General features: G+C 49.9%; 7 protein-coding genes across 12 annotated transcripts; 3 read left to right on the top strand and 4 right to left on the bottom strand.

Annotated features, from left to right (window-relative positions):
* The first annotated feature begins 7,225 nt into the window (after positions 1-7,225).
* On the top strand, positions 7,226-17,106 carry LRRC59 (leucine rich repeat containing 59). 2 transcript variants are annotated; one of them, XM_048817941.2, is made up of 8 exons: positions 7,226-7,370; positions 10,803-10,911; positions 11,472-11,531; positions 12,095-12,253; positions 12,624-12,728; positions 13,953-14,025; positions 15,380-15,553; positions 16,316-17,106. In XM_048817941.2, the coding sequence occupies exons 2-8, from the start codon at positions 10,807-10,809 to the stop codon at positions 16,558-16,560; spliced, it is 921 nt and encodes a 306-aa protein (XP_048673898.1). In that variant the 5' UTR covers positions 7,226-7,370; positions 10,803-10,806; the 3' UTR covers positions 16,561-17,106. The 2 variants fall into 2 exon arrangements, with proteins under 2 accessions (XP_048673898.1, XP_048673899.1); XM_048817942.2 differs by having other exon boundaries at positions 7,317-7,413.
* A 1,687-nt stretch (positions 17,107-18,793) lies between these two features.
* EME1 (essential meiotic structure-specific endonuclease 1) lies at positions 18,794-27,698 on the bottom strand. 3 transcript variants are annotated; one of them, XM_048817939.2, is made up of 9 exons: positions 27,633-27,698; positions 26,339-27,213; positions 26,126-26,256; positions 24,271-24,360; positions 23,702-23,823; positions 23,252-23,390; positions 22,121-22,236; positions 20,577-20,766; positions 18,794-19,362 (listed from the first exon to the last, which is right to left on the bottom strand). In XM_048817939.2, exons 2-9 carry the CDS (start codon positions 27,171-27,173, stop codon positions 19,186-19,188), a joined length of 1,800 nt encoding a protein of 599 aa, XP_048673896.2. In that variant the 5' UTR covers positions 27,174-27,213; positions 27,633-27,698; the 3' UTR covers positions 18,794-19,185. The 3 variants fall into 3 exon arrangements, with proteins under 3 accessions (XP_048673896.2, XP_048673897.2, XP_048673895.2); XM_048817940.2 differs by lacking the exon at positions 27,633-27,698 and adding an exon at positions 27,315-27,631; XM_048817938.2 differs by lacking the exon at positions 27,633-27,698 and having other exon boundaries at positions 26,339-27,631.
* Positions 27,679-33,536, top strand: MRPL27 (mitochondrial ribosomal protein L27). Its single transcript, XM_048817944.2, has 4 exons — positions 27,679-27,783; positions 31,635-31,757; positions 32,566-32,633; positions 33,105-33,536. The coding sequence occupies exons 1-4, from the start codon at positions 27,735-27,737 to the stop codon at positions 33,309-33,311; spliced, it is 447 nt and encodes a 148-aa protein (XP_048673901.1). The 5' UTR covers positions 27,679-27,734; the 3' UTR covers positions 33,312-33,536.
* Positions 30,951-50,373, bottom strand: LOC125621249 (uncharacterized). The gene is made up of 5 exons (XM_048817943.2): positions 48,244-50,373; positions 45,925-46,046; positions 39,639-39,737; positions 38,012-38,176; positions 30,951-36,427 (listed from the first exon to the last, which is right to left on the bottom strand). Exons 1-5 carry the CDS (start codon positions 48,338-48,340, stop codon positions 36,281-36,283), a joined length of 630 nt encoding a protein of 209 aa, XP_048673900.1. The 5' UTR covers positions 48,341-50,373; the 3' UTR covers positions 30,951-36,280.
* Positions 50,374-53,107: 2,734 nt separating this feature from the next.
* Positions 53,108-77,727, bottom strand: XYLT2 (xylosyltransferase 2). 2 transcript variants are annotated; one of them, XM_048817935.2, is made up of 11 exons: positions 77,519-77,727; positions 65,681-66,155; positions 64,935-65,110; positions 62,582-62,784; positions 61,871-61,951; positions 61,289-61,505; positions 59,624-59,800; positions 58,598-58,860; positions 58,306-58,501; positions 56,958-57,291; positions 53,108-55,761 (listed from the first exon to the last, which is right to left on the bottom strand). In XM_048817935.2, the coding sequence occupies exons 1-11, from the start codon at positions 77,651-77,653 to the stop codon at positions 55,439-55,441; spliced, it is 2,580 nt and encodes an 859-aa protein (XP_048673892.1). In that variant the 5' UTR covers positions 77,654-77,727; the 3' UTR covers positions 53,108-55,438. The 2 variants fall into 2 exon arrangements, with proteins under 2 accessions (XP_048673892.1, XP_048673894.1); XM_048817937.2 differs by having other exon boundaries at positions 65,681-66,152; positions 77,519-77,726.
* Positions 77,728-82,734: 5,007 nt separating this feature from the next.
* HEATR9 (HEAT repeat containing 9) lies at positions 82,735-97,775 on the top strand. The gene is made up of 15 exons (XM_048818951.2): positions 82,735-82,759; positions 83,109-83,158; positions 84,373-84,542; positions 85,843-85,957; positions 86,220-86,276; positions 87,962-88,018; positions 88,641-88,701; positions 92,253-92,695; positions 93,157-93,249; positions 93,865-93,984; positions 94,504-94,577; positions 95,557-95,608; positions 96,526-96,612; positions 96,699-96,790; positions 97,193-97,775. Exons 1-15 carry the CDS (start codon positions 82,735-82,737, stop codon positions 97,275-97,277), a joined length of 1,581 nt encoding a protein of 526 aa, XP_048674908.2. The 3' UTR covers positions 97,278-97,775.
* A 9,169-nt stretch (positions 97,776-106,944) lies between these two features.
* On the bottom strand, positions 106,945-120,896 carry LOC125621323 (CMRF35-like molecule 1). Of its 2 annotated transcripts, none has more exons than XM_048818100.2 (6): positions 120,492-120,896; positions 119,214-119,570; positions 117,011-117,170; positions 110,853-110,968; positions 109,221-109,273; positions 106,945-108,517 (listed from the first exon to the last, which is right to left on the bottom strand). In XM_048818100.2, exons 1-6 carry the CDS (start codon positions 120,529-120,531, stop codon positions 108,362-108,364), a joined length of 882 nt encoding a protein of 293 aa, XP_048674057.2. In that variant the 5' UTR covers positions 120,532-120,896; the 3' UTR covers positions 106,945-108,361. The 2 variants fall into 2 exon arrangements, with proteins under 2 accessions (XP_048674057.2, XP_048674058.2); XM_048818101.2 differs by having other exon boundaries at positions 110,853-110,965; positions 120,492-120,895.
* Positions 120,897-139,166: the final 18,270 nt, after the last annotated feature.

A 139,166-nucleotide genomic window follows, 5' to 3' on the forward strand; every position in this document is an offset into this window, starting at 1 on the left:
TTCTCTTTATCTCACCTTTACATTCCCAACTTATCTTATCCATTGTTATCTTGTCCACTGTAAGTGGCTCCTTGAGCATTCCCCATTATCATAGCTAGCACAGACATTCTCTTTACAGCCTGCCTATCCATTTACCTCCCTAATCCGTCGTCCAAGAAGTGAGGCTTCACTTTACTCATCTCAAGCCAGGCCTACAACAATCACGGTCCAGGCAGTCCCAGGTTTAAACCCTGCAAAATAAGCAGTTAACCCAACTGATTGCACACTGTGTTATTTTACTGTAAGAGTACATCAAGTAAGATCATTTATGAAAGCTTGTAATGCACCAAACTGAATAGCCAAGGTCAGATATATATACAGATTATGAAGGTGTGTGTGACTGTACATATGGAAAATTGTAAGTGTGTTGTGACTTCAGCCTCACCTCACAAGAGTCAGTGAAGCAACCAGGCAGGGAAGGGATACCTCACCAACCAGAGGAGACTGGCTTCAAGCACCTAGGCATTGTCCAGCCCAGGAAAAAATGACGAGGAACATCAATACAAGCGGGAATAGCTTGAAACTGAAAACAAAACCCTGGTGTTCAGAAACCAAGATGGGAAGGAATTTCCCCCACTTTTAATATTGAAAGAGACAAAAGAAAAAAACCTGTAAACCCTTTTAAAGTGAAAGGGCTTTGAATTGAAGACTATCCAGAACTTGGGGGACAACCTTAAGGCACGAGGCTGTCCGTGAACACTGTAGCTACATTGGGAAATTGGTTTAAGATGATAGATAACTTATTAGAAAAGGGATTTGATGTAATATGAGAGTGTAAAGCCTGAGGTTGCATCTTTATGTTTATTTTCTATCTAATTTGTATACATTTGCTTTCCCTTACCATTTCATCTCTGAATCTCTGCTTTTTCTGTTAAATAAACTTTGTTTATTTTTATACCAAGCCGGTCTCTGGCGTGAAAACTGTGTGGAGTATGTACACAAGGTGAGCTAGTACCTGGGGGGCTGGTTTCACACCTTCAGGGTTGATGTACTAGAGGGGAACAGTCCGAATGTCTGGGCACTAAGGACTTGGGGAGACCCATGACTGGAAGGGCTATTGGTGTCACCCTCCAAAGAGGAACTAGGTTGGTGAAAGCCAGGGTGAGACGGTATGCTTGTGAGCAGTCTACTGGTGTCAAGGAATTGAACCACAGCAGCACAGCATAAAGGCCCCCAGCGCTACAGGGGTAGTGACAGAATCCCTTATTGCTCTGGTGGTCCCCAAAACATCACAGTCCCATCCCCTGATGTTCTGGGGGAGGTTACAGATGTCTGCCCAAGGCCCCACATATCATACTTTGTGCAGGACCTCAGGAAAGTTAGGGCCAGCACTGACTGACTCCCCTAGAGCAGAACCTATAATTTGGCTCTATAGCAGCCTCCTTTCCTCTCTCATTGACCCCCTGAGCAGTGAGGCAGTGAAGGTGGTGAGAAAGCACTTTGCTCGCGCTCACCCCAGGGCTCAGCAAGATGCTCTGTTCAGTGCCAACCTCAGCATCAAACCAGAGAGCACTAATTCCAGACTCCTTCTGGCAGAGGGAGACCTAGTGACCTGTCCCAATGCAAGCAAGCCCAATGCCTGCTGCTTAAAGGGGGTCACCCCCATGGAGAACATGGGAAATTTCTGTCTTATCATTACGAAATATATGTATGACTCAGTTTCCCCACTCACTTTTGTAGTGTTGCCCATTGAGTGTGAAGGGATTAATTTCTTTCCTGGGACAGAGGATAAATTTCACTGTACACACACAAACCAACAAAAAAATATTTCCATCAATAATAATTAAAATTTAAAGATAGGCAAAGTAAGAAGAATGCTGCTTGAGAACTTAGTCAAAATCCAGTGAATTAGACTTGTTCCAGATGGACTAAGAAATGAATACGGTATGATTTGTTGATTTATGGATATGACCTTTGCATAGTTTGACATGTGATGTTGACCATTTGTGTTAATGGTTTATAAAGCATTACGTTTTTGAATCTCAGTGTCTACTGTCGTTAAATAATGGTCTGACCCCTCCCCCATCACTTCCTGCTTTTGTGAACATTTAAAATCACTAAAAATCTAAAAAATTGCTTAAAAATAAACATTGCTATCAGCCATCAAAATTATAAAAAAACCCAACAACAAATTCTGCCAAGTCTAAGAATAAGCGATGAAATGACTGGGTGTAAGTCTACAGAGAACTGTCAACATGTGAATGGAGCGACCTTGGAAATACAATGTAAGACCAAAGACTAGATCATTAACTTGACAGGACATGTTAAAACAGCATGATTGGAACCGGAGACAAAGGTGCTGGGGGACTGCAATAGGATCCTGCTCTGTGGGAGCTGGGGGGCAATCCAGGACATTTAGACAAGGCAGAGGTGACGCTGCCAGCATGCAGTTTAGTTCCCAGACTAGGGCAAAGCAGGGACAACCTAACTGACTACGCAGAAGCTAGTAAATTAGGGGAGAAACGTGTGTTGGGTTTGCTCTTCTCTTCTAAGGTAGTGTCCCTGTCTTCCACTTGACTAATAAATGATGTCATTTTGCAAAGGCTGTCCTGTGTCTCTGGAAACATCTGCTGGTTGCAGAGCTCTAAGAAGGGTAAGTCTCCAACAGGGATGCAAGCTCATTGGGACCTGCTAAAGGAGCCATGCTGAGAAACAGAGGTGCTGAAGCCAGAGACACTGTCTTGGAATAGCAGAGCTACACAGCTTCCCCTTGTAAAAGGTGGAGGCCCAGGGCCTAGCACTAAGAAGGAGACACTCCCAGAGAGACTGTATGAAGGTCAGAGGTATAGCATGCCCCGTGAATGTGTGACAATTGGAGTTAGCAGTAGAATACTAACTGCTGCAGCAGTGCTTTCCAAAAAACATCTAAAAAGCAGTTAAGGGAACAGCCGGGGGAAAGTGGTTTACATTCTTTGGGGTAGAGAGAAGGAAAGGACTGACAAGGAAGAGGAGATATTATCCGCTCCCTAAACAGATTATACAGCTGTGCAGAGAGAGAGAGAGTTAAACTTTAAGAAGTTATCCAAAGCACAAGTGGCTGATCTGCTACATGAGGACAATTGGTCAAAGAACCTCGATCCTAGGGTGACCAGGTGTCTGGTTTTCGACCAGAACACCCAATCGAGAAGGGACCCTGGCGGCTCCGGTCAGCACCACCGATCAAGCCATTAAAAGTCCGGTCGGCAGTGCTGTGGAGCTAAGGCAGGCTAGTCTCTACCTGTCCTGGCTCCGTGCTGCACGCCAGAAGTGCCCAGCAGGTCTGGCTCCTGGGGGGTGGGAGGGCACGTGGCTCTGTGCGCTGCCCCCACCCCGAGCACTGGCTCCGCACTCCCATTGGCTGGGAACCATGGCCAATGGGAGCTGCAGGGGCAGTGCCTGTGTAACCCACACACCTGCTGGGTGTGGTGCTCTGTCCCATCTAGTGGCAGTGAGACCACTTAGAGATTAATGAGTCTGCTCTATGCCTTAGCTAAGAGCCATGTGGCTTTTACCTCATGCAATAGAGGCTCATGCATTTAGCTCCCAAGTTCCCAGGTTCGATCCCGCCTGCCGACAACCGGGGTCTGTCGGTATTACACCTGCAGGCAAGAGCACCATGTAGAGCCACCTGCCATGCCTCCGACTAGGAGCTGGACCTGCTGGCTGCTTCTGGGGTGCAGCGCAGTGCCCATCTGCTTACTGGGAGCTGACAGAGGTAAGCCCGTGACCCGAGCCCCAGCCCCCTGACCCAGCCCTGAGCCCCCTCCAAACCCAGAGCCCCCTCCTACACCCCAAACCCCTCATCCCTGGCCCCACCCCAGAGCCTGCACCCTCAGACAGAGCCCTTACACCCTTGCACCCCACCCCCCAGCCCAGAGCCCCCTCCCACACCCTGAACCCCTGTGCCCCACCCCCAGCCTGGAGCACCCTCTTGCATCCCTCATCCCTGGCCCCACCCCAGAGCCCACACACCCAGCCGGTGCCCTCACCCCCTCCCGCACCCCAACCCCCTGCCCCAGCCTGGAGCCCCCTCCTGCACCCTGAACTGCCCATTTCTGGCCCCATCCTGGAGCCCACACCCCGAGTTAGAGCCCACAACCCAACCCCCTGCCCCAGTCCAGTGAAAGTGAGTGAGAGTGGGAGAGAGCGAGCCACTGAGGGAAGGGGAATGTAATGAACGGGGGGGCAGGGTCTTGGGGAAGGGATGGGGCCGCGGGGCAGGGGGCGGGGCTATGGTGTTTGGTTTTGTGCGATTAGAAAGTTGGCAACCCTACTCAATCCAGATCCTGACAAGGTTGTGGGAGGACAGCCCAGTTCACCAACGTCTGTCGGGGGAGCCGGAGGCCTGCATGTCCCAGAAGTGCCAGGAGAATCCAAGGAGGACAACTGCAATTAAGGGTTCTTTCACAATGGGTGGCAACTCCTTGAAGCTGCTCTGGGGAATCAGCTCTCGTACAGTCTGACACCCTCTTCCATCAGTTACTCAAGCTGTGATCCCTCGCTCTCGAGTCATGACTGAGGGTGTTTTCTCGTTCTGACTCAGCCCGCTAGTCAAATCAATAGAGTCCTCCCCCTCCAGGGTAATAAAATATCTCTGGACCAGATGTCTGGTGGGCACCTCCAACACTTCTGTGCCACTTCCCAGTGGCTGGTTGGGGAACCCAGGCCCACCCTCTACACTGGGTTCCAGCCCAGGGATCCTATAACAAACAGACAAGATCTGCACAGTCCTACCCCTTGCTGCTGTTTCCCTAGGCTTCTTCCTACATAGCTTTCTCAAGCTTTCTTTTGCCACAACTCCTCTGGGGTTGACCCTTCTTCCAGGCCTAGAACCCCAGGGCTTATTCTCCTTTGGATTTCTCCTTCTCTCCTCCCTGCTCCCAGCGAGCAACTGCAGATTCTGTCCCTGCAGCCTCTTTCTGCTGCAAACTTCCTGGCTCTATACTCCTGGCCAACTGGGCTTCTTGTTCAGTTAGATGTGGCTCACCCTCCAGATGCAGCCAGGTAACCTAACTGGCCCCTCAAACCCACATTAACCCCTTCACAGCCTGTGTGGGGTACATACCACATCACAAAGATCAGGAAACTGAGGCACAAGCAGCCCCATGGCAAGATAAGCAGGGGGAGACCACAGAATGCCAATTCCACAGAGAGCATAGATGCTAAATTATTGCCCCAGTTTAAGGAGACATAGCACTCCCTTTGATCCATGATACCTCAGTTACATCAGGGCCAAGGCTGGCCCCTTGGGTTTATTTTAGCATCCAAGCTTGTCATGTAAACAGAGATCAACACATGCGTGCAAAGGGATTTAGCATCCAGTATCTCATGGGCCCACTGAGGGCTCCCACCTCCCCAGAATAACGGGGCTTGACGTAGCCTGAAGAAAACCAAGCTAATAAATCTAGTAGCTGGAGGATGAAGTTGTTGCTTTGGGGGAAGGACCAATTTCAGGGGGAATAAACACCTGGATTTGAGTGAACATCTGAGGAAGATTAAAAATGTCTCAGAAGTGACATGTGGCAGAGATCACAATGGTGGCCACTGGAGAACTCTTAAAACTCTCTGCATGGGAGAAATCCCAAAGTCTGAAACAGAAACTCGAGCAGTGACAGATACATTAAAGCGCTGTAGCTCTGGTACAGCTTTAATAATGGGGTTTCAGAGCCCCTGTCAGGCACAGCTACTAAGGGGAAACAATGTCACCCTCAACTGTGTTAAACAAAGCAGTACTAGCAAGGGCCTTCTCTCCCCCCTTGCCATCTCTCCCCCCTCACCTCCTGGTCCCCCTGCCACCTCTGCCCCCCACTCAGACCTTTACCCCTCCCCTCTCCACCTCTCCCCGCTCGCTCCCCCGCTCTCCCTGCTCCCACCTTCACACCTCCCCCATCTCCCTGCCACTTGCTCCCACCTTCACCCCTCCCCTCTCCCCCCCTGCTCCCACCTTCACACCTCCCCCATCTCCCCGTCACTTGATCCCACCTTCACCTCTCCCCGCTCTCCCCCTGCTCCCACCTTCACACCTCCCCCTTCTCCCCCGCCACCTGCTCCCACCTTCACCCCTCCCCTCTCCACCTCTCCCCCCTCATCCCCTGCTCCCACCTTCACACCTCCCCTCTCCACCTCTCCCCGCTCTCCCCCAGCTCCCACCTTCACACCTCCCCCATCTCCCCGTCACTTGCTCCCACCTTCACCTCTCCACCTCTCCCCGCTCTCCCCCTGCTCCCACCTTCACACCTCCCTCTTCTCCCCCGCCTCTGCTCTCACCTTCACCCCTCCCCTCTCCACCTCTCCCCGCTCATCCCCTGCTCCCACCTTCACCCCTCCCCTCTCCACCTCTCCCCGCTCTCCCCCTGCTCCCACCTTCACACCTCCCCCTTCTCCCCCACCACCTGCTCCCACCTTCACCCCTCCCCTCTCCACCTCTCCCCCCTCATCCCCTGCTCCCACCTTCACACCTCCCCCATCTCCCCGTCACTTGCTCCCACCTTCACCTCTCCACCTCTCCCCGCTCGCCCCCTGCTCCCACCTTCACACCTCCCCCTTCTCCCCGTCACTTGCTCCCACCTTCACCTCTCCACCTCTCCCCGCTCGCCCCCTGCTCCCACCTTCACCCCTCCCCTCTCCACCTCTCCCCGCTCATCCCCTGCTCCCACCTTCACCCCTCCCCTCTCCACCTCTCCCCGCTCGCCCCCTGCTCCCACCTTCACCCCTCCCCTCTCCACCTCTCCCCGCTCATCCCCTGCTCCCACCTTCACCCCTCCCCTCTCCACCTCTCCCCGCTCGCCCCCTGCTCCCACCTTCACCCCTCCCCCTTCTCCCCCTACTCCCACCTTCACCCCTCCCCTCTCCCCGCTCGCCCCCTGCTCCCACCTTCACACCTCCCCCTTCTCCCCGTCACTTGCTCCCACCTTCACCTCTCCACCTCTCCCCGCTCGCCCCCTGCTCCCACCTTCACCCCTCCCCTCTCCACTTCTCCCCGCTCGCCCCCTGCTCCCACCTTCACCCCTCCCCTCTCCACCTCTCCCCGCTCATCCCCTGCTCCCACCTTCACCCCTCCCCTCTCCACCTCTCCCCGCTCGCCCCCTGCTCCCACCTTCACCCCTCCCCCTTCTCCCCCTACTCCCACCTTCACCCCTCCCCTCTCCCCGCTCGCCCCCTGTTCGCACTTTCAGGCACCTCCCCGCCCTTCGCTCGCTCAGCTGAGAGCCGCTGGGCCTGCAGAGGGCGACGCTCTGCCCCTCCTCCTCCGGCCTGAGCGTGGGGCCCTCTTGGCCACCGGGCCGGCTCGTTGGCGCTGGTGGGCGACGTGGATGCGGAAGTGGCTGGCAGCGGAGGAGCTGGGCGGCGCGGTGAGTGCAGGCCCCGGGGGGAAGGGTCGCTCCGCCGGCTCCGGTACGCGCCCCGGGGTGGGTCCCAGTGCGGGGGCGGCCGGGGGGGGAAGGAGTGTTGGGGGGGTCCCAGTGCGGGGGCGGCCGGGGGGGGGAAGGAGTATTGGGGGGGTCCCTGTGCGGGGGCGGCCGGGAGGGGTGGAAGGAGTGTTGGGGGGGTCTCTGTGCGGGGGTGGCTGGGGGGGGTGGAAGGAATGTTGGGGGGGGTCCCTGTGCGGGGGGCGGCCGGAGGGGGGAAGGAGTTTTGGGGGGGGTCCCTGTGCGGGGGCGGCCGGAGGGGGGAAGGAGTGTTGGGGGGGGTCCCTGTGCGGGGGCGGCCGGAGGGGGGAAGGAGTGTTGGGGGGGGTCTCTGTGCGGGGGCGGCCGGGGGGGGAAGGAGTGTTGGGGGGGTCCCTGTGCGGGGGCGGCCGGGAGGGGTGGAAGGAGTGTTGGGGGGGGTCCCTGTGCGGGGGCGGCCGGGGGGGGAAGGAGTGTTGGGGGGGTCCCTGTGGGGGGGGCGGCCGGGAGGGGTGGAAGGAGTGTTGGGGGGGGTCCCTGTGCGGGGGCGGCCGGAGGGGGGAAGGAGTGTTGGGGGGGGTCTCTGTGCGGGGGCGGCCGGAGGGTGGAAGGAGTGTTGGGGGGGTCTCTGTGCGGGGGCGGCCGGAGGGGGGAAGGAGTGTTGGGGGGGGTCTCTGTGCGGGGGCGGCCGGGGGGGGAAGGAGTGTTGGGGGGGTCCCTGTGGGGGGGGCGGCCGGGAGGGGTGGAAGGAGTGTTGGGGGGGGTCCCTGTGCGGGGGCGGCCGGAGGGGGGAAGGAGTGTTGGGGGGGGTCTCTGTGCGGGGCCGGCCGGGGGGGGAAGGAGTGTTGGGGGGGTCCCTGTGCGGGGGCGGCCGGGAGGGGTGGAAGGAGTGTTGGGGGGGGTCCCTGTGCGGGGGCGGCCGGGAGGGGTGGAAGGAGTGTTGGGGGGGGTCTCTGTGCGGGGGCGGCCGGGGGGGGAAGGAGTATTGGGGGGAGTCCCTGTACGGGGGCGGCCAGGGGGGGAAGGAGTGTTGGGGGGGTCCCTGTGCGGGGGCGGCCGGGAGGGGTGGAAGGAGTGTTGGGGGGGGTCCCTGTGCGGGGGCGGCCGGGAGGGGTGGAAGGAGTGTTGGGGGGGGTCCCTGTGCGGGGGCGGCCGGAGGGGGGAAGGAGTGTTGGGGGGGGTCTCTGTGCGGGGGCGGCCGGAGGGTGGAAGGAGTGTTGGGGGGGTCTCTGTGCCCGGGCGGCCGGGGGGGGAAGGAGTGTTGGGGGGAGTCCCTGTGCGGGGGCGGCCAAGGGGGGAAGGAGTGTTGGGGGGGTCCCTGTGCGGGGGCGGCCGGGAGGGGTGGAAGGAGTGTTGGGGGGGTCCCTGTGCGGGGGGCGGCCGGAGGGGGGAAGGAGTTTTGGGGGGGGTCCCTGTGCGGGGGCGGCCGGAGGGGGGAAGGAATTTTGGGGGGGGTCCCTGTGTGGGGGCGGCCGGGGGGGGGAAGGAGTGTTGGGGGGGTCCCTGTGCGGGGGCGGCCGGGAGGGGTGGAAGGAGTGTTGGGGGGGTCTCTGTGCGGGGGTGGCTGGGGGGGTGGAAGGAATGTTGGGGGGGGTCCCTGTGGGGGGGCGGCCGGAGGGGGGAAGGAGTTTTGGGGGGGTCCCTGTGCGGGGGTGGCCGGAGCGGGGAAGGAGTTTTGGGGGGGGTCCCTGTGCGGGGGCGGCTGGAGGGGGGAAGGAGTTTTGGGGGGGGTCCCTGTGCGGGGGCGGCCGGAGGGGGGAAGGAATTTTGGGGGGAGTCCCTGTGCGGGGGCGGCCGGGGGGGGGGAAGGAGTGTTGGGGGGGGTCCCTGTGCGGGGGCGGCCGGGAGGGGTGGAAGGAGTGTTGGGGGGGTCTCTGTGCGGGGGTGGCTGGGGGGGTGGAAGGAATGTTGGGGGGGGTCCCTGTGGGGGGGCGGCCGGAGGGGGGAAGGAGTTTTGGGGGGGTCCCTGTGCGGGGGTGGCCGGAGCGGGGAAGGAGTTTTGGGGGGAGTCCCTGTGCGGGGGCGGCCGGGGGGGGAAGGAGTGTTGGGGGGGGGTCCCTGTGCGGGGGCGGCCGGGAGGGGTGGAAGGAGTGTTGGGGGGGGGTCTCTGTGCGGGGGTGGCTGGGGGGGGTGGAAGGAATGTTGGGGGGGGTCCCTGTGGGGGGGCGGCCGGGGGGGGAAGGAGTACTGGGGGGGGTCCCTGTGGGGGGGCGGCCGGGGGGGGAAGGAGTACTGGGGGGGGTCCCTGTGCGGGGGGCGTCCGGGGGGGGGAAGGAGTATTGGGGGGGGTCCCTGTGCGGGGGGCGTCCGGGGGGGGGAAGGAGTATTGGGGGGGGGTCCCTGTGCGGGGGGCGGCCGGGGGGGAGGAGTATTGGGGGGGGTCCCTGTGCGGGGGCGGCCGGGGGGGATGGGGTTGATAGGACTCAGGGTCGCCTTCTCTCTGCAGTGCCTGTAAAGCCCCCGGCTAGAAGGCGCCTGGGGATGCGCCTCGCTCCTACCTTTGTGCTCCCTGCCTCCTTTACCAGAAGCAAAGGAATAAAAGCAGCAAAGTGGCAGCAGGATGTGCTGGGACAGTCAGGGAACTGGGCCAATGAACTGTTCAGCATTGCCGCCTCCCCTCTATCCAGTCACCCCCTCCACTCAGGATCATGTTACCCCTCTTGTACGTCTCCCCTTCAAACAGAGAGCTCTCTTCACAAACACGCTGGGGATATCCCGCGCCCATCCCCCAAAAACCTAAACCCTCGTGCCGTGGGACAAACAAACAGAAACTTCACAATGTTTTCACAGTGTCTAGATGCCCTGTTGCCAGGAACACCTACTTAGGCTGGCACTGGAGGAGGCTGGGTTCTTTCTGAGAAAATAAAACTCGTGGTCAGTCAGAAAAGTCTTGAAGGTGCACACCATGATCTATACTGGGGATCTCTATCAGGCGTCTCACGTCTAGGTTGCCAATCTATATCCAGCTTGAATTGGTAAAGAGGAACGACTAATAGTTGTTCCCATTTAGTGGGCTGTTCAGTAGCCTGTGCTAAATGAGTTGGTGGGCTGTCAGTCCAGTTCCCAGTAGGCAGGTTGCAAAAACCACATCCTCAATTAGCCTGAATTGGCAAACACTGGCACCTGGGCCAGAAAGATCTGAATGGCCCAGGGGGACCAAAATATCCCTGGCCTCTAAAGGAGGTTCTTAAAAGTTACAGTTGAGGCATACTTGTGGGGCATGACATCTGTCACTACTCCTGCTATACTTGGTAGGTAGATACAGATGAAAAGAAAATCTGGAGGCTTGTTAAAATTTATTGGTGCCCCCTCCTCCATTCCCTGTCTTTTTCCCTTTCCAAGAATGGGAAGGCTCTTTGCTGAGCCACTTGAGACTCTGAATTTATCTCTCAATAGGATCATGGCCAAAGCTGGAGGAAAAGGAGTGAACCTGAAAGACAAGCTTGATGGCAATGAATTGGACTTGAGCCTGAGTGACCTGAATGAAGTACCAGTCAAAGAACTGGTCAGTATCAGTCTTTCTTGGGGGATTTAAGGTATTGCAGGGGAGCCTCTGAACTTACACCTGGTCTTTGTGAATGTACTGGTTCTGGAGGTGGGGTGATTCCTGGGAATGCCTTGGGCCCTGTGTAAGTTTGGTGGGTTTTATCAGCTCTAGGTGTTGCCAGTTCTGTGTTTAAAGGCACACACTCTGTTTCTCCTGGTTTGAAAAGAAGGAGACACAACCTTGAACTCTTCCTTTCATCTTGACTTTCGGTGGTTGAAGTGACCTGAAGAAGAGAGGGCTCCCAACTGATCTAACAAATCTAGTAGATTGTGAGTTAAACTGATGCTTTGGGTAAAGAACCTGTTTCAGGGGGAGCAGTGTTCATAAGCCCCTGAATTTGAGCGAGATCTAAGAGTCTCAAAAGTAACTCGAATGGTAGCAACTGGGGAGTTCTTAAAACTCCATGTATGGGAGAAATCCCAAAGACTGAAACAGAAACTTAAACAGCAGGGTATCAAATGTGTTAAAGTACTGTAGCTTTGATATGGGTTTAATCTGGTTCCTTGGCTCTTTTTCAGGCTGCTCTTCCAAAGGCTACCATATTGGATTTGTCCTGTAACAACCTCACTTCCCTACCGGTAAGATGAGAGAGAAGCTTTGGAGGAGGGAGGGGTCTGTTTGGAAATATCTTTGGAAAGGTACAATCATCCTCCTGCCTGGGAGGACCAGGCTGGAGTGTTGTAACGAGCAGTTCTCTTAGCTTTGTGGGAGGATGAGTGACACTGCCACCATTACAGAGGGGTCAGTAGAGGTGACTGACTTTTACTGAGGATGGCTGGCATAATTAGCTGTACTTTCTCATAGAAAATGTGAGTGTACTCAGTGAAGATTATAGCAGCTTCCATTCCAAAGTGCTCTACCAGCTAGATACCAAAAGCACCATTGCATATCTTATTTTCATTGTAATTATATTGCTATGTGTAATCCTGTTTAGGAGAGTATCCACTGTTCCCTACTTCACAGTCCGAAGATAGAGGGGGAAGAAAGTAACTTTCCTCCATCACACAAACAGCTTTGTAATGAGTCCAAGTCCATGTAGATCTTTCTCAGTGTGCAGCATACGCTAGCTGTTATATCTGTTATTCCTTAGTAAAGATTATTGACAAACTTGTAAACTTCTTCACTCCTGTTTGGGTTCTAGTCGGACTTCTGCAGTTTGACCCATGTGGTGAAACTTGATCTGAGTAAAAATCAGCTTCAGCAGCTCCCCTCAGACTTTGGTCGCCTGGTTAACTTGCAGCACCTGGACCTCCTGAACAACCGATTAGTCATCTTACCAGTCAGTTTTGCACAGCTCAAGGTAAAACCCCTCCGCTCGGCAGTTTACGTAAAGCCTTGGAGTGCAGCCCAGAGTCTCACGATTCTTCTGAAGTTGATTTCTCTAGTAAAATGTCAGTCTCTCCGCCAGCAGACCACTGTGAGCTCCAAAATGTAACTGGGAGCTGCAGCGCTGCCCTTGACGCAACTTCCTCAGTTTTGTTACAATTAAACTCCTGCCTGAAATCTGCACTTGCCTCCCATATCTCTTTCATTCACATGACAACTAAATAGATCTTTGTTTCTGCTTTGAACTCTCTAGAATAAACACAGCCTTGTTTGTGCTCTTTCTTTAACACTGTACTGATGCGTGCCTACTCTAGCCTGGTTGCATTTGTGTTTCCTTTCTGCAGAATCTGAAGTGGTTGGATCTGAAGGACAACCCGTTGGATCCTATCCTGGCCAAAGTGGCAGGAGACTGCCTAGATGAGAAGCAATGTAAACAGGCTGCTATCCGAGTAAGGAACTGCTCTACATTTTATTCTTGTCTTCCTACATGGATTCCATGGCTGTTATTTCTCCTCCTCTTGCTTCTTTCAACATGGTAATTTTTAAGGTATCAGTCAGGAGGGCAATGAGGGAGGGGCTAATCCCATTCAAAGCCAATGTTAATCCTGCAATGATTTCACTAGTGTCATGACCCTGTTGATCTAGGAAGTGAGCTAAGCAGGGTGCTCAGCCTAAGGAGGCACTAAGACCGAGCATTTAAATGTTGATCACTTGGAAAAAGATATACTGAAGAAAAATAATCCATATCCAGCTTTGCGGTTCTGAAGAAGTGCTGGCAATCTGTGGGCTTGTGTGAAGAGTTACTGCTGGGAGCCATGGAGCAGGGCTAGAGCAGTTGGAGCCTATGCTGCTGCTGCAATTCTCTCTCATTCCTGAGGCAGGGATCACATCCCCTCTTTCAGCCTTAGAAAAACCATGTGATCATGGAGCAGTGGATACACCTAATACCAGCGCACAGACTGCAAGGAGGATTTCTTTTTTTAATGGAGAGATTTTTGTCTGACCCTGAAGCAGCAGCTTTGGGATCGAAGTTGAGACAGCGCTCCAAACACTCAGCAAAGGCATGGAAGTCTCAGCGGAGCTGCACCAAATTGCACCAGCTGAGGATCTAGCCCAATGCAGATTTTATTAGACATTCCTTTATCAGATGTGTATGTATGCTGGTAGACGACATCATCTCTTGTGTAGAAAAGTCAAATCAGTGTCTATTGTCACAGCTTTCTTCACATTAACGTCTGTTACCTCACTTCCATGATCAAAGCCCAGTGTACTGTGAGGCAAGTTGGACCTAAAATGGGCAGCAAGGGCTCCTGGAGTCTGGCAGCCTCACTTAAATTAAGTGGTGGTTTGTATTATTCAGTTTCATGTTTAAGTCGTATAATCAGTATGGTGTCTCCTCTTGTTAAAATAAAATGAAATATTATCTTGTCCCAGCACTGAATGACAGGGTTTTTTTGTACGGACAATGCATACAGTCAATGTGGAGGTTGTGGCATCGGTGTAAGAGCCATTTGGGACTCACTTGTATTCTGCTACATAGAATTAGAAGTCAATCCCAGAGGAATGCATTCTTTCTCCCACTTATGGCTGCATTCTAATGCTGTTTCCATATTAAGAACATAATGCAATGAATCTGCTGCATAGATCTTATGCTATTGTTTTTAATCTTGAAGGTGCTGCAGCATATGAAAGCTATCCAGTCCGAGCAGGATCGAGAGAGGCAACGAAGGCTACAAGCAGAGCGAGGTAGGCAGATGAAGCCCCCACCCACTTATTGCTTTAGGCTCTTTTCTGCTTCCATTGACTACATATCCAAACCAGCTGATTCTGCCCTTCCACAGCAGCTAACAAAGACTGTTCCAAATATAATGGCACTGAGGACCTACAGAATATTTGTTTTGAATTGGAGGTGGAGGAAGAGATCCCTCGATAGCCAACTGCTTAACTCTGTGAAAGGGGAGAGAGGTCTGATCCACTCTAGAGGAGAGGCATGGGCCTCTGGAGGATCAGTTGATTAACCAAAAGAAGGCCTGATGGGTTGTGGGTTCCTGATATGTCTTGGGAGGCCCACTGAAACCTAGATGCTGATTTTACTTCAGTATATGTTGGGAAATGATTTCCATGCTGATACACCGTACTGGAGAACCGCCTCCCTTCTTAAAGGGGATCATTTTCCATAAGCACCTTCTTTTTCTTCCCTTCTTGAAAAGGTTTGAGTGCTGGAGCAAGAAAATGGGAGTCTTACTGCTATTCACTGTGAACATGTCACATAGGTCTTGTCTACACTGACAAAGTTCAGAGCTTTAATTCACCACAAGTAGAAGTGCTAGTGTAAAGAAGGTTCAGTTGTTTTACCTCAACAGTGCTAAAAAGGCATGAAGCCTGTCCACAAAGTGCTTGCACAAATGCTGTTACCATTGATGAATTATGGGTCCAAACTCTGAATGTAAATGAACCCTTAAAGGAACATTAACAAACTGGAAAATCACATTTGTCTGAAAACTCTAATACCGAAGATTACTATAGTTGAAAAGTTAGTGACAAACATTTATTTCAATATACTTTGTGCATTTGACAATACTCAGAGCATGGTCAGTTTCTCATTTGTGTTGTGAAACAGACCCATATGAATAGGGGGCAGAAGGACCCTTAATTTTTTTAAAAGAATTAAAAAACTACTAAGGGAATACTACATAAAGAGTCCTCTATCAAACTAGGATTTCTTTAAAATTAGTCACATTAATAAAATTTAAGTTTACAGTGTCCCTTTAACCTTTGTGCTTCCATTTTATGCATATGTAACAAGGGGACAGTGCCTCATATGTGGGGCTAAGTTAATGCTTGTCAGGTGCTGAGCTCTCTGGATGAGAGATGCTATTGAGAAAGTGTAGATTTTTCACTCACTCACATAAGACTGCTTCCAGGGGAGAACAGACCTGAAGGAGGAAGATGGGGAGTGCATGCAACACTTCTGGACAATAAAATGGGGCAGTTATTTCATTGCTTTACCTTCCCGGTGGGGAAGAGCAGTCATGCAGCAAGGGGGAAGATGGAGTGCTGTTATTACAGAAGGAAAAAAAATGTTTGTGTTGGTCCTCAGAAATGGAGAAGAAGCGTGAAGCAGAGCAGCGAGCAAGGGAGGCTCAGGAGAGGGAACTACGGAGGCGAGAGAAGGCAGAAGAGAAGGAACGAAGGAGACGGGAGTATGATGCACTAAGAGCGGCAAGGCAAGAGATGGAAACACAAACAAAAAAAGAAAGCAGTGAAATCCCAAGTAAGTTAATTGTAGATTCAATTGAGAGATATCCACCAAGGAGCAGGTGTATTCTGTATAGTGTAACTGTTTTCATCTATATTTTGGCACAGCATAGGAGAAATAGGTGGAAGAGAATGAGCAAGAACCTTATCATTAAAGTGTACCTACCTCCAGCTCCACCACGCTTTTAATAGTGCCAGATTACGTAGCAAGATGTTAGGAAGTAGTCCCTTGTGTTGAATATGGTCATGGGGTAGTGGAATCAGGCCACAGTGGCCAAGCTAGTTCAGAATCTTGGAACATATGAATAGCAGAACTTCAACATCTTTGCAATTGATGGAGCTCTTGATTACTTACCTGCATGATTCAAAGTTCTGCAATTGCTACTAAGGAATATTTCCTCTGCGTTATAAAATTGAATGTACTTTAAAAATATCTGCAAAAAAGGCTTTTTAACATCAGTTTAATGCATTTCATCATCTTCAAAGCTGTTTGCAAGCATTATGGTTGTTTTCTGAGAGATCAAAAACATCTGCTTCTTGAAAAGAAATGTTTCATCCTTTGTGGATGGGGCAGGTGCATATGTTTAGAACTGAAGAAAGCCAGGGAAATCTGAAACGGTGTAGTAATTGTTTTCTTGTTTTGGGAGAGCTAAACACGTGGCATAGCATTTTACCATAAGGGACTCAGATCTGCATGTTGGATGTTATAGGGGTACAGATTTCTCTTGATAAGTGACTTGGTCTTCCCATTCTCTTTCCCCCAATTATTTCATTACAGAGCTTTCATCAGTTTCTCATCCATCTCAGCTGCCCCGGCACAGGCGCTCCTGGTTCCAGGCATTGTTGAAGCTGCTGCTTTTGATGTTCCTGTGTGCCCTTAGTACTGTGGCTGTTTGCCGCGTGACGGAGCTGCAGCGCCAGTCTCTGTGCATCAGCGTGAACGTGCTCTATGAAGATGTGGTTACTGCTCTGCAAAGCCACAAAATTGTGCAAAATATATTACATCAGAACTCTCAGCAATGATGCTGCTACCTGGACATGTGCATTGTCAGCATCTCTTGCCACCATCGACACAGCCAGAATTCCTATGGAATTGTGTTCTGGTGAAACTGTCTTTAATCAGTCAGCACTGGATTTGCTGGTCCATTCAGAACAGAGCAGAACTACTGCTTAGATCATTTTTGTTGTGCTTGTGTCTCAGATGGTCTGCAACTCCTGTCGTTTGCTTATATTAAATTAGAACATGTTAAGACTTTCTCCCTCACTAATGGAGCAGGAGGTTGCCAGTCAGAGGAGTGAGGAAAGCCATAACCCATCTGGGTAACTATGGCCCTGTAAGGAGGTGGAGTATATCCATCTTCTTGCTGACACTTGCAAGAAGGTTCATGCAAACCTTTGCTAAAGTCAGGGGTGGGGTGGCTGTATGGTATAGAAATATACATAAGCCCATTCCAGGACCAATCAGAAGTATGTAGGATGGCTGTGTATTGATACATCAGAGTGGTGGAGTGATGAAATGCTATTGAAATAAGAATTGTCAGCTTTGTCAATATAACAGTTTTCGCAGCAGTTTGGTGTCTGACTCTGACCTGGATATTTACATTGTTTACATACATTTGTATAGTGCCTCAGTTTTGATTAGGAGCTTGCATGTGAACATATTTTACTATTACACCATAACGGGACCACTAATCTGAGCAAGCTAGTGTCAAAACAGCTATTCCGAGGAAAGACTTGATAGCCATGCACACTGGTTTTCCCTGAGAGCCAGCGCAGGCTCCAGAAGGCCATGCTACAGCTAGCCATCAAAATAGAACTGTTCACCTCCAATCTATGTTAGGAGCAGTATTAGTCAATAGGTGACGCTAGGATAGTGTTATTAAGACACCATCATATATTAGAGGCCATTCTCCATAAAGTGTCTCAAACTGGCCAGCTTCACATTAGCATCCTCTTGTTTCTGTAGGTCATCTCGTCTCCTAGGGCCTTAGCAGTATAGGATCTTGTACTGCCTTTGTGCTTAAAGTGTAACAGCCTGCAACTTCTGGTGTTTTGTGCCCCTGTGATTTAGCACAGCTGTTCTGTTGCTGTAGAGCAGTGTGTGGGATTACTGTACTCTCGCATTCCCAGTGTTCAATTCCCAACAGTTAATCACAGAAAGGAAGATAAGCCTTCACCTGTGTGCTGTTTAATCCAAATGGGCAAAAGATAATGGTCCTGCTCCCTAGCTCCATTGTAACAGAGGGGTGGGGGGGTTCAGCTAAAAGGAAGATACACTGAAGGTTGTTCCAGGGGCACACTACTTAACCCACAGAGGCAAGTTCAGACATGGAGTACCTGACACTATCACCACAGTGCTGACACAAGTGCTTGCTTTTTATCTGAACAGCATATTATTCTGAGGTGCTGCAACTACTGTTCGTGAACCATCAGTACCCCCATTCTAGGCACAGGCTGTTGCTCAGAGAGGAGTGTGTTCTACGCAACAACTGTTCTAGTGAAGTTTGTCTCATGGGAGAAAGACCTGTAGCAGTCAGCAGATGCACTGGTAACAATATTAAAATTTATATCACAGCCTAACAGTAGGACTATTCCAAAGGCATCAATGGCAATGCAAAAAAATCACTTACTAGCTGTAGAGATGATCCCAGCATAGATGTATTAGAGAAAAATGCATATTTTCTCCCCTATAGTGTCACTAGTTCAGTAAGTTATATGCATTGCATAGCATTTGACTCTTACTACTCATTTCAATAATTGCTTTGTTACATAAATACTTAAAGACCTCAGCTGCCCTCACACATGCTTTTGAGCCCTGATGGCTTCAGGGGAAGTTAAGTGCACATACCTAAAGGCAGATGCTCCCTAACTTAAAGCATCTCTTGCTGCAAATAAAGCCTGTTAGAGCCCTGCTCATTCACTAATCCATAAATCAGACTTCAGGGCCCCATAGATCAAGCTGCAGCTAGACCCTTTGAGTCAGTGCAGCTCTAAACTTTGTACCTGAGTGTGGTACAAAACATCTTTCAGGGGAGGGGGTGGGATTCTTCTTTTCTGCACCAGAGATGAAAATTCTCTCACTCTAATAGACTACAGGGTTGTGCTGTTTCCAAGCAAGTGTTATTAGACAGCTATGAAAGAGCCAATGTCCCTCCACTGCTAGTGTTAGGTTTTGTGTTTTAAAACTCACGGGTGGGGGAAAGGACAAATAGTAGCAGCTGATTTCTTTGAAGAATGATACTGGAAAAAGCTTGGCTCATGTAGAGGAGAGCTGGCCCTGTACAGCAATCCTAATAGGGCCTAGAGCAAACCTCCTACTTCAAAGAGTAGAGAAAATTTATTCCCAGGACAGAAAATACAATTTATCACAGACAGAAAGAAACTATCACTACTGCACTTGAGGGCAGTAGCACAGCACCTTGGCTAAGGAAAACATTGCAGTATCTTCTGAAAACACCACCTGTAGAGCACTTCAGGCATCCTTGTGCCCCAGGGCAGGTGTTCTCCATTGCAGGCTTCAAAAACAGGAGATTTCAAGTCTTTACAAGCAAGACCCATGATTCCATTTATTAGTTAATACACTTTTCTTCCTAGAAGGGAGATGAATATGTTTAACCAGGCAACCAGTAAAATCCATGTTCTCTTGGGCTAGCCCGTGACATCCAAAGAGAGATCAGGATGGTGTGAGGTCATCTGCAGGTAAATCCGTTTGGAGAGTTCTGGTCCAATCCGCCGCGACGTGGCAGTTACACCATTGCCACGGCGCACAGGTATGTCAGCGAGCATGTTCTGTTGCTCCCGCTCTGAAAGGCATCTACAATAAGCCTAAAAACAGTACAAAGGAATGGTGATTTCATCCATTGTCACGTTCCTTTGTCCTCAAAAGGACAGAGGGGAAGGGCTCCTTCACTGCTTCAGCCTTTCATGTTTTACACTCCTTTCATCAGTTCTCCCACCAGACCTCACTTGGTAGCCAAGAAGCAGCACCCACTGTCAGCAGGAATTCAATACATACAGACTATGTGCACTGTTAAGGACTGTGCCATGAACACAACTGCAACAGAAAGAAACGTGCAGCCTGGATACATCTAGAACAGCCAGCGCTGCTTTACTTATGCAGGACTGGAGATTCATTTTCACTCTCTGCAAGGGGAACACTTATTCAAGCAAGTGAGGGTATGAACTTCAGTAAGACAGATCTCCTCTCAATAGCTTCATTCTGCTCTGAATGCCAGTCTGTGACCTTCTGCCAAAGCTAATGGATGCAGAGAAGTCATTTCTTCCATCACTTGCATTCAAGTGTAGATGCTCTTATTCCAAATTAGTTTAATCCACTTTAGAAGTGGATCAAAGCATCCACACGTTGATTAATCAGGAATAGTCAGTCTGCTTTAAATTCACGCCCTGCTTTATTCCAGATTAAATTTTCATACACAGACGTGCCTCACGTCTGAAACATTCAGGCTCAAGATACCTCCTCCCAGAAGCACAAGGGAAGGTTCCTTATGAACTACCACTAACTATTTCAAATATTCTTTTTTTTTTTTTTTTTTTTTTGGGGGGGGGGGGGGGAAGAGGAGGAGTGAACAGGAAAAGACCCTATCAAGCAGTCCCAGTTTTTCCACAGATTACTCTGGTGTCCTATAAAAACAGCTCCCCTTCTTGTTGTCAGCATCTCCCTCACTTGCAATCTAATGCTTAGAGCAGAGGAAGTAGGAGACTGGAGTTTTATTCCTGGCTCTGTCACTATCTCATTGGAGTGCTGGGGCTGGGTTACAATCTGTGCCTCACTTTTCTCTTCTGTAAAATGGGGATAAGGGCCACCTTTGGAAGTGTTTTGAGAGCCACCAATGAAAGGCGCTATGGAAGTACAAAGTGTTTGCTATGACGGGACTGGGTGTTTCAAACAAAGTATTCTAAGCTGACATGGGATCAATATCTCAGAATTAATCTCTGTGAAGTTATTTAACACAAGTAACATTCTTTGCATTAGTAGCTGTGTGTGCACAATTGTATCAAAAACCGTAGATCACCCTTACCTGATCCAGAAGCAGAGGAGAAGGGTATGCGGCTACAATGGCGCTGGCCATCTCCAGACTGACCCGATTGAACTGTTGGATCTGCCTCTTCCAAACCTGCGAGAGTCCCTTCCCTGAGCGGTCCACCTTCACTCCCCTACACCACTCACTCTCCAGGTAGAAGGAGAAGCCAGTCTTCTCTCGCTCTTGCCTGCAGAGGGCACAGAAGGGAAGGTGAACAAAACAATCACAAAACTTATCTTTTGCATCTCTCAACAGATGATAACTGGAGAGAGAAACAATGGCCACAGAGCAGGGAAGCCTCATATCCAGCAGCGAATTAGAGAGATCAATAGTATCAAGGTAGATGTGCAAAATCTGACTTACCTGCCATACAAGTGTTAGCAAGATCCTTTTATTTAGGTGGAAAATAACCAGAGAGTGTGGCACATTAGAAGCAGGCTGGCTATAACAAAGGGCACAGAGGCAGCTATACTGGCTTTGTGCTACCCAGGGATTCCTCTTAGCAAGAGCAGCCTCAGGCCCCCTTTCGGCAGCACAAAAGGAACTGGGTGTAGGGCAGACACTGGCCCAAATAATCTGTGCTTTTTACTCTTGATACTAATGGCCCAGCACTATGAGCAACCCTGCAACAAACCAATGCACATGCAATCTGGGGAAACAGAATGCAAGCTGTCGAAGAGATGTTATAAGCAGCATAGAAAAGCATTTTAAAGGTGTGTGTGTTTTCATGGATGTTATTGTGAGACAGACAGTGAAGCTGCTGTGATGAGTGTGCTAGTATGGGGTTCAACTTTACATTGCTGGGGAATGACCTGTGAGAACATAATTACAACAGTGTGTCTTATGATCATCTACTAAACGGGGATTCTGCCCCAGTGACATCTCTCAAATCACAAATATTTTCAGGTGAAGCATAAAAGCTGGTGCTGTAGTGACTGAATCCAGCTAGAGGGCACAGCCCTCCTTCTTTATATCCCCTTTCCACCTCCAAACACAGATTGAAAAGAAGATCTTTGCTTGACACCCTCTCTCAAATCAGACTCCAACACTGAGGAGGAGAAACAAGCTCTAGGGGCTGTAGCCCAATGCACCACCTGTTTCAATGCAAGAGGCACTAACGTTGTTGGTTTTAAGGCACCTCATCAGTGGCTGCTCAGTACTGCCTGGTCTTTGAGGATGTCTCCTCACTGTGAAAAAAGTGTATTCTTAACTCAGGTTAAAGTAGCAACAAAGACACTGCAACTCAGCTTTTAACTCAGGTTAGCAACACAAGTTCAACCCCAGGCTGCCCTACAGGCTTTAACTCATGCTGCTTACCCAAGTTAAAGCGGAGCCATTGTGTCTTCACTGCTAGTTGAACCTAAGTTAGCTAACTTGAGTTAAGAACACACCCTCTTTTTTGCAGTGAAGAAAGTACTATACTGTGTAGCACTGAAGTAAGGCTGTATATTCCCCTCCAATACTCATGGAAATGAGGCCTCTCCTGAGGATATCTCCAAAAGCAAGTTAGCTTAAAAAATAAATCCCATATGCTCACTCACTTGAATGGTGCTTCAGCTACAGCTTTGGTGAACATACTGGCAAAGTCTCCAAGTTCCTTCCAACTCTCAAGGATTCGAACCTGGACTCCTGTGTGAAGCTGCAGATCCACCAATGCCTGTAGACATGATAGGGCCCAAAAGTGAGTGAGGTGACTCATCCCCCTCTCCCTCAGCACACACCAGCCTCAGGTCCAATCCCTACCCTTTTTGCCTAGGTCAAACATTTAGGGGATGTTTTGGGAGGGGACACGAACCCAACAAGCCTCTGAAAACAGCCACAGTTGATCAAGAAACCAAACAACACATACAAGATTGTGGCGCGACAGGGGCCTTCATAGCACTTAGCATCAGAGGTGGCAAGGTGTTTTTGGGACACTGCCCCAGTCCCTTATTGCAACCTACTGTAGAACAAGGAGGCTGCCTCCAGTCAGCCAGCTCACCCACTTAGGAATGGCTAGTTTGAAGCATTAAAAGATAGTTTGGGATGTTCTATCCATTGCCTCTCAAGTTGCTCTTTAGAAAAACGTGCTGCATGCCAATTTATTGCAATTTCAGTTGCAGCAGATTAACGTCTCCATGGACAGGCCCGTTTTGCACCATTTACCCCATCCAGTGTTCATTGTCACCTACTGCACACACTCTGGTTAGGGTTATCCACTGGGCTGTGAAGAATGATGGGTGTTACATCAGAGATGTACAAAAAGGGAATGACATCTGGAATTGACATGGAGGAGACACCCTGGTCTCCAGGGAGATGGGATGCACGTGCAGCATTAGAGTCCTCTAGCAACTAATCACAGATGAAAGTCTCCATCTCATTCAGGCTGCCTCTCTAGCAGCAAGGAGAGTGTGAGAGAATGCACCTAGACACAACACAGCCAAAAGAGACAAAAAACCAAGTACCTGATTCTCCCTAACATCAGAATCCCTGGGCCTATCCTGTTTCTATTAGATATGTTCAGGTCAGTTCCTCTTTGCCTATGGTAGAGAGCTGAGGCTGAAAGGTTCTACCCACAAACTCACGTATTAAAGAGTGTTGAATTCCCCTCACCACAGAGTGGGTCTACTCAGGTAAAATGCTAAATCATCGAGAGAGCCAGGAAAGGAGAACAATGCTCCAAGTTTACCCACTTCTTCCACTTCCACCCTGGACAGCTCTGGGCCAGAATCCCCCTTTTCCTTCCGTTTTTTCCGTTTCCTTTGTCCTTCTACTTGGCTTCCATTCAGCACTGCCTGCCGCAGCTTCTTCCGGGACTGAACTTTGTGAGATCTGAGAAGAGAAAGAATAGCCCAGGAGTCCTCATCTGCTCCAGTGCCAGCAGAAGGCATTGTAGAAATGGTGCAGGAGTGCAGGCTGCTGGGGAGCTCACAGTTACCAGCTGTCCCCAGTAGGAGATGCTGTATAAAACAGTGACGGAACTCTGGTTACAGAGGCTCTTCCGGCTGTTTTTTATGTTTCAGCCTACGCCAGCAGGAAATACAAGTAATGATGCAGAACACCTATGGCATTCTAGCTGTGGCCATTGCCAGCACTTATCCTGCAAGAAACAGCATAGAAATCTCTGAAGGAAGAATTCTAACCTGAAATATTTTTCTAGTTCAACTACAGCCAGCGCTAGAGTTTTCCTAGGAGCTCTCTCCATGACACAAGCTACGAAGCTCCGTAAAGTCTCTTTCGGTCCTTCTGTGCCACCCTGGACTTCCTGCAACGAGAGCCAGAAAATAGCATTTAAACCCCCTTTGAACCATGCAGTCCAGGACAACACTAGCAAAGAGCAACCTCAGGCCCCAATCCTGCAACTGGAACTGTGCAGATGTAAGGGTTTGCACATGCCGATCCACTTGCAGAACTGAAGTCTCAGGTGCCAGCGCTGCAGTTAAGTCAAACCCCTCAACATGCAGAGAAATGTCTGCATTCCCAAGGCCTTCTTCCAATACAGCAGCAATGGGGCAGGCGAGTGAGAGCGGGAGGTTCCATTTCGCCAGTTCGGAAGGCTTGACAACATTGGACATTCATATGGTTTTAAAACAGGAAAATTATTATTTGCCTTAAGACTCCAAAACAAACTGCTGTAAAAAGAGAAATGGGTAACCCAACTGTTTGAGCAAGGCACGTTTGGACAGCACACAGAAACCACGAGCAGCCTCACCTGCCTGTAACCGTAGATCATGGATACAAAATCCTCCAGGCGAAGCAGAACCAGGATATTGGGTTCTTCTATCCAGTTGCCTTCTTCAACCTGCCCAGAGTTGAATACGTACTGAATTCAAGGTATTTATGAAAGCGATCCTATTCTGATCCTAGCTTCACGTATATCCAGTGTTTTAGCCACAGATGAAACATTTCAGTCTGAGAGCTTGTTAATGACCCATCTCCCTTAAGTTGATGCTCCTGCTCATTGCCACGGTCACTAAAAGGAGGCAGAAGGGCAGAGTTACTCAGACTGCTGATGAGTTTTATAGTGCACATGCGGCATCAGTTTATTAGTAATCTGAGAGCAAGAGCATGCAAAAGGCTGGGAACAGCAAGAGACCAGTGTGGCTGTAGAGAGCAGAGAAACGTGACACCAAAGTGGAGAACATTAAGAGAGCTCAGCAGAAAGAAGGGTTTGAGGACATGGACAATTCATGGTGTTTATATAGGATTAATAGATCGTATCAATCTGTGTTACAGAGAGTCACTAGTAGGAAAGACTCAACAAGGGGAAGTGGGACAGTGGCCTGGAGTGAGGGGAACAAGTTCCAGATCAAAGTGAACAACAGCTACCCTTCTGGAGAGGGATGAGAACAAGAGAGAGGAGTGAGTGATTGGGGAAGTAGATGGGCACAAGGTCAGAAGTTCTGTGGAGAGAATGTCTATGGATAAGTCTGAATACCAGCAAAGGAATTTCAAATTGAATTCAAAGATGGAAAAGAAGTCCGCAAAGGTAGCATGGAGGATGGGGATGTAACGGTTCCACTTCTGGGAGGAAAAGTAGTCTGGCTAGAGCATAGCTGAGATTTAAGAAGACCATAAGAGAGGGATTTAGAATAATCCAGAATGGGAATAAAGGTGCAGTTAAGCATTTCAGAGGAGTAAGGCCAAGACAAGGACTGGCACTGTCTCAAGGGAGAGGCAAAACAGAAAGAGTTCAGATGAAAGATAACATTCCAAGATTTCTGCCCTGGCAACCAAGGCTTATGGTCCAGGTTTATTCCACGTCTCTGAAATCACTAAAGGAGTTTTAACGCAGGAGGAAGACTAATTTCTGAAGCATTCAGCAGTAAAGTCAACCAGGAGCTGACAGAACCATAGCAAGCAGTTAGACAGTGTCAAATCAGGTGTAGAAATGGGTGTTATCTCACTAGAAATAATGCCAAAGGTTAAACCTGGGGGTGGGATCACAGAAATAAGAAACAAAGACAGGTACATCTGGGAGCAGAATTCTGTGGCACTCCAAACAGAGGAAACAAATCTTCCTTCAGAAATGATAAAGGTGGCTCAGAGGAAGATTGAGAAGAAAGTAGCCAGAGTTACTGGGACTGGAAAAGAGATGAGATGGGAAAGGTAAGTCTTGGAGTTTTTAGTTACACAGTATGGAGAAACAACAAGGAGTCCGGTGACACCTTAAAGACTAACAGATTTATTTGAGCATAAGCTTTCATGGGTAAAAACCAGAAGTGGGGTTTTTTTACCACGAAAGCTTATGCTCAAATAAATCTGTCTTTAAGGTGCCCCCTTATTGTTACTGTATCCTTGTTATTTTTGTGGATACAGACTAACACGGCTATCCCCTGATACCTGATAGTATGGAGAAGAAGAGCTAGTGAGAACAAGTGGGAAATGAAGTTTTGCATGCCAGGGAAAGACCAAAAATAAGTCAGTCTCATTTTAAGATTCTCTCAGTAGCTCACAGACAGACACAAGGCTACCACCAGTAACTGCAGATCACCAGGCAACACAACCCCACGTGCTAAGCAAAGAGGAAGAAAAAGGTGTAAACTTCAGACATTGTGGTCCCCTACCTGAGATGACCCAGCCCTCCTCCTCCTCCAGGTGATGCTACAGGGAACAGCCTGACTCTCAATCACACAGCCACAGTTCATGGACTGCAAAGCACTAAGGACTTGCCCACCACCTTCTACCTGTAAGAGAACTGAGATGGGTGCAAAGGTCAGGGGTCCACAATGAGGGCTGTCATTTAATTCAAGGCTGAAAAAAAAGGTAAGGAATGCTACCTGGATCCAGCACCACTGTTATGTATTTCAGGCACTCTTCTGGTCGCTGGGCCTTCAGCATATTGGCAAGTGCCTTTTTCCTCTCTCGCTCCTGCTCCCGCTGCCCCTTCTGCACTTCCCGCTCTCTCCTCCTCTGCAACACAGCCTGACGAGCCCTCTCTCTCTCCTCCTGGCTGTGTTTTGACTTCTTCTGAGGAGGGGACATTTCTGAACTTGCCTGTGCCACCAGAGACCTGCTACTCCGGGCTGGAGAGTCTGACAGACAAACTAGAGGCTGGTGCAAAGGTATCCTCTTGGAATCCTGTATGGCATCATCTTGGTCACTATCTGACACTTCCCAGGATAAGCCAGGGGTTCTTGTCTGGGTGTCAGAAGCCTTTGGCAGCAACTGTTCTCTGCAGTCAGTAACATCTTGTTCATAGTTCTGATGGAGCACAGTACCGCTAGCTTTACACACTGCATCACAGCTACTCAGTTGCTGGGCCTCAGAAAGCAAAATACTAGTTTTGGAGGACTTGTTGTTCACCAATTTCCCCCTTAGCCTTTCAGACAAGGGGATTATCTCCTCTTCCTCCTCACTCTCGCTGCTTAGCCTTGCAATCACATCCTTACAAGAGCTGGCTCGGTCTGAATCCTGGCTGCCAGGGAACTTTTCCAACCCCGGGGAAGGAGGAGAGGACTCCTCAGAGTCAGAGCTGCAGACCACCACAACTCTCTCCTCTGAAGGAGGCTGCCAGCGGCGGCTGCTGCTGCTTTTTACCGCAGGAGGCTGTTGCTTTAGGAAAGTGAAGTTTGGCAGGTCCTCGACGTCGCCCTCATCCGACTCCAAGGACATCGTGGTCAGTCAGTGCCTTCTAACGAGCTGCACGCAGCATCTAGGAACGGGAAGCAGAGCAATGAGGAGCCGGCTACAGACAGTCCCCAGGCTGTGGCGGGGACCCTGAAGGGGCCGGGTAACTTCCTGACCAGCCACAACCTAATTCCGCAGAGAGGTGCGACTAGATCTCGGGCTTCAAGACCCAGAGCAATACGCCAATTGACGGCCAGGAGGGGCCTCTCCCCCCGGCACGAGCCGCCAGGGCGGGTTCCCCGTGAGCGCAGGATACCCCCGAGGCGGGCTGGGGGGACACAGGGGCCCAAGTCCGCGGAGAGGCGATGGCCGAGGGAGCCGCCCGCCCGCTGAGGCGACCCGGGGAGGGTCCGTGCCGCCGTCTCCCCACGCCCACAGACCCCCGCGGAGAGAACCCAGGCGTCCGAGTCTTGGCCGCGGCCTTTGCTCTGGCCCCGCCCTCACATTGAAACCGGCCGCCTCCGCCTCCTCTCCGTCTTTGACCGGAAATCTTGCGCCGGAAGCGGAAGCCGTCCCCCCCGGAAGCGGAAGCAGTGGTGCAGGAAGATGGCGGAGCTGGGGCGACTGCGGGGCTTGGTGGCGGTGAACAGGCTGCGTGAGTCGCGGGGGAGGGGAGCGCGTCCGCACCCGGGAGGAGAGACCTGGGGGAGACGGGGCTGGGGGCAGGGCTTGGCCCTGGGAAGCGGAGAGTTAGAGGCGGGGTCCGTCTGGGGCGAGGCAGCGGGGGGGGACTCAGGGGGCTGGGGGGGCCTCGCCCACCCTGATCTAAGTGCAGCCCAGGCGGGGGTAGGAAATCGCCCTTTCCCCGGGTGCGCCCGCCGCCCTTGTGTGTGTGGAAGGCCGTGAGCCCCCGAGCCCGCTCACTAGCCTGTGGGCTCGTAGTACCAGAAGCGGGCAGGGGGGCTGTTGTGGCGCCATCTCTTTGTGTCACAGGTGTGTAGTGGTTACAGCCTAACGGGAGGCTGCCTAGGCCTTCAGAAGTGATGCTGGGGCCAATGAAAGTCGAAAACGTGGATGATCTCAGGAAGGGTGGCACAGAGAGGTAGTTGTGGACTGGGTACCAGCTGTGATCTAGCGACAAGGTTGTACATGTGCCCATAGGTGCCAGATACCTTTGTAAAGCACTTTGAGGTCAGTGGATAAAAAGCACTATAGAAGAGCTAGGTATTATTAACAGCCATTGTCCCCCTTCCTTCCCTCTCTCTTTAGCTACCCCTTTTTTGCCCATTGAGCACTCTGTCTAGAGTTCTGTATCATGCCCTGATCCCTAGCAGAGCATCTGAAGTTAGAGTAGTCTGATGAGCTAATAGTACTAATAAAAGTATATCGTTCTGCCATGTATGGGACATTGAAATCTCTATGCCATGCACATCTACCCATGGCAGTTCTTATGGGTTGGGCTCGTTCTGCTGCCAGTGACATCATTAGAACTAGTGAAGTCACTGAAGTTACTCTGGTTCTTACATCTGTCTACCTGAGAGTAGAGCTGGCCCAACGTACATAAGATCTGACATGGGAGGAAGTAGGCATATGTTACGTATCCCTGGTTGCATATTGACTTCAGTGGAGTTACTTTGGTTTTACACTCATTGGCCTCTTGAATAGTGTGTAGTAGGGAATCCTTCTGCACCAGGTCAGGTTTATTTTTTTTTACTGTTAACTGATGAATTGGAATGGGTTCAGGTGGGCCCTTTAACGTAGCAGCCTTTGTGCCCCAAAAGGAAAATCCGAGTTCTCATTTAAAAAAGTCTGTTGCCCCTTTCCCTCCCTGCCATCCACAGCATGCCCACTTCCTAATCTCCATTTCTCTTTGAAACTGGTTTTGGGCTAGGAGGTCAGATGGGGCCACTGGTTCTTAAAATGGATGGTCTCCCCTGCTTAACATGTGGGGCAAGTCAGGTGGAGGAGTTGGTCAGCTGGGGTTAGGAAGCTTTGGCTATAGGAAGCCTGGATCAGGGAGTGGCTGCTAGTTTCGCTCTCAAATGTGAGCTCCCTGTTCAGATTCAAAGCTGGATCTGAGGAGGTACGGACCATAGGGTTGCAGCAGCTGCAGGGCTTCCTTTTGATAGAGCAGCAGCATGAACGTCACCACCGCCTCTTTTGCGCTCCTGGAGTGGCCAACAGGGGATTGTATAGTGTGTCCCCCATGTCCACTGGCTGGTAGACACAGGAGGGAAGTTCCTTTTGTAGCAGGGACCACAGGATTTACGGGGGTGGGGGCTCAGTGGTGCAACAACTGCTTTAGTATGCAGCAGCCAGCTTGGCCTTAGGCTGGAGGCTGATCTTAACATTTTTGAGCAGGCCTCTAAAACCAATTTTCACTGCAGGGCCCCATCCCCCCCCAACAAAAAGAAAAAAGCCCCCTGTAAACTTTCAACTCACCATCTTATAGCCAGAGGCAATAGGACACCAGTCTCTATTGCAGTTTGAGGGACAGCTGCCTGGTAGAGAAGCCACCTAGGGGAGAGTCCGTCAAATATTATGGAAAGGGAACTGTACTGGGTTGATAGGCGCTGGGCTAAAGTGGAAGAAAACAGGGACTTGGAGGAAGAAGATGGTGTATTGGACTGGAAATTTTTTTGAAGTAGGGGGCCTGGCATTGTTTCACCCAGGAGATTTCACACACATTTCCAACCACCACATCACGTGATTGAGTCTCAGAATTTTTCATAAGAGGCCATGGAACCTTCGCTGCTGTTACTATGAGGGCAAGCCTGGGGCAAATGAGATGGCTGGAAGTCAGACCAATGACTTGTAGTTTCATTTTCTGTGTGTCTGTGATGTGCACTGACTGCTGTTTGGGTTTCACATGGAGTTTAAGAGGCTGGTTTTGACCAAAATGAAGCAAACTAAACCTAAATAACGTGGGGATCTGCTCATTTGTGAGACTGCCACTCTCTCTGTGCTGTGCTGCTCCATTTACAGTCAGCAGTGGTGCTCAAGCTTAAAATCCTCTCCTAATAAAAAACAGAGAGCTGCTGACAGGGCATTCTCCAGGAGGGGCTCAAAACTTCTGAATTCTGTCACCAGTTCATAGTGAGTTTGAGCAAATCCCTTAAGCTTTGTGTTTTAGTTTACCCATCTATAAAATGTAAATACTTTCCTACTACACTTGATGTGATGTGGTTTTAACTGATATTTGTAAAGTGCTTTGATGTCCTCACATGAGATACTGTACCAGTGCACAGTATGATTTAAAATATAAAATAATTACATTGGAGATCAAACAAAGGTAGTTAGTTTCTTAGATAAGGATTAAATTTAATCCCAATCTAGTAAAAATACTCTGCCAGGAGCTCTATAATCCCATTATTTTCTTTCCCCATTCCGCTGCTATTTCTCTAAGTCACAGCCCCTTTCTTTTACTTAATGTATTCTAAACAAATGTAATACATTGTTCTTTATAAAGACATCCTCCCCCCAAATCTTTGTGATTTGCAAAGTATGTGTTATAATGTGCTATTGCTATTTTTGAATAAGGAAATGAGACACTTGTGGCAACCACGGTTCAGTAACACACTACTTAGACATCTGAATAGAAGGATTTAGAGTAAAGGGAAACTGGCTGTTGATTGTTTGAAAAAGAACTAATTATATCCAGGACACTTCTTATGAAGTAGAATTCACAAAAGGGTCAGACTTCCTTGATTTTAAATGTTTGAATGTATTTATTGACAATGGATTTTGTATATTTGGTTTTTAATGGAAGAACTTTGTGATGTGAAAAGGCGACATGTTCTAAGAAGGAGAAAGACGAATCACTTACTGTAACAACTTTATTTTTTAAACCCAGGCCTTGGCTACTAGGGCATGTGCTTAAATTTATCCCGATTCAGGACAGCAATTAAATACTGTCCTGTATTAGGGTCTTGATCATGAAACTGTGCATTTTTACAGACACTAACTAAACCTCACAATTTGAGATTAAGTATTCATACCCATTTCACAGATGGGGAAAACTGGGGCATACAATATTTGTGACTTGTCTCAAGTTCACTGAGTGAGTTAGTGGAAGATAAACTCCAAGTGTCCTGAATTTCAGTGCTGTGCTCGTATCAGTTGGCTACACTGACTGTTTTCTGTAACTGTTTGTGTAGCTCAGGATTTAAAGTGCATGGCCACAACTAATAGCAGAATGTTTGCATTTAGATGCACTGCTTAGAGTTCTGCTACTCCATTTAGGTAGCGGGATGCTTTCTGAAGTGCGACTTGGTTGTGTGCAGGAGAGATACAATGGGTTAAATATGAATTATCGTTGTTATACATTTATTCCAAGGGCTTTTTTCTGTCTTTGGCTTTAACATTTGTTTTGAAATGACATGACTGGGCTTTGAATTAATTTTTGTCCTGATTTAAAAGGAAATGTAAATATTTGTCCATTTTGAATTCATTGTTGTAGATATTACTTTTTTAAAACTTTTTTTATTTTTCTTCCTTCGAATACAGTTCTGGCTGCTCCGCAGGTGACTGCGGTTGTGGTGCGATGTGCATCCAAGAAGAGTGGGGGCAGCTCAAAAAATCTTGGTGGCCACAGTCCCGGGAAACACTATGGCTATAAGAAAACAGAAGGTCGGTTAGTCAGTCTGGCCCGCTGCTTTATATGCTCTGGAACGTGCCCTCCCCTGTTGCCTGGTTATCAGGGACTGTTACACGTGAAACTGCTGTGTGTTTCAGAGCTCAGGTGGGAGGGGTTGTTTGTAACTCTTTGCAAAAGAAAGAAACCTGAAGGTTTAACCACCATTGGCTACAACAACACTGCGTACATAACCACCATTGTGAGAGTAGCCAGCAGGAGGCTAGAGTAACACAAGCTCGCTTCCAGATCTGCCTACGTGCAGGAAATTGAAATTACCAATAAGAAACATGCCTTGGTTCTAATTTAACTTGTCTCTGGGGAATCTGGGAGGAGGAACACCCTAGGGGGCACCTGATAAGTTAAGTGCCCTTTCCCCTCACACTGTGCTCAGAAGCTGGGCATTTCAAGTATTGATAAAGAGGAGAATTATGAGGCTTAGTAGAAGCCAAAGTACAGATGCCTGTAACTGAGTGCCTAACAATTAGGGTGGGTTTGCTGATGGAAAAAACTGATGTAAAAGGCAATAAAAAAAATGCCTGCAGCAAACAGAAAATGCCTTGTGCCCTCAAACTGATCTTTTCAAAGGCTAAAACTGCTTTTTGCCATTGCTTATCAACTGCCCTGTATTCCCTGGTAGGAGCATTCTTACTTCAAATGTTTTTAGAGTTTGGGATAATTCCTCCCTAGGAAACATCCCAACCAATGCTGGCTTTGTGAGCCCTTGAGCAGTTCTCATTCTGCCAGCACTCAGGCTATAGAGATGCTTCTTTTGTAATCTGAATCCATCTCTCTCTGTTGCAGGTTCCTTTGTTCATGCAGGCAATACATTAGCCACCCAACGGATGATACGCTGGCATCCAGGGGCTCATGTGAGTTACTTTTTCATCTATTATAGCTCTCCACAGCGAAGTGCAGAATCCAGCCTTAGCTCTAGCAAGGCTCTTCCCTGTTTCCTCAGGTGCATTCAATAGAACCCTGAAATCATTGTTTCATTACCAAACGCTTTCTACAGTTCATTCAAAACCATGTCAGTGCATGAGCCAGATTTAGTAAACAACTGGAGAATTTTGACTATTACTATTGAAAGTTTTGCACATGAAGTTAAGGGAATCAGTTCTCATGCTTCAAGATTAGAATAATCCTCCCCACCCCCACAGTGTGCAGAATTGTCTGCAGTTCCCTGAGTGTGTTGTGTGTATTGCCTTCCTTTGAAATATCAGGTACTGGCCATTGCTGAAGCCAGGCCATCAGACTAGTGGCTTGGTCCACTTGGTTAAATGATACATAGTGACCTAAACACCACCTTCCCTTTCTAACACGATACTGTTCATCTCTTCCAGGTGGGGATGGGTTGTAACAAGACTCTCTATGCTCTGGAGGATGGGATTGTGCGATTCACCAAGGAGGTCTATGTGCCACCACCCCGCAGCCAAGAGAGCAGGGAAGTGATCTGTCGTCTACCAAAAGGAGTGGTGCTTTACAAAACCTTCATCAACATTGTCCCCACCAAAGAAGTGGGGAGCTTCAAGCTAGTCACCATGCTCTGAGGCTCTGCTGCCTCATGCAGTAATGACTGATCACCTTGGCAGATGTGGTACTCAATCAAAAAGATGTCTGGAGGACTCCTCTAGCTCTGAAATGACTTGTTGGCGACTCCAGTTTCCTGCTCCTGGAACTCACTGGGTGTAAATTTGAGAGTTACAAGGTAACCCGGACTACCTTGAAGTTTTTTGTAGAAATATATATCCAATAAATGTTCTGGGATTCTCTAACAGCGTGAGGGTGTTCGTGGAATAAATGTAAAACAAAAAGGGCTCAGCAAAGCTGCCTTTCCCTTCTGGACAGCTGTGCTCCAATCCAGCCAGATATACTGCAATTTCTGCACAGGAATTATCCAGTTCTAGGTACGGCCATTTTTATTCTCAGCATTCCTTGGAACGGCTCCTGTCCTAACTGCACCTGATGTACACTGGGAATTCCGGAAAGGGAATTGTGGGGTGTGGGAGGGAGTCAGTCAGTCAGTCAGTCCAAGACTGGGAACCTGAGTTCTAATCCCAGCTTTGGCACCAACTCACTCTGCAGCATTGGGCCTCAACTTCTGCCCCAGTTTCCTCATTGGTAAAACCGGGATGATGATAATCACATCTTCAGACATTTACAAACATGAATTCTCATAACGTGTGAAATAGGAAAGCAGCAATTCCCATGAGACATGGGGAAACTGAGGCTCAAGATTGCTGAAGGCTCCAGCATCAGGATCATTACTCAGGAGTTACTGAGTCAGTCTAACGATGATGCCTTTTGGTGTGTGCTAACTATAAGCATTGTTTCTAATAGGCGGGAGCAAATTGTGGTGGGGATCAGAGGCTGTATTGAATCCTTGTTGTCTCTCCCCCTCCTCTTAATGAAAGAATTTGCAGCATATTGATAACAGTTATAAACCTGCATGCAAGGAGTTACTGGGTTCCCAGCACTACAGTTTATTGGCACGAACAAGTACCAGAAGGAGCTGTCTCCACTGTTTGTAGTTATCATCTGAGGGGAAAGTCTAGGGAGACAAACAACCAGCTCTGCTCACACGGTGAGCTCTGGTTGTACTGCGTGAAGCCTGCATCTTCGCAAGAAGTTTTGTTGTAAAACTCCTGTCCTCTAGGTAGCAGAGGAAACTCTAGGAGCTCCCTGTCCAAAAGACAGCTTCAGAGAATGAGAATAAAATGTTTTTCTGAATTAATCATAAAATAGTTTTAGAATTATGGCCATGTCCAATCCTGCCATGATGAGCATATTCAAAAGGGAAACTGCCACATTGTGGCCAAAAATAAAACCCTACAGTCAACAGAAATATTTTCATGACTTTCTAAAGTTTCATTCTAAAGCAATTTGTCTGGATTTTGAGTCCCTCATGTTTGTAATGCTCATGTTACAGCATTGTGCAAGGGCAGGGGAACCAGTGACAAAATAAGGCCAGCTGACTTTGAAAATGTTTGATTTTAATAGTAGAAGGTGTTAAACTTCTGTTCCTATAATTTCTAGCATAGTGGGCCTTTAAAAAAAAATCCTTATCCTTGCCTTCTGCCTCTTTAGTAAACGTCAAATCATTTTTTTTAGGGAGTCCTTCATGCTAATTATATTTTGCACTTTCACTTACCTTGGACGTAAACCTAAACTGGTTGGTTTTATTTTTGTCCCTAGTTATTTTCACTTCCTGGTTCTCAGGCACTGGCACTATACTGTTGTGTTTAGGTTCCACATACTGCAGAAGAGAATTTTCCTTTCCTTTCTTGGAACCACCCCCCACAAAAAAAGCGTGTAACTCCCAACTGGGTGAAGAAGTCTGTGAGAGCATCATACTCATCAGCTGAAGGGTGAAAGAAATGTAATTCAAACAACAAAACTTCAGTCTTGTCAGGCTGCAGCACTTGGTCACACAGCAGACATCTTGTGATCTGACTGGCCGTGTTTTATCTACAACATTGTAAACAACATTTTAAAAGTTTGTCCTGAAATACAAAAAAGTAATTGAACATCTGAGAGTTGCAATTACATCAGCACTAGGGAAATTAGATGATCCGATTTCCAGAATTCAAATAGCCATTTGTTTATGAAGGGGAACTGAGTAATTTAGGTTGTCATCAGCATGGTTCTACCCTGGCACCTTTCAGGGTGAAGTCCCCTGTGGTTACATTAACTCTTTCCCAGCTGCCCGTTGTGGCAAACAGCTCATGCTGTTCTGAAATGCAGCTGTTCTCTGCCTTTGTTTACAGCATTTTGGGATTGTACAGCAAGTTGCTCCACGAGTCCTAGCCCTTGGTGAACCTTTATCTTGTCGGAACTGACAAGCCTTCCGCCACGTAGCGTTTTAAATCCCCGAGGAATGTGGAGCATGGAGCTATGATTTGCTGATAGCAGCTCTAGTACAAATATATTAATTCTGTCACTTGCAGGTCAGGATTCCCGCTGGTACCTCATAAGGTAAATGTTTTAACATAAGAAGTAGATAAGATAAAGCATTTGAGGACGAGAGGCCTAGCTTCTGAGATTTAATTGAGTGTGAGACAGTAGCTGCTGCAGCCTCACAGAGGTGTATGTTACAGTGAAACAGCTCCCTGCCTTTCCTCCAGAGACAGTCCTTGGCTGAGTGGACCATCACCTTTGCTCTGCCCCCTCAAATACAACAGAAATGGCTGAGGATTATTTTGGTCTTTGGTTAAGATAAGGTTACTAGAGTGAAAATGGTGGAGCAGAAATCCCCTCAGGTTTTAGTTCACTGTTTCTGGGAGAGAGATGGCTGCTAAATCGATCCTGGTATTCACTCCACCTTCGTTCTTGTAGGGGAGTGAGTTGATGGAAAATGTCCACTGCTTTGCCTGTGATTTGCACAAGTGGTTCTCAGCTGCTTGTGTGACTGAATGAAGGCATGAAGTTCCACTCTGCCCCGCCGGAAGGGAGAGACATCACAGGCCCTGCTGTCCTTGCCACAGAAGGAAGGAGAGGTGTTCCAGGGTTGATTCCCGTTCTACACAGCTGTGTTCCTTTGAGTTTGGTAGCTGATGGAAGCCTGGAATGTGTCCAGCAATCTGTGTCCATCTGGTAACTCTGACACTGCTCCAGTTCCTGGGAGGGCTGGAGGATGCCTTAGGGCTTGCTCATAGGGAGGTGGCAGCTATTTGAGAGGAAAGAGGAATCCATTATTACACTGATCAGAAACACAGTGGCGAAGATTACCCCATGTTATAGAACAGGTTTACGTGAGTTCTTTCACACCATTGCCACAGCTCTGAAATTAAATACTCTGGGCCATCCATTAAACTCTTCTTAGAACAGCAGCACTTTTCACGTTGCCAACTAGATAAGTGTGCAGGAGGAGATTATAGGCCAACGGCAGTTTCTAAAGAGTTATGGTGGAAATCCAATGCAGCTATTACAGCCCATCCCACCCACTCTTAGGGCCTGTCTCCTCACCCCCAGCTATGGCGTTTGCTGGTAAGTTCAGGGATCTGTCAGCGTTCCCCTTAAAAACCTTTCCTCAGGAAACCTTCCCAGTGAAACTATTAATTTCCTGTTAAAATAAGATTAGCCACTACATATGCCCCTCCCCCACCTATAAGTTTCTGGGCATTTAATGCCAACTGTTGCTTATATTTATAAGCATAAGCCAGAGCTGACTACTCAGGTTTTTATACACACCTCACTGTGGTATCTGTGGCCCATATCCTGAAAGGTATTTAGGCCCCTAGCTCCTGCTGAAATCAGGAGGAGTTAGGAGCCTAAATACCTGTGGGGATCTGGGCTTAAGTGTTTAAAACATCTCCACTTTTGCACAGAAAATCAGTCTGAGGCAAGGTGCGTGGTACAGAGCTAGGAGCCGGAACTCCCGCTCTACCCCCATCTCCCTCTGAGACAAGGCCCTTACCTTCTCTGTGCCTCAGGTTCTCTGCCTCAGAAGGTGCTAGGAGGTTTAGTAAGTGCATGTAATGCACTGCACATGTAACCTGCCCTTGGGAGGCAGGGCTAAATGTTGTTATAGGGTCAACTGCACTGATTCTTTTTTGGAGACAGGCTTAATGGCTCAACCTTTAAAGGAAGGAAGTCAGCCGAGGAATCCCACTGTATTATAAGAGTCTCAGATTTCCAGTCTGCCCCAGTCAACCCTGGGTGCGGAAAGACTGAACCGATGCCATTTGGTACAGCAGACTTATCCTGCCTGGGGTGCTGCCCCAGGGCTCACCTCAGCTGGATGTGGACACTTCAGACAGAACACCTGCTTTTCACTAGTCTACTGAGCGGGAGGCTTAAGGGTTGGAAGGTGAGCACCAGGCAAAGCCTCACAATCCAATAACTTATGAACAAGCCCAGGCAGGGGAAAGAGACATTCAACAGTAGCAGCAGCGAGGAGGGCTGCCAGCATAAGGAGAGGGGGAAAGGAGGACTTGGAATCCTGTTAGATCCTGAAGTCACATTCCCATCTTCAAACAGATGGTTCAGACCTGCAGCCCTGTCCCCTCTCCTAGTGCTCTGCAGATGCACTGGGAGGGATCAATCATTAACCTGTAGAAATGTAACCACAGGGAATTTCCTGGAACCCAGGTGTGCCTTTCCCAGAGAGAAATGCAACCTCAGAGACAGAACAGAGGCCTCTGCTACTGCACGGCAGAATGCTGGGGGAAGGCCTACAAGATGGCACCACTGCTGTGCTTCTAGACAGTTGGAGGCAGGATTTTGGCAGCTGAAGCAGCTTTCCACTCACCTCCTGGGAGGGGTCCACCCACAGTCCAAACCTCTCGGCAATCAGCTGATGGATCTCCCGCTGCCGATCCTTCTTCCGCACGCTCTCGTAGCTTGGCAAGCGCAGCTGCTCCCATGGAGGGAGCTGATAGCTGCTGGGGGGCCCAACGCAGAATAGTTCATCTCCCTAGAAATACCCAATGCCGCCCAGCATGGAAACAGGTCATATGACTGTCCGAGTCCATCAGCGCCCCTAGTCTGCTGGGAACTCCATGGCCCAGCATGCCTCAGCCCAGGAATTCTGTTCAGGATGCCGACGCTTAGAGTACCCCCCCAGAGACTGTCTGTGGAGCCCTGTGTCTAACGCACCTACACCAGCACCCCATGATGATGGTGCCCCAGAGTTCTCACTGCAACCCCAGGCCTGCAGCACCCACACCAAGGAGATTCTGTCCGGAGCTTCATGCCCAAATCATTTTTGTAATAGGACCATTCTCTCTGGCATCCTGCACCCACGTCTAAGGGGATTTTATCCAGATCCTACACCCAGGAATTGCCCCACACCCAAATACCCTCCCCTGCACCCCAAGATTCCCCCGGCCTCCATACCCAAAGCATCTTCCACTATATGACATGATCTCTTTGCTGCCCGGTTGTAATAACTGGGCCTAGGAATTTACCCTAATTGTAAATTCAAGTGTAAGAAGTTAGTAAAGTGCATAAAATACCACAATAACCCATGAGAGTTGCTGGGAAAAGGTGCAAAAGGGAAACAGGCTGAACTGGTACAAACAAAAAGGCCTACAAGGACCGTGTTAAGATCATGCCTGGCACACAAGAAGGGTGTGGGACTGGAAATCAATGAGCCAAAATTGGTGTGTTGGAAATTAGGCCTAATTGCTGAATAATGAGAGGATAGACTATTCTGCCCATCACTCCCTTTTGGGGTCCTTAAAAGACAAAGACTTTGGGAGGGAAATCAGAAGCTGTCTGCTGACGACTGTTGGCTGAAGATGGGTGGACAGGAAGTGAGCTTTACCATCACGCTGCAACCTCCACCTTCTCCTGGGACTCCAAGATCCACATTACACCGTTGGGCCTGCCTTGTCCTGACCCTGAAAACTGTCCTGATGTGAGAGGGACCCGGATGACTGCCTTTTCTAGCTTTGTTAGGTTTTTCCTCCCCCCTCTGGTGTGTGTTTATCTTGTTGTGTCTTTCAGGAAAATCGGATCAGACTTTAACAGCTCCAGTTATGATCATCATTCATACCACCTCAAAGGCTATCATAAATAGGAGGGGGTCCTTCCAAAACCTGTCTGTGGCTAAGGGGAAAGGGAACAAGGGATGGTGTTAAAATGGAAGCCTCGCTTAGTTCTTTACATTGCAAATGTCACCGTTTTTCCTTTTCTGTATCTTTAATAAAGGGTTAAAAAGATTTGTAATGGTGTGTTTGCCGTGGTACTAAGCAGACGGAGCTCTTTGTATATCACACCCGGAATGCTGTTTAAAACTTTAATGTTGGGGCAGCAACAGGGTCACGTTAAGACTGTTGATTCTCTGGGCCCATGTATTCCATCAAAATTAATACAACAGCCCTCTCCCCAAAGCACTCTTACCCACCCCACCAGGGAAAACACCGTACCCTCACCTGCACCCCAGGATTCTCGGCAGAGCTCTCCAATTGCTGTGCTCCTGATTGGGGTCCCACCAGCCGCTGGTTACTGCTGAAGTATGGAGGAGGACAATCCTATATGGCATGAGGGGATGGGAAAAGAAGAAAAATGAATACAAGGTGAGAGCCCATCTCTGGCATTCGGTGAGTGTGCCGGGGGTTAGGGAGGCGCTCAGTGTGCTGACCGCAGGCAATAACACTTCCACCTCTACTATAGTACTGAGACCTTATGGCCTGTGGCTTAAGAGCGCATTCCACGCTCCCAGCAAGAAACAGTGCAGCTCTGTAAACAGTCCTGAGATTTCCCCCCTGGGTCTCCCATTCTGTTTGGCTTTCCTGCCCAGTTACTCTCTACCCCATCCCTAGCTCAGTGCTTGCTATTGCTCCCTGTGTCCACCATTCACAAGTGTGTTCCCTTTGGCAGCATTCACACATCTGGTCAGGCCAGCAGAATTAGGGCTGGTAACCAGTTGTCCATAAGAAAGGACAAGCCTGATTCCTATTTCTTTTAAGCCTGATGTCTACACCATTAAGTCATCATCTCCTGGGTGGAAATATCTGGCCTCCATGGAAGACTCTGGTTCACACTTCAGCAAGGTGGACTCCACCCATTGTCCTTACAAGGGGGAAAGGTTGAGTTTCCTGTGTGGGCCTTTAAGATATGACTTGAAAAGCCTGGGGTCTGTTCTCTATGAATGTTAAAGACCTCAAGGCACTTAACAAAAAATAGCAGTTTGCCCTAGAACCCTTGGCCAAAATTTCCCTGCCCGTCATGGCTGCACAATATAATGTGTGCTGCTACCCTAGGCTATAACGTAACCTTCTAAAATGAAGTGGTAATCTGTGGTCTTGTCTACATGGGGAAGGAGGGGATATGGGATGATGGGGTGGGAAATGAAAAGCTTTTTGCAGTGTGTCTGATAAAGTGCTGTATGTAAGCTGTACCAGTAGCGTGCATACGGAACGCCTGTTGGGTTTTTCAGTTTGCATCGCATGTACCCACAGCAGCAGCTTGTTGTGCACTGAGGGTGTTGCATTCAAGAAGCAATGGGCTTAAATTGCAGCAAGGGAGATTTAGGTTGGACATTAGGAAAAGCTTCCTAAACCATCAGGGTGGTGAAGCACTGGAACAAATTGCGTAGGGAGGTTGTGGGATCTCTTTCATTGGAGGAACTTAAGAACAGGTTATTCAAACACCTGTCAGAAATGGTCTAGTTATTACTCAGTCCTGCCTTGAATGCAGGGAACTAGATTAGATGACTTCTCGAGGTCCCTTCCAGTCTAACACTTCTATGATTCTTGCAGGGTATAATGTGGTCTTCTGCATCACTGCACAGCAGGGTGCATCCTGGGATTGTTTTCGCTGTGAACTGTGGGAAGTCAGGTGGCTTCAAACTTTTGAAAACTCCCATGTCTTCACCGCCCCGTTTCCTTTGCGGGTGGGCTAGCACCATTTTCAGATTCCTGTTGGCCAGCATGGACGCAGCAATGCTCCCATTGTGATGACAGCCCCAAGTACATAGAAGCTGCGTGGGCTGTATTTCAGAACTCACAGCCGGACACATTTGGCTGTGTAGACTGCTCACCGCCGAGCGCCCGATGTGGCGGCAGCAGCAGGAGGAGATTCAGCGGTGGCGGGCCAAAGGTGAGGAAGAAGAGGAGGACACTGAGCAATTGGTACCAGAGGAGCAGTTCCTGGATCCGCCCCACACTGGGCAGTGCCGTTTCTGGGCTTGGATCAGAGGAAGGCGGTCACTCTGCAGACCTAGGATGACCAGCGAGAGAATTTCAGGAGGGGAAGGGCTCCCTTTTTTTGAGATAGGTGCTGAAATACATGGAGCTACAGCATACCAACATGCAGAGCCCCATACCCCGGATTTTCATTATTTGACTTTGCTGTGGGCGGGGGTGGTAAAGAGGCTATGGCTGAGGAATGCTGCCAGCCACCATTTTGAGATGAGGAACAGGTGTTTTGAGGGGAGGGGAGCAGGAATTTCCCAGGCAGGACAGCGGAGGGAAGGGGAAAGGAAAACAGGCAGATGGGTATGTGCCCTCCACAGCGTGGACCTGGGAATGGCAGATGGTCAGGGCTTTAGCATGTAACAGAGGCCAAGTGCTTTCATGGAGCAGCCGCCATCTTGGGACTATAGAGGGGGGCTGGGGTGGGGGGAGCGGAGAGCAAAAGCAGAAGTGGGGCAGGGGCTGGAGACTCGGAATGCTTCCTAGCTTACATCCGCTGCAGCCACGGGGCCCCCGGAACAGAAGCTAGCTCAGTTAACACAGTACCACCACCACATCGGACAGGCCGCTATTCACACCCCAAAGTTCCCTCCACTCCAGAGGCTCTGCCCTCCTTGGTCCTGGCCTGAGTTGCTGGCTAGGACTGAGCTGGAGTCCTGCCCTGCAGCAATGGGCCTGGCTTTCAGTCACAGTCCGAGTCCCAACCAGATCCTGGCTCTCAGGTGTCATCCGGCTCGTTCTCCAATGAGCCCTGCTGCTTGGCCTCGGGGGCAGGGGAGGGCAACTTTTAAACAAGGGAAGGGTCATCCTGGGAACTTGACACCAGGGCAGGGGAGGGCACACAGGTAAACAGGTCAGGAATGGTCGACTGCACAGGGATAGCTTGAAGAACGCCAGCAGCGAGGCACAGCTGTTGTCTGCATACGACCCACAGACTGAACTAATTCCATTTGCAGCAAATGTCGTCCATTTGCAAGAGGACTCCAGAGTTTGTGTAAGTGTGGAGTTAATGCGCTGTGGGGCATTGCAGTATGCATATGCTAGTATTTTAGAAGCGGATTAACTCAACTTGAACCAGTACAAGCCTTGTGTTTAGTACGGTAGTGTTAAATGGAGTTTTCAATCAAGTTAAGCTAGTTTGACTGAGCTAGCTGGGGTGGGGAGAGGAGGGGAAGCACCTTTCCCCTAGCATAAATAAAACCAGTACGAGAGGTAAGTCATTTGCTTGTCCACACAGGAAAAGTTTTTTCAAGATAAGATACAGTGTGAATTTAAAGTGCAGTTGTTACTCTGGATAGTTCCAGGTGTAGACACACTCCAGAACAAGAGTTCCTTTTCCTTAATCCACTTTGGAAATGGATTAAACACACATGAATGAGGCACTCTTATCCTGGCATAAGTGTCCACATGTGGTGCTATTCCATAATAGCAACTGCACTTTAAATTCACACCCTACCTTACTCTGATATAACTTTCAAGTGTAGACAAACCCTTACTCTGGACTAAGAACACTGGCATAGGACGCCATTCTGCAATAGCTACTCTGGTCAATTTCCCCAATAAGACGTTGGTGGCAAGGCCAGAATTAGAGCTCCGGGCAGTTAACTGTTCCCAGATATGTGCTCCAACTATACCCATCTCTTCCAGCAAAGAATAACTTCTCCACGCAATCTCCAGGTGAAGCGAGGAGGCAGAGACTGTAATTGCCCTCACTGGAATTTGGCCAAGGCCAATCACTCACACGCTTGTGAAAAGTGTCATGTGATCTTTACCAATTACAAGTGGTCAGGGTTTTATGTTTCATCCACTCTTTGTTTCTCTTCCTGTTGGAATCAGCGTATTTACAGCTCTCTCTCCAGCAAAGTGGCTCTGCAGAAAGGGCATTGTGGGGATCCCATTGTCTCTTAATGACTTCAGAGAAAATCTGATCGTTTACTAGTCAACATGTTTTTTTCTCCTAATTGCCAGCCCTGCAAGATCAGCCCTGGCTCTGTAAAGGTGAACTGCAAAGCAAACCAAAGATTTACTTTTGCTCTTTATTGCTCATAAAGACTCTCTCACCTGGTCGACACATACTTTTTGTACACTTTAACTATGTTGGTACAGGGTACAATTTTTTAAAAACTGAAATAGTTAAATTGGTACAACCCCTAGTTGGTTGAACTTATAAAGGTGCATTACACCCATATAGCTTATTCCCCTTTCCCATACGGCAGCAAGCTATACTGATATGAAAGTACCTTTCACCAACATAACTGTGTCCACAGTAGGGGAAGGGGGATGGACGGTATTGCTTTAACCAGAGTGGTAGACTTAAAATGGTACCACTTGTGTGTGTGGACAAGGCCACAGACATTTCCCTGCTTGTTTGTTTACATGCAAATATCAGCTCCTCACTTCTGCTGTCTCTGCAGAGGACCCTGACAAAACACATGGAGAGCTGAAGAGATACAAGCCTGGTCTTCACTACAAACAAACAAACAAACGGAGGGGGTGTCATTAACCGGATGTAGAATTCTAGTGCACAGAAGGCAGCCTGCAGTTTTCACATGAGTTTGGAGATCAAGATAAACCCTAGTCACCAACTTGACCTGATAACTGAAGTGCAGCCTTCTCTTCGAAAAGCTTTTACCCTGAGATAAGGACACACCTTTCTTGTAGCAAAGACAAGGCCATATACAGACTAAAGGAATCCACATCCCCTCTTAGTAGGTGGGTAAGGAGAGGTGCAGCCTGATATTTGGGGGTCCTCCAAAGATCCTCTGAAGTCCTGTACTAAAAGATGTGACATTTCAAATGTAAACCACAAACAGCCCCTCCCTACACAAGAGTGCCTTTTGCGGTTCACATCGGGCTCTTTCTGGATTGCATATCACCACTCTGCAGTGACAACAGAAGAGGGAAGTAGAATTTAGTTCTCTAGATTATGCACAAGCCAGAATAGTATGCAGCTCACTCTCCCAAAGCCAAACTAACAGGTCACCTGATCCCTATCCCCGAAAACACAGGGCTGCTCCTGCAATACACTGGTTTGACAATTCCCAAACAGAAGGTTTCCCACCACTTCCCTTGGGAAACTATTACCCAGCCTAATCCACCTCAATGGTCAGAAACCCAAGCAGGGCTCTGAATCGCCAGAAAGAGCAGATCTGTGGCGTGAGATGGTGCCATGATCACTTTTCTCACCACAACTGTACTGGCATCTGCTTGACATGCATGAGGGCAGCTGCTCACTACCTGTGGGAAGGAACCTATTCTGCTGGGGTCTCCTGGGGGCTCTCCCCTGCAGGGGAACATGGAGACTCCACAAAGAGCAGGTGTGACAGGTGCGTGTGCTGAAGCCTGCTGAATATTCACATCTCACTGGCAACAGGAGGCCAACCTCCACGAGCAGGAGCGCACCTCCTTGGAACAACAGAGAGGAAAGGGGTGAAGTGATCCAGCTGGGGTCTCCTGGCCCCCTCTTGCTGTGCAGGGAAAGTCAGCAAAGCAGCCATTGTTTCCAGCACGATCTGCTAGTGGGAGTTCAGCCTGTGATGGCACTTACTTCAAGTCGGACTCTGGCATTTGCCTTTCATTGTCTGAAGAAGTTTCTCTCTCTCTCTCTCTCTCTCAGTCTAGTGCCCCTCCTCCCCTGAGCGGATATCCCTTTGGAGCTAGGACTGGGGAAAATTCAAATTACTTCTTGGCACGTGGTACCCCTGTGCGTATCTGCCTCCTACCTTGTATGTATCGGCCTCATACCCTTCCAAACTGCCCCTCCTCTGGAGCTCCAAGCCCTGCTGGCATTGGAGGTCAAGACCTAAAGCTGTCCCCTGAAGCTAGGTATACATTAGACATGAGCAATGGGGTTCCGGCTCTGGCTGGCTCCCTCAGCACAAGCTGTGCAGTGCATAAAGCAAGTTGTTGACATACCAGTGGCAGAGAGTGGCCCTGTCTTCTATTTCCACTGTGCTTCACAGTAGGGTGTCCTGCTGTGGCCCTTTCCCTGTGAAGAGGAGAGCAGCAAAGCCTGGCTCTGAAGACGAATGCATGAAAGACAGAGGAGAGGGAACTCTCTGTTACTCTGTGAAAATCAACCACTGCAGAGGTCAATCACTCAGAGTGTTCTCGGATACTCATCTCCTACCTCCATGGTGTGCCCCCGATTGGCTGCTTTTGATCACTAACTCTACAGTCAGGAAGGTTTGGGCGCAAGGGCCTCTAGCTGGACTTTGTTTGGAGAGAGAATGAGTGATTAGCAGAGAGGATGGGAGTCCTCCGTGATCATTCAGCAAGAGAGGACTATGAACTGGGCCAAGCCACCGTCCGGCATCGCACTGCAAAAAACGAGGCCCTTCCACACTGGCTGGTAGACCAAGCCGTACCAGGGTACTCTAACCAGGCTACTGCATGGTTTCCAAATCGCAGCTCATCTCCAAACCAGCACATCACGGAGATGCCAGGGATTTGCTCAGATTCAAGCAAGGGTCAGGGCACAGTGTGTTAGCTGGACAGCCAGACAGGTGGGCAGGATACTTACATAGTGGCTGGGACTCTGAAAGAAACGGCAGGAGCAGAGGAACTGGCAGCACAGGGGGTCCCGGTGGTACAAGAGCAGGAGCAGCACCAATATCGCCACTATGAACACAGATGAAGAAACAGCTGCCAAGAGAAGAGAGAACAAGCAAGCTCACCACCCGGCCTGGAACGCCCAGCAGCTCACAACCAACCTGGATGCTCCTTAAACCTCCCCCTTTCTTTCTCTATCTGGCACTCCAGGAAAGGAGCCAGGTGGCCGACACATAACTATCTGCCAGCCCGTTTCCCAAGAGCAGCTGCCTCTCTCCTTTCCAAGGACGTTTAAAAGCCCCACTGGGGAGTGGTATCTCTGTCTGCAAGCATCCCTTCTGTGCCGCTGTGGGGGGTCCTGTACTGAAACTGACTCCGTGCCCACTTACCCTTCATTTGGGCAGAATGGAACCAGCCCTAATACGGATCAGAACAAGCAAGTAAACCATTGCCTTTCAGCTGAGGCTCTCACACCCCTTCAGCTCCTGATGAAAAGCACGGTATAAGAGCGAGGTATTATTAATTAATTATTATTAATTCTCATTCATTCTCCCAGCTCATAAACAGGCTGTTTGCATGCAAGGGAACAGGATGAGCAAGTTACTCAAAGTCAAGAAGTGCATCAGCAGAAGATTGCCAGGAGTAGAAGCCCGGAGCTTGGCCCCACAGTCCCCTGCTCTATCAGACCACATTCCTGCTCTAGCTTTCACACAAGGGCTCTCTCTCTCTCCCTTACTTCCATGCCTGCAACCTGGAGAGGGCTGGAAGGTGAGATCTTGTGTTAATTACACAGGGGCAGAGGGCTTGAGGTCACAAGACAGCAGGAGAGGCTGACGAGCACAGCACATTAGTAGAGAACTGACACACTGGCCAGGATCAGAGCTCAGGGTTCTGCATCTCCCTGGCTAGATCACTGACACATAAAGCACAGGACAAGAAGGAGCATTTCCCACAGTCCTCAAGAGAGGTAAACCGCTAGACCAGGACTCCTGAGTTCTATTCCCAGCTCTGACACTGACAGGCTGCATGGCCTCAAGTGAGTCACTTAGTCCCTTCCTCCATCCCCGCCTCAAATTTCTTCTGTGGATGCAGAGGGTAATATTTCCCTATCCCACAAGGATGCTGTGAAATTTACCGTAATACAGTTGCGTTTGTAAAGCCCTTGTGAGATCATCTGGCGAAAGGTGCCCTAGAAGGGCTTAGTATTGCTATTAAGCAGCTTTAGGTGTTTGCCAATATAGTAGCAAAAAATATGGGATTCAGGACTCGGGTCTTGGCAGGCACGTTAAAAAGGGATTTATTTCCACATACGATGTTTAGAAAGTGTAGCGTCTCATCCAGTCTCTCTCTGGGATCTGCAACAGATTTTATTTGTGAAACATTTCAGGTGAGACCCCCTGACTCAGAGATCACACTCCCATGTGGACAAAAGGATCCAATCTTCCTCCCGGATGGAGTCTTTATGGAACATGCCAGCTGGCAAGAGGGAATTATTTCCCACTCCACCATATGGAGTCAATACAGGTTGACAGAAGGGGCTGCCTGCCTTTTCTTTATGGGCTGGAATAGTGTGTCTGCTTTTTAATGGGTCACCTGGAAACCAGGCACTTCAATGCTACTTGTTCTGAACAATATGTGATGGCCACATGATAAAACCCAGGTAAGCAGATGGTCATTTCAAGGCAGACCAATTAATGCAAGCACAGCTGCCCCCAGCTGGCATAGGGAAAGGCAAAGTTCTCTCCCCCTAACTGGGGCCTCTCAAAAAGTGAATCAGAGAAAGGGGGAAAAACCCAGAATGTTCCCAAAAGAAGAGCACCTGGTGGAGCTTGCCCCTCACACACACTCTCCGTGCACATCACTGGTTTTTCAGAGGTGCTGTGCACTTGTAGTTCTGATTAAATCAACAGGAGTGAGGGGTGCTTGGTCCCTCTGAAAATCCAGCTATGTAGGGGGAGGGGAAGGTGCTCTCCCTCTCTCCTCCCCCAAAGTACCTTTCACAGCAACTCAAGAAAGTAGCATTTTCCAACCCTGATTGCACAGACATGGCACAACAAGGTAAATGCAGCACTTGGGGAGAAATGAGTCTCCCCGCTCCCGCAGACCCCAGTGCTGAAAAGATGATAGTGGAGCCTGGAAAGCCCAGGAAGAAGGGAACAAAAGGGATTTTTCCTTGGGGGAGGGGGGCACGTTTGAGAGTTTTGTTGTTCTCCGCAAGGGGCTGCAGTAAGAACTGCTCCTCACTTCCCACCCCAGCGAAGGGAACACAAAGAGACAGACGGGTACTCACTTGCAGCTATGATGATGGCCACTACATTGGCCTCCATGGAAGTGCTGGCAGTGGGAGGAGGTGTTAGCACATCGCTGGGCTGGGTCATCTCTGGCATTGTCCGACGTGATCTCTCCTTCTGCTTCCTGGCTCCTCACACAAACCAGACGTGGTTACACATAGAAACCCCAACCAGGCTTTGGAACGAGCCCCCTCTGGCCTTGGCTCAGCCTCACTCACTCACTAGCCTCACTCACTCCTCGGCTGAATCCAGTCTCTCAAAGCAAGTTGACCTGGCCTTATTTTCTCCACAACAATCAACCCTGTCAACTGTTGCTGTCTTCTGCCATTCAGTCCATTTTGTTCTCATCTGCTAATGTGACCCGGTTCTCGAGCCATGTTTTCCCCTTCCTCTAATAAGCAGACCCGGGTCTGTGGTGGATTCTAATTACACAGCTCCTTGATAAGGTGGCTGGGTTCTGCTCTCTCCTTTCCTTGACCCCTGAACTTGGTTTGGCTGAGTTCTGGTGCCTTCTTCCCTTGGTAGCGTGACCAGTTCCTGGCGGATTCCAGTTGCTTTTTCCTTTCTGTATTTTGACCTGTTTCTAATGGCTTCTGGAGTCTCCTCCTCCTGGCCCTCTGCTTCTGATCTCTCCTTCGCTTGATGCACTGGCCTGGCTCTGCTGGGTTCTGGTCTCCCCTTTTCCTGGAGAAAGTTATTTGCTGTCAGCAGTGTTTGAATTGGGCCTCACCTTCTTTCTCCAAATAACGTTATATGGCCCGGTTCGGCTCGGAACCGGTAGTCCGTCCTTGGGGAAGCCCTTCAAAGATTCAATAACTTCTGGGCCGGGCCGATTTGTTCTGGCACCTCATCTTGGACCGAGCAGCGCATCTCTCCCCCACATGACCGAACTTCAGGCGCTGGATCAGTCTCGAGATAGTCAGACTCACCGACAGCTGATACTTCACGGACTGTACCAGACCGAACCGAACCAGCCTCCTGGGCTCCGGGCCAGGCTCGACCAGGTACCGCCAGGCTCACGCGTAGATCTTTGCACCTTCCACCTCTTGCCCCACTCCGGCTCTCTCCTCATTGGCTGCTGAATCATCCCGCTGGGCTTTGATTGGTTCAAAGTGAAAATTGCTACATTCTCCCAATGGAACCTTGTGTCGGCGGCTGCCATGGAGACGCAGCACGTGGGGAGGAAGAGACGCTGTTCCACGCCTCCAGCTCCCCCTTATCAATGGATTTTATTGTGCATCTTGGTGCAGCGATCAGCCTGTAGGTTTACAGCTGCACTGATCTCCCCTTAGGTGTAATGCAGCCTGAGCTAGCAGCACCTCTTCTGTCCATGCAGAGTTCAAGAGGAAGATTCTGCTGCAGCTATACTGGAAACATCTAAACATATTATCCTCCTTACCTCAAAAACTTTGGATCCCCTTTCTATAATGGCCTTCCCCAGTGCAAGCTCTGTTTAAATAAAGGAGGGGAAAATACAAAAGCATGACATACTAAGTGTCTCACTGAAACCCATGACAAAATCCCCCTACATCGAGAGATGCTTTAAAAATACCCGTCTCTCTCTCCAGCTGAATGAGACCCGTCAGGTGAGCCCTTAACTTACATCCGTATTGGAAAGGAAAGGAGGACGTGTCCCCAGGACTCTTAAGAGCTGCTTTTCGATATGTTAATCCACTCCCCAAGTCCCCAGAAATCCTCATTGCCCTTGGAACGGAGGCTGCTCCTTTAAAGAGATTTTAGGGCTTGCAATGGATGCACAGAGCTCCCTCTGCTGGAGCTACACCGTATGGGTAACAGAACAGACACAGAGATAGTCACTGGTTAATGTTGAAACACAAGTGCTGTACAAATCATAGAATATCAGGGTTGAAAGGGACCTCAGGTCGTCATCTAGTCCAACCCCCTGCTCAAAGCAGGACCAATCCCCAGTTTTTGCCCCAGATCCCTAAATGGCCCCCTCAAGGATTGAACTCACAACCCTGGGTTTAGCAGGCCAATGCTCAAACCACTGAGCAAATGTTAAGTAACCGATCAGACCACGGTGCACAGGTCATTGTTTCTGCAAATGGTCTTACACGCAGGATAAGGCTGCGTATTATCATCAACCTCAAACATTTAAAAATTGTGAGTCAAGCCCCACAAATCATGAGGTGAAGTGAGCTGTAGCTCACGAAAGCTTATGCTCAAATAAATTTGTTAGTCTCTAAGGTGCCACAAGTCCTCCTTTTCTTTTTGTGAAATCATGAGGGTTGTTTTTTGTGTGTTTGTTTTTTAACTAGTGTGGCTTCTGCTTCGGGCCTTTAGGGTTCATGTTCTCCAGCTTTTCTCCACAAACCCACGGGCTAGAAAACTTAAGTTCTCTTTTTTAGAAGAAAGAGGTTCAGGAAATTGCAGGACTAAAAAAAAAAAAAAAAAAGCAAAAAAAAAAAAGCCATCAGCTACTACAAGTTGTCACCACTGTAAACTTACCCCATTCATTGTACCTAAGAACCAGATTCATTCCAAATGTCTGCAAAAGAGTTTGAGCTTCCCTCTTGCTCCTAGAAAGGAGTCCCTCTCTGTTAGGATTCAGACACCTTGGGAGGAGATGCTGGGGAAACATCAGAGCGATTGACCAGCATCTTTCACAACAACTAAATACCCTTATTATTTTCCTTGAGCTCATAGCAGTCTTGATGTTTGTAAGATGCTCCTGGGAAAGACGAAAGAAGGGGAAGTAACAATGTTCTATTCCATATTCTCAGTCAGTATTATTTCATATTTCTTTTGCAGTAGCACAGAGGCCCCAGCATGGAAAGGGGCTCCATTGCACCAGGTCCTTCAGAAACACGTAGAAAACCCAGATCCCCACACTGAAGCTCTTCCAGCCTAAAGCCAATAAGCAAAACCCAGAGTGGGAGAAAAAAAGACAATCAAAGAGATGCATTTGCAGTACAAAAATAAATTAAGTGCCAATGTTGCCATCTGCCCTTATCACTAGCTGGCTGGTTTCTTTAAGGTGTCATGACAGTGCTGCGTGGAGGACTTGAGAGATCAGTTCAGGGAGAGCCTTCCACACATAAGTGGCAGCATGGAAGAATGGTTTCAGAGTAGCAGCCGTGTTAGTCTGTATTCGCAAAAAGAAAAGGAGTACTTGGGGCACCTTAGAGACTAACCAATTTATTTGAGCATGAGCTTTCGTGAGCTACAGCTCACTTCATCGGATGCATTCAGTGGAAAAAAAAAAAAACAAAAAACCAAAAACATGGAAGAAGTCTTCCAGTCCAGCACACACGGAACAGGAGTAGGCCTCAGGAGACCTGGGATCTATTCCTGGCTCCTGGCTTGCCCCTGACCTGCTGTGTGACCTTGGGCAAGTCACTTCACCTCCCTGTGCTTCTGCTTCTCCTCCCACCCTGTGTCTGCCTAGTTAGACTGCAAGATCTTCAGGACAGGGTCTGCTTGTACAAACCCACACTAAAGCACTTGGCACACTGGGGCTCTGATCTCAGTTAAGGCCACTTGGTGCTGCTGTAACACAAATAATAAAAATGAAGTCACAACACTAGCAGAGAAAATCCACCCCAGAGGATTTTAAAATCCACCGAAGAAACTTCCCCCACATCTTAGCCAGAGTGAACGTGGGCAGCATGTTTAAAGGATAGCACTCTTGAACTAGTTCCCATTCAAAACCAGGAAGGAACATAAGGATACGCTGGGGCAGAGTAGGCATGGCTGTAGCTATGCACAGAAGATCGAACAAATACGTGAGAAAAACATAGAAGCAGCTTTTGTTTAATGCATCTGATGTGATTTACCCATTGCATGGGAATGGTCTCTGTAGTGCTGTTACACAGTCTGTTTCCTGAATGCTTTGAAACCATGGAACATTTCCTCTATCAGCTCTCCTTAGACTCATTAAAAGATGGTTCTGACACGGTTCAGGCAGGCAGCTAGTTCTATGCACCCTCGGGTGTAGCAACACCCAGGGTGGCTAAGAAAGGGGATATGAATGCATTAATAGGAGCCAGCGCTTCCCTTGGACAAGTTCCACATGCTGACAAACATTCAGGAATCAAGCCTCACTCCACCCTTGCAAGTGAAATACTGTCAGAAGCATGATTGCCCTTCTACGCTCAGGGAAACCGAGTCACCGACGTGTGAAATGACCTGTACAAGGTCCCAAGGAGTCCATGTATGGCGCAGAATAGAATCCAACACTCCCAACATCCTGCCAGTGCTCCCTCAACTCTATGAATATAAGTTTTTATATAGTGCCTGTCACCACTGAATCTTATTAGGGATCAAATGGCAATGGGGAAACACTGCATGGTATAAAATCTCCACCTCTGCCCCCAGAGGCATTCTGAGCCAGCAATTCTCATCCCATGGCTTCCAAAGGGCCCAACCCCACATACAGTTTGCGTCTTGGGTTCAAATTAGGCCTCAAGCAACGGCCAATGCAGAAGCAACAGTTGCCCAGGGAAAAAAAAAACAATAAAAAAACCCAACAAAACACGGGGAGGCAAACAGCACTGGGTGGGTAGCAGGGAGAGCTACAGAACGAGGCTTCCTGAAAAGGGGGACTGACAGATGCTGAAACTCCCTAAATAACACTCAGTGAGTTTCCAGTCTTTGAGGAAGGTGTTAACAGAGGTTGCTGTCCAAAGCTGTTCCAGACTTTCATTTTCTTCCGTGGCCCCCTACAGAGAGTGAGCAGATGTTCAAAAAAGGGTAACGGATACAGAGGGAGCGAGTGTCAGTTCCTCAAGGGATTCCCCAGGACAGGCAAGATGGATGGGGCCAGCTGATCTGGCTCTGGATCGCATCTCCATAGGAACCCCGGCGGTATTTCCAGGAAGCGCGGGAAGAACTGACGCACAGTACAAGAGATACAGCTATATTTGTGGTGGTGTTGCATATTTAAGACAACTTTACATAATGCTTCTGACACAAAGCTTTCGGTGTTACCTCTTTGGAACATGGTCCAAGCCCTGCATAATTTCTCCCATTTATTTCCGAATACCAGGTTTACTTGTATAACACTTTCCAGGCCGAGTCCCTTTCCAGCCCCAGTGCTACTGCCCCACGTACCCAGCTAAAAGAGAGGGGATGGGGGGGGGGAGGGGGCGGAGATAGGCACAAGCATCGTCTCAGTCCTCACTGGGATCATCTGCCAGAGGGGTATGGAGGTCTCGGACCACTGTGGGTCTTGAGAGGCCCATTTGGCCAGAGAAGGAACTTATCTTACAATATGTTCCCGTCAACACCTTCACCCTACTTAAACTGGAGATGGGGAGATGATCAAGTTAAAACCAGAGATGAACTTAGATTAGCCCCTCTGATCCAGAAATGCCCCAGGTTTTGGAGAAATACCAGTGAGCCCTTGCTCTAGAATGGGTCACATTGACACCCCCCAGCAGAACGTTCCTGAACGCTGGGTAAGTTCGTATCTGGGTCAGAATTTTGAAACACAGGCTCATTCCCACTGAACAGCGTCCAGCTCCTTTGCAGGGGAAATACCCTGACTCAGTCGGTCCGTGCATTCCCTCTGCAGTACAATATGGCACACAGAGGCTCACCCCTAGGGCAGAGAATTCATCTTACTCTAGCTCCCGTCACCACCATTCAACTGGGCGAATTCAAGTGGGGGTCTGAGCTTTTGGGACCCACCCGCTGAGATCAGCCCAGAGTTAGGAACCGAAAAAAACGGGTTCAGGTTGTGACGTTGCATATGCAAGGGGGCCTTGAAAGTGGTGTGAATGTTGTGAGGAGATGAGAGGAGGATCCTATGAGCCCCAGGCCTTGGAGGATGTTGTCACATAGGTAGCTTATAAGGCCCCCATCCCCATAGTGTCTGGACAGCTTCTGAAGTCTCTAGTCCCTATGGAAGAAGGGGAAATAGCACTCTGCTTTAGTCAGGCTCGAACAGGAGGGAGGGAGGGAGGGGGTTAGGCAAAGCTGGCCTAACCCAGGGCTTTTCGTGGTGGAAGCCACGGCAGGTATGGGGAGAGGCTGTGGGTTTCTGCCGACTCAGGGGAAGGAAATTCACACCGAACCCAGCGAGTGGGCTAAATGGATACAGCACTGAACACCCGTCTGGGGCAGGGCAGACACTTTATGGGGGTGGGAGGCTTAATTCATCCACCCAAGCAGCCCCTGCTAGGCCTCTCTCTAAGCCAGTGGAGTCACTGGGGACCTCTCAGACTCCAGCCACTAGAGGAGTGACTTTGAGCCCGGGGGCTTCGCTTCCCCCTTCCCAAGCTCCAGCCATCGCACGAGAATCACCTGCAGGTGCGAACGTTTGGCACAGTTAGCAGCCCCGCTCCAGGGAGCCTTGGCACTCGGCTGCTACAGAGAACCCGACTGATGAAGTGCCCTGTGGCGAGCGAGAGGGGAACCGACTTCATCCAGGGACGGCAAGGTTTGATTCCCAGCAGCCACCACAAGGAAATAATCCCCCCCCACCAAGCCACCAAAAGAACAAAGTACATTACAGCGAAGGGGAGATGAGTCACAGATTCCCTGGCCAACGAGGGCCTTTGTCTCTATTGCACTTTGCTTCATATATATTTATCTATATATTTATAAAAATACAAACTAAGGGGATAGGGTGGAGGGGGATGAGATGCAGGCATCAAGCCAGCAGCAGCTCGTCTAAGAACACGGGCAGGACAGCCCCTGCCTCTGGTGCTCCCCACATACCCTTGTCCCCAGAGTCCTCTGCCAGCAATTGCTCAGGAATGTGGAAGATCAGCAGCAGGAGTCCTGATCCTGCAGAAATTCAGCCACGGACGGGGAGGGGCAGGGCAGGGGGCATGCCGAGGGTAACCCAGAGCTGGCAGATCAGCTGGGTTCCCCCCAAACACCCGAGTCACACCTGAACGGATTCAATAAATACGCCGCTCCTCCCATAGGCCAGCGCCCTCCATGTGCCCGGACGATGGGCGCTTCCGCATGCTCTCTCCGGCCACTCAGTGCCCATTCCTGGGAGAGGTGGGTGGGACTCCTGTTCCAGCACCTCCCCCCAAAATGAAACAGGAAAGTTTTTCCGCAGCCTGAAGGTTCCTCTCTTTCTTCCCCGAGTGAATAAGGTGCCATCTGACGGGATGACAGTCAAGAGAATCCCCCCTGGGGGCGTGTGCGCTTCCCTCCCCCACGTTTGCCGTGGGGGATGCTCCCTTGTTCCGTTTTATCTGCCCCAGGTTGCCCCTGCTACCTCAGTCGCCCGTCAGGTTTGATGGCCCCCAGTTCTGATTTGGGGTCTGGGGAAAGCGAACTCCAGGACGTTTTGCTGCACAAGTCCAAGGAGGAGCAGCTGGAGGGGCTGCTCACGCAGAGATCCGCCACCGACCAGAAGCTGCCGATGCTGCTGTCTGTCCAGTCCTCCAGGGCCTTGCCCGTCAGCTGCGCGTTCTGCAGAGCCTCCTTCTCCACCTCATCCGAGCGCGGCAGGTTCAAAATCCCACCCAGCCCCTGGAAGCTTTGTTCCATATACTCATTGCGGGGGGGACCTCCATGTAACCAGTTGCTGTCATCTGGGCAAAAACACAGAGGGAGAGGTGATTGAGAGACAGGCAGACCCAGTCCCCAAACCTCCCACCATGCCCCTTGAACACAGTGGAGAGGTGCTCACCAGCCCGTTCCTTAACATGCCACACCCAATTGGAGCAGAGACCACCCCTGCTGGACACACACAGATCGATCACAGGGGGATGCGAGAAATAGGGAAATAGGTTAGGCCAGGATGCTCAGAACAAGATGGAGCATGGCATGCTGGGACCTGTGGTCTCCATGGGCCAATGCTCCACATTAACAGTGAGAGGAAGCCACAGCTCACATGGCAGAGTTCTCTGGCTCGCATTTGCAGTTGGCCGTTGCATGATGCTTGTTGGTCATTTCCTCAACAACTGGCTGGGCCGTGGCTGCGTGGAGAGCTGGTCAGGACCGGGGGAGGTTTGCCCCCCCACTCCAAAACCCAAAATTTCCCAGGTAAGAACTTTTCACAGAAACGACATTTTCGGTTGGGATGGACAATTTCCCAGGCAGCCTTAGCTGCAGGTCTAAAGCTAGCTCACGCCAATGTGGATTCTTAGGGCCAAACCTGGCCTAAATGGATGCAGCTCTACTGATGTCAGGGGAGTCTCTCCCATTTGCAGCAGCCGAGAGTAGGGCTCGAGATTTCCCCAGTGACAGGTGGCGAAGGCTCTGTCACAAGGTCGTGGGCTCAGATCACATCTACAAGGCGAGGTACCGCGCGGCAAGCCAGGGTGTGAATCTACCGCGCGCCAGCTTGCTACGCAGTAACGTCCCAGGTGGGCAGTGCCGTGACAGGTCTGAAGAACCCCGCAGCACCCCAACCCGCCCTCCGGGGCTTTCACTGCACTGGAGCAGCATCCACATGGGACATTTGTGCACGGCAAGCTGGCACACTGTAGAGTCACACCATGGCTTGCTGTGTAGACCAACCCCTAAGATCCTGACGCAGATCAGCCCACCAATGGCTGCTCGGTGGCCCGGTATGGAACAGGTTTGGTGGTTTTCAGTGGTGAAGGAAAAGCCACCAGGTACAACTGACCCCTCTTTGTTGCTGGTCTCAGCAGAGGACAAGGGTCCCACAGGCCACGGAGACCGAACCTCCCTCCCTGCTGTAGACGGAGCCTGAGGAAGCCTGGGCTGGGCTGGACTGACTAGGCGTAGGATGTGTCCAGCAGGAGGCAGCCCCTCCCCTTACCTTTCCCGATAGGCTGTTTGCGGTTGAAGGTCTGTGGCACCACCAGGAACTGGTTCTCTCCGAGGGGCTCCCAAAACTGGAGGAGGCGGATGGTCCAGACACCGGGGCGCAGGGGCCGGTTGAGAGGGGGCTTGTACTGTGTGAACTCCGCTTCCGCATCCACAGTGATGTCGTAGGACGTGGCGATGACGTAGGTGGGGTCGATCCAAACCACAGTGGCGGTGAGGTTGGGCCCCCGGGACCATCTCTGCATGGCCACTGGCTCATCGAAAGGCCCTATCAGGCCTCCGAAATTCCGGAAGATCCTCTCCTTGGGATCCCACTCTGTACCCACCTACAAGGGGAGAAAGGAAGAGTGAAGTCAGGATGGGGTGGCACCAGGCCACAGTCAGCCAGCGTATGAGGAAGCATCAGCCACCTCTGTTCTTACATCACACTCCAGAGAACGTGTTCCACCAGACTGGCAGGAGAAGGCAACACAGTCTCTCCCCCGCCGGCCTGGGCTGGGCCTCAGATGCCGGAAGGAGCTCAAACACTCAGAGAAAGCAGCCAAGCTCACAGCAGTTGTGGCTGCCAGCCCAGCCCCTCAGTAAATAGGGTGTGTTGCCTCAGACACCCCACCTCAGGGCATTTCCCTTGGTGGAGAGCATGACTGTGGGACGGCACTGCCAACAGGTTTCGGGTGCCACATCCCAGTCTCCTGTGCCCTCCCTTCTGCTCGGGTAGAGACCCGAACAGGAAACCCACACCTATCCCTGCACCATGCTGTCCCATCCACACTCCCTGCCTGCCTTAGAGGAGCCAGAGACACACAATTGCATTAGACACTGCAGCAAAGCTGCCAATCAGCTACAAACTCACAAAGCTGGGCAGCAATAGCCCTAGCCCCTTCCCAAGGGGGCTTCAGACCCCACTCCTGCCCAAGCAGCCGTTTCCCACTCCCTGGCTCAGTATTTCCACACTGGAGTCTTTCGCCTTCGTTCCCGTCCAGCGAGACGCTCCCAGATCAGAGACCGAACGGCTGGGCCAGGGCTTACGACTTTATAAAGAGGCCATCTCCAGCTGATCCCCTGCCCCACTTGTTGTTAACAGTTACACATTCCAAGGTCAGAAGGGTCCACTGTCATCATCTAGTCTGACCTCCAGTATAACACAGGCCAGGGAACGCCCCTGAACAATCCCTAGGGCAGAACTTTTAGAAAAAACACCCAATCTTGGTTTAAACATTAAGATAAATCCAAGGTAGGCGAAGTCTGTGCGCGGGAGAATGGGGGAGCTGGAGGGTTTGGTGGCAATGGAAGGGAGAGGGATGACCAAGGCTGGAGATGGGAGTGCGTAGGTGTCCTACCTCCAGGTTCTGTAGCCGGTTAGTTTGTCCTCCATGACCTGCCAGCTTCAGAGCCCCTCGTGGCATCATCCACATCTCCAGAGACTCCACCTGCCCCATCCCAGAGTTCTGCACCTCCTGCATCACCAAGTAACCCTGGAAACGGTCGTCGTAGAAATACAGGTGCACGCTGGATGGGAAGCCATGGAGCTCAAATCTAGAGAGAAGGGACCATTAACACGCTCACAATCCCACAGTGCTAAAGGCGGCCCTACTGCTCAGAGCCCAGATCCGGGATCTCAGGGTCTCCTACCTGCAGTTTCTCTCTGCCTTCTGCGTCTGGGATGAGGTCATTTTCTGCAGCCCTAGCCTGGAGAAGGATGTGTACACAGTCAGGATGAGATCACTGAGCCCGCTCAGCCTGTCCACACGATCATAGATGTTCTCCCAATAGGCCTTGAGGGCTGGCGTGTTGGGTGGGTAGTTACCGTAGAGGTGAGAGTCCAAGATCTCCAGAACTTCCTGATTCACCGTCGACTCAAACTTCCTGGCAAAGAATGTGGGTCTGGAGAGTTGCTGAAAAAAGACAGGTGTTCCCGACAGCATTGGCAATGGCTAGAGCAACAGAGAAATGGACTCGAGGCTGACAAACAGCAGGAAACGCAGCCAGTCTATTTCTACTGCGCAAGCCAAGAGAAAGCAAAGAGCCAACGGCGTAAATCATGAATTAGATTGATTAAAATTCTTCCCACCGTTATCAATGAAAACGCTGCTCTTAAGGCAGATCAGTTTGTTTTCCAGAAATATTTGCAATTTGACGGTATCTCCTGGAGAAGCCTGCTACTGACAGGCCTTATTTCCAATCACTTAGCCCTGCAACTTAGGAGTCCACAGATGAACTCCTCACAGAGCCCTAATGGGGCTCTGCCTGGGTACAAAATTCTGCCTGCATGGCTCAGATGGCTGGATCAGGACCTTCGATAGCACAGAGCCAGGATCTTAGTGCATGGTTAGCAGAGATTAACTGCATTTGGGAGGACTGCATGCATTTCTTCAGAAGATCTCTGACTTGCCCTGGTCAGCCTCACGTTTGCAAAAGAGACAGATCAGCACCACATTGAATAACATTTCTCCTAAGAACAATTAAGGTTTTAAAAGATATTTTTGCTTAACCAAAGCCTGTGGGGGAAGGAAAGATGAACTGCTGTTTAGAGGAGAGGGTGGGGTGGGGTGGGGGGGCAGGAAATCTAGGACTGGGAAGGGAACCGCTTGTAGCACTAAAGAAAGGGGAGGGTGTTAGGGGAGAGAAAGGAGAGGGGAGGGAGGGTGTCATTTTCACCTGTAGCCGCAGAAAGTCCTGGGGTTTGAAGTCATTTGGGGAGCACCCACACCAGTCGACTATGTGTTTATATTGGCACTTACAGCCCAGCTTGCGGTTCCAGTTTGTCACCCGGAGGTTGTTGTCGACAAGAGTCTCACAGGCATGGCTGTTCTCCAGGATGGTGTGGAAAAAGGACTGCACAGACAGAGAAAAGGGCAAAACCCACCAGAGATGCAGCAAGCCCAGATGATGGAGATCACTGATAGTCCCATCCCCCCCTTCCCAAACACACACCTCCAGCCCACCCCTTTGTGCCTCATCCCAGCCGGAGAAGACTTCAGGCATCAGCTGTTTAAACAGACAGAACTCTGTGGGTTTAAATGGGACAAAAGCCCCTAATGTTTCCTGTCTGCAAACCCCTGGGATTCCCAGCTGTCCCCCTCCCATAACAGATCCGGGGGCGGGCTGTTCCACACTCACTCCATACAGATTCCCAACACACTCCCCCGAAACAGACCATCATGCCCTCCAGTGGCTCGTATCCAGGGGTCTTTGCAACTGATGGAAGGTGGATAGAGTTTAAAAAAGGGAGTGGAAAAAACAAAGGCACTTTCTTATTCAGCACATCTGCTTGCTGTGGGCCCGACTCCCCTGCCCCACACGCTGTGCAGCCATGGGTACCCGTGCAAAGCAGGAGGGAAGTGCTACCAAGGCAGAAGGGCAGCACTTCACACCTCATTTGTAAAGGTCTCGATGGCTCCACAGGTGCGGGACCTGGGGCATCAGACCCTGTACGGCGCGTCACGGATGCACACGAGCCTTGGCTCCCATCCACCCTGCGGAGCCAGCAAAGCTCCAGTCCAGTAAACCTCAAGGATTATCCCCAGCAACCTCTGTGCAGGAGCTCCCCTTGCAGGGCCTTTATTCCTGGGGCTGGTGGAACAGGGAAAGGCAGAGCTGGGGCCCAGGCTGTGTGTGTGGTGTGGGCAGACAGGGAAACCAAAACACAAAGCAGCTGCGGCTCTGGGGGCAGCTCGTTGCTTCTGAGACATCGTTAGGAGAGAGAAACGTGGAACCTTCTGACGGCAGCTACATGGTCACTGGTCTGGCCGGGGTGGCTCCGCATTCAAGCTTCTGTGCAAAAAGGCATCAAGATCCTCAGCACCGTGAGAGCCGCTGAGCGGGGGCTGGAAGCACCTAACACAGGTAACCGAGATGGGTCGGCTGTGGAGCCTGCGAGCCTGCCACCAGTAAGAGCCAGAGGGCTTGGGGCCTATTTCACTTCCGCCAGGGCCCAGCACGCCAGGGGTGAGCTTAGCAATGGGGGAATGCAGGGGATTTCCAGCTGTGCTTGGCAAGGTCTCCGCAACTTCCACGCCCCCATGCCCACCACACACCCTGTTCCACGCCCCTCTTCCAGTCAGTCTCTCTCTCTCTCTCTCACACACACACACACAGCCTCGTCCACACTCAAAAGGATCTTCCAATGACAGGACGTGAATGGGAAACAGTTCAAGGGCTTTATCCTGCTGCCATCAAAGCCGCTGGGAGCTTCGACATCAATGAGAACAGGATCGAGCCCCAAGGCAGGATAACTTCCCCAAAAGGAGGAACACGATTCAAAACGGGAGAGACTCCTGTGAAGCCAGCTCCGAGCCCCGGGGAACCTCCCTGCCCACCCACCTCGGCGGGCAGAAGTGTGTAGGTGTAGAACTGCCGCAGCTGGGACACCAGCTGGTCCTCCGTGTAGACCACGTACTCCACAAAACTCCGTGTCAGCGCGAACCAGTCCGAGCCACCGTCCACCACGATGCCCTCCGGGATCTGCCGCTCGCCCAGCCGCCACATGTGGGAGTCGCACTCGTGGAAGAGGCGGTCCAGGCCCTGCTTCTTAATGAACCTGCGTAGGGACAGGGCGGGGTCAACAGTGCGTGGTCTCTAGAGGAACACACATTCCCGACTGCCGAGAGGTCACCTCGCTATCAGGAGCGGGGGCATTTCCCAGTGTGCGGCGACAAGGCCAAGGGCAGATCCTCGGCTGGCGTGACTCAGGGGAGCTCCATTACAGCCAACGCCGATTTACATGGTGGCTGACCTGGCTCATTGTTTGTACTGCTGTTACAGGGACGGATGGAGGTAGGCCTTGTTCTTTCAGTTGCTTGGTATAATTGACCCAGTGCCCACATCTTCTCAGAGTTCACCCCCCTGCCGATCTCTATCCCGACCCCAGTGCCAAGCGCCACTCTGCCCCCACACACAGGTTACCTGGCGTTGTCTCGGCCGTGAGACTTCAGGAAGTTCTTATCTCGGTATTTGGACAGGAACGTCACCAGCTCCTCGTTGGTCCTGCAGGGAACAGTGATACAAACGAGAGCACGTTAGCGGCGCTGGAGTGGGAGCCGCAGCTGCCAGGGCTAAATGCTTACACGGAGAGGCTGCGATTTGCAAAGCCACCAGATGCTTCTCCCCCGTGCAACACTCACAGGGCAAGGGACAGAGGAGGATAAACTGATTCACCCTAGAGACTCCCAGCAAAGGTACTGCCCTCAGGGATCGGTCCTGCTTTGAGCAGGGGGTTGGACTAGATGACCTCCTGAGGTCCCTTCCAACCTGGATATTCTATGATTCTATGATTCCCAGCCAGACACTCTGCTCTCCTGCAGAGATGGGATCAGGCCTGGGGCTGGAGCAAAGCTGCACTGCCCCATCCCCCAGCCGCACGCTGCCCACTGTTGCCAATGGGCCTCCCACACCCCACACGGCTTCTCATTCACCAGCTGACGGGGTCAGTGCAGACAGGGCTCCCCAAAACCCTTCTCGGGCGCGTGGGTTCCATTTCCACCCCTCATCGCCCCTTAGCTCTCTCCTCTTTTCCCCCTCCCGTGCGGCAGTGGGGATCTCCAGTGTCTACCCGGGGGGGGGGGGGGGGGGGGGAGACCAGGCCGGGTGCAGAGAACCCTCCCTTCCCCGGCTGACCTGGTTGGGTAGTCAGTGGCGCTCAGGTTGATGAAGTAGTCCCAGGGCCAGTCCGTGATCTCCAGCAGGTCCTTCATGCTGCGCAGGTACATCTTCAGCAAGCTGGCGCCGCCCCAGATGGTGACCATGCGCCAGGGCGTGACCCGGATGTTGGGGTACTGCTGGGCCAGCTCCAGGGCCTCGCGGTGCAGGTAGTTGGAGCGCTGCAAGGGCGGAGGCTGCAGCTCAGGAACTGGGCTTTCCAGAGCCCTGGAAACACTGGGACTCTGCACTGTACTGCCTAGTTACATGGGGTCTGATTCGCTCAGGTGCTTGGGGGGGCGGGGGGGGTCTAAAGCTCCCGCTGACTTCCACCAGAGCTGCTCGGTGCTTCTGAGCACGACACCAAAGCCGGTATTACTGCCCCATTGTACGGATGGGGAAACTGAGGCACACAGAGACTAAGCGACTTGCCCGAGGTCTCACAGCGAACCAGCAGCAGAGGCAGATATAGAACTCAGGAGTCCTGACTCCTGGTCTCCTGCTCTAACCATTAGACCAATTTTGCCTGCTTGGTACTTCAGTCTCTTATGGCTGGTATCATGGGCCTCCCAATCTGCCTTCATGTCAAGTCTCTGTGCTGGGCCACTGAGCCCTGCCTCCCTACTCCCCTGGGCACGCTCTAATCAGCTGCGACGTTTGGGTCGGCTCCAAACCTCAGCCCCATGATCAGAAGCAGGACCAGGGCTTGGAGAAGTCTCACGGTGGAGCTTGGACTCAGGGCACAGACAACCGACTGGGAAGCTAGGACAGGTCTGACAGCCCGCTGGGGTCGCCCAGAAAGGAAGGTGGGGATGCTGCAATAACCCCCCTGCAGCACCAGGAGTTCTCACCTCCCATCTCAGTGCTAAGAGCTGAGCCGCTCAGCTCATTTGTGGTTTAGGAGGGATGACAGGGCGGGGTCGGTGTTTCACCTCCGGCCCAGTATTTTGCATGTTGATTGGACTTTGCCAGGGCTGGGGAGAAGAACCAGAATGAGAAAATGCTCATTTCCTCTCCAGGATGCGGGAGGGGGAGAGTCCCTCGGTGGGCTTCTTCTCCACGGAGGGAGGGCTCATTGGAGAGCAAAGGGCCGGGGGATTTGGGGAGGGAAGCCTGCCCCAGGCTAGCTCGGGAGAGTGGGGTGGAATGTCTCCTGTCGGAGTGGAAACCTCCAAGCTGACAGGACACCCGAGGGGAGTTTGGTGAGGACAGGCAGCCAGATCTCTGGGAGGAGAGCAGAGCATGGAGGGTCAGCTGTGAGAGAGGCAGGGAACAGATCACTGCCTTCCCAAGGCAGGTAGGAGGAACGGGGAAATGGATCCAGTCCCTCTGGCACCGATGATGGGGAACATAGGGGGAGGAATGGATCCAGCCCCCACGCCACAGATGGGGGTGGGGAACATGGCGGGAGGAATGGATCAAGCCCCCTGGCATGGGCTGGGGGAGGGGAATGGATCCCAGGGTCTGGGGCAGACGTGATAGGGCAGATGAAAGAACATTTCCCACGAATTCATTTCCCAGGGGAGCTATCGTAGGCCCATGGGGAGTTAGGAGAAGAGAAGGGGCCTGCGCGGCACTCTCTCTGTTTAGACGGGCTCCGTGCTAGGAGTCTGACAGCCCCCGTCCCAGGTCACACGCTTCGTTCCAATCTTCATTTGCATCACACAAAGTTGTTCCTACCCTGCTGCTTTGCTGAGCTCGTTCCTCCAGCCAGCGAGGGGCCTGCAATGGCTCGGCCCACAAGAGTCAGCTTTACAGTGACCAGGCCTCCCTCTCCTTTAAAGTCCAGGGCACTGTGCCCCGCAGACGCGGCCAGCACATTACCAACACAGGCCCCTCACCCCTTCCTTCCTCCCTTCCCGACTCAGCACAGAAGCCTTCTGTGCCCACCCCAGTGCCCTGACCTCCCCAACCCTGCCTGCACCAATGTTCCCCTTTGCCCCGCCACCCTTGTGCTACCCACACTCACCCCTGCCGTGGGCTCACCTGTGGATGTCTCTGCAGCATGCGTGCTCCTGGGGGCGCCTTGTGTGACCCCTGCTTATACAGAGGGGCTCTTTGTCCCCCTTTACTGGCTACACTATGTACAGAGGCTTAGCCAAGTCTGTTCTGCCCCCTAGCTAGCAGACCTGACCCTTAACTCCAGCAGTAGAGGCTGATGCTTTCAGAGCCCAAGGTCCAGGGTTCAGTCCCTGCAGCCCATCCGAGCAAGGGCGTCGTTACAATTGCGTCCTGCCAACTTCAGGCACGTCCTCCATCGCCAGCACAGCTGCTGCACCCGAGCGCCTCCACCCGCCCCCTCCAGCAGCGAACCCCCCTCCCCGTCTCCTACCTGGTCGACGTGGATGTAGAAGAAGTGCTGTTTGTGGTACACAGCCTTGATGAGCCGCTTCAGCTGGCGGACGGCCCTCCCGTGAACGACCAGCATGTACGCGACCCGCACCGGCTTGCTCGCGGAGGCCTGCTGTGTCTTGCTCTCGTCCCACTGGATCACGGGGCTGACTTTCCCTGCGAGGACAGAGAGCAGCTGCTCACTGAGCCAGCAGCTGGGCTCAGCTCACCCTCTCGCTGCGGGAGAGAGGAAGGGAAGTGGCCATCGCTCAAGACCCCTCTGCCAGCTGTTCTCTTATTGCAGACTACAGAGTTCCCTTACTGCCCAGCCCCGGTGTTAGCGTCTTCCCAACCTAGGGCTGCAAATTCAGATTGCCACAGTCCCCAGGGCCTGATCTGCCAGAAGAGCAGGCTGCAATCACCCCCTATCTCCACTACCGGAGGTGGGCTGTGAGGCCTCTGAGGGCCATCATCCAACGTGACCAGGATGCTGAGTAAGTACAACACGGCCTGCTGGGATGTGTAATCTCCATGGGACAATCTTCTCCATTAACAATGGGGGTGGATGGGCACAAGGCAGAAACACGGTGGGCTGCATTTGTGATTTTCCTTTGTAGTGAGTGAACCCACCCAGACAAAGTAGCCTCGCTTAGGAGGGAGATTCCTTAGGCGAATAGGCTGGCATTGGATTACCTACCACCTTTGGGGGCTCTGCTGATGCTCACTGGCAATCTCGGAGAGACTCACCTGACAGCTGGCAGTGCCGGGGCACAGAGTGGGGCATCAGATTCCCTGCCTGGTGCAGGCACACCACATTGGCTATCTCCTGCTGGCACTGCTTGGTGCTGGCTCTCGCTAGCGCCGAGAGGGCGTCTTTGCCAGTGATCTCACACTTGGGGGCGAAGCTGTTCCCAGTGGGCTGGGGAGCCCCCTCCACGCTGCCTATGTCGCCGTGCTGGAAGACGGCCAGCTGGGCATCCCCATGCAGCTCTGTCCGGTTCCTCCTGCCGGAGTCGTCCTGAGCAGCGGGGAGCCTTCGCCCAGGTTTGTGTTTTGTGGTGACGGCTCTCACCACCTTGGCCACCAGCACTCCAGGGCCTTCCGGGCGGCCCTTCCACCGCCCATGCTTCCGGCTCGCGCTCCCCCGGCGACCAGCTGAGCTGTCTGAATCTTTGGAGCCTTCACTGTTTTCGGGCAGCCTGGCCTTTTTCTGCCGTCCCTTCTCCAAGTTTGATCGGACACAAAACAGAGGGAAAAACGTTAACTTGGGCATCACCATATCTCTTGCAACAGCCTCCTTACTGTTAGCAGCAGCTCACCCTGTTACAGAGCCTTCCACCCCAGCATATGCTGCAGACATGCGCTTATCTCACCCCCCTGCAAGGGGGGTGAATACTGAGCAGCCCCACTGAGGCACCGCTTCTGACTTCTGCCATGAGCCCCACACAGCTGAGGGATGTTTGTGTTGGGAGTGGGGGTGGGGGAAGACAATCTTGACCTTGAGATAAAGCTCTAGTACAGCCAAGTCCAAAGAGGATAAGTGACTGGCCTGAGGTCACAAAGCAAGTCAGTGGCAGAACGGGGAACAGAACTCCGGAGCCCCAACACCCACTCTCCTGTTCTCATTATTATAATTATAAGGTGCCATGGGAACACGAAGGTATGTCTATGCTGAGTAGACTCAGCCTCAGGTTTGAGCCTGAACCCCCCTACCGTCCACATACAAATCAGTTTGACTCAGCTCAGCAAGTCCTCAGGACCTGGTCCTAGGACCCATCCAGGGAGTGGCGCTGAGACCTGGGTCCAAGCCCTGTCATTTTGCAGCGTGGACGCAGCTCCAACTGCACGCCCGAGTCGGAAGGTCTGCGTAGTGCAGCGTGGATGCTTTAGCAAGGCTGTGAAGCCCGGGGTCCCGCAACTGGAAGCCCAGGTGTACAATGCTGTGTGGATGCTCAAGCGTGGGCTTGGAAGCACCAACTTAACAAGGGCAGGTCCCATAGAAGTGGCTTTACAGTGCTGTGTAGACATACCCCTAGAGGGCCCCGTTGTGCAAGGCGCTGTACACACTCTCAGGGCAGGCCCTCACGACAAACGTGCATTGCCACTGCAGCACTTCTGGCGAAGACGCTCCGAGCTGACGGGAGAGCGCTCCCCTGTCGGCTTAGTAACTCCAACTCTGTGAGAGGCGGCAGCGGTGTCGCCCGGGAGACGCTCTCCTGCCAACACAGCGCTGCCTAGACGGGCGGTTAAGGTCGGTACGACTATGTCGCTCAGGGGTGTGGATTTTTCACACCCCTGAGCAATGCAGTTATACCGAAGTAAGTGTGTAGTGTAGACCTGCCCCCAGTGAGAGGCAGTCCCTGCCCTCAAGAGCTTACAATCCAGCTAGCCAAAGGAAGTATTATCATCATCCCCATTGTACAGACGGGGAATGGAGGCTCAGCCAGATCACACAGGGAGTCTGTGGCAGAAGCAGGAACACAACCCAGATCTCTCAGGTCCCAGTCGAGTGCAAAACCACAGGCCTACCCTTCCCCTCTGAGCACTCACTACCACAGCTTTGCACATAAATAGCAGTTGCATTTTCCATGTGCTGAACAGACATTAAACATCCCTCACAATCCCGTCAGAAGGGAGACAGGACCAGGGAAGGCAGGCATCCAGGAACTGCTGTGGTGGACACACTATAAATACACTGTGGTCTCAGAGCAGGCGTGCAGAACTCTGAGCCAGCAGGCGTGGATTTTGTTCCTAACAAACACTGCCACGATTTCTAGGGGGGGCCTCAGGCAAGTCAACTCTTACGGTGCCTCAGTTTCCTCATCTCTTACATGAAATTAGATGAAGGTTTCTAACCATCAGAAGAGAAGTTCTGGAACCAGCCTGCCCAGAGGAGTAGCAGGGGCAAAAAGCCTACCTTGTTTCAAGACTGAGACTGATACCTTTATGGAGGGGATGGAGGGGATGGTATCACAAGCCTGCCTACAATGGCATATGGCTCATCTGTGACTGCTAGCTCCAGCAGCCGGAGATTGGACACTAGATGGGGAGGGCTCTGAGCTACTATAGAGAAAATTCTTTCCCAGGTGTCCGAATGGTAGCTTTGACCTACATGCTCAGGGTCTAGCTGATCACCATAGAAATCTTCCCCCAGGTCAGACTGGCGAAAACCCCTCAGGGCCTCTGCCATTCTCTGCAGCATGGGGCATGGTCACTTGCTGGTTTGAACTGGAGTAAATGGTGGATTCTCTGTAACTTGAAATCTTTAAATCATGATTTGGGGACTTTAGTAACTCTTCCAGAGGTTAGGAGTCTGTTACAGGAGTGGATGGGTGAGGTTCTTTGGCTTGTGATGTGCAGGTCACACTAGATGATCATGATGGTCCCTTCTGACCTTAAAGTCTGAGTCTACATGCAGATAATACTAACGTGCAGTGTGTCCTTGGAGATCTCCAGGTACAAAGCCCTGGCAAAGGGTTATTATTTTACCAATGGGCTAGTGGGCCAATTACTTGATCTCTGTGTCTAAGGTCACACAGTTTGTCCATGCTGGATTAGAACCCACGTGCTTTAACCGCACTTCCTGTCTTTAGGAGCGCTGGCTCACCGAAGCTAGCTTGTAAGCTGGGATCTCCAGCTGCTTTGAAAATCCCCAGAGCAAACTTTCCCAAGGAGCCAAGCTGATGAGTAAAGGGCGATGTTAATTACACAGAGTTATTTCTGCCATGCTGGCTGATTAGCAGACATGATTTAGCCTTGGGGAGAGAAGGCAATCGTTCCTGGAGGCAGTGAAGTTTGATGGTAAGAACAGGTGATAAGACATGAGGGCTGGGCAGCCTCTCTGCTTTGCAATATTAGCCACTGTCAGAGACCGGCCACCAGAGAAGACAGTCCACTGGGCTGATCCAGCAGGGCCATTCCCAGGTGAATGCTAAAGCAGCTGCCTACTGCAAGAGCCGTTAGGTCTCGATAGGCTGTACCACATTTGAAGGCCGGGGGCCAGGTGTGGGGCAAGGTAAAGGGATGTCAGTGCAGGATGCGGACAGGGGAAACACGTCTGTTAGTAATACTTCCTGTGCCACGGAAATGATGGATTGCCGGTGTAACAGCAGAGAGAGAGCGGGTGAATCAGTGGGTCCACCATCGAGCTCTGCTATGCTAGGGGAGTCATAACTGGAGCGACTGGACACACTTTCCTTGGTTACCATAGGCCAGTGAGCTTTGCTGAAGCCTTTTGGCTGGAACACGCGAAGTCTGCGGTGCCTGGACAATGCCTCAACTCCACCCACAACAGCAGCTGCCTTGGCATTTGGCAAGTATTGATTACACCTCAGAGTAAGGTCACGAGCTCAGGTCTGGCTGATAAGGGCACGGACAGGCAGCCTGAAGCGCTGCAGCTGTCCCAGTTCCGCCAGTCCCGGTGTGACCCCACAAGACTTTGCTTTGTATCTGAAAGTTACCCCAACACTGCATCTCCCATCCACAGAGCTAGGTGCAACAGGACAGATGCTTCAGGAGACCCAGAATGCAGTGGGGCAGCTACAGACACAGGGCATGTTGTGTGCTGATGTGTGGGAAGAGCATTGCCGAGCTGATGCATTGGTTCATCACCAGGTTGAGAGATCAAACAAATTACTTCATGCAAGCAGCATCCTTTAACAGCTTCCTTACTTGGCATAGTCTGCTGAGAAGGGCCAACCCAAGGGAGATGGGGGGCACAAAGATGGGGGCTTGGAAACCCAAGCAGCTTCCAAGACCTGGCTATGCAAACGTCAGTTCCTAAATCAGCTGAAGTAAAGCCCTGAGGTCTCACTCGTATCAACAAACCACTTTATTCAGAGAGCTGGTTAGTGAAACGAGATTGTTCCCCAGCCACGCAGGGATCACACGGCTAGTAAAAGATCAGAGGTGCTGACCAACTGGTCAGTTCTAACATGCATCTGTCGGCAATGCTCTTTCAGCAAGACGAGCGCGAGGAAGGTTTAAAACTTCCCCATCTCCCACTCCAAGCATGCATCACTGAGAGCCCAGAACAGGCAGAGATAACAGTTCATTAGTCACCACGCAGGACCATCTGTTCAGAGAGTTAAAAGCCTGTTTTCTCTGTACAAGAGTCACAGGAGCGGAGAGTCCGGGAGGAGACTGACAAGCGAAGAGCAAAGGTGTTCCACATTCTAGAGCTGGTGCTCTGCTTCCAGGAGGCCAGAGAAAGCATTGACACCCAGCAAGCAGAGAAGGAGACGCACCTGGAACTGGCTGGGATGAGGGTAAGGCAGAGGAATGCGTGCAGGGCAGATTTCAGAACTTCTTGCCCAGACTGGCTTGAATTTTCCTTTTCCCCTTCAAGGCATCAGGAACAAAATCATTCTGTTTACTCTGAGATTTGAGCTCCCAGCAGCATCCATGGAACCATCTCTGTTCCCAGCCATGCTCCCTTCAGTCTCCCACACCCGGGCCCTGAATATCACCTTCCGACTGATTATGCCCTTCAGGATGGAGCTGGTTTTCATACCATGCACACTGGAGCTCCAGTGATACGGCTGGGAGGGGAGATGTTGCTGAGACATCCATCCACTGCTCCCCCCATTTCTTCTTCTCCTCCTCCTGGGCTTTCAGCACAGACCTCATGAAATGCCACCACGTAGTTACAGTCGGATTCATCCCTGCCAGAAGGAGCCTGTGGTCTGGCCCACAGCTGACAGAGCGTGCCCAGCTCTCCTTCTCAATAGCAGAAATAAGAAAAAATGCCCCCGTCCTTCCTCGAGGGGCCAGTTAATGAGCCCAACAGTCCCTAATTACTGCACCATACTGAAGTGATCCTTCCACCCCAGCCAGGAAGTGAAAAGGAGGAGATTACTCCAGTCATGTCACTCAACTGTATTTAAAACTTCTGCAGAACTTTTGGCACAGTTCCCAGAATGAGCTCCTTGTCTATGCCCCCCCCCTCCAAAATTCCTGTACCCTGCCAGGAGGTCATTTCCCTAGGAAACCCCCTCCCCCCCCACCTTCTGGGTCTAGACTTCTTTCTCATCAAACATACATGTTGTGAGGCTGGAGTGTGAAGGAGCAGAGCGCTTGGTGCTGTAGTAGATCACGACCAGCGAGACTGGTACGACGAAAGGCTGACAAAGGGACAGTCTCTCAGGCTCGTTTGTAGCACATCCCTTGCCAAGCTATCTACACAACACCTACAAAATCCAGAGTGGCATGGAAACTGCCCACAAGGAACTCCCCTCCTCCAGAGCGACAGAAAGATACTGCAGTGGCGAAATGACTAAGGAAATCAAGATCTTGTTTCAACTTGGTATTTCAAAGGATTGATTTTTCCTTGTCTCATTCCCTTCTGATCATCCTCTGTTCCTGGGGGGGAACAGGAAAAGGGATAATCACTCTGCTCCCCTTTGTCTGTCTAGCCTATTTGCATTGTGAGATCTTTGGGGCTGGGATTCTCTCTTACTGTGTGTACGTTCAGCACCTGGCACAACAGGGCCCTGATTTCAGTTGAAGCCTCTAGACACTACTGGAATATAATAAGACAATTACAGCTCTTCAGTCTGCACAAGTCCTGATATCAGTAGCACAACTGACTTCTGCCCCTCCTGCTTCTGGGCCTGCCTGCTTTGAAATACGTACCCCCACGAGGCAAGCTAATACTGGATGAGGATTGGAGATCCATCACAAAAGACATTTACTAGCCTAGGCACACCTGCTCTGATAACTCCCCAGATTCCAGAACCTGCACAAGACCCATGTTCCTCATCTGTTCCACAGCTTGGGGGTTCTGGAGGCTGAACAATTTGCATATGGTCAGAGCAGGGGAGCAATTCAATTCTGCTCCGCGTTTCTTCAGGTCATTCACAAATATGTCATGAGAACTGCTGACGCAGAAATATTCCTAGAAAGGGTCCTGAGATTTAGAGGAAAACAGTCAGCTTAGAAAACCATTTGTAAACACATTTCCTCCCCTGGATTACGAACATCATTATGGTTTAAAGAAATGTTCGATTTCAAATTTAATTTACTTTTCACCATTGATGCCAACTGTTCATTTTTATTTTATTTGGTGCATTCCCTTCAGTTTGGGCAATGAAAACAGGACTGGTCCATTTTTAAGCCTCCTGTGACGTTGCATTTGGGTTGCAGCCACTACAGGGAAAGAATTAAATACAAAGGCGGGAGGGGAGGGGTTTTTTTTCCACTACAGAACTAAAATCCTATGCTGACATTTTTCAAAGCTACCAAGGACATTTGAGAACCCAATTCCCATTAATGTATGCGACTCTGAACCCCTCAATCTTATGCCTAAAATGGGCTCCGCTGTGTCTCTTTAAAAGCAAGCTCTTCGGAGAAGATCTGTGCAATTGTTATAAGTGCACTGACAGAGAAGGACATTTTAGATGGAGCTTTTTCCTGATCTCACTGTGCTGGGTGTGAGACAAACACCTTGTTTAGTCAAAGCCTAGATCCATTTGGATTGAGGATTATCAAGCCAAGAGGGAAGATTAAATAAATGAATCAGACATAATGGACCTTCCCCAAATCACATTTCCTCCTCCGCATTTACAAGGATATTCTGTGGCTTACCCAAGCCTTCCACACATTCAGGCCTGAACTCTCCTAAAGGGGCCACCCTGCCGTCGACCTGTATGCACATAGTCCCCAGTTAACTTTAGGGGAAACGTGTATGTGCATCCAAGGGCAGACTGTGACTTTAAGAGCAATACTTCAGCTGCATCTGCATTGCAATTTGGAGGAATCCCAAGTAAATATAATAATCCAGAGAGCTGCGTGATGCCCATAGAAGGATACATACTTGAGTGGGTTAGATACTCAGTGGGTTGGGAATGTGACAAGGAGCTGCCCAGGGAATGGGAACAGAGTACAAGGCTTTTCATCTCTAAACCTCTCATTTGCATGGAGCCCAGGCTGTTCAGTGGCCCATGTGAAAGGAGGTGGTCTTGGCCCAGTTCCTAGCAGACAGATACCCACATCGTGACAGTCACCTCTGCAATCCCTTGTGGCTAGGCCCTGCTTCGAAGCCAAGGACTGCACATGCTATGGAGGCTGAGCTAACTTTTCAGTTTACAAAAAAAAAAAAAAAGAAGGAGTACTTGTGGCACCTTAGAGACTAACAAATTTATTAGAGCATAAGTTTTCGTGGGCTACAACCCACTTCATCGGATGCATAGAATGGAACATATAGTAAGAAGATGTATATATATCTCTCTCACACACACACACAAGGTGGAAGTTGCCATACAAACTGTAAGAGGCTAATTAATTAAGATGAGCTATTACCAGCAGGAGAAAAAAAAAAAAACTTTTGGAGCGATAATCAAGATGGTCCATTTAGACAGTTCACAAGAAGGTGTGAGGATACTTAACATGGGGAAATAGATTCAATATCTGGAATGACCCAATGCATCGGATGAAGTGAGCTGTAGCTCACAAAAGCTTACGCTCCAATAAATTGGTTAGTCTCTAAGGTGCCACAAGTCCTCCTTTTCTTTTTGGGGATACAGACTGAAACAGCTGCTACTCTGAAACCTGTCATTTTTCAGTTTACAGTTGTTCCTACCCAGGGTTGAGGAATGCAGGCCAGGTGGCCTGGAGGAAGCTGTCACTGCTGTTCTCAGCACTGTACAGTACCTGCTGTGTGCACAGAGCCCCTCAGTGCCCACAGCTGTCAACCCAGCACCTTCCGTGAGCACTGGAATTTCAGGGTGCACAACAATGACAAAACCTTACTCTGGGTCTGATTGGAAAAGTGAGGAAGACAGTAACTGCAGCTGCCATCTAGCCAGAGGGGTAACAAAGCTCTGGGAAGGGGTCTGCTGGCTCCCTGGGTGATGTGGGGCCTTCACACTAAGGGGCTGTGCCTTATTTGTTGCTTTTGGACATAGATAGGAACTGAACACTGAGTGCTTATGCTATAGCTCTTGGCTGACAGTGCATCCCTGGGATCAGCAACAAGAGCCGCAGCCCTCTTGTTCTCCCCAGCAGAAAACAGCAAACAGCCACAGCGTTGGCTCATTTGGGTAAGTCACTTTGAGATTAGGGCTATTTCCCTCCCTGGGCAAACTCTTTATGGGAATGTCTTGGCCGGGCTGCTCTCCTTCCCTTTTCCCTTCACAGCCACTCACACCTGCACCCCTGTCAGCGAGCTGTAAAGATGGCCGTACTGGACCCCTGAACAGACAGATTCAGTAAAAGCCAGCGACCTTGTTTGCATATTGAGTCTCCGGCTGAGACCTCCCCCATGTCCTGTATTTAGAGTTATCTGCGTGACACCTTCTCTGAAAAACAGAGCAAAAAGAGCTGGGAAGGAAGGAGAGAGGAAACAGACATCAAGGGAAGCTTCCTGCCAGAACAACCACAGCTATAAGCAGCTGCTTTGAGAGCAGCTAGATGGCACAGTGGGTAAACTCAGACTCATGGGGGGTGGGGGAACGCTGCTTCACATTCGGGCTTCGGCTGCAAACAGTCTGATTCTTGCTGCTGCAATAAACAGCTTCCGATGCTCCAGGGCATTTTAAGGACCAAAGCAAACGACCACTGGCAGATGTCGACAGGGCCAGCAATACTGGGACAGAACATTCATTAGGGACTGGGAGAATGAAAAGGTTTTAATTGATTAAGCAACTAGAAGAACCCATACTCTCCAAGCCCTTCAGGTCTGAAAAATTGGCTGGTAATCTTAGGAGCACAGGATCTCCTGGAAGATTTCTGTTGCTTTCAGCTTTGCCAGAAATACCCTGGTATTCGCAAAAAGAAAAGGAGTACTTGTGGCACCTTAGAGACTAGCCAATTTATTTGAGCATAAGCTTTCGTGAGCTACAGCTCACTTCATCGGATGTTACTCTGAAACCTGGTATTCTGGCTCCTCCAGTCCCAGCCACGGTCAGGAAGTGCAGAGGCGTGTGGAAATGAAAAGCTTTTTTAAAGAAAAGTTAACTGAACTACCCTGGAACCTGCTAACAGGTTCAGGTTTTGAGCAAAGGCTTAGGACAGCTTTTGCTTCCCCTGAACTAGATCACCTGTCCCCTAATGTCCATCACACCAGACCAATGAGCCAACCACACCTCACATCTCCAGACAAGACGACCCTGGGCATCAGCAAAACCTGCCAATTTCCCAGTCTGATTTTGGGAAGGGATGTTCAGGAATCAGGTAAATTCTGACCCAGTATAAAAGCCAAGAGAAGAGGCTTCTGGAAGGAATGGAGACTAAACATTTCTTTCCAGAGAAAGGCACAAGACAGACCAACACAGGATATTATTAACACTAGGGAGTTCTCAGAGTGCTTTACAAGCATTAGCTAGTTAAGAAAAGACCAAAAGGCAGAGCCAAATCTGCAGCTCAAGAATCCCCAATTCTGTCCCAATCTCTCCCGCTCCCCACCTCGCAAGGCTCCCAATGTCTTAGTAGCATGGGAGATTTTTCTTTCACTAACTTTTATTCCATAGCTTCAGTTAAGTCTTTCTGGGCCATAAGGCTCCAGAAGCCACTTGGTTTTCTGGCACATGGAGATAATAATGCATGGTAGGTGCAGCTCATGAAGGGGTCTCACTTCCTGTCCACCCACCCATCAAATCAACCAGCATCACTCACAACAGGGCACACACAGCTGCAAGTTAGACTGCTGGAAGTGTGACAACTGTAGACAATGCTTACCTTCCAAAAATACTTGGATCCATGCATCTCTCATGTACCATTGCAGACCCTACAACCATTTCTGCATCTCTGCCCAGTGCCCAAGGACAGCTGACCACGTCTTTGCTAGTCCCATGAAAAACTGTGGACTCCTGGAAAACTTCCCCTCCACTTCCACCCCACCAAGCACCAGAAAAGGCACAAAATCCATTCCCTAAAGAAAAGGTGGAATCCTAGTGCCCCCAGATATCACAACTTTCTAATTTCTGCTATCCCCAGAATGCCGCTATGCTGTAATACAACCGCAGCATACACCCATGATCCCCAGCTCACGCCCTTCGTCCTTGGGGCACTATACAGTTCTTCAGCCTGCCCTCCCTCAAATCTCCCCCATCCCAGATTTTACCACTAAATCATAGTATATTGGTCCTCCCCACAGTGAATTTAGTACTTGTAAAAGGTGTCGGATTGACAGGCCTGGACAGACAACCTCTAATCAGCTGTAGAACAGGAACACAACAACAGACAGCAAGTGCAAGCACTTTCTCAGGTTGACCCAGATATGCTTCAGCCTTAGATCTAAACGGCGAAGAGGCTGGTTAAGTCTCTGTGGCCCATACAGTTCTAGGCCTCCCAAATGAGACGGCCAGCAAGGGGCTCAGTTATCAGGCAGACACTTGGCTGTGAGAAACTACACTGAGACCATCAACTCAATCACAGGTGTCTGACACAAATGGGATTTAGTCACAACTGACCTGATCTGGGTTTGACCAGATACAACACACTATCCATACTCTTGTAATAAATAGACCCATCTGAATGAGCGACCCAGAGGTCAAAACCTTCATGTGAAGGATGAGACAGTCTGGTCCAGAGAACTGGCTTCTATTCTCCACCAGCTTAGTACGTGACCTTGGGCAAACCACTTCACCTGTCCTTGCCTCAGTGTCCCCAGATGTAAAAAGGGGATGAGGGAAGTTCACTTGGATTCATAAAGCACTTTGAACATCTCAGATGAAAGGCAACGTATAACTGCAAGGTATTATGATACCATCATGATACATACTAATATTCCTCCCCATATCAGCCTCGCAGAACAAGATTCATGGTGAACTCCCCCCTTGCTTGGAAAATGTAAGATTCCAACTAATGGTATATTAACAGCCCTGCTCTTACATCAGAGCCCTGATTTCTGACAGTCTCACAACATCTGATCCTCTATATCATAATATTTCTCTGGATCAGACCTTCTGAGTCTTAACTTACTGTAATGTCCTCCAGTAATTGCACCCTAACACACCCCTTACGCCAGACTCTCAGTTCTACCTACCCAAAGCCAGGTCCCACCCATTTATCCTAAATCACTAGAGCACCCCTGCCCCATATCACTCCCTCAGATCCTAATACACAGCAGCACCCCATCTAGCCCCCAAGACCTAATGCACTACAGCAAGTTTCCATATTAGTCACCCCAGATCCTAATGCACGGTCAACCCCCCACATCAGCGCTCCCAGACCCTGAGGCACTGTGCTGCAAAGTAGCAGGATACAGGGGGGACTGGACATTTCCCGCTCAGACACCCCCAGGCTCGAATGCACTGTAACACCCAACCTCCCGCAGCCTGATGCAATCGCCCCATGCCAGCTAGCTCTAGATCCTAATGTACTGCAGCCCCCCCCCAGACCCTAGAGCGCTCTCTTCCCCCTAGCAGATGCCCCAGATCCCAAAGCACCATCTCCCCCACATCAGCCACCCCAGTGCCTAATGTACTGTCACACCCCACCCCTCGCCCAGACCCACAGCAACACTCCCCCCCACCCCGCCCCGAATGCACCCCTCCCACCCCATATCTGCCCTGCCCCCGCTCCCCCAGGCTTCGCCCCCTTCCCCTGCCCTCCCGCCCCAGCTGAGCCCCCCACTCCTTCCCTCACCCCGCCGTGGTCGTCCTCCTCCAGGCTGCTGAAGCTCCACACCACCAGGCCCTGGATGAGCAGGATGGCCAGCGCGGTGGCGATCGCCAGCTTGTAGCGGCGGGCCAGCTTCTGCAGCCGGGCGCTCGCCACCATCTTCCTTCCAAGCGGCGGGGCACGGACGGGAGCGCGCCGGCCAGCCAGCAGCCAGCCCGCCCTGCAGACGGCGGGCGCGAGCACGCACAGCGGCGGCGGGCGCGAGCACGCTGGGGGAATTGGGGAAAGGGAGAGGGATGCATGTGATTCCTCCCCCCTCCACCCAAGGCCTTAAAGGGGCTGGCGAGTCGTGCCCGGGATCAGGCTCTGCCGGGGGGTGGGGAAAGGACGCCGTGTAGCTCCTCAGGGAGGAGGCAGATAAGCAGCAACACATAGGGATGGGTCCTCTGCATAGATTATCCAACCCTAGGGTGACCAGATGTCCTGATTTTATAGGGACAGTCCCGATTTTGCAGTCTTTTTCTTATATAGGCTCCTATTACCCCCCCGTCCCGATTTTTCACACTTGCTGTCCGGTCACCCTCTCCAGCCCCACGCTTGTTGCCCGAGAGCAATGGGATTTTCCTGCAGATCTTGGGATACTTGTGGGGTTGGAGGGCCACTCTGTCCCTCCAAAGTAATAATGACCCATGAGCAACAGTGTTGACTGCAGGTTAGATCATGGGTCTGGGATCATCCCTGCTTCCAGTCGGGATTCTGCTCCTTGCTGGAGCAATCCGTCAGGAACTCCTGAAGTGAACATTTCCAGACATTTCTGCTTCACAGTCAATCTCCCGTGCTCTTTTACTTAGCAGGGCATGGATTGGTCCTCCGCCATTCTGAGGCCAAATGCTGCAAGAGGCTTTGACAAAGTTGTTCCTGAACAAGAAAAAATAAAGCACAGGAGTAATGAAGACAGTGTCAGAGGTGGTGTTGATGAACAGCAGGTAAGGGAATAATTGGGAAAATTGACTATCTGTCTCGGAAGCATACCAAGCCCTTTAGGGAAACTCGCTAATGAACCTACTGAACTTTAGCTGGGCATCGTGCTGAACGAGTGGCAATTAATTTTGAAAAGTCATGAAGCCCTAACATAACCTTTTGCAGAAAAATGCGCAATTGGCTAAAACCCCCCAGAAGTATTCCTGAGAAGCAGCTTGTACAACATAGAACAAATCAGAGTTTAGATCCCCTGGGCTGGATTCTCCTCTCAGTTCCATCACCTTTACACCAGCGTTACTCCACTGACTCCAGTGGCATTAACTCCCAGTTTACGATGATGTCGACGCAAGCAGGATTTGGCTCACAGTGTCCGAGTCCACAGCAGGATGGCTTCAAGGCTAAAGGGGCAGACATGATGTCAGGGAAGAGGCAGAGCACTACACCCTCAACAGAAGAAGCCCAGAGCGTAAAATAATGCAGTCTTTATGTCTCTAAGGAACCCAGCACATCACTTGTTAACTTGTGTAACAGCCCTCCTACAGCCGTTAATGCACAGTGCAAACGGGATCAGAGAAGCACGTAGCGTAGGGATCAGAAGTGAATGGACCATCGACTTGCGACTGGATTTTTGCAACAATCCCCTTTGCATACCAGCACCCTCTGCTTGCTGCATATTTAGTTTTGCTTTGTCTGGCCTTATTTGCACATTGCAGCCTAGATGCTATGATGATAAGCATATTAGAAATACTTAGATAGCAAGACATTCAAGCATTTCCACCATGGTTTCGGACATTGGCATTCACTTTCCTCTGCTGTCTGCTCAAAATACAAGAGCACTTGGCCCATAAACTACTTACTAGGCAGGTACAAGATCACTCGGGAAAAATATACATGCACACTGGCTATTGACGGGTTTCAGAGTAGCAGCCATGTTAGTCTGTATCCGTAAACAGAAAAGGAGTACTTAGTGGCACAAGTACCCCTTTTTACTGGCTATTGAGAAAGTGATAGATTTGGAGCTGGCGATACGGGATGAATCCTGCATCTGATCTGGGTGCTTGTTGTTTACTGTATGCATTGTATTAATTCCCTGTCAGGTTTTCCAGGAGGTGGGATGGTGCCTGATATTCACAGCTCTTGGCAAACAATGAAGAGATTCACACTGGTACCATAGCTTGGTCCCCTGCAGGGCCTGCCAGACAAACTTTGCACAGGAGAGTTCAACCCCTGTGAGGCAGGGGGAAGAGGATGAAAAGCCTCTCAAGGGTTTAAAGATACAGACACTCTCTTGAGGAGGTCAGGCAATTAATGGGGAAACTGAGTCAGACCATTGGGGAGCAGGCTGCCCCCGAGCCTTTAAAGGCCAGGGGTAAAATAAACCTACCTAAACCTTTAGGTAAGAGATGCATACAGACGTCTATTGTTTTAAAAAGCCCCTTTCTCACATTATGCTGTGCTACCACTGTTAAGAGTAAACCCTATGTTGTGTTAAGAAGGCTCTTTTGGGTCACAGCTCCCAAAGGGAAGAACCATAGGTAGCCAAACCCATTCGGACCTGCTGAGCAGTCACGGTTGCTACACAGGGGGCTGGGCCCAGTCGGAGAGTGAGAATCACAAGATTCTGCCCCAGAAAGGTGAAAACTCAGGGCCCAAGACCTGGCAGGGTGCACTCAGAAGGGATGGGGCCCACCACCAGAAGCCAAGAGCTGTTGCAAAGCTAGTCCCAGTTGCGGGAGCTGAGTGCTGACAAGTCTGGCCCATGTTAAACAAGAACCAAACCCTCCCTGGGGTTTCAGGTTTACTTACCAGATTTTCCTTTTCTGTTATACCCAGTGTTACATAAAGCAGCAAAATCTCTCATCGCAAGCCCTTCATACAATTTAACAGTCTATAAACAGCAAACAAGGATATTCTGCACCAGTGCACAGCTCATGTTCCCAGCACGTCCTCACCTCCACTCTGATTAGCAGACACCTGTTGCTTTGTTTCTGAAGGGAGCCCCCAGCGCCTTAAAGGATTTGATTCTAAGCAGGCTCGGCTGCAGCTGATTTATTCAGGTGCACATGGACAGCTTAGATTTAACCCCCATATCTTTCCACCATCAGCTGGTGGGGCTCTTTTCCCTGTGAGAATTACTGGGGTGGATCATTGCTCTAGGGTACTGCTTTCATTATGCTGACAGACCTGTCCTCCTGCTTACAAATACTTGCTGATTTATGGTTATGCTTCTCTGGTATCCTGCAGCAGCAGGCTGTCTCCGAGGGTAATGTATGGAGACAAGCCCAGACAAGCTTGGTTTGAGAATAATTATGTCAAACAAAAGCCAGTCTCAAAGATGTTATGGTAGGGCTGTTAAGACCTTAGAAGCCAGGCAGGGAGGGGGAGAAGGGAAACTGCCCACCCCTGGTGGGAGGAAGAGTGCAGTTAAGAGAACCCCTTTAGAAGGAGCTATTTCCAGGGGAGGTAGAAGATGGTAAAGCACAGGTCAGAGTGAGCAGCTCTGGGAGAGGTGATGTAACATGTAACCAGTCACCTCAGGAGCCCAGCTGGGTTGCTGGGCAAAGAACTCTCTTCCTTGGGACTGGGAGAGAGCTTGGATGAATGCAGAGAGCCGTCCAGGGGGTTTGCAACGCAGCCTGGGACGTGAGGCTCACGACCCCATACAAAAGCTTGCAGCTGGGAGCCCCAAAGAGGAGTCGCTCTTATCTAAGGTGTTCAGGTTTCTTAAGCAATATTCCGTGACACAGGTTGGGAGCAGTCTTAAGGGTGTTTCTACAGCCCATGCCTGGGCCTATTGAAGTCACTTGTAGCTTCCCCCACCCCTGACTTCAGTGGGAACTGGATCGGAGCCCATGTTAGGTCTGTTCTTGTTTATCCAACTTAACCGTGTGTTTTCCTCTGTACTGTGTCCGTACCCTGCTTTTCTTCAGAGCCGGAGCTGTGGGCTGGGAACTCATCACCCTCAATTAGCCCCTTGGAGGACACACACTGGGCTCTGACCTGGGGGGGAAGCCAAGTCAGGAGAGGGCCAAAGAGTATTCTGATTAGAGCAAGGGAGGCTGCTGTCTCCTATTTTGAGAGGTGCAGTGAAGGGGCTGGTGAAAGCATGCATAAGAAGCTGGCTTTGTTACAGACAGGGAGGCTGATCCTCTGCAGCCCTGCTCCTAATGCAGTAATTTGCACTAGTGCAAAGCAAGTGCAAAATGGGTCTAAAAAGGCTACAAATCCTCCTTGTAAGGCTCCCTTATTTCTGTTACAGAGTTCAGGCAACAGATAATCTCCCCATGCCACAAGTTAAACTGCTGCCTCTGAATATATAGGCAGCAGCAGGGGGCAACAGAGATTCCTCTGCCTGCAGAACCAAGCTGTCTGGGGGCCCTGATTTGCCTGTGAATCAGGCTTTTCAAGGACTCTGATTTGCACTCAGATCAATAGGCTTGTCCCCACTGATGCCTACCACATTCCCTGACATTTTGGAATCGATCAGATTTGGCATTTCAAAGTCGTTGCACTACAAACAGAGAAATGCTGTCCAGCTGTGTGAGAACTCGCTTTTCATGGCCCATTATTCCCCTTTTACACACAGAGCAACTGAGTTGCAGAGAGGTGCAGCGTCTTGCCCAAGAGGTTAGAATTCAGGCGTTTACGGTCCCATGTGTCATTCCTAGACAGTGATGCCTCTACATTTCTATATTCTATAGTCTATATTTCTACAGATACCATTGTACCCCCCCCTCCACCCCCATATTGGCAAATGACAATGGGAGCTGTGAGAACACATTCCATATAATGAGTATCGAAATCCTGGTGGCTACCATGCCTCCCTCCTCTTGCTTTGACTGCTCCTTGACCCCTAGTTACTTAGGATTTGCGCTCTCTCTCTCTCTCTCATATCTGCTATTACTTGCCAATATCTTTTGCCTGCATGGTGCCTGGAAGAGACCCTGCTGGATGAGACTAAGGAGGTGGAGGAATGTGATGATGTCATCGTAACCACTTCTTATGACATCATCCTAAAGCCATCTCCAGGGAATCTTGCCCAGAAGCGAATCCCCAGCAGCGTTATGGGGTCTCGTCACTGCATTTCTGTCCATCAGTTGCCTCTCCCACAGCATAAGCCTATGGCTCACTAGATCAATGGCAGGGACTTCTCTAGAGCTGCTTTGAGGCTCCCAGGGAGGATCAGAAATGGGGGGTATAAAGATGCCCTTAAAGAGGCTTCAAGGCGCAGTAGCTTAGGAATGGTGTCCTGCAGCCCCATGACTGAGCGAGAAGAGACAACAGGTGAATTACATTGTTGGGAAAAGAGCATGGATGAGACCCAGGGTTGTTCTGTGATGTGGTGCTGGATTTCCTCTGTATAGATACTAAACAAAGATAAGGAGTAAATTCTCAGGGCTGGGCTCTGCCAGGGATGGGGAGAACCAGTGTGGTCTTAGCACAAGTGTATTTGCTACTTCATGTAATGTATACTTTTGTCGCTTACTATGGGGATTAGCTGCATTAGACTGGAGCAGGTGAGGACTTGAGGACCAGGAAGTCATGTGATAAGTCTTGACGGAGGGGTTGGGTCTTGACTGGAGCCCAACATCCAGCTGCTATCCTGGTAATTTAATATTTTTCCTTTTCTCAGCTGGCAAGAAGGAGCTGGAGTTCAGGGTATTAAAGCCCTCCTGCCACCAGGTATGGTCCTTGTTGCTGCTCTTGGTGCCTGCTCAGATCTCATGGTTGCAGAGAAGAGAATTGGCCTCAGTCATGGGTCTCTTCCTAAAGTTCCTTCCCTACCCACAGGAAGAGTTCTCTGGCTTCCCTCCTGGTGGGGGCTGGAGCAAAATACCGGAGAAAAGAATAGTGTACCAGTGAGTCTTGTTTTCACCCATGCAGTGATAACACCATGGGCGCATACTTGTTCGATCAGAGGGACTGACCGGACTCCTGAGTTCCATTCCTGCCCTTGCCATTGACTTGCTGAGTGCCTGTGAACACGTTATTTAGCCGCTCTGTGCCTCAGTTTACCTGTACCTAAAACCTGGTATTATTTCTAAAGCATCACAAGTGTCCAGTGCTTCACAGACGGAGAAAAGAGATATTTTTACCCTGAGAAGCTTACAATCTGGGTAGACTTAACACAGCAAGGGAGGACAAACAGAAGGGGTGTGCGGGGCGAGGCGGGTGAGAAGGACAAAGACTATGATGGTAAAAGATCATGAGGCAGGATTTGGTATCTGTGTAGTGATTTACATTCAGCTCTTCATCATGGGAATGGAGCACCTGTTACATTTACATCCTAGTAATGTCTTTTAAAATATATATCTGTGGTTGGTGTATAGGATTTGTAGGTATGATAAGGCAAATCCTCAGCGGGTGGGAAGAGGTGTCGTCCCACTGGAAGTCAATGGAACTCAGCCCTCTGCATATCTATGTAAGCTTATAATTTTAAGGGAGCGAACTCTGGCCAGCAGGCAGGCGTGCATGACACCACGTTTGAGATCAGTGTGGAAAAGCTGACTCAAAAAGCGAGTCCTGATGAGGGATTTAAAGGAGGAGAATGAAGCTGAGAGGCCCAGAGGATCCCAGATGGCATTCCGGGCAGAGGGCACCATGAAAATGAACACAACATTTTCCCTCCCGAGGGTATTGGGAGAATTAGAGTTAGTTATTGTCTGTAAATTGCTCTTAGAGCCTCAGGCGGAAGGAGTTTATAAAAGCGCTTAGTATTAGAAGCCCCAGTCCACAGTCACAGATGCAGAAATATTGCACCAGCCTGTGAAATACGTTTCAGACAACTGGGGCTGTTTGCTTTGTTCCTATGGCTCAACTGGGCATTTTCATGTAACTCGTCATCCTGGTGATGAAATCGATTGGGGTTTATTAAACAACATTCTCTCCTTCCTCAGACTCCTTGTGAAATTCTCCCACTTCCCCCATCCATGTGGAGGAAAAGTCCCCTCCAGCGTGGCTTTAATCAGCCTTCCATAGTGGAGCAGCCTGGGTTGGCTAGCCTGAGGCAGCGATCTGCATACCAGATTATGGCCCAAAGGAAGAAGTCAATGATGGAGAAGAAAAAGTAAGAGACACAATGGCAGGTTTTAACTTTCCAGCAGAGCTCAGTTTATCTGACCTGTGCTCTGGACCCATTCCAGCCTGAGCAGTTACATTCTGCCTGTCTAACTTCCGCTTGTGGTTCCAGTGTTCTTCGCTCACTACCATGTGGTCTCGCAAGTTGAGAAGAGTTAGGCTGGGGCTGTACTTAGAGAGGAGACCTCTAGGGCAGGGTCTCTCAATGTCCGGGCGCCAGTCCCTGAGCTCTCCCTCACCCAGCTTAGGAAGGCAGCAAGCCTGCCCCTAGTATCAAAAAGGTTGAGAACCAGTGCTCTAGGGAACTGCTGTGAACCACAGGATATGATGTTAGTGACTTAAGGTGTATCTGCACTGCAGTGTGTGCCTACATCCTGCCTGGCAGGGGTGTGTTAGCCAAGCCTGCCTTCCAAAATCCACGTTGCTGACTGAGCCACACACCCTCCAAACCCCATATGCCCATGCCTCACACAAGTTTGCCACTAGCATTCCTGGGGACGTATCCCAGGGTTCTTTGTGCCTCATCAGCTGGAGCCGTCCTGGGCACTGGTGCGTGGTGTGCTGTGGGAGAACTTGGTGGGTAGCATTCTTTCTTCGGAGTCAGTACTCAACCCCTGCTCCAGCCTGGCGTTAAGGGGATTCAGAGTGCTATGGCTGCTGGATCTGATGTGAAGCCAACATCTCTGTGGGGGTTAAAGATCCCAAGGCTCTTCTGGCAATGGAACAGATGTTAACGGGACACTGGTCCGGTCAAATGTGCCCCCTATTTTAGGCCATATCTACACTAGAGCGCTTACAGGGGCACAGCTGTACCGATGCAGCTGTGCCTCTGTAAGATCTCTTGTGTAGCCGCTCTATGCCAACAGGAGAGAGCTCTCCCATCAACATAATTGTATCCACCCTCAACAAGCAACAGTAGCTATGTCAGCGGGAGATGCTCTCCCATTCTACAGAGAGGAGGGGGGAATAAGACTTCATTTTTCTGTCTCAGTTATTTACCTTTGGGCAGGGATTCTTTCATCATGATGTGAATGTACAGCACCTAGCACAATGGAGGCTTGATCTTAGCCTCCAGTCACTGCTCTAATACAATTAATTAATCCCACCCCAAGATCACGAATGTGGGATGTAATTAGGAGCTCTGCACCCAGGACAGGTATGGATTTCTGCTGCATGGATCCTCCAGATACCATGACTCCATAAGCCAGGTATGAAACACAACAGGTGTTACATATGCTTGAAATTCAGCAGAGAAATAACCTGTGATTTCTCCTCTTCTCTGTGGCCAGGTCTGACTTTGTCCTCCCAAAGTTGCTAAAGTCCATCCACAGTTTATACCCAGCGAAGATTAAACAGAAGGACACAGATCCTAGGATCAAGATGCTGCAGTTGGAAAGGATAAAGGTCAGGAGCTAAAAATCATGGCTTACAAAAGGGGTGCCAGCCAGGTCTCCCTATCCCAGTCCTGTGGCTTAGCCACCAGACCTTCCTTCCTCTCCTTATCAGTCACCACTAGTACTTGGTGGTGTGAATGACCATGTTCCATCCGGGGTACAGATACTCCACAAAAAAGGGATGAGAGGTTTTGCAGTATGTAGCTAACATTCGCAGGAGGGCTGTGAATCCATTAACACATCGGAGCTCTCTTGCCTTTGTGTGCCCACAGGAGCTCACAGAGAGCTTGGCTTCTTCTGTGGAACAAGAGCAAATCTACGCTGCTCAGGTGACGTACGGGACTTCGTTCCTCACTGTCTAGGGTGTAACTAACCTCAGTCGTGTTTCATAAACCACTCCAGCTGAGTCCTATAGAAGCTATGGTTGGAGCAAATCACAAGCCTCCAGGCAGTGAGAGGGGGACGGGGAATCAGAGAAGTGTAGGACTGGAAGATATCTGAAGAGTTCTTCTAGGCCAGTCCCCTGCACTCATGGCAGGACTAAGTATTATCTCTAGACCATCCCTGACAGGTGTTTGTCTGACTTGCTCTTAAAAATCTCCAGTGATGGAGATTCCACAACCTCCCTAGGCAATTTATTCCAGGGCTTAACTACCCTGACAGGAAGATTTCCTAATGTGCAACCTAAACCTCCCTTGCTGCAATTTAAGCCCATTGCTTCTTGTCCTATCCTCAGAGGCTAACGAGAACAATTTACCTCCTTCCTCCTTGTAACAACCTTTCATGTACTTGAAAACTGTTTTCATGGCCCCCCGCTCAGTCATCTCTTCTCCAGACTAAACCAATTTTTTCAATCAGAGGTCATGTTTTCTAGACCTTTAATCATTGTTGTTGCTCTTCTCTGGACTTTCTCCGATTTGGCCACGTCTTTCCTGAAATGTGGTGCCCAGAACTGGATGCAATACTCCAGCTGCAGCCTTATCAGCGCGGAGTAGAGCCCTGGAATTCCCAGGGGTCTTTCTTTGTGCCATTAATATAGATCACGTCGCACTGTAATGAAGTTAATCAGCACAGGTGGTACTGAGACAGGGAGAATCCCTCTGATGGCCCTACAAGTAGCATGTAAGATCATTCACCCAGCAGGAGCTGGCAATTGCTAGGTTCCCCGCAATTCCCCCAGCTAGCAGGAGAAATCCCAGGCACAAAGACAGGCTGGAGGACTCAAACTGAACAATGTGTCAATCGTTAATTCATAGAAGGCAGCCCTTCATAATCATTAAATAACTTCTCTTACCCCACACGAGGCTGGGAAGTATCGTTATCCCCACTAACAATATTATTTACATGCTCAGAATCCCTCCTACACTCGTCTTATTGTGGCTTAGCTGCAGTAACTCACAGCAGTTACCTGGGGAGCGTCTACACTGCAATAAAACACCTGCCGCCCGAGTCTCAGAGCCCAGGTCAATCGTCTGGGGCTCGCAGGGCTCAGGCTGCGGGGCTAAAAATTGCGGTGTAGATGTTCAGGCTCGGCTGGAGACTAGGCTCTGAGACGCTTCCCCCCCCCCCTCCAACCTTGTGAGGTCTCAGAGCCCTGGATCCAGCCTGAGCCCAAATGTCTACACTGCTATTTTTAGCCCCGCAACCTGGGCCCCGTGAGCCGCAGTCAGCCGACCTGGGCCAGCCGCAGCCATGTTGTGGGTCTTTTATTGCCATGCAGACATACCCCTGGAAGCATTCTCCAAGGTCCTGGTAACTGATGAATGTTACCCCACTCCCAAGGCTTCTTTCTAGGCCACGATGACTGCCAGGAGACCCTTGACTTCCCATCCCCTGGGCCTCGTGAGAGACCTGCACTGCAGTCTGCTGTGTGCTCAACTCAAGGCCGCTGTCGTACTGTCTGTCGTCTCTGATTTTACACTGGGCTGGGCTGAGCGTCACTGGGAGTTGGGTCAGACGTCTCTAATGATTGCTCCGACCTGAAGATTTATTTCTCTGCCATTTGTCTCTTTAGGCCCTGGGCTGCCTTAGGATCACTGATGAGTTTGTGCTGTCTGCACTTCACAACGCTGTAGGTATAACCCATAGGGACGTTCATTCTCTTTATAATGTGTTCTTAATAATGACTTCAGCTATAGTGCCTCACGCTGTCGCTGCATTACCAAGAAGTGGGCCTGACCTTTATCTCCTCCTGAGAGCCGACTCATGGCTAAAGTGCCATTCACATGCACTCTGCTGCCCAGTTCATAATGTGGGTCTCGGTCAGAGGAACAGACTCGTGGCACTGCAAAGTCACGGGATCGACACAGCTGGTGTGGGAAGGGGAGGCGCGCTGCGCAGGAGATGATCTGAAACTCAGGGCCGAGGGGAGGAAGATGGCTCAGCCAGCATCGCTTATTACACAGCATCCCTGAGCTGCCGCTGGATCCCCTAGGCTGGTGCCTGGGCTGCACTCTCGTGACTAGATTAGTCCAGAGTTCAGGAAATGGGAGAGTGATTTATCAGGGAAAGGGAGACAGCAGACCCTAGGGCACGCAGACTAGGTTTATTAGGGTGGGGAGAGATTCAGTCGTTGGGATATTGATGCCCAAATTAATATAGAAAACTTGTGTAAAAGGTTAGAATTGCAGGGGTAGGAAGTGCGGTGCTAAGTGGCTTTTGTCCGGTCTGCTAAAGGGATCTGTTTTTTCTAGCTCCAGGTATGCAGGAGTCAGCCTGTGCGATATGAAGTAACTAGGACCCTGGTTTTATTTGGTGAGTGATTCTTCAAGTCACTTTTCTTGTCAATGCACCAGCTTCAAGCTCTTTGACCCAGGGATCAGGGAAGGTGATTAGATGCTGGGGTATTGGTCTGTTGGCACCTACTGGGCATAAATCCCTCTACAGCGAGAGGAAGATCTGCCTGCTCTTTCATTCCTTCTGACAGCATCAGTCTTCACAGTCTCAGGCTGTCCAGTGTAATACTCAATGGCTGTAATCCATACATGTAACTATGCAAAGGAATGCAGCCCTCTTAACTTGCTGTGCATGCTAATGAAGCTGCGTGCGTGATGTCGGTGAAGTGTCTTGCAGAGCACAGCAACGTCATTAGACAGTACAGGACCAATGCGCTCAGCCAAAAAACGTAGGTAACTTAAAATTAAGGTTATTACAGTAAGTAATATACATGTCAGAAATCATGAACACCAAGAAATGTTTGCTTAAATCCAATCAGCAACACTTACCTAGTGCAAAGGTCTGGAAATGAAAACTTACGGCAATTCCAAGGTAAAAACAAACTACGTTAAGATGGAGTTAAGGCTGAGAGTATGTGTCAGTAAATTAAAGATACGAAATAGTATAGGAATGTAACTGGTACTTATTGTGCAACCAAGCTTTACAAACGCAGGGAATTCAGAGTCATGGTTACACGTAAAAGACATGCACAGTTAAGGCACCCAACCTTAACTCTGCCCTGGAGTGATGCCATATTATAACCATACGTTTTATTATAAAGACACGTTAGTGTTATTATGGTCCCTAAAGCCCACATAGTTCATACACGCACCAACACACATCTAGACATGTGAACATTCTAATTCTACACAGCCACTAAAAACACAGTACAGCACTCCAGCCTCTGAGTTCCAGGGAGAAACTTTTTAACAAAGGCTTGTTTCCATACACACGGCACTAATATCTCTATAGCAACTACAGCTGCCTGGCACCAAGCTCCAGAACAATACCCTTCAAGGTCTGTTGCACACACACCTCTTCTAACCGCAGAATGGTAACATTTTAATTATCAGATTAAGTAGACCTCACATAAAGAACAGTCTGGTACCTAATACTGTTGTGTAAGTAATATCTTCCTGTTACTGCATTGAGAATACAGGAAATCGGCCTCTCTCCAGTGGAGCTGATTCACACCAACTGCGGCTCCATCCCTGTATCCATAGAACAACACAAACCACTTGTATTATTGATCCTTCTTACCCAGCCTTTCCTGTGTCATACCACTGGTTTAGACAAGATTTCTGAACAGCCTTTTTCACTAGGGAAAACGAGTCTGAACTGTTATTGAAATGAGATCTACAACTGCTGTGTGTAAACGTTGCTGTTAGGAAGTTAAAGGGCTGAAGAACCATGAGATACTCGTGCAATTGTGCAGAGGCTAACTTTCATCTAGTTGTAACTTGACTATCATCTCATTAAATTACTTGGCATTCATGGACAAAGTTTTACTCCACCCTATCTCCGATCATCCACATTTTTCAGCCAACGGTGCTTTCCCTCCCCGAGTTTAGAGAAGTGGGGGGTAACCATTGGGCCTATAAGTGAACTCTGATTTCACCCTTCACTCTGGAGAGACGAGTCTCTTTGTAATACGTGGGGCAGAATGGTGCCGTTGCCTAAACACAAGGGCAAGAGCCAGGAACCCTTTTAAATTCCATCATCAACTCCTTGTATGATTTTGTGCAAATCATTCCTGGACTCATTTTTCCAATCTGTAAAATGGGGATAACATTTCCCTCCCAGAGGTGTTGTGCCTGTTAACTAGTTATTGTCCATACAGTGTTTTGAAGATGACAACAACTATGTAAGTATTAAGTGGTATTTATTAAGCATAGGGGTATATATAGGTGAATTTGGGACAATGGCATGTGTTTTGTCTTTGATCAGGGATCTGCCACAAAATTCTCAAGAGGCAAAGAGAAGCTGGTTGTGACTAGCCACCCCCAAAGAACATGACATGTCTTACACTTTCTCTCTACATATTCTCCATCCAGTCAGCCCTTCTCTCTGAGACCAGGGAAGAGAGGTTTTGGTACCTCAGGAACGTTTCTTGGGCTAACTAAATTACATTATATGCATGTAGAATCCTTGATATTGTATCAGTCTGTGGCTCCCAGAGGTCTGTTCCAGGAGACATGAATAGGCAGGTCTAGGGATGGGGTGTGTGAATGCTGTGGTACCTGTTAGGGAGTGAGGAGAGCTGTGGACTAGGATTTAGGAGGTCTGCGATACAAAGGGTCGTGGGGCAGGATCCGTAGCAGAGTAACCGGGGAAAGCCGGAGAGCAGGATGTCAGCGGGTGAGAGAAAAGCCCCTGGAGTGGGTTAGGAAAACTTCTGTAGGAGGTTGGGAAGGGAGGCTGCAGATGCTCTTATTCGCTCTGGAATGTGAGTCCTGTCTGCCTGTGTTACAGCCCCTGGTGCTGTTGCACAGGGCAGGGTCCCTGCCCTCACACCCTCCTATGGCTGGAACATTTGTAGCTCTGTGGAACTGAACGGGAGGATTTCTCCATTACTGTGTTACAGGGAGAGAGGCTGTCCTGCCTGCAGAGACGCACATCAGAGCAGGGTCTGGGAAGTGAGCTGATGCATCCTTACCACAGGATGGCTGTGTGGGATCAGATCTGGCTGGGAGACTATAACCTGGGAGCCAGTGGGGGGCTCGAAGCAGGGCTGCTCCCTTCCTGCCCTTAGAGAGCCAGGACAAGATGTGCTGCTTTTCACTCCTTGCTTGCCAGGAGCACAGAGGGGAATACGTGTGTGTAGAAACTGGCCAGCTGGTGATGGGGCATGGGAGATGGGTGGAGGGACACAGGGAAGGATAGAATGGAGCAGGGGAAAGGAAGGAGGGATGCAGGGAGAACACAGAAGGGGCGGGGGGAGTCTGTATGTGTGGAAGAAATGTGCAGGATGATGGCTTTTCTCCTTGAGGGGATCCCCGAGGGGGTCATGCAAGGGACTCATCTGACTAGGGTTCTCCCTTATGCAGACTGGGCCCATGATAGGAGGGAATTGTGAAAGGGGCCAGCCTTGAGGAAGGCCTGTTCCCTCTGTCTGGTGGCTGCTGTTTAATTACAGAGAAAGGCCAGAGCCACCACGTTCGGATCAGGTCCCGATGCACTCTGCCGTTGGGCCCATCTCTGTAGAAAAGTCATATAAGGGAATGGGGTCCATGCTGCCAGGCAGGCTTGGACTGAGGATGAGAGAGGCCTGCATCCACCAAAATCTGGCAGGTTCCCTGGTCTGCCTCTAGCCTTCAAGCCTAAGCCCCTCTCCACAGACAGTACCCCCCAGCCCATGCTGGAGAGGCCCTTGTCTTTTTCCTGTCCTGAGTCCTTTTAATATTCCTGCACAAGGAGCCATCCAGAGCCTACTGTGTCAGATGGCTCATGGGCGGCAATCAGTGGTGTGCCATCCTGCTGTTCTGCTGAATTTGCCCCTGGCACCCAATTCCCAGCGAGCTACCAACTGTCTGGGCTCTGGTGTTCAGAGTTGGTCATTGCCTTCTGGTTTTGTGCTGTGCTTGGGACAGGTTGCCTGGATGCCGCTATGGTGAAGGAACTGATCAGACACCTGAAGAAGGGAAGCCCGACTCAGAGAAAGGATCTCCTCACTGCTCTGGCGGTGGCTTTGCACGCGTGGGCTGCAGTGCCCGAATCCAAGGTCACGGCTCCTGCTGAAACTGGACCAAGGGGCTCATGCTCTGCCTTTTCCAAGTGCCAGGCCCGCCAGCCCCAGTATGAAATGAAACACAATCAACACCACTGCTCTTCCTTTCTGTCCCAAGGAAGTGTGGTGGGTGCCCAGTCCAGGCTGATCGGAACCCTAGAGCAGCTGGCAGCCTCACAGGACCACACAGATGACTCGGTTCTGTCTGCAGCCACCTGCTTGGTGTATCTGGATGCATCCAATCCCGCTGCCCTGGAGGCGCTGCTGAGGTGCCTGACCCAGGAGAACATGAAGAAGAAAATGCAGGTGCGGATCCTGACTGATCACATAAGGAGAATTTGTGTCTCTGTCCTCCATCCTCTCCTCAGTCCACTCCAGGACCACCCATGAACCTTTCCCAGATGCTTTGCCCATTGGCTTCCATTACCTGGGGAAGATGAAAACAGAGGCGGGGTTGTCCCAGACTGTTCCCTCACCCATGACCTGGTTCAGGATGGGGATCCAGAGACACCACTGCCTCGGAGTCTCTCAGTCTGTCTCGACAGGCACATCTGCTCAGCTGCGCCCCTCTCTGCATTCTCTGCAGACGTGTAGCCACTCCCCTCCCAAAGGGTCTCCCTTTACCAATGGTTGCCTTGGCTTTGGATGGGAGAGTCTGTTACAGCGCAAAGTACAAAACTGGAGGGGTGTTCTTGATACACGGGTTTAGACATGAGGCCCAAATTCTTCCTCGGAGTCTATGATCCTTCTCTCCTGATCCCCTGCAGGCTTTGCTCATGCTGGTGAAGCACGTGATGGTGGTCAGCACCGATATCATCCAGGCCGTTATAGATCAGCTTCACCATTCTCCAGTGTACAAGGTAAGGAGGCAAAGCTACCACCATTCTTATTCTCTGGGAGTCGGGGCACGAACTCTAACCCACTGCCAGTGTTTCTTTCCCTCCCAATCCACCCATTTCCAGGGTCCTATATTCAGGAGCCCCACTGCCAGCCTCCAGGTGTCCATATGTAGGAGCCTGGTTACTCTGGCTATGTGTCCAGTGGCCAGCAGGTATTGCTTTGGCTGTCCCCATGCCTAAGGGTCCCCTAAGAGTCATGCCTAAACATCTGGTTGCTGTTGTCCTGGTGCCTAATTGCCCAGTGGGGCATCCACATCTCCTAGTCTTTTGTAATCAGAGAGACTCTTGGATTCCTGCTTAGCGGGACACCCAGAGTGGGCCTCCATTCTTCCTAGGATGGCACCACCTCAGCCTCTCCTTCTGGGCGAAAGGCCCAGCAATGCCCTCTCTGACTGGTGGCACTGCCAGCAAGGATTCCTAGCCTGGGCACTTGCTTCCTGCAGCCTGGAGAGACTTGTAACACAGACCCTTCCCGCTCCTCCCCAACATGCGCACACAAACACTTCCTGCTTGCGTGCCACCAAGGGCCTACGAGTGGCTGACCCAGCACGCTCTCTTCATGCTGCTTCCCCAAAGCATCGTGCTGATGCCGCCAATTTGCTGAGCACCATCGGGCTGGAGTCAATCCAACAGGAAGGCTTGGAAGAGGAGGTGTTCCAGCTGCTGGTGGAAAAGCTGCACCAGGAGCCATTTCTGGTGAGGCTCAGGGCATGGAGGATTTAATCACAATGAAATTAAATAGCAGAGTCTCTTTCCAAGAGAGCGTGTCAGGGCCAGGAACCCACCCCCTGGCTTTCTCTGCTCCAAAGAAGGGATATTAATGGAGCTTTCACCCCAACTACCTTCCTCTCCAATGGGCCATCAGTATGGAGGATGTGCTAGTGAATTCACTTCCATTTAAACATGGGCCCAAGACACAGTCAGGATCCAAAATCCAGCAGTATTTGAATCTGGGGTTTAGTCAGAGACCAGCCAAGGGGTTTGGATCCAGATCACCAGAACCCAGAGCCAGGTTTTGATTCAGGCTAATCTTAGTCTTGATCTTATTGTTCTTTACTCTGGATTCATGTGGGGTCGACAAAACACTGAAAAGATGTTGGGGCTGAGGCTGACCGATAAAGACCCCGCCATGCACACACAGCCCCTTCCTCACCATGCCGCCTGCTCTGAAATGTTCTCACCTTGCCCTGCGCTGCATCTCTCTCCCGCTCACAGGTAGTAAGACAGACTGTGGCAATGACTGCGGCAGCTCTGCAGATGAAGGGGCGAATCTGGGATATTGTGGAGAAGTAAGTGGCTGGCAGAAGAGCCAGAGATCCAGTCCTCTCCTGCTTCCGTCCAACCACGCGCGCTGAACAAAGCCCAAAGGCCGCTGGCGTGGTCTGGGTTTGATTCCAGGATATTTTCCCTGAGCCCACATCTTTAGGAACCTGCCTGGTGGGCTAATTTTCACTGGCTCATTCACTTCTCTCCTGGTTCCCACGGTTCCAAGGCTTAGCCTTTCCTCCAGGCCAGACGGTGGCTAGTGGTGACTGGACTTCAAGGCAGAAGCCCAAGGAAGGCACAGACAGGGTGGCCCGGGTGGGACAGCCTTGGCCCTCCAGCCAGGTTCTTCCTCTTTCCCCAGGGGATGTGTGGTGAAATTTAGCCACACCCAGAGTTACAGCACAAGCCTTCAGGGTTGGGGCTGGAGAAATCCCTGATTATCACGTTGGTGGACGTCACCAAACGGGGAAATTTCACTTTGGATGATCTGAGACCACATTAAAGACATGCCCCTTCCAAGCATCTCCTCCCAGAGGGCTTAATGTACAGAGCAGCTACCTCCTCACCTGCTCCTACTGACCTGGCTAACAGCAGGAGGAAAGGCTGCAGCTCAGGCAGAAGGGGGGTGGCTGTCAGAGAGGCTGGGGGCTACCCCAAAGTAAGGAGCCATCTAAGGCCCAGATCCAGGAACCCCACAGAAAGTGGGCTGAGATTGCTGGAGACCGCTAAGCGGATTTCTTCCCCTCCACACACAAGGCTGGGGAAAGGATCAGACTTTCTCAGGCTTTTAACTCTCCGGTATAATCTAAAGGGTAGCCAGCATAGGCTGGAAAACCAGGGTTTTAAAGGCCCACAGTGACCCCTTATGTAGAGGATGGGAACTGCATCCCCTCACAGTGGAGGCAGAAGACAAAAGCATAGTGGGAGTGCCTTCCTTTAAACCCTGCGGGAGGGGCAAAATAGCCTCATTTCTCTCCAGTAATGCTGTGTGCATCGTGGCAGGCAGTTGAAGGAGAAGAGCGAGGTGAGCCGAAGACAGGCTGTGGTTTCCTTGGTAAGTCATGTTCTGTCCTGAACCACTAGACATGTCTGACATACATTACCCTAGACACAGCGTGTGGGTGATGAGTGGGCTGTGCAATCTCTCTCTGGGCTGGATCCCCACCTGCCTTTTCATTTGGCCATCACTTCCCTGTGTTTCCAGCTCCAATCCCTTCTCTACTTGCTGTCCAGTCTGTTCTCTCTCTTCCTTTCTCTTAGGTTCCTCATACTAGGGCTCCACCCTCCCTACGTGACTTCCTTTAACTTGGGAGCCATGTTTTAATCTCTTGGTACATCACTGCCTCCTTCTCTTGGCCTGCAGCCTGTCTGCTTTCAGAGCAGCTCGGCCAGACCACAGCGGGGCTGAATGGCTCCGGAAATGGCCAGTTGTGTTGTGGAGCCTCCTGAGGGTACAAAATACAGCCTAAGCGACTGGCTAGTGAAAGCTGTTACCATCCAATGGCCGGTTGGCTGGCCGTTCATTTTCTTCTGGACACTGTCCACATCTCAGACTGCCTCCAGAACTGTCCCCTACATTGGCAGAGTCCAGATATTGCCTGGCTGTGGAGACGGGCTGACCCCCTCAGCCCTGGAGGTGGGCCCTGGTCAGGACTGAGGTGCGCTGGCAGAGCAGCGTTGGGGATCTTGCACGGATGCAGCCCTTGCTGTAGCTGTCTTGGGAACAAACAGAAGACTTTGGTCTCCAGAGCTGGCCATCTCACGCCTCACACCAGCAGTACAGTCACTCATTAAAATAGCCCTGGTGTAATTTTACTGAGCACTATAGACTTGTGCCAGTTATAAGCACAGTGTGGAGCCTAATCAGCTTTGGAAACCTCATCATGTTGTTAGATTCTTTATCAAGCCGCTCTGGATTTTGGTCTTTCAAAATGCTCCGTGACGCTCTGCTTCCACGTCTCTTTTCACTAGGGGGTCCTTGGTCTTCGCAATAAGCATGTGTTCTTTACCCTGCTGGAAATGCTGGAGGTGGACAGCAGTCCGGCCGTTCGCATACAGGTTAGTGATGTTCTCCAGCGATGTGTGTGGTTCTTGGTGTCCAGGAGCAAAGGCCTCACCTCTGTGTGTGTCACTTCTCACTGCAGGTCATTAGAGCGTTTTGCACCCTGGGAATGAACAACAATCATGTGCTGAAAACCCTGATGCTCAAGGAACAGACAGATGGGGCTCTAGCCAGGTACAGTGCAGATTGAGGGAACAGAGGTAATGACCAAAGTGGGTTGAGATTTTGCGGGGTGAGGTGCCTCAGGAGTTGATTTGCTGGAGTTCTGCAGCGACGCTTCTCCAGGTCACCTCTGCCTGTTTTGGGGTGGCTAGGCAGGTCTATGAAGCACCAGGATTGATGTGAATAAACTCAGCTGGATTGAGCTAGGTAAGAAATGGGAAAGGCATATGCCAGCCCAGAAGAAGTGCATGTTGCTTCAGGGAACACATGAAGGACATGAAAAGAGTGGCCTCCAAAGGCAGGGTGCACATCTCCGCAGTGTGGATAGAGGGCTAATCAAGGAGGGGAAATTCTCCCCAGCACCCCTCCTTTCCATCCCAATCTCTCACCGTTCTGTTTTCTCTCTGGTTTTAGAGAATGTGTGAAAGCTTTGAAGATCCTTCAGAAGCTCCCCAGTGCTAGAAGAGGCTTGGAGCATCAGATCTCTCAGCTCTCCTGAGGCCCTACTGTCTGGGGGTGGTCTGCCGCTGTCTGTGAGCTCAGAGGGAGTAGCTAACATGGAGAGAACATGGGATTTAAAATACAGGCTCTGTAGCCGGGGTTTCTTCTGGACTGGGTGTTTTGCATCTTGTCTCCTAAGAGCGCTGGGAGATTGGAATATTCAGGTGTGTGTGCGTTCATTTGTAGAGCGTGTTTCTCCGTTCCTAGAGGCAGGGGGCCGTCCTCTCGGTACCATGGTCAGCAGCCAGAGTCTCTCGCTTGGCAGGATGTAGTTAGGGCTAGAGTCTGCTACCCACACCCATGCTAGATAGTACCTTGCGACTCCGATTGATTTCAATGGGACTATGCACTGAGTGAGGTGCTACTCAAAGGGAGTGAAGGGGGTGGGCGGATAGAATCAGCCCTTTCATTTATCAATCTGCACTTGAACGGGACCCTCAGATCCTGCGGTGAAGGGCTCTGTCTGAGAACCTGTATGGACCCATCCATCCGCCAGCCTGGAAGCATGTGTACAAATGCACCACCTCCTGGGCTGGTGCACCATTGGCCTGGCCCCAGTGCTGCTGCTGGGCAGGCCCTGCTCCTACAGCCTGGGGGCACTGCCTACAGGGACAGGGCAGTGGTGGTGCCAAGCCGGTGCCTCTGCCTAGCAGCTCTGCTGCCCCTGCTCTCCTGGGGCTGAGGAGAGTGGCTTCCCAGAGTCTGCAGCAGCTCCCCTTGCTAGGCAGGAGGCCTGAGGGCAGCTGAGGGGCGTAAAGCTTATGTGCACCTTTTGGAGGGCTACATGTTTCTGGGGCAGACTGTTGAAAAATGGGGCCGTCTTCAGAAAATCAGGACACAATTCAGAGATGACATCCAGGTGAGGATCGTATTGCCTGAGTCTATAGCGTGAGGGGTGAGTGCGGGCAGCACTGAACGTGGGGCATCTGCAGCATGAGAGAGACCTCCCAGGGCTGCGTATTAACATCCAAAGAACCAGTCCAAGTGCTTTGCAAAGTATTCACTGCAGGGTTAAAGGCGATCCCATCCGCCACTGCAATGGAGTGTTCCACCAGGAGGAAACCTCCATCTATACCCTCATTAAGTGTTGGACTCCTCCAGCCCTGAGTGGGTGATATTAAATTAGCTGCAGCCCTGAGCTCTTCACTCCAGCTGTTGCATTTTCTTCTTACCCAACGGTGGGGCTGAATTTCCTTGTAGCGGCTGCCAGGGTTCACGGAATTAGAAAGCATGTGGGTTTGGTCAGTGACTGCAGGAAGATCTAGAACCATATACTCCGGGCTGCCATCTGCTGCATTGTTCCCAACTGCCTGAGACAAAGATGAGCTTAGTTCAGTACAACGAGATAGATGCACTACAGAGCCCACCTTACTCAGACTATAAGTGCTGATGCCGGGAGGGATGCTGGGCTGGAGAAGAGTGACTCCTCATGGGACCCATCCACCTGATGAGGGCAGTTAAATGTTGCAAGAGATTTTAAAGGCAAGGAATTTCCTCGTATCATAGTGTAATAAAGACGCTTGTTTGGGGGGCAGCTGGTCCTGGGTCACAAGGGGTTGATTCGCAGCGCAGGGCATGTGCATAGGTTCTTACACACCTAGCTTAAATAAATACGGATCTGCCCCTAGGACTCAGGTATTTCTATCCATCCCCTCGCATTGCCACATTATGGGTGGATGGGCCTTCTGACTGAAGATACAGCCATGTAGCAATTCTCAGCAGGGCAGCCCTAGCATCTCACCATCCTGAAAGAACCCCTAAATCCCTGCCCCCTGTGGGTCTGATTGATGGTCAAATCCTCCAGGCGCACACCTGAAAAGGCAGGCACAATTTTGCACTTAAATTGTGCTTTCCATACTACACTTGCTTACACAACACGTCCAACTGTTGCTCATGCACGTACCTAAGTTGTGTGCACAGTTGCTGTATTGTTCAGGCAAACTCCGCAGGAAGATTTGGACAGTCCAGTCCATTGTGATTCATAGGTGGATAAAAATGCCAATGAGATGGGGGGAAACTGATATAGGAGCCTGTGATGGGGTGTAAAAGCCCCCACATTGGACAACAAGGAGTTAAGGGATTATTTTGGGCTCAGCCAGCCCCGCCCCGCCACACCCGTAGCAAATGCTCCTTCTTCTGGGGGAATTAAAAGACAGCGAATTAGTTTATTTGGGTGGCAGAGTTGGAGGTAAGCAGACCTGCAGCTCACAGCTCCAGCAGAGCAAAGCCCAAAGGCTCTGGAATAGCTGCCCAGAGGGGCCCTTCCTGAGGGAAGGGAGGACCCACCCCAGAGACAACCCGAGAGGGAAGTATTCTGTGGATCTTGGACATTAGTAACCTCCCTTACTTATTTTGGTTTGGATTGCCGCACCAGGGGAAAGCCTGGAACTAAACTGACCCCAGGAGGGGAAGATGCTCGGGAACAGCCTTAATTTTTGGTTGCTAGACTACTGGTAACCTGGGCCCTGCGTTGGAGCCCAGTGGAGTGGGCAGGCCTGGGCTCCCCTCCCCACAGTCCCTTTGGTAGTCAGGGGTTGCAGTCATGACTACTAGGCCATGCTCCCCAACCAGACCCGAGGTGAGAGCTGTTACAGGGCCACTATATAAGAACACTTCAATATAAGCTTGACATCACCTAACAATTCCCCTGTGCTGGGATGACCTTCCAACAGTGAGATCAGCTGACTTTGGGGCAGCTTTGCTCTGACGGAGGAGTACAAAGATACCATACTGTTGGGGAGACTCTTGCCCATTGACCTTAATAGAGTCACCCAGAATTTACATTGGGGTGAATGGAGCATTGAGCCTAAGGTGTTTAGTCCCTAGTGCATTCTTCTTACAATAGAAAGGTACATTCCGTGAGCCCAGTGGGCTTGTAATAGCAATAAGCCACAGCGGGGGCTATAGCTGTGAGTTACTGGCAGCTGATAGCATGAAACCACTTACACGCCCAACATGTGTGAAGCAGTAGCCTCCACACATCCATCGTGTTGTGGCTTGCTGTTCTCTTTTACACTTACTGTTCCCACAGAATCTAAGTAACCAAATTATTTCCTGTGTGAATCTAGGCTTCTCCATTCTGCAATTTCTCTTGCTGGAAATGAGCGGGGTGCTCTGATGCAATTCAGTAAAGTTATGGGGAAATGTTCCCTGTTGAATGCTCCAGCATCTCTGACATGATGTGAGGTCCTGTGGGCTGCTGGGTTCAGAGCCCTGGGACATGGTTTGTTTACAAGCGCAGACATCTGGCACACTTCCTAGTGACTGGAGAGCTGTCCTACACATCGCCATGGTTTGGTGATCACGTTCTGTGTTGCCAAGGATCCAGCGTTGTGTATCCTGGTGGGTGCATGGTGCAAGTCTGGGAGCGCTCATTCAAAATGTGCTTTCTGTAAATATTCTGCAACATTTGCTAAAAGTCAATCTTTAGTCAAAGATTCCTGGTAGTAAACTTGATCCCTGGAATATCTGCAGAAAGCAAATGCTAAAGGGACATGAACATAGAATCATAGAAGATTAGGGTTGGAAGAGATCTCAGGAGGTCATCTAGTCCAACCCCCCTGCTCAAAGCAGGGCCAACCCCACTAAATCATCCCAGCCAGGGCTTTGTCAATCTCAGGCTGGGCCTTAAAAACCTCTAAGGATAGAGATTCCACCACCTCCCTATGTAACCCATTCCATTGCTTCACCTATCTGAAGCAAAATTATTTAAAAGTTTGAATGAGTATCTGCAAAACATTGATTACATTATTTGCCCAGGTCTACATGTGACGCACTTTCCTACATGTGACAGAATTTAAGATGGGACAGTAACAGGACATACTAGGATCTGCCTTACCAACTTGGTAGGTTGATGTTCTTGTCCCTCTGTATAGATTCTCCTGCAAGAGCTGGATGAGACAGAAAACAGATCAGAACAAAGTTACAGCAACAGGTAAGGAGGCAATTGCTGATTTAACAGCTACACAGATCTAAATGGCAGGATTCCTCTGTAACTTTAGATGCCAACCCAAACCCCATCTATTAATCTGGTCAGTGACAATTTTTGCACTGCCGCCCAGACACAGCCCTTTGAACTAATCTTGTTCTTCTCCTTAGACTTGTTGCAGATGTAGCCTTCAGAACAGACCCTGATTTGGAATAGCAGCTAAATCCAACCACCTGGCACAACAGCCTAACTCAAAATGACCCTTATCAGCAAAATAGCCCATAGGAAATGCACTGCCCAATTGCACAGGAGTGGTCCAGTGCACCACATCTTACAGTTGCTGCGCTGGAATATTTGGGGAAATTACTGCAGAGTACTCTAGAGGATTTGCTTAGTAATGGCTGGTCCCATGGGACCGACTGACACTGAGATGATCCAACTGTATCCACACATAACTAATCCCAGGCTGATCAGAGCTGAGCTGGCTCACCAGAGCTCTCAAGCCACGCTCCTATGTACTGACACATTAAGTGTAGAGGAAGTGAAATCTTGAAGTGTAACAAATTCAGGGCCAGATTTTGGTGCCTTTACTCATATTGAGTAGCACCTTTCTCCATACGTAGGCCCTTTGACATCCATGATGAGCTACTTGTGGAGTAAGCTGCTACTCTGTGTGAGTAAGGGTACCTGAATCTGGCCCTCATGCAGGGATGTAGGCTGAACACCATCACAAGAGATATTTATAGTTGTGGACAATGTTGCACATGGTCACTCATGTATGCCAGGCATGCTCTTCTCTTTCTGCCTAGCTAATTTGGGTGTGTGATGGGGTGTACTCACCACACTGGCCCTGCAAGAGCTGAATTAGGACAAGTGGGGCCCCATCAGCCAGCTAGGCTGCAAATGGGGGAGATTTAGGCTGGCAGCAGCTAATTTGAGAGTAGATCACCTGTAGAGGCCTTGCCTGTCCCTCACAAAGCCAGAGAAGGGGCCTGCAGGGAAGTAATTGTCAGTCACTCCCTGGGTGGAGGGAGTTTGGGCTGGCAGACTCAGGAGAAGGTAGGAGAGAGCTCAGGGAAAGGCAGCAGGGGTCAGGAGGGAACAGACCTTGGCTTCTGATTAGAGGGTCCCTAAGATGGAACCTGGAGTAGAGGGTAGGCCCCACTACCAGTAGGTCCCCATTTCTCCCAGTGTCAGGTTCTTCATAGTCACAGGGAATGAGTGGTGGGTGTGATTGTCTCTGTTGGAGACTCTGCCCTGCTTCACCTCGTCCGCTGACCCTGTGGTCTTGATTCTGATGCTGCTGGAACAGATCAGAAGTCCTGTCCTGCACCAGAATTTTGCACAATCCTCCTAGTCTCTCATATACCATCACCGCACAGACACTGATCTGCCCAGGGGGCCTTGTGCTGCCCTGGGGCCCGTCACTGCCCAGCAGCCTGCCAGAGACCGTGAGAAACACAAGGAATCACTTCTTTCTAAACAAACGCTCAGTGCCCTGGGGAATGTTGTGGTGACAGCTGAGCCTTTGACATGCGTGACCAGAGGAGAAGAACTTGGCGATGCTGAGAGATGGAGGGACCCAAATCCTTGCCCGTTGGGCAATAAAAATGCCGAGTGGACAATCACTCCTCCTCCTCCCCCACCGCCCACGCAGTCAAGGGCAGGCATCCATTACTCTTCCCCTCCTCTCTGATTCCATGATGTGAAACTGGGTAAGTGGGATCCCTGTCCCTGTTTTTTAATACTGGTTGATGGCAGATCCATCATCGCTAGCTCAAGAGGAGAGAGACACTAGTGGAGTTCCCCCAACTCCTAATTATTGAGCCAGAGAGAAGTATCTGCTCTGCACTGAGAGAACGTCCCAGTCTCCTGGCAACTGGCGCTTAGAGCTACTGCGGAAAAAGGGGCCTGCAGGCTGCTGCCCTTTCTGGATGCCCCCAGACTCCTGCTGACAAAAATAGAGCATTGCAGGAAGACATCTGTGGGCAAACTCTTCATTGCCAAACAAAGACTTTAGGACCCTCCTGTTCTCCCCTGCTGGGTTAGGACGTTTTGGTGACTTACAAATGTGAAGGGTCAACCTGCAGTAAATTTACCAATAGGTATACTCTGGAAAAAACTCCTAGTGAATGAGCAGCTTTAGTTCCTGCATAAACTGTAAGGAGCGGTTCAGATGATACATGGCCCACCGGAGAAGCAGGTACAAAATCCAAGTCTCCAGGAGCAGTGCATTGGGGCTCCTGCAGGTTTATTGGAAGCCTCAAGGACCATTCCTGGAATTCCTCTTCCATTCTCAGCAGCCACTCTCCGATAACACACACGTGAGTGTGTGACGGACCCGAGGAGGAACAACGCTGCTGGTTTCTGCTGGTGCATACGCAGCTCATTGCTGCCTTATCTGGGAAAAACATCCAACCCAGAATTTGGAGAATTCTCATTGTTCTGCCTCTCGCTGGAGGGTGGCGGGACGTCAACTCCAGGTGAGTCTCTCTGCAGGAAAATCTTTATTTGTATTACTAGGAAGAACTGGGCCCCTTTTTCTTCAGTAGGACTTTTCAATGAAACTTTGTGGCTGCCTAACCACTTCTTTTGTTGTAAGGGTTCTCAGTGTCTCAGCTGCCTCACTTCTCTTGGGAAAGGCTGGGAGGGCAGTAACTCTGACTGAGGGCTTGTCTCGACTACAAAATTCAGTCAACTTGAGTTAAGTTGACATACAGCCACTGCAGTAATTAAAGCGATGGTTCATGTCCACACGTGCTCCTTCCATTGGTGCAAGCACATCGTCACCAGGAGCGCTTTCCACTGGCTGAAGTGGGGCATTGCGGGACACTGACAGCTGGAGCCCTGCAGCCCTGGGGCTGACAGTCTCAGTTGTAGGTACAGAGCTCACAGCTGCCTCCCTGGCTGTCAGGGCCAGAGCAGGGGCTCACAGCTATGAGCCTGGTGGACTGCTCAGGTTGTCAGCGCTGGGGGTGCGGGAAGGGCTTAAGCTGTAACCCCATTCAGAGCTGACAGCCAATGTAAGTAACGCAGTGTCTACACAGATATGGCATCACCCTAACTACATTGACATAAGCACTACGCCTCTTGTGGGGGAAAACATCCACTTAGCAGGAAATCAATCAATGGGGATACAGCTCCTCAGTTTGATAAATGATTGGTACAAATGAGTGCTTTCATCCCCAAAGCCTTATTTTTACTGAGTCTACAGCACACACACAAAATAGCAATAGTTGCGAGCACCCCAGATATAGTTACCCAAAGTCTGAGGTGGTGTCCAGTAGCAGGTCTCCAGCGGCCAGCCTTCCTCCTAGCCATGGGGAAGATTTGCTAATCTTTTTATACCTTACTTAAGGCAAATAACTCAGAACATCTCTAATAGGCTGACCATTTCTCTAGCAACAGTTTAAAAAAACACAACAACAAAAAATCCGTCATAATTTCTACTTATCCATAAAGCCGCTCTCAGCAAAAAACAAAACTTATAATCACAGACACCCAGAGCCAAGATCAGTTCTTCACACTCCCTTTCATTCCCATGACCCTGTCACTTTCTCACCCTCACAGACAAACACTGAAGCTGTGGGGCTATTTTGTCTGCTTTGGTTGTACCCAGGTCAAACTATTCCTGACTACGTGGTGTCCTTGCTTCCAGCTTATAGTGGCTAAGTGTACAAGATGGCTGCGGGTTATGTTAACATCCTGTTTCGTAACAGGAAAAGTCCAATGAAAGATTTCAGTTTGTTCAGTAAAATTCAAAATGAAATTTTTTACTTTGAATGGACATTTCAAAGGAAAAGAGAAATTTTAATTTTGCTTTTGCTTAAAATGTCCTTTTAATTAGATTTTTTTTCAGAAAAACCAAACAAATGACACTTTTAGTTGAACAAACTGTTGATTTGAAAATGAAAATTCTTGTTTTGAATCACTTTGAAGCTTCCTGTGGGAAATTTGGAGAAGTTCAAACAAAGTCTATGTTTGAAATTTTTCATGGGGAAAAATGTCTAGTCTGTGACCAGCACTGCTTTGCCCTACATCCACCTATCACATCCTGCCCATAGTTTAATTGTAAGCACTTTAGAGAAGGGACAGGCTCATATTTTGTATTTGTACAACTTTCAGTGCAACCGGGCCCTGATCTTGATTTGGGCTTCTGAGTGCTGCTGTACTAGAAATAATTAGCAAAGAAAAACTATATTTAGTGGCAGGTAATATTGCATCAGGACACCTCCCCTCCTCCCCCTGTAGAGCAAGGAAATAAAAAGATGTCTTTTGCATTCCTTTCCACTTTCACATTGCCTAGAACACTCTCAATAATGCACGTCGACACTCCATAAGGCTTTCACTTCCAAGTCCAACAGGTACCAAAGACGTGACATGAACCAAACTTTATCAAACTTGCAGCCTAATGCAAAACCTTAACAGAGACCTTGTATGCTTTTTTTTTAATCAGTTATATCAAGAGATCAGCATTGCTGACTGTCACATGATCCATTCACTTGAGAAGTTATTTTTAACACTGCTGAGGGGTTCTTAGTTTAAGAAACTAATTTAATCCCTCATGGCATGCAAATTATCTATCTAGATACTTTTACTGACCTCTGTGATGGGGTGGACTAGCTCTGGAGACACCCTGCTGAAGACCTCCTGGCCCTGCTTTGCCCTGCCCCCTCCAAAAAGCAGAGAAGTCCTCCAGGTGGCCTAGAGTGGCTGCAGAGAAGCAGCCAATCAGAGGGTCTGCTGGAGCAACCAATCAGGGGATAGAAGGGCCATAAAAAAGGAAGCAGCAGCAGGAGAGCAGTGTGTTGCCTGGAGCTTGAAGATGTAGGTCTGGGTTGCTGGAAGAGCAGCAGGACTGTGGACAGGCTGAGCTCAGGGGACTGAGCCCAGAACTTAGCCAGACCAGGCGAGGGTACCGTGCTGGTTTGGTTGAAGACTGAGCCTAAGCGAGGGTTGCTGTAAGGACACCAACTATGGGTGCTGAGATGGGCCCCTGTTGGGCTGTTAAAGAAGGCAGTGTCCCTGGGGAGGAAGACTTGGTGCTTGGGCCCCCTATCAGGACTGTGAGAAAGAGAGACTGTATACCCCGGAAGGGGGGATGGTGTGTGTGACTCGGCTGGAGGGCTGAGTCGCTGATACAACCAGTGGCCGGGGGACACTCGTGAGAGGCGGGTGCCACCCTGGTGTAAGAACCCAAAGAAAAGCAGGGCTCACACCTAACTAAAAAGTGGGTGCCTGTGAGAAGAGGTAGGTGCTGCCCTGTGAAAAAACTGAGTAATTGCAGGCATGCGTTGCCCAGAAGGGGGCGCTCGCAAGAAATGGGTGCTGACTCTGTTGTAGTAAGTGAGCGTTTCAGACATTCATTAATTTACTCTCACAAAATCTTTGGGAAGTAGCAATACTTCTGTTTTGTAGATGAGGAACTGACACCCAGAGATAAGTGATTTTCCCATAGTCACAGAGGAAGTCTGTGGTAGACATGGGAATTGAATCTAGATCTTATACACCTTAGCTCAGCACCTCCAACGCAAGCCAGATCTTCTTTTTTTATTATGTTTTCTGTTTCCAGGAGCCTTTGTTTCCCACGCTTCACAGCAATGCATGAAATTCATGCCTGGCTCCAGATGTTTACTAACAAGTGCAGCAATGTTTAGTTGCTTTTCGACCCTCTCACCCTCACTGGGCTTTCTGTAGGAAGCCTGATTAACACTAGTCATGCAGTATAAATGATTGATGCCAGTGAGACATAATTTATTATAATCCATTGTTTCTGGATGGTCACAAATTCCTTTTGCAAGAAGAAAGAGGCTTAAATCTAGGGTAGTTCATGCTAGAAAAATAAATAAAACTTTCACGCCATCAATCCATACTGCAGGGTGAGGGAAAGACAGTGGTTAGAAGGCCCTCCTTGCATAACATATTGCATGCAAAAAAACGACATTAAAATAATATTAAGGTTGCAAAATCAAGCAATGAAAAGTTAGGGGATGCTGAAATTAAGGTGGTCTGTGCAATTGGAAGAAGTTTTTACTGAGCATGTACAAACACGGATTTTTCAAAGGCTTATAAATTGGCCAAATTTGACTGGATTTTCACAGCAAAAGGTATGTCCCTGAGACACGGGCCATGGTCTGCCAGCTTTCAAGTCCTGGCTCCAAAGCGTGTGGACACTACAGCTTCTCAAAGAAAAGAGAGAATTTTTATTAACATTGCAAGGCAGCATATTTATCCCTTGCCTTGTTCTTAGGACTATCTGAACTGTTTGGTTGAAGCTTAAAAAACAACAACAACAAACAAAACAAAAAAAATAATTCTGAGGGAGACACCTTGCTAAGAAAATTTAAAATTCAAGTTTGGCAAAGTTATAAGCAACCAAAATGGGGTTTTATAATGGGAAGTGTTGGGGAGGCAACCTTAATAAGACCATCCCCCCAATAATGCATAGAGACAACTCCAAGGCCCAGGTTCCTCCCCATGCACTTCTCCTCTCTGTAGATGATGATTGCCCTGTGTCCAACCAGTTCAAAATTCAGTTCCAGGGGTTTTAAGTTTCTGTATGAAAACAGGCTGGGATGTAGATGCTTGACCTGATTTGATTCCAGAGCTTGATAGATTTAATCACCAGGACACCTGTGAGCATGTAAATTATCTTTCCATCTATCTCTTGGATGCCTGGATCCGTTTCCGGTTTAACTTGCTGTTAGAGGGGGTGACAGGGGGAACTACCCTCTCTCCTGATATGGAGGAAACTCCTCTTGCAGGCAGGTTTGCTTCATGGTCCCGCTAAACTCCCTTTTTGCACCAGATGTATGATATTCAAACACAGATACAACGTTTCTCGCGTGTCCTGCTGACCAGATCCTGGGGAGTTTCATTGTCTGTAAGCCCAGCCGCTGGCTCTTTGAACCCGCTCCTCACAAGATAACAGCAACTGTTTAGTTCCATCAGGCCACCTGTCCATCAGACAAACCAACAGACTCCAGGTCCAGGCTGAGTGTGTCCGTAAGTCCTCTGCCTACAACAGCTGGCGGAGTTTGTACAGGTCAGATTGGCTTCTAAACCCTGTTGCTTCACATGTTGCCAGGTAGGGATCAAGCAGCTTGGATAAGGACCATGCAGCCCCCCATCACCACTCGGCCTCCTATCCAGGGTTAGTGTTTGGGTGGCTTCTTCACAGCGCTGTACAGGGTTTCCTCAGGGGGCTTGGCTGGGCGTGTTTTCTTGGGGCGCTGCTCCATGTTGGCATAGATGGGCTGCTGGTCGGGGTTGGAAATCGTCACTGTGACATAAGAAACCTCTTCTGAACCCTGAAATAAAAACCTCATTGATCAGAGGGAAGAAGCTAGAATAGGAGCCCAAGTAGCTGCGGCTGAGCAGACCCTGGCTTCATGAATTTCAGCGGGTCCCTTTAACCAAGTGACTTGTCTGGGCTGTGTATTGAGGACTTATCGCTGAGATCCCTAAAGTGTCTACGAATGGGTGCATTACCCTTTTCAGCCAAAGCAGCCTGGGTGCACTCAGGGAGCCCTGCCCTGCAGCTGAGCTATATAAACAGGAAAAGGAAGCAAGGGGCAGAACAGGGAACTGAAACCCATCTGCACTTTGGCTATCTGAGGCCCTAGGTTGCTAGTCTGACTAAGGTTCATACAGAGTAAAACAGATTTATTTGGGGTTTGGACCCCATTGGGAACTGGATGTCTGAGTGCTGGAGTCAGGAGCACTTCTTAAGCTGTTTTCAGTTAAGTCTGCAGCTTTTGGAGGATGTGGTTCAGACCTGGGTCCGTGTTTGCAGCAGGCTAGTGTGTCTGGCTCAACAAAACAGGGTGCTGAAGTCCCAAGCTGGCAGGGAAAACAGGCTCAGAGGTAGTCTCAGCATATCAGGTAGCAGCCCCAAGGGGGTCTCTGTGACCCAACCCGTCACACTCCCCTCCCCCGCAACTGTGATATTACACCTCCCTAGGACAGAATTTAAGAGGTGATGTTACCAGGACATATTATGATTTGCCTTACCAAATTTGACAGGTTGATTTTCTTGTCCCTCTGCACAGATGCTCCTGAAAGAGCTGGATGAGACAGAAAAGAGATTGAATTAGAGCCAAGTTACAGCAACAGGTAAGGGGGTAACTGCGGCTCTCACAGCTTTGCAGTTCTAAGTTGCAGGGCTGACCTGTAACTCTTTTTCAGGGGACACACACACTGAGCTCAGAAGACCAGAAATGTATCAAAACTGCAGTGCCCTAGTAAATCCAGCCATTGAGTCTAGGTTACCTCCCTGCTGCCCTGCCACTGATCCTAAAGGAAATGGGTCAATTCTCTAGGTGCTAACTGAGATCCGGCCAACTGCACCAGTCAGTGACCGCTTTCCATCACCTGCACAATACAGCCCTCTGAACCAAACTCCAGCTTCCCTTTAGACTCAGTGCGAACCTGGCCTACTGAACCAAACCAAACAGGGGCATGTCAGCATAAATCCATCCACTCAATACAACCAAAGTTGAAAAGATCCTTCGGTGCTAGCAAAAGCTCCCACGTGAAAATGGTCTCTTCTACAGGAATGGTCCAAAAAGCCACAGCTTACAACAGCTGCGCTCCATTGTCTGAGGCAATCAGCGTAGAGTGCTGTAATGTTTTTAGTATCAGCTGATGCTGTGGAACTGACTGACCCTGAAATGATCCATCGCTATCCACACACCGCCAGATCCTGGACTGATCAGAGCTCACCTGAGCTCTCAAGCCATGTAGTGACACAGTGAGTGAAAAGGAAGGAGACCTTGGTGTTTAGGGTCAGACTCTGATACCCTTACTTAGGGTAGCACCTTTACTCCACAGGTAGTCCCACTGATTTCAGTGATGGAGTAAGCAGCTACATAGCATGAGGGGTGTGTATGTGTGTATGCAGTTTAGAGCTGGGCAAATAACGGATAGAGGGGAGCTGGCAACTTCAAAACATTGAAATCACTTTTTTTCCCCCCCAGGGTAAATGAAACGTTTTGTTTAGATAAAATTGAAATGTTTCTCTTCAGTTGTGACCATTTTCAACATTTGATTGGTTTTTACATAATTTTTGAAACAAGAATTTGTTTCAAATTGAAAAACCCAAATATTTACTTTTGACATTTTAATATGAAATAGATCAGGTTTTTTTGGATGTGTAGGATTGTTTTTTTTCCCCCCTGAAACAATTCGACAGGACTTGGCAAAACGTTTTGGTGTTGCTGAGTCTGTATTTTTCACTGAAAAATAATTTTGGTGGTAAAACTTTGCCCAGCTCCAACAGAGATGTAGAACAAACACCAAAACCAGAGTTATTTGCAGTTTTGGACAATGTTGCACACGGGTCTCTCATGCATTTCAGACATGCTCTGTCGAGCTCAGCAGGGTGCAATAAGCACAGAAGTCACTTGATGGCAGGGGTGCTGGAACAATGCGTATCGTGGGTGCTGAGAGCCACTGAACCGAACTGTAAACCCTGTATATGATGGAAACCACTTCAAGCCAGGGGGTGCAGCAGTGCCCCTATTTCCAGCCCCTGTGCTTTGTGGAGTTCTGGACTTTCCCATTTGGGGAAGAGGGAGGGAAGGAGAGAAGCAGCAAGGATCAGAAACATGACTCATTTGAGGACACGTGCAGGATTTCACTTACCTTTTTTCCTCTTCTTGGACAGTCTTACCAACATCACAGCAGCGAGCAGAAACAAAATGAGAACCAGCAGGACGCATGGTACCAGGATGTAGACGATGTCTGAGTCTTGGGACCTGCTGGAAAAAGAGAGAATGTCTGTTTTCACACTTTCTCCTTCAACTGCTAATTCAGCCAGGAGCAACTGTTTGTTGTGCACCAGGCCCACAGGGTCCAGCAGATTAATATCCTAGTCCAGGCTAAATCTAACTCAGGTCACCTCTAAAATGGCACCTGTATCAAATACAAATGTGAGTAGCCAGCAAGATCGTGCAGTCTGTAGGAAGAGTCTGATGTAGCAGGCATGGTCTGTGCCTTGTGCATGTGGGGGAGCGAGACACGGGCCAGGGCTTGGTGCATTGGAGGAGATAAATGTCACTTATTTTAAACCTGCTCTAGCTGTAACAGCACCTTTATTCGTAGATAATATTACCCCCCCCCCTGTTGTCTGCCCAGGTCACAGAAACTTTTGAGGGTGAAACTTTGTCTGGATTCCCTTAGGTGGGTTGGTCACACCCAGCCAACCCTCCTGCGCAGCTGACACAGATGTGTAGCTGATGCTGGGTGGGGCAAGTTTAAGGATGTCCACAGATGCGTTAATCTGGTGATTTCCATGCCCCCCCGCCCCCCCCCCCCGGCTCATTTATCATGCATAGGATTTTATCTGGACACTGTCTCACACTGCATGAGAATATGCATAGCCAGCTACTTAACTAACTTCATTTGTCCCTTTTTTTAGTCTTGTCTTTGAGATGAGCAGAAATGACCAACAGCCTCTCTAGTATAGCTGATAAATATGTACTTTAAAACTAACTTGTGGTGACTTTTTTGTTAATTCTTTGATATTTTCAGCTCCAGTCCTACAAATATTTTAAGCAAATACTTAACGTTCTAAACATGCTTAAAGTTAAGCAAGCACGTGGAAGGGTTTGCAGGATAAGGGCCTTAGACATTTTGGTTTCCTTTTAGATTTTTTCCTGGTGCCCGGGATTCTGTAGTTTTCATCCACTTTTAATTTTAGCGGATAGAAATCTTATTTTGTTGAAAGGAACAGTGTCAGCTCAAATTTGGCCCCAAATTTAGATGTTGTCAAAAAGTTTACAAAAACCTTAGACCAACAGAGATTCATAGATTCATAGATATTTAGGCCAGAAGGGACCATTATGATCATCTAGTCCGACCTCCTGCACAATGCAGGCCACAGAATTTCACCCACCACTCCTAAAAAAGACCTCACACCTATATCTGTGCTATTGAAGTCCTCAAATTGTAGTTTGAAGACCTCAAGGAGCAGAGAATCCTCCAGCAAGTGACCCGTGCCCCATGCTACAGAGGAAGGCGAAAAACCTCCAGGGCCTTCCAATCTGCCCTGGAGGAAAATTCCTTCCCGACCCCAAATATGGCGATCAGCTAAACCCTGAGCATATGGGCAAGATTCATCAGCCAGATACTACAGAAAATTCTTTCCCGGGTAACTTGGATCTTACCCCATCTAAAAACCCATCACAGGCCATTGGGCCTATTTACCATGAATATTTAATTACCAAAACCATGTTATCCCATCATACCATCTCCTCCATAAACTTATCGAGTTTAATCTTAAAGCAAGATAGATCTTTTGCCCCCACTACTTCCCTCGGAAGGCTATTCCAAAACTTCACTCCTCTGATGGTTAGAAACCTTCGTCTAATTTCTAATCTAAATTTCCTAGTGGCCAGTTTATATCCATTTGTTCTTGTGTCCACATTGGTACTGAGTTTAAATAATTCCTCTCCCTCTCTGGTATTTATCCCTCTGATATATTTATAGAGAGCAATCATATCTCCCCTCAACCTTCTTTTAGTTAGGCTAAACAAGCCAAGCTCCCTGAGTCTCCTTTCATAAGACAAGTTTTCCATTCCTCGGATCATCTCAGTAGCCCTTCTTTGTACCTGTTCCAGTTTGAATTCATCCTTCTTAAACATGGGAGACCAGAACTGCACACAGTATTCCAGGTGAGGTCTCACCAGTGCCTTATATAATGGTACTAAAACCTCCTTATCCCTACTGGAAATACCTCTCCTGATGCATCCCAAGATGACATTAGCTTTTTTCACAGCTATATCACATTGGCAGCTCATAGTCATCCTATGATCAACCAATACTCCAAGGTCCTTTTCCTCCTCCGTTACTTCTAGTTGATGCGTCCCTAGCTTATAACTAAAATTCTTGTTATTAATCCCTAAATGCATGACCTTACACTTCTCACTATTAAATTTCATCCTATTCCTATTACTCCAGTTTACAAGGTCATCCAGATCCTCCTGTAGGGTATCCCTGTCCTTCTCTAAATTAGCAATACCTCCCAGCTTTGTATCATCTGCAAACTTTATTAGCACACTCCCACTTTTTGTGCCCAGGTCAGTAATAAAAAGATTAAATAAGATTGGTCCCAAAACTGATCCTTGAGGAACTCCACTGGTAACCTCCCTCCAACTTGACAGTTCACCTTTCAGTAGGACCCGTTGTAGTCTCCCCTTTAACCAATTCCCTATCCACCTTTCAATTTTCCTATTGATGCCCATCTTATCCAATTTAACTAATAATTCCCCATGTGGCACAGTATCAAACGCCTTACTAAAATCTAAGTAAATTAGATCCACTGCGTTTCCTTTATCTAAAAAATCTGTTACTCTCTCAAAGAAGGAGATCAGGTTGGTTTGGCACGATCTACCTTTTGTAAAACCATGTTGTATTTTGTCCCATTTACCATTGACTTCAATGTCCTTAACTACCTTCTCCTTCAAAATTTTTTCCAAGACCTTGCATACTACAGATGTCAAACTAACAGGCCTATAATTACTTGGATCACTTTTTTTCCCTTTCTTAAAAATAGGAACTATGTTAGCAATTCTCCAATCATACGGTACAACCCCTGAGTTTACAGATTCATTAAAAATTCTTGCTAATGGGCTTGCAATTTCTTGTGCCAATTCTTTTAATATTCTTGGATGAAGATTATCTGGGCCCCCCGATTTAGTCCCATTAAGCTGTTTGAGTTTCGCTTCTACCTCAGATATGGTGATGTCTACCTCCATATCCTCATTCCCATTTATCATGCTACCATTATCCCTAAGATCCTCTTTAGTCTTATTAAAGACTGAGGCAAAGTATTTGTTTAGATATTGGGCCATGCCTAGATTATCCTTGACCTCCACTCCATCCTCAGTTTTTAGCGGTCCCACTTCTTCTTTCTTTGTTTTCTTCCTATTTATATGACTATAGAACCTTTTACTATTGGTTTTAATTCCCTTTGCAAGGTCCAACTCTACTTGACTTTTAGCCTGTCTCACTTTATCCCTACATATTCTGACCTCAATAAGGTAGCTTTCCTTACTGATCCCTCCCTTCTTCCACTCCCTATATGCTTTCTGCTTTTTCTTAATTACCTCTCTAAGATGCTTGCTCATCCAGCTTGGTCTACAACTCCTGCCTATGAATTTTTTCCCCTTTCTTGGGATGCAGGCTTCCGATAGCTTCTGCAGCTTTAATTTAAAATAATCCCAGGCCTCCTCTACCTTTAAACCCATAAATTCTTCAGTCCAATCCACTTCCCTAACTAATTTCCTTAATTTTTGAAAGTCAGCCCTTTTGAAATCAAAAACCCTAGTTGCAGATTTATTTTTGTTAATCCTTCCATTCAGTTTGAACTGAATTAGCTCATGATCACTTGAGCCAAGATTATCCCCTACAACCATTTCCTCTATGAGGTCCTCATTACTCACCAAGACCAAATCTAAAATGGCATCCCCTCTAGTCGGTTCAGCAACTACTTGCTGAAGGAATCCATCAGCTATCGCATCTAGGAAAATCTGAGCCCTATTATTATTACTAGCACTCGTCCTCCAGTCTATATCTGGGAAGTTAAAGTCTCCCATGATCACACAGTTTCCATTAGTATTTACTTTATTAAAAACATTAAAAAGGGCTCTATCCATATCCAAATTAGATCCCGGCGGTCTATAGCACACCCCAAGCACTATCCCAGGGGAGGCTCTAATAGTTTTCTTCCCCAATTTAATTGTTGCCCAGACAGACTCAGTCATATCCATTTCATCGCTTCTTATTTCTTTACATTCTATCTCATCATTGATATACAGTGCTACTCCACCACCTTTACCTTTATTTCGGTCTTTCCTAAACAGCACATACCCTTCAATACCTGTAGCCCAGTCATGACTACTATTCCACCAGGTCTCTGTTATACCTATAATATCTGGTTTCACTTCCTGCACCAGTAACTCTAGTTCCTCCATTTTATTACCTAGGCTCCTTGCATTAGTGTACAAACATCTTAATTTTTGCTGTTTGGCCTCACTCACATTCTGTACCCTATTAGGCACGGTTATTTTACTACCAGTATAACCTATTAGACTTGTATCTACACTGCCCTTCCTCCTACCTACAGCTGTATCCACTCTTACTTCATTTTCTTTCCACTCTATGCTAAATTCTGGCGTGGAGATTACCTGGACATCTCCCAACCATCTCCCCCAAATTCCTAGTTTAAAGCTCTCTTAATCAGTTGTGCCAACCTCCATCCTAGAAGTCTATTTCCTTCCCTACTCAGATGAAGTCCATCCCGAGAGAACTGTCCTCTATCCATGAATGCCTCCCAATGACCATACATCCCAAAGCCCTCCTTATAGCACCACTGCCTAAGCCATCTATTGATAGTCATAATCTTGTCACACCTTTGTTGCCCTTCTCTAGGAACAGGCAGAATCCCACTAAAGATCACCTGAGCCTCAATTTCCTTAAGCGTCCTCCCCAACCTAGCATAGTCTCCCTTAATACTTTCCAGCGAGAATCTAGCCGTATCATTTGTTCCCACATGAAGGATAATTAGGGGATTCTTTCCCGCTCCCTTTAGAATCCTTTTCAACCTCAGGTCTACATCCCGTATCTTAGCACCTGGAAGACAGCACACCCTCCTATTTTCTGGATCAGCTCTGGTTACAGGCCTATCTATTCTTCTCAGTAAAGAGTCCCCAATCACATAGACCTGCCTTTTCCTAGTGACGGTGCTATTCTCCAGTCTATCCCCTGTTCCCTCTGGCTGCAAGTTGTTTCATGCCTTGTTTTAAATTCCAGTGTAAATAAGTAAGGATGCCACTTGCAGCGCTGGCATCTGGCAACCCAAACCTGGCAGGATTATGCTAGTCAGTACATGGGCTGGAGTGGAACTAATTAGACGCAAAAGTGAAACTGACCAGTCGGCTGGAAGATGCACAGAGCTCAAAAAGTGAACAAAATATATGGGGAAAAGATCATTCGATTTTAAAATTTCTTATTTTGAAATATTTTGGCTCTAGATCTTGCAGCTTGTCTACAGTTGGAGCTTGTTCAGCGCTGACTCGGCTGCACCCTTTGCGGACTCTCCTTGTCAGGAATAGATGGTATAGACCAGGATGTAGATGTCCGTGGGACTAGTCATGTGACTCAGATGGCTCATGTGCCTAGTGCTTGCAGGGGCAGACTCTCAGATCTGTTGCGGGAAGTGGGAGAAACTAGCTGTCAGGAGGGAAATGAATGAGGAAGGGGGACGGTTACAGCAGTATGACCACATGGCTTTCTCAGCAGGCACGGGTTTAGTGGTTTAATGGGGGAGGGTTGTAATCAGACCTGATAGAGCTAAGAACGTGCATAATTTTAAGCACAGGAGCAAGGAATCAGTGCGACGTCAGGGGGTATATACCCCCTTGTCTTCCTTCACAGTTCACTATTGCATTTTATATACCCCCTGACGTTGCACTGATTCCAGTGAGGCTGGCAGCCCATAGGGTATGTTTACTCTGCAGCTGGGAGGGATCCTTCCAGCCCGCACAGACCCCCTGGTGTAGTGGGAGCTCACCCTAGTGTGCTAAAAGTAGCTGTTGCCTAGACTTTGTGGTTTGGGCTGTCATCTCGCCTAGGGCTAGGTGTGAGCGTGAGAGCCCAGGCTCCAAATCCACACAGCTATTTTCAGCACATTATCGCAAGCCCCACTATCGCAAGTCTGGGTACCCAGGCTGGGAGCTCGCACCCAGCTGCAGTGTGGACGCACCCATAAAAGCGACCCTGGCTGGAGCATTGATACTCACCCTGAGGCAGTGGTGTCATGGTTAGTGGATATCCCTGGATAGAAGGTGGATATCCCTTTCTCAGCATTTGTCCCGAGGGAAGTAGATATTGAGGGAGAAGAAGCAGTTGGTTGCTCTGTCGCTGATGATGACGTTTCTGTTGAGGGTGGGGAAGAATTAGCTGTGGATAAAAACAGACTCAGTAAATCAGATTCCATGGGACGAAATGCCGTTTTCTCAATGGCACTAAAGATTCTTGTTCCTAAAAAAGAGGTTTAGGTTTCAAGAGACACAGGGGAGGGATTCTCCACTCTGCTGAGGCCCCCGCAGGCTGCTCCGATGGGGTGGAGGAGCCATGAAAGCCCTGCAGTCACCAGGGCAGAACGGCCCCAGCATAAGAACTGCATCAGGCTGCAACAAGTGGCCCTATGCTGCCTCCCACCACTGAAAACACTGGCATGGGGAATGCCAGGCTGGAGGGGGGGGGCATGTCTCTCTCTGTCACTTGGGGCCATAGAAACTCCCTGCTGCTGGGGGATGCAGAGTAGTCCATGGGAGCCCATGGGGACAGGTTGTGGGAAATTACAGCAGCCGCTCCTCTACCTAGTTCACGTGACAGCTCAGAACTGGAAAGCTGCCAGGGCAACTTAAAGCCATCTTTGCCCCCCTCCCCCTGGGGTGTGCCACCCACAGGCTGAGCACAGAATTTTAGCCACAGATTCTTCACTTCTGGCCAGACCATGCTTTGCTGGGTTAACACTACAGCAACAGAGTACACCCACCCTCGCTGTTCGCTTTGCCCCCCTCTCTCTGGCTGGTACCCCACAGCCGCGGCTGCAAGATGAAAGAAGCCGGGGAACGGGGCTTCAGCCGGCGAAAGCTGCCGGAATCGACAGCTTTTTAGCAACTGTGTAAACTGTCTCTGGTTTTCGCGCATGCCCTTTATCTGGTTTAAGTGCAGTGAGGAGTCTCTGCGTCCAGATGCTGAATCAGGGCAGAGTCCTTCGGCCTGGAAGAGACCCTGGTTACTGATTTCCCTGCCACAGTAGGTAAACAATGCCACTTTGCTACGCTCATTTCCGGGCGCACTGTCTGCACTGAGGGGGTGCAACCTGAGAGTATCAAAGATCACAAGTCAATCCATGAAGATTTCATGTCTGGAATTGGATTCCACTAATGGGAATTCTTTATGAAGGTGAGATTTGTGTATTTGGGTTGGGGTGAGGGGGCGAGGAACTAAAGGGCAGGGCCAATATTTATATTTCCCCTTAACCAGTGGGGTAGAGCATAAAGCTGGGGGGCTGGTCCCCACAAAACACCAGCCCTCTCCTAAGAACAGCCATAGACATCAGATCAATGGTCCATCTAGCCCAGTATCTGGTCTTCTGACAGTGACCAATGTCTGGTGCTTCAGAGGGAATGAACAGAACAGGTCATCACCAAGTGATCCATCCGCTGTCACCCATTCCCAGCTTCTGGCAAGTAGAGACTAGGGACATCCAGAGCATGGGGTTGTATTCATGCCCATCCTGGCTAATAGCCATTGATGGACCTGTTCTCCATGAACTTATCTAATATTTTTTTAACCCTGTTATAGTGTTGACCTTCACCACATCATGTGTTGAGGAGTTCCACAGGTTGACACTGCTAGTCTTTTATTCACTTGGAACTTCCCCATTCCTGTCAGCCACAGTGATACCCAGACCCCACTGCAGCCAGCTCCTGTCCTCTCCCAGTTCAGGAGGAGACCCACAGGGCACTAACAGCCCCACCCTCGGGAACCAAAGCAGCCTCACCGTCAAGGCCCGCCGAGCGAGTAACTAGGAGGTCAGTGAGCAAACACGAGTCAGCAGGGTCCAGACGAGGGCTGGACACACACAAACTAGGATGAGAACGGCCCAGGGTGAAAGCAGAGCCTCTTCCCCCGTGGGACACGACCCAGGGCAGGAAGAAACTGCCCTGCCATGTTATTTACAGGTGCTGCCGGCTGGCCTCGGTGAGGGGCGCTCACCGTGTTCCCTGGGGCCAGCGCTGGGCAGGGCCCTAGGAAACTGGCACGGAGCTAAAATCGACTCTCCAGGGCAGCGCCTTGACGGACACCCCGCTGTCCCCCCACCCCCGCCTCGTGCTGCGGCCCGCAGAGCCCAAAGGCTTCGTGTGTCCGGAGCGCCGGCTGCGGGCCCCGCGCTCCCGCCTCACCTTGAAGAGCGGCGCCGGGATTTACCTGGGGAGACGGTGAGTTCCACAGTGGCCCTGGGGTCAAGACGCCCAGGCTTCCCCACCCCGCAGTGGTACGTGCCGGCGTCTGCCCGGGTCAGGTTCTCCACGGTCACGGTGAAGGCGAGCTCGGTGTGATTGTCCCGGATGGAGACTCTGCCCTGCCTCACCTCGGCCTCCGACCCACTGGTCTCCACGATGTGAAGCCCGTCGGAACAGCGCCACCTTCCTCCTGTCCAACCTCCTCCTTCCCGGCACCAGAACTTCGGATCATCCTCAGAGCCGCCCCGGTACCGGCACCGCACAGCCACCGACCCGCCCGGGGGCCCGCGCACTGCCCCGGGGCCCGTCACCGCCCAGCAGCCTGCGAGAGACAGAGACGAGAGCCGGGGCGTCGTTTCCGTCGGAAGAAACACAAAATGCCCCCAGCGCCCCGGGGAATGTTGCGAGCCCCTGACCCGTGTGACCCGAGCCTGGCCACGCTGGGAGAGGGAGGGCCGCACCCCATGGCCTGCCGGGCTGTAGCCCCCCCCCAACAAGGACTCCACCCTCAGCCTCCCCAGAAAGGGGCCGGTTTCCTTTAACACCCCGCTCCGCTCAGAGTCCACGAGGGGAAACTGGGTCTGCGCGATCCCCGGTCCCCTTCCTTTGTACTGGCTCCGTCATCCCTAACTCCGGGGGAGAGACACCCACCCCGGGGGAGTTTCCCCTCCCCTAATCGCTGAGCCGGGGGCAGGGAGACGTATCCGCCCTGCCTGGAAGCGCAGAGGGCGGCTGGCGCTCAGAAAACGTGTTGGCTGTAAGTCTGGACACCCCGTAACCCCCCCGACAGAGCATCACGGGAAAAATGTGGGAGCAAGTGTAACCTTACACAGACTTCGTGGGCACAGAGAGAGAGAGAGACTGGGACAGTCCCGTTGTCCCCTTCTGGGCTCGGGAGTTTTTGGTAACTTACACATGTAAAGCACCAACCTGCGGTAGCTTTGCCAGCAGGGGATCTCCGCAAAAAAAGCTCCTATTGATCGGGCAGCGGCACAAACCGCGAGGAGCCGTTGAAATGACACACGCCCCGACCGAGAGGCAGGTACTTTGGCAAAGGCACAAAATCCCAGTCTCCGGGAGCGGCGCACTGCGGCTCCTACAGGCCCAGGGACCGTTCCTGGAATCCCTCCTCAGCAGCCGCTCCCCGACCACACACACACACACGTGTGGGTGCGCGACGGGCCGCAGGAGCAACAACGCCGGCTGTTCCTGCGGGTGCATACGCAGCTCACTGCTGCCTTACCTGGGAAAAGCATCCAACCCAGAATGGGGAATAGCCTCATTGCTCTGCCTCTCCCCGCAGCCTGGTGGGACGTCGATTCCAGGTGAGTCTCTTTCTAGGAAAATCCTTCCTTTGTATTCCTAGGCAGCACCGGGTCCGGATTTCTCCTGTAGGCGTTTGCAATGAAACAGACTCTCTAACTAGTTCTTTCACTGCAAGGGTTCCTCTTATCTACGCTATCTCACTTCCCTCGGGAAGGACTAAGGGGGAAGTGGCTGGTTCCTACTCAGCGCACGGTGGTTTGATTGCTGTGGTCGCTGGGTTCCTGTTCACGAAAGCTCATGCTCAAATAAATTGGTTAGTCTCTAAGGTGCCACAAGTCCTCCTTTTCATTTTGCGAATACAGACTAACACGGCTGTTCCTCTGAAACCTGTTTTTGTCTGGTGATACTTGCATCATGACCGATTACAGCAGGGCCTGGCGGAAAATGGCAGCTGCAGTCGGAAGGAGTTCCTGAAATGTGTGTGGATCTCCATCATCAAACCCTTCATTTTAAACACGCCAATATTCCCAGCCTTCTCTTATTTGGCAGATCCTGGGCAGCCTGTAAACCAACTCCCTGCTGCCCAGTGACCCAGCCTAACCTTACAGAAAATGGACCCCCTCAGCAATAACAGCTGCAGAAAATGGACCCACCCAGTGGTACCCCTTGCCACTTAACGTTTTAACTTTGTTCTTAGATCTGGTTGAAAGGTTTAGTGTGGAAAGCTTTCCTGCTGCTGAACAATGTGTAACTGAAACGGAAAGCTTTGTGGGAAAATTCCAGTGAAAGGTGTGTGCCTTCCTGCAGGCAAATTTGAGATGATTTTTTATTTTATTTTTTGAATCAACATTTCAAAATGAAATGAAAATGTTAGTTTTGTTTTGACGTGGATTGCTTCCTTCAGGCTTTTTTTGGGGGAAACTGAAGTGAAACAATACTTTAAGTCAAATAAAAAAGACGATTCAAAATGAAAATTCTTGTTTTTAATAAGTTCAAAACTTCTGAGAAAACCTGAAAATTTTCAGCTGAAATTTTGAACAAAGATTTTTTTTTTTAAATTTCTCATAGGCAAAAATGTCTGTTTTCTCCAAAGCTCCACTTTGTCCTACCCCCAACTGTCGTGTCTCTTGTCCCTATTTAGATTGGAAACAGTTCACAGCAGGGGCAGTCTCTTATTTGGTATTTGTATAGCTCCCAGCACAACTGGGCCCTGATCTCTACTGAGCCCTCTTGGTATGGCAGAGCTAGACACAATTAGCAAGAACAGTGGCAGCCAAGGTTACACCCCAACACATGCCTCCATCCAAAACTGTTAACACATGGAAATAAAAAGCTAAGAGGAAAGACTTTTGGCATTCCTGTCCACGTTTGTATTGCCTGTAGAGCTGGGAGTTATGCATTTCAGCCCTTCAGGCTTCCACTTCCATTTCTAAACAACCAAAAGCAATATGTACCCAATGTCATCAAACTTGCACCCTAATGCAAAACCTTACCAGTGACCTCATATGCGTTTATATCAAGAGCTCAGATCCTCTGACTGTCACATGGCCCATGCACTTGGCAAGTTCCTTTTGCCTTAACACAGCTAGGTGCTTGTTAAAGTTTTGTGGTTGGAGATAGTGACTGGGGGCTTGTCTACACTTGAAAGGCTACAACAGCACCAATGCAGCTGTACCCCTGTAGCGCTTCAGTGTAGACACGACCTATCACCGACGGGAGGGGTTCTCCTGTCGAGGTAGTTATGACTAGAAAGTTACAAAATACTCTGTAGGCAAATGCCCCCTCTGCATAAGTGATCTTTGGGCAATTAGCATTTGAGGAGCAACAATGTGGCCAAAGGACAGAGCCCAGAGTGTCTTAGATTTCTTGCAAAATGGGTACATGTTTCATCAGGCCAGGAACAAATCCAATTATGCTCAAAGTTCATGTTCTGGATTTTAGATTTTGCCACTTCAATGAGAATTTTTTAAACTAAAGGTTTAAAACTCTTGTGAAACGGAAAACATCTGACAGCTCTTTAACTACAGAGCCGCGGTTTCTCTCTTGTCCTGCTGACCAGATCCTGGGGAGTTTCATTGTCTGTAAGCCCAGCCACTGGCTCTTTGAACTCCCTCCTCACAAGATAACAGCAACTGTTTAGTTCCATCAGGCCACCTGTCCATCAGACAAACCAACAGACTCCAGGTCCAGGCTGAGTGTGTCTGTAAGTCCTCTGCCTACAACAGCTGGCGGAGTTTGTACAGGTCAGATTGGCTTCTAAACCCTGCTGCTTCACATGTTGCCAGGTAGGGATCAAGCAGCTTGGATAAGGACCATGCAGCCCCCCATCACCACTCGGCCTCCTATCCAGGGTTAGTGTTTGGGTGGCTTCTTCACAGCACTGTACAGGGTTTCCTCAGGGGGCTTGGCTGGGCGTGTTTTCTTGGGGTGCTGCTCCATGTTGGCATAGATGGGCTGCTGGTCAGGGTTGGAAATCGTCACTGTGACATAAGAAACCTCTTCTGAACCCTGAAATAAAAACCTCATTGATCAGAGGGAAGAAGCTAGAATAGGAGCCCAAGTAGCTGCGGCTGAGCAGACCCTGGCTTCATGAACTTCAGAAGGTCCCTTTAACCAAGTGACTTGTCTGGGCTGTGTATTGAGGACTTATCTCTGAGATCCCTAAAGTGTCTATGAATGGGTGCATTACCCTTTTCAGCCAAAGCAGCCTGGGTGCACTCAGGGAGCCCTGCCCTGCAGCTGAGCTATATAAACAGGAAAAGGAAGCAAGGGCCAGAACAGGGAACTGAAACCCAACTGCACTTTGGCTATCCCAGGCACTAGGTCACTAGTCCAGGGGTCAGCAACCTTTGAGAAGTGGCGTGCCAAGTCTTCATTAATTTAAGGTTTCACGTGCCAGTAATAAATTTTACGTTTACAGGGGCCCCCGACAGAATCCCAGACTGGCAGCGGGCTGAGCGGGGCTGGTGGCCGGGACCCCGGCTGGCAGGCGCCGGCAGATGGAACCTGAGACCGGCAGCGGGCTGAGCGGGGCCAGTGGCTGGGACCCCGGCTGGCAGGTGCCAGCAGATGGAACCTGAGACCGGCAGCGGGCTGAGCGGGGCCGGTGGCCAGGACCCCGGCTGGCAGGTGCTGGCAGATGGAACCTGAGACCGGCAGCGGGCTGAGCGGGACCGGTGGCCAGGACCCCAGCTGGCAGGCGCCGGCAGATGGAACCTGAGACCGGCAGCGGGCTGAGCGGGGCCAGTGGCTGGGACCCCGGCTGGCAGGCGCCGGCAGATGGAACCTGAGACCGGCAGCGGGCTGAGCGGGACCGGTGGCCAGGACCCCGGCTGGCAGGCGCCGGCAGATGGAACCTGAGACCGGCAGCGGGCTGAGCGGGGCCAGTGGCCGGGACCCCGGCTGGCAGGCGCCGGCAGATGGAACCTGAGACCGGCAGCGGGCTGAGCGGGACCGGTGGCCAGGACCCCGGCTGGCAGGTGCCGGCAGATGGAACCTGAGACCGGCAGCAGGCTGAGTGGCTCAGCGCGCTGCCGGTCTGGGGTTCCGTCTGCTGCCCACGCTGCCGGTCTGGGGTCCTGGCCACTGGCCCTGCTGGCGGCTGGGAACATGGCTGGCAGGGGCCGGTGGACAGAACCCCAGGCCGGCTGAGCGGGGCCGGTGGCTGGGACACCGGCTGGCAGCAGAGTGCCACTAAAAATCAGCTTGCATGCCACAGGTTGCCGCCCCCCTGCGCTAGGCTGATCTGGGCCCTAGGTGTTTTGTTCTCAGTCAGGGCTCTGAGGTCAGGGCCTTGTGAACTGAGCTCCGTGGCTCCTCTCCTGAGCTGGTGTCTAGGGAAAAGGCCAGCTTCCCTCCTAGAACACTGAGGAAACTAGAAACCCGCCTGGCTGGGGTTAGTTGGGGGGCTTCTCAAAGGGGACGTGTTTGTCTGGTCACTTGGCGTTGGCCTGCACAGCACGCAAAAGAATTGTTCATGTTTCTGCTATTGGTCCCTGTCCTGAGAAAGTGAAGGGAGGTGCAGGAGGCTCTGTGGTGTGTGGAGTGGCTCGAGTAGAGAGCAGGGGGAAGAGACTTTCTTCTAGAAAAACTGACTCGGTCACCCAGATCCCAACACCAGATTGCTTCCTATGCTGTGGGTCTACCCTGCAACTCTCACTCATGCAGGTAGCCCCATTGAAGAGCCTGGGACTATTTGTCTGACTTTGGGCTGCAGTCTTGAGTCCAGTTTTAAACAAGTCAAGTTTAACTTAAGTCTGCAGAGCTGGCAGGGAGGGGAGTTCTCTGCCTTGTTAAGTGTTTCCAGCTGAGCCCTGAGTGGGTGATCTTGACTTAGCTGCAGCCCTGAGCTCCTCATGACAGCTGTTGCAGTTTCGTCCTACCTGACAGTGGGGCTGGATTTCCGCATAATTGCAGTCAGAGTTAGGAAGGGTCTCAACACTGCTGTAAAATCCTGTTTGGTCAGTGGCTGCAGGAGAATCTATAACCGCATACTCTGGGCTGCCGCCTGCCGCATTGTTCCCAATTGCCTGAAACAAAGATGAGCTGAGTTCAGCGCAAGGAGATACACCAAGGGCTCCGTATCTTAGTCAAATTGACAATGTAGCTATTGGGAAGGCAGCTGGGGTGGAAATAAGCACCTCTTGTCATGGGATCTCCTCACCTGCTGAGGATGATTAAAAGCTGCAAGTGACTCAGAGCAAGAGATTTTAAAGGCAATGAATTTGCTTATATCCTAGTGTAATAAAGACACTTTCATAGATTCATAGATATTAAGGTCGGAAGGGACCATTATAATCATCTAGTCTGACCTCCTGCACAATGCAGGCCACAGAATCTCACCCACCCACTATCAGTTCCACTCTTCCTCACCACTTATTTCAATATTTCCAGTTCTGCAGTTACAGGCACAACAGATGGACTCTCAGGTCTTCCAGACAACAAGACAACAAACAACAATGAAGAAATGGAGTTACAGCCTGGGAACATGGACATGGGAACTAAGGGGTCAGCCGGTCCTGGGTCTAAAGATGTTGACTTTCAATGAGGCATGTGCATAGATTTGTACACACCTAACATAAACAAATACGGCTCTGCCATAGGAACTGGGTATTTTTATCCATTCACTCGTCACCGCAGTCTGACTGGGTTGGAGGGAAGGTGCGGCGCGTTAATGATGTCATAGCCATGCACATTTTCCAGCAGGGTGGTCCTAGAATCTCATCATGCTCAGAAAAAATAAAAATCCCTCCACCTGCTGGGGCTGATTGATGTGCAAAACTACATCTACAGCGTTGCACCGGACTTACACTTGCCAGGCTATTCGTGCCTCTACAAATAATCTATGGCGTGATTTGTGTGCACAGTTTGTGTAAGAGCTCATGCAAATGGGGCATGAAGATGTGCACAGCCTAAGGGTCTGGGGTTTGCAGAAATCCAGCCCAGCATGATTAATATGTGGATAGAAATGGTACTGGTGGAAGACAAAAATCTCAAGGGGAGCCGTAACAGGGAGGAATGAAATTGACATAAGAGTCACACCAGCAACTCTACACCACCCAGGATTTCCTGTGTGCTGGGGTGACTTTCTGAAGGCCAGATATGCTGACTTTGGGGCCGCTTTGCTCTGGTAGAGGGGTGCAGCACTGTTCGAATGCAGGAGAGAATCTGGCCTGTTCATTTGTAGTGGAGTCACTCTGGATTTACACTGGTGTGAGTGGAGAATAGGTGTTTGTAGCTCCTGTTGCTTTATTTCCCATGAACTACTTATTCTAGTGGAAAGATACATGAACTTCATTCTAATTGTAATAAGCCACAATGGAGAACAGATCAATGAGCTACTGGTAAATGAAAGCATGGAACCAATGACACGCGCACAGTACGTGGCAAAAGTCCAGTTGTGGCTCATTGTTCTATTTTAGTTTTCCTGTTGCCAGTTTCCCTGTGTGAATTCAGAGATTCCTCATTTCTGCAGTTTCTCTTTTTTGGAAATGAGAGCATAGGTCACTCTGATGCAATTCAGTAAAATCTGAGTCAGTCTATTGAGAATGGTCCCCCTTGAAGGCTCGCTCTCTGGGCCCTCTCACAGAACGTGAGGTCCTGTGGGCTGATGTGTGCAGAGCCCCATGTACATGGGCTTCTTAGCTACCTGAGTACTGACTTAGACATCACAATGGTTTGATGATTAGCTTTTGTTCTGGCAAGGAGAAACACAGTCCATGTCCTGGTAGCTGCATGACAAAATTTATATTTTCCAGTCTGGATCTGCTCACTGCCTTCAATGAAGTGGATCTGAAAAATTTCTGCCTCTGAATTGAGCAGAATCTTTTGCTGTCTCTACCTTAGGACAGTGGTGGGCAATCTGCGGCCCATCAGGGTAAGCTGATTGTGGGCCGTGAGACATTTTGTGGACGTTGACTGTCTGCAGGCACAGGCCTCTCGCAGCTCCCAGTGGCCACAGTTTGCCGTTCCCGGCCAATGGGAGCTGCGGGAAGCGGCGGGCCCCGGTCAATGGTTGGGCTAGATGACTTCCTGAGGTCCCTTCCAACCCTGATATTCTATTATTCTAGGTGTGGTGGGGGAAGAGCTTCAGGCCACTATACCTGGCCACTTCCTGCCAAAGAGGTGGGCTCAGGGATGACAGGCTGGAGGCATGCCTGGATCCCAGTTGGCTGTGCTGGGCCCTGGCTGCAGATCTGCTGTGTGCTGATGCCCAGCTCCCTGGCCATTGTCAGCTCCAGCCACCCAGGGGCCAGACAGTGAAGCAGGAACACCTCAGAGCTTCAAGTGACAGCACCAGGCCAGAGCTGCTAGGTGTATCATAGGAGGAGGGAAAGTTGCATTGGGAATCTCCTGCCTCTTTCCCCAATAACTGCACCTCCCTCCAACTTTCTCTAGCATCCACCCCATTATCCTGCAGAGGTGGCTGTTGTCTTAACAGAGAAAATTGGTCTCTCTCTCTCTCTCACTGCTCCCCTTCCAGCTCCCTTCATCCACATTTGGGCCCCAGCTTGCCAGGAGAGCAGAACATGGACTTGCCTTTCGGTTTGGTAAAAACAGTCACGTTGACAGGAGAATTGTAATCAGGTCTATTTTTTACATTTATCCCACACCAGTATGTCCCAGCATCTCCCAGGGTCAGGTTTTCCATGGTCACAGTGAATGTGCTCTTGGTGTGATTGTCTCAGATGGCGACTCTGCCCCACTTCACCTCAGCCTCCAACCCTGCGGTCTCAACATCTTTGGAGCGGGATTTCCATTCTGCTCCTCTGCACCAGTATTTCGGATATTGCTGAAATCCTTCCTGATACCGACACTGTACAGACACCAACCCACCCAGGGGCCCTCTCACCTCTCCAGGGGCAGTCAGCTCACAGAAATAGCCTGAAAAACAAAACCAAGCAACACTCTAACGAAGGGTAGAGGATACAGAGTAGCACCTCATGGGACTCCTCTCTCAGCCCATGTTGCATTACACAACGTAGCATACAATGCACCGGAGGACCCTAATAAGAAGTATATCTCAGGGAGTCTCTCCTTTGGGGCGACTGGTGTTATACACACAATAACCAACAGTTAGTGCTAAGGTTACACAATATACCCCACCCCACCCCCCACATACCTGTTAGATTCTCTCTTTACTAAAGCAGACAGAGGGAGAAGGGAAGAAGAGGAATCTGAGTCCACTGGTGAATCAGGCTCCTGGGTAAAGTCAGTGGCATGAATGGATGAACGTGAACCTCTCACCTGGAAGGAGGAGAATCACCCCAGCACGGGGCAGCTGCATCTTCCCAACTGTCACCCCTTTCTCACATTTTTTCTTTAAAATGCACCAAAAATGCACACGGCTTCTGAGATGGTGATGCTTCCGACTGGAGTTTGCAAAACTTTCAGTGTCAGTGTTACCCAAACACTTCTGCTTCTCTTTTCTTATCTAATTCCTTTTGATCTGTGTGAACCACATGTGTCCCTTATACACTTTATAAAGCAAGAGGGTAAAATAAAGAGAGAGAGAGAACAGGCAGTTTGCGATGGGAGCTGTTGAGGAGATGAGTTTTGGTTACTGCAATGCTTCCGTGATGTAATATATATTTGTTTAGCTTTATAGAGCACATGAAAAGCTTCTATCTGGGGCTCTAGCTGCATTTGTCATATATTAAAGATACACTCAAACTATCAGTGACTGTGATGTGGGTGGTCATGCCTAGTGATCAGAGCAGGAGTCAGGCCTCATGGTCAGAGCCCAGGTGTCCAAGCCAAGGGTCAGAGCTGAGGTCAGAGGCCAGATTCTGGCTGGAGCCAAGGATCAGAACCTGATTAACTGAAGTGAGGCAGGGCTGGGAACAAGCCAGACACAGGAGCTAACACAGCCAGGGGCAAGTGCTTTGAGCAGCTCTGCTCTGCACTGCTGCTGGGCTTAAGATCCATCTGCTGGCTCTTCCAGCCAATCAGGCAGTGGTAGCCGATCAGGTAGCCTACTACAGGCGAGCTACGCTCGTTTAGTCTCCCAGAGACCGGCTGCTGCAGGTCAGGATTCCTGACACAAGCGAGTACAGGCAACAGTAAATGCAACAGCTGCCTCAAAACTAGGAAGGGGATCCCCCCAGCATTCCCCCTCTCCCCAGCACATGTGCACTCACACACACTGAAATGGGGCCGGTCAGAAAATGTTCATTGAAACAGTTTTCCCGCGGAGAATGATGATTTGATGAAAATGAATGGTTTGGCGAAAGCGCGTTAATTTTGGACAGAATTACATTTAGGGAACAAATGGCTCTTTTTTTTTTGTTTGCTTTGTTTTTTGTTCTGAAAAAGTCAAGACCTCTCTTTCTTTTTGACTTTTTCAGGACAAAATGATTTGATTTTTCTGTTTCAAAATTGACTTTATATATAGGCTTGAAATCACCAGGTTTTGAATTTATCCCAATGAAATGTTTCCGTGGACCTGAAACAAATTTTTTTTTGCAAAAGTTTGATATGCTAATGAAATACAGAATTCAGAAACCCCTGCACATGGCATGCGGAGAGACAGAGGCCTCTAAGAGATTCCAAATCCTGGGACTGTGGAAATACAGCTTCAGTGCAAACTACTTTTTATTGGCACATCTACAGTACAGAAGGAATTGAGATGGTCACTTATTACAGATTATAGTCTTTTTGTTAATTTGTGACAATATTTCCCCTCAAAACTCTGACATTTTTTGCAGCTCTCAAATCTCATTTTCCAACCAGCTCTACTCTTGAATGATACATTTGGTGGCAATTATGTTATTCAGCCACTAGTTATCACAGTGTAGAGATCCAGGCAGGTTATTATCCCTGGTAAACAAAAGAGGTAAAGCTGGAATTTAAGCTATGTGGAAGCCTGTTTGCTTGTGTCTGTAGTTGTATCTGTTTTCTTTAATAAGCACTTCCTCTTTTAGAGAGGTGGTCATGCCACTCATTAGAGCACACTCCAGTCACTGATCCCAGCTCATGATATGCCATGAAATGCCAACAGTCTATGCCTCCCTCCCTTCCAGTGCCAGGTTTACAATGGTGCCAGTGGGGCCATGGAACTGGGCCCATTCTCAGAAAGGGCACCAGCCTGCTCCACTTGCTCTGTGCCCCAAGACCCCGCCAGCCCGCTGGCTACCCCCCGCCCACCACTTGCTCCTTTTAGCCGACCCACTGACTGGCCAAGGGCTCCTCTTTGCCCCCTGGTCCCACCTGCTGGTTTCTCTCTGTCCCCAGACAGACCCCAGTGCACCTCTGGCTCTGGGCAGTCTCTGCTTCCCACCACCTGTGAGGCCTTGCCTGTCTCCCCAGAGCTGAACTGCCTGGGACTGGTGCAGAAGCCTGGCCAGTCTTGGCCTATTCGGGGGAGGGGGGCACAGTGCTGGGGGCTTGGCTGGGCCTCTCCAGGCAAGTGGGTCTTGAGGGAGCCCGGCTGGGGCAGGCCCTTGCCTGACTGATCGCGCCACTCCCGAGGCACAGTTGTCTCCCAGCAGGCCCCCCAGTGCGTGCGGCCGGGAGGCAGGGTGTGGGGGAGCGGGTCTCTGGGGGGTCAGAGGGATGCTGGGATGTGAGGGGGAGGGGAAGATCTCTGTGTGTTGGGGCACTAGGGAGTGGGGGTGCTGGGCAGTTGTGGTGGGGCTGTGAACAGCTGATCAGCGGTGCACAAGCGGCGCTGGGGGCGAGGGGGAGGAGCTGATAGGCGGGGACGCCAGTGGGTGCTATTTTTTTGTGGGGGTGCTCCAGACTCGGAGCACTCACGGAGTCAGCACCTATGGGGTGTTGGGTGGGGGGGCTGTGTGGCATGGCAGGGGCCCGCCCCTGAGGGCAAGGGGCATGCTAGCAGCACAGGTCCGGGTGGGCCACTGTGTGTCTGGTAACTGCCGGTTTGTAAATAGTGCCCTTGCACTGGGCTGGGCGGAGCCCTTGCCATTCCATGCCCCTGGCTGGCCACTCGCTCTGGAGACCGACCTCCCCGCGCCATGCCCCATTGCCTCTGTGGGGGCCCACAAATATGTTTGGTGCCAGGCCACAAAAGGTTAATCTGGCCCTGCTCCCTTCCCAAACGCCTGAGGGAAGAGATGGGCTTTGTAGTGGCAGGACAGCTGACTATTTTGGTGTAGGGCCCCCTCATAAACACCCTGTCAGCAACTTCCTCTTTAAACAGAGGCTACTGTGAGTGTGACGAGAGTGTGACTGTCTACAGCCATACTCACCTCCTCCTAGAGCCTGTTGGCCCTCTCATATTGATTAATCATCACACAATCAATATGTTATACCTTATATATTCGTTGTATATTAATTAGAGTTGATTTATAGGGTTATAGAAGTATGAGATTGATCCGTATTTAGAGGAACTATGTAGTAGACATAAGTGAGACAAGCTGAAATCCAAGAAACTGGGCTGAGGCCTGCAAGACTTAAGCTGAGCTACTTTCGGCCTTGGAGACAAGAAATGACGGCATAAATCAAGGACTGAGAAATAACCCGAAAGATTATGGGAAAAGAGGTACCAACTGGTAATATTGCAAAAGTCTAGCTGGGAAAATTAAATTTAAATTATAAAATGCTGTAACAACACATATTGTCTCCAACGGGTGCCTTAACCGCAAGATAAAGGTGGTACCTACCCAGTCTATAGAATTCAGGGTTCCTTGTGTTTCTAGGGGACACAGTCAAACAAGAAAGAGAAGACTGACACTTTCATGTCCATGCACAGAATGCAGGTACAGTCAGAATCATAGTATAAAAAAGGGTGCCCAGAGCAGGAAAATTGAGCTTCCTGTGAGAACCTGCAGCAGGAACCACTCCCGTATGGATGATCAATCCATGAGAGGGCCAGCCGGCTCTTACACCATCTAGGAGGAGGTGAGTATGGCTGTAGTTATAACTAGTACATGGTACCTATCTTTATTTGGAATTGTATATGCTGGGACATTTATGATTTTGTTGGTAACTTTAATAAAACTGCTAAAAGCTAGATGCTCTTGTAATTGTCTGTGTTATTTGTCCATGGTTTCATGTGTTCCTATGGGCTCTAGACCCAGAACAAACAGAGATAACTCTGTTGAATTTGAGACTGTAACTGCCACAGCTGAACCCACTGAAGCATAATTAACATTAAATAGAATAAAAGGCTACACAAGGTAGCCTCTGTCTCCGCTGACTCTGTCTCTATGATTTCAATAGCATTGCACCTGCTTATGCCATCTGTGAATCTGGCTCTTTGCTCTCCTACCTCTGCATCCCGTTTCACATGTTCATCACAGGGGGACTCTCCTGTCTCCCTGGCAAGAGCTGTTCATTGGGAAATTTTGCTACTAATTAGTTATAAGGATTCAGATACCCCTGAGCATGGGATGCAGAGAGACAAACACCTCTAAGAGATTCCAAATCCCGGGAGAATGGAAATACAGCTTAGTGCAGACTACCTTTTACGGGCATATCTACACTACCGAAGGAATTGAGCTGATCACTTATTACAGATACAATCTGACATTAGCCCCTTCCCGTGTTGTCCCTGGCACCCTGATATTGAGTCATTCCAAGGAACTCAGTCCAGAAGAGAGAAAAGAGCTTTTTATTAACAATTGTCTAACTTTAAAGCACCAAAATTCTGGTGGACACAGCAGGAGTGTGCTAAACCTGCAGACCCATACAAAGTCCTTCTAGAAATGCTCCCAGTCATCCAGAAGGTGAAGCCACCAGGAATATGTTCTGTTTCAAGTTGAGGTGAAGAACAAGAAGCACTGAGCAGTAAGTAAATCTGTGAAACCAGTGTTGCTGGGAATGGGACACAATCAGCAGCAACACTAGCATTTCAGTACAGGGGGGACCTGGCATAAGAAGAATAATGGAGGAACATGAATCTGAAAGCGTCTATGTAACTGCAGGGAAATGAGAACAAGCTGCTAAAAATTCCAACAGTAGGAGGGGGAATGTTCCAAGAGCATTGAGCTTCAACCAGTATCTTTTTTCCCACGCTTTCCTTGAGGACGAGAGGGGGATGTCCTACTGCGTGTGTTTGGATTCATTTTGGGATAGGTGGTCTGCTGAAGTGAGGTTGGAAATTTCACTGTGCCAGGAACAACCTCTGCTGTCGATCTTGAAGCCTGAAACAAAACACCATGAATCAGAGGATGCAGATTATTTTGCAGCGGCTCCAGGCACCAGCAAAAAATGACCTCAACTGATTCTGTTGCACTTTCCTGTAGAGTTCATTAGCTGTTGCCACTAGATGAGACCAGTGATCTTTAAGACAGAGGAAAAGGCTCTGTGCAGGAAGGGCCAGAGGGAAGAATTTGCCCACAGATTCTTTTCATTACTTGATCACTCCATCAGTTAGTGGGAAAATGTCTCTTTTCCATGGAAAATTAAGACACCCAAATATTTTTGGCATTTCCATGGAAAACTTGGACTTGTCATCAAATAACCAAAACCCAATTTTCTTTTGTTTTCAGCAACAAAAACCAAAAAAAAAAAAAATCCAGTTGAAAACTGCCCCAAACATGCAAAATGTTCCAGTTTTTGGATATTTGGTGTTCTGATGAAAAATCAAAACATTGTGAGGAGGCCAGATGCTATCTATGAATTCTTTTGTTGAAAATCCAATTTTCCATTGGAAAACATCTGACCAGCCTTATCCCCTGCTCCGGTCTCATGAAGAATTCCCATGCTGGTGACTTACACTCTCCAGCAGCACTCAGCAACAGTGGTAACCATTGGGCTTTCTTTCTACCTGGGTCTCATGTATGGCATGTTCATAGACAGCCTCATCATCTGCTGAGTCAGGTGTCTCCTCCATGGTCATGCAGATGGCTGCCTTACAAGAGGCTGCAGGTTCACTGGTAACGAAGGACGACGGGGTGTTTCCAGGTACCTGAAACAGGCATGTGAGGTGTTCAGAGCAAAGAGAAAACTCTGAGTCCCTTCTTCCCAAAGTGCCACACTGGGGAGCTCTAGGGCTAGAGAAGCCAGGAATCAGTTTCTGCTCTGCACCTTTGCTGAATGTGTTTGAAGAATGACCCCTAAACAGAGTGATCAGTGGGGCTTGAATTTGACACTTTCAGCATTAAAAGATTGAAAACGCCACCACTTACGCTTCAGCAGTAACTCTGCTAAGTGGTAATTGTAGTAAACTCTTGTATGTGGACCAGCCACTAGAGGGGGAGAAAGTCACACGTTGTGCTAGTGTGGGTCACATCTGCAGTTACTTCAGCCCAGGAGAGACAGGTGCCCCCTTTCGAGGGCTGCTATTTAGATCCGTCCGCACTAGGTGACCGGTCCTTGGAACACTGCCTTTTCCTGTTTTTGAGCAATGTGTGAAATACTCTAAACTCGGGCATCTGCCTCGGGTCTGCCTTACCAGCCGATAGGGATGTAAGTTCTTGTCCCTTTGTCCAGGTGCTCCCTCAAGGGCTGAAAGAACAAGAAAGAGGCAGTACATCAAAGTGAAGTCAAGCTATTTTTGTGTGTGTCTAGGTGTCTCTAAGGCCCGCGGCACACCAATATCTAAGCACCTTTATGCAGTGCCAGGTAAATCAAGTTATTCTCGGAAAAGGCATAACACACAGCAATTTTCATCATCTAAGCGCTTTCTGAGAATGAGTTTGGTAAACACCTCTGTGCCTATGTAGCCCACTGAACTTGGGTGATCCAGTGATGCTAACATGGACTCAGCCCAGGAGGTCTAAATCAGTGGTTCTCAACCTATTTACCATTGTGGACCGCATCCAATACTACCTGTATGACCGTGAGGATGTCACATGGGCCGCAGCTCTGTGCTGATTGGGCTGCAAGTGGCCTGCGGGCTGCAGGTTGAGAACCACTGGCCTAAATGAACCAGGTGAACCTCCCAGTACGGAAGTGGTTCTAAGTCTGTGGATCCCCAGATCCACTGTGCTTTTCACTGCATGTGGAAAGTGGTAACATTGGTAATACGGTGTGTTTGCCCTTCTTCCACAGCTCAGCCCCTCTTTCCTGCTACCATGAGGTTAGGACTCTGCGGATATGTTTGCAAGGAGAGAACAGAGACAGGCAACACTACCTAGGGAGGACTTCCCATTAAGCACTGCAGAAACTTGCCAGAGAGTTTAACACTGGTCCGACTGGCCACAGCTTCACATGGTGGGATCATTATGCCCAGCTTTGGAAGCATTTCTTTGGTGGAAGGAGCCAGCCATGCTGCCAAAGGAGAGTTGGCTGCCACCAGCAATGCAGAGAGACATTGTGACAAGGTGGCCTCAGGCTCTGTGTACTTGTAACTAGTTTGAGATGCAAATAGAAGATCTTGGGCATGTGCCAGCAGCATTTAAACCCAGCAGGGTCATATGGTTAAGGTGGCTCCAGGGTAATGGAGTGCAAACAGGTAACCAGGTAAGTCACTTTGGGTGTGAATGACACACCCTGGGATAGCAGTTGGAGGGCGAACGGAATGGCTGTGGGTACAGTGGAATGGGGATGCCCTGATATAATCCCCACCAAAATAGTTAAGTTGCTTCCATAGAGATTTAATTTTTTTGAAATAAGGTGCAAGATAAACAGATAGATATAAGATATAAGACCGGTTTCAGAGTAGCAGCCATGTTAGTCTGTATCCGCAAAAAGAAAAGGAGTACTTGTGGCACCTTAGAGACTAACCAATTTATTTGAGCATAAGCTTTCGTGAGCTACAGCTCACTTTGCTGCAGCTCACAAAAGCTTAGGCTCAAATACATTTGTTAGTCTCTAAGGTGCTACAAGTCCTCCTTTTCTTTTTGCAGCTATAAGACCGTTTGTGTGTGAACACAAGACATTTCCTGCCAGAACAAAGGGAAGTTAAACGGGTGCAACTTTCTCACATAGACAAGCCCTGGCTCTTCTGCTTTGTACGTGTGCAATACAGGCAGGGTGGGAAAAATCATTAACTTTCCTTTTGCTTTCTAAATAGCTGCAGCGTTCTTTCTCACCTTGTGCCAGAGCTAGTAAAAGAGAATTCCAGGGTTTTACCCCCGTGTCTGGGGCTCATTAAAGCCCAGCTGCAGGTCACTGAAGCTAGGAGGAAAGATCAGTGTTACCCTGTTGCGGTTCAAATACAAGACAGCACAGAGCTTTTAGCAAGCAAGCGAGCTGGTCTGCCAACCGACTTCTGCCTGTCAGCATTCCACCTTCCCCTTTATTCTTTCTCTCCCCCGAGCATTACATTCTCCAACAGATAAAAGGAATACACTGGCTTTGTTTAACATTCTTATTTACCAGTTTCTATCTACCGCATTCCTTGCTCTCGGGCCTTGAGCCCAGTCCTGGGAGGCTTCCCACGGTTCATGTCATCTGGGCGAGATTCCAGGGTTCATGCCCTTGAGAGGAGCTGTGGGTGCACAGCTCCTATACAACACTCCGGGTGTGCTCTGAATGTTGCCAAGCGCATGAACCTTGTATGAATCCTACATTACCCAGTAAAAGGAGGTCCTACAGAGGTTGTTCCAGGAAGGAGGGAATTGGTCTGTTTGCTTCTGGCTATTAGAACCTGGCTAGCCCAGCTGTGGCCAATAAAGTCAGAGGCTCAGCAATTCCCAGAGTGCAAAATCCAAGCCAGCCTGGGGCTTTCAAGGTACAGAAAGCCTTTGTAGCAGCAGCTGGCAAAGAGCTGCTGATTCACCATCAGGTTAGAGAGAGACGCCCTGCTGCTATGTGTTTCTCAATTGTTTTCTTTCCATTTGTATTGGAATGTATGAACTTAAAAAAATTGCAGGCTTCTTAGAAATAAACACGCCCACCCATCCAGTTGGCCAGTGTTGGGTGTCTATGCTATGACTGGGATTGTGGGTTCTTGGGGTTTGATCCTGTGGAGACCTACTGCCTTCCAATTTTCACGTCCTCTCTGTGTGAGCAGTTGCTGGGATGGGAGTGACTGTGGCTAGATGCTTGTGATATATGTGGAGACCGTTTCTCTGCAGTGACCTTCGGTGGAAGGAGCACTGCGGGTCAGAGAAATGAAATGGAACATGCAGGCTGCACTGGCTGATGAGTAAAATGACTTGTTACTTGGGAAAGTGATTGCAAATTTTTACCTTTGTGTCTCCTCTGCGACATCCTTCTAAACAGTACAGCAGTGAGCAAAATCAGAAGTAGAACCAGCGGGATGCATGGTGTCAGGATATGGAGGACTGGGTCTGTTGTACTTTAAAAGCAAGAGAAAAAGAGAGTCTGTTTTTTACCCTGCTTGATACTTTCACTTTGTTTAGGTAGCATTTTAATCAATGCCACATTGCCTTTGACTGAGATGTGTGAGTATTACCCCCATTTTGCAGAGAGAGAAACTGAGGCATGGAAGTTTAGTGATCATCTCCAATGTGCTACAGTGAGATAGTGGAAGAGCTGGGAACAGACTGTGGATCTCCTAACTCCCTGCCTTACAGTCTAACTGGTAGTCCCTTGACTTCAGCGGCCAGTTAATTTTTTACATTTACATTCCTAATGCTCAGTGAGGGAGAGCTGGGTTCAGATGGGAACTGGCAGCCAATGAAGTGTGTGCTTTGTTTCGTGTCTAGAAAACCTCTGGGTGCGATTGCCTGTGGCCTCAGCCCCTGGAGGCCTGTGATGAGGGCAGTCTCAGCTTTCATTTTTAAAAAAGTCTCCAGCCCTCGTGCTTGCCGAGAAAGGCTTGCTGATGTGACCTGAGTGTGGCAGTGAAAATAGATCTGAACTGCCCCATGCATATCAATGAAGAGCTCACTTCAAGAGCCTCTGTTCTGCGGGGCCCTGCCTACTGCATGCCCCCCAGCAGAGAGCTCTGTATGCTGCTGGAGAAGAGTGCAGTGAGTCCCTCCCCAGCAGTTACAACCTGGTTGCTGGGATGCTGCCCCTCTCCCCTATCCAGGTGCGGGAAGGTGACTTCTCATGCAACCTTGATCCCCTCAAGGGGAGGGGATAAGTGGGGTCCTATGCTACTTCCCCTGCTGATCCAGCCTCCAGATGGAGGTGGTTCAGGGCTGGGCTGGGAGGGGGCAGGCAGCTATGGGGTCCTGTGTTGTGGTGTCACTGAGTCTCCGATTGCTTTAATCTAGCCCTGACTTCAATGCTGCTGCTTCAGACCAAAGATGTGAGTTCACATGCCTCCAATCGGGTTTCGTGCTGCCTTCCGGCAGACCCTGGATAGTATTTGTCCTAGACTCAGGGTATGTCTACACTGGCAGAATTACATCACCGGCAGTTACAGCGCTGCTCAGAGAGCACTGAAGGGAAACCGCTGTTGTGTGTTCACACTGTCAGTTGCCAATGCAATAGCGTGTTCACACTTGCAGCGGTATTGGGAGCGGTACGCTCTGGGCAGCTATCCCACAGAGCATCTCTTCCTCTTCTGCCACTAAGAGTTGTGGGAAGGTGGAGGGGGTTGCGGGGCATCCTGGGTCCTGTCCCAATGCCCCGTGATTCATTGCTTCGCGTCCCAGCAAGCCCTGTGCTTCTGTCTGCATTTGGCGCCTTCTTTCAATGGTTTGTGTACTGTGCATTCTGCCTCTTCAGGCTGCAGGAATGGATCCCGCACTGCTGACCAATATGCTGCTCGCTCTCACTAACACGTCACGAGTGGCAGTGGAGTTATTCCTTAAACTACAAAGGTAAGAGGAGTTCGACACTGATCTCGCCATGCGTAGCAGCTATGACACGGGATTGATTGTGACATTCATGGAGGTGCTGACCACAGTGGAACGCCGCTTTTGGGCTCAGAAACAAGCACTGAGTGGTGGGATCACATAGTGATGCACGTCTGGGATGACGAGCAATGGGTGCAGAACTTCTGGATGGGGAAAGCCACATTCATGGGACTGTGTGATGAGCTCGCCCCAGCCCTGTGGCACAAGGACACGAGAACGAGAGCTGCCCTGCTGTTGCACTGTGGAAGCTGGCTACTCCAGACTGCTACCGATCAGTTGCTAATCAGTTTGGAGTGGGAAAGTCAGCCGTTGGACTTGTGTTGATGGAAGTGTGCAGGGCCATAAATCACATCCTGTTCTGAAAGACAGTGACTCTGGGCAACGTGCGTGACCTTAGGGAAGCCCATTTTGCAAAGCCATTCACAACAGTGGAGGGATGATAGATGGCACACACGTTCCAATTCTGGTACCAGACCACCTAGACACCAAGTACATTAATCAGAAGGGGTATTTCTCTATGGTTCCCC

The sequence above is a fragment of the Caretta caretta genome, chromosome 14, assembly GCF_965140235.1.
Source record: "Caretta caretta isolate rCarCar2 chromosome 14, rCarCar1.hap1, whole genome shotgun sequence".
Classification (NCBI taxonomy): domain Eukaryota; kingdom Metazoa; phylum Chordata; order Testudines; family Cheloniidae; genus Caretta; species Caretta caretta.

Coding starts and splice junctions, on each gene's coding strand:
- LRRC59 (XM_048817941.2), top strand. CDS start 10,807: ATGGCCAAAGCTGGAGGAAAAGGAGTGAACCTGAAAGACAAGCTTGAT. Junction 12,254..12,623: donor TCAGTTTTGCACAGCTCAAG/GTAAAACCCCTC, acceptor TCCTTTCTGCAG/AATCTGAAGTGGTTGGATCT. Junction 12,729..13,952: donor GTAAACAGGCTGCTATCCGA/GTAAGGAACTGC, acceptor TTAATCTTGAAG/GTGCTGCAGCATATGAAAGC.
- HEATR9 (XM_048818951.2), top strand. CDS start 82,735: ATGACTGAGCGAGAAGAGACAACAG. Junction 84,543..85,842: donor TCAATGATGGAGAAGAAAAA/GTAAGAGACACA, acceptor CTCTGTGGCCAG/GTCTGACTTTGTCCTCCCAA. Junction 93,985..94,503: donor TGCACCAGGAGCCATTTCTG/GTGAGGCTCAGG, acceptor TCCCGCTCACAG/GTAGTAAGACAGACTGTGGC.
- EME1 (XM_048817939.2), bottom strand. CDS start 27,173: ATGTCCTTGGAGTCGGATGAGGGCGACGTCGAGGACCTGCCAAACTTC. Junction 23,391..23,701: donor GAACTAGAAAAATATTTCAG/GTTAGAATTCTT, acceptor TTCTCTTCTCAG/ATCTCACAAAGTTCAGTCCC. Junction 20,767..22,120: donor GTAGCTGAAGCACCATTCAA/GTGAGTGAGCAT, acceptor TGCCCTCTGCAG/GCAAGAGCGAGAGAAGACTG.
- LOC125621249 (XM_048817943.2), bottom strand. CDS start 48,340: ATGCCAGAGATGACCCAGCCCAGCGATGTGCTAACACCTCCTCCCACT. Junction 46,047..48,243: donor GGCCATCATCATAGCTGCAA/GTGAGTACCCGT, acceptor TTCTCTTGGCAG/CTGTTTCTTCATCTGTGTTC. Junction 36,428..38,011: donor GGGTGGACCCCTCCCAGGAG/GTGAGTGGAAAG, acceptor CCTCTCAAATAG/CTGCCACCTCCCTATGAGCA.
- XYLT2 (XM_048817935.2), bottom strand. CDS start 77,653: ATGGTGGCGAGCGCCCGGCTGCAGAAGCTGGCCCGCCGCTACAAGCTG. Junction 58,861..59,623: donor AGGACTTTCTGCGGCTACAG/GTGAAAATGACA, acceptor GTCTTTTTTCAG/CAACTCTCCAGACCCACATT. Junction 57,292..58,305: donor ACCGGCTACAGAACCTGGAG/GTAGGACACCTA, acceptor CTCCCCTTGTAG/GTGGGTACAGAGTGGGATCC.
- MRPL27 (XM_048817944.2), top strand. CDS start 27,735: ATGGCGGAGCTGGGGCGACTGCGGGGCTTGGTGGCGGTGAACAGGCTG. Junction 27,784..31,634: donor GGTGGCGGTGAACAGGCTGC/GTGAGTCGCGGG, acceptor CTTCGAATACAG/TTCTGGCTGCTCCGCAGGTG. Junction 32,634..33,104: donor GCTGGCATCCAGGGGCTCAT/GTGAGTTACTTT, acceptor CATCTCTTCCAG/GTGGGGATGGGTTGTAACAA.
- LOC125621323 (XM_048818100.2), bottom strand. CDS start 120,531: ATGAGGCTATTCCCCATTCTGGGTTGGATGCTTTTCCCAG. Junction 110,969..117,010: donor CATGACACCACTGCCTCAGG/GTGAGTATCAAT, acceptor CTCTTTTTCCAG/CAGGTCCCAAGACTCAGACA. Junction 108,518..109,220: donor AAATCAACCTGTCAAATTTG/GTAAGGCAAATC, acceptor TTTTTATTTCAG/GGTTCAGAAGAGGTTTCTTA.